Consider the following 123,710-nt stretch of genomic DNA (forward strand, 5'->3'; position numbering starts at 1 on the left):
AAAAAAAAATAATCTTCCATACAAAAAATAAATGAAACGAAAAAAGACAAGTACAATCTCCGGAACGCATCCTCAAATATCGCGAGGACCATCAAGCTTGACAGTTCATGCGTAACTTAATGCATTGGAGTAGTTTAATTTAGTCCATTCAAAAGAATTACAATTAGCAGGCAATTCACTTTGTTTGAGAAATATAGAACGTTTTGATAAGTTATAGTTAACTGAGAAAAAATATTATTGATTGAGAAATTTTTTTATTGAATGTCGTTCTCTTAATTGCGAGGACAATAAAGATCGCAAGTAACTCCGATTACTTTAATCTTATAATTTTTTTTTTGCCTTAAACTTGCAATAGATTCTCAGTAAGAAGAAGGAACTAACATTTCAACTGATTTAAACAAAAAGCATTTCTTATTTTTTTTCTTTTTAAAAGGACTTATTTCAAATATAGCTTCCGTAAAAAGTATGCTACAATAACCACTTTCTCTATTTACATTTTACATGCTTAGGAATCGTAACATTAGAACGTCTTTTACCCCTCCTGTTAATCTCAAGTCTCCTTAAATCACTATATTTCTAGAAGAATCCAACTATTAACATCGAATAAAGTCTAATCCCTTTTCTTTAAACGCAAGATTTTTTTACTTATTTTAATCTTAAATCTCCTTAGAGGCATTTGTTAAAAGTCCAAATGTATATTCACATATCTCGGGTTAGGTTCAATCAATACCTTACTATTTAAAGTAGGACAATAGCCAACACTATTTTAGTAATAAATCTCAATTATATTGACGAGTGACTTAAGAGCACTCGTTGAGGACCTAATTAGAAAATTTTATGAGTTTTAACATACCGGGTATAGTTATGTTGTGTAATCGCTGCTTTGGGATTGATCTATTCTCGATAAAGATGTCCGATAAGTGGCATGGAAGTATTGATAATGTGATATGCCAAAACAGATTTCTTTTCTTTTTCAGATGAAAAATAAAATACAGATATAACATAAACTTGCAGGTATATCCTATGGCTGAGGAGATGGACATCTCCGAGTCAATTTCTATATCTAGTGAAGAGGTGCACCAGATTGGCGATTATGTAAACAAACCAGAACACTTCTTCTTCTTCAATGCTCTCGCCAATTTCGAGCTATAACTCCTCTTCCTCCTCTTCTTCTTCTTCTTCTTCTTCTCGGTGTGAAGCGCCCAGGACGGGCTCACTCCCTCTCGACCTCCTCCGCAACGTCCTCTCTCGCCTACCCGCTAAATCCCTCCCCAAAGCTCAGATCCGTCTGCAGAGAATGGCGCGACATCATGACCATCCGCACTTCGCTGCCATGCACACTACCAGCGGCGAAAGTCCCCGGATTCTGCTGTTCTCAGAGCCAAGCCGTGGCGCGGAGCCTCTATTCGCAGCGGACGAAGAATTCCTGGAGACTTCGCTCCGCCAAATCGGCTTGGGAGCTGTGCCACTTCGGAGCCAGAGCCTCATGTCACGGGTTGCTCTGCTTTGACGACCCCCGCAGCGGCGAGACCTATCTCGTCAACCCACTGACCCTAGACAGCGTCTCGCTGTCGGGCGTCCCGTGCAAGCTGCTGCTCGGGTCCCGGGTCGCCATCGGGATGGACTGCATGACCTGCCGGGACAAGATCCTGCAAGTGAGCTATTTTCTCCGTGCAATCGGCACGATTAAGGCAGAGGTCCTCGATCAGGGCTCGCGGTCATGGAGGGACATAGTGAGCGTCCCTCCCGGTGGCATCCTCGGAGACCCCGTTTTCGCTGCCGGATGGATCCACTGGAGGGTAGACGGCGGAAACCACGTTCTCAGGATCATGTCATTCGACCTCGCAAAGGAGGAGTTCACGTTGACTCCGTGCCCGAAGATTCAACACGCCCGCGTGGTCGACCTCCAAGGAGTTCTGGGGCTCGTCGACTGCTCGTGCGAGGAGGGCGTGGACATGTGGGTGATGGAGGAGAGTGGGCAGTGGAAGGAAAGGAGTACAGTGTCCGGCAGATCCCGCCATTACACGGCTACTTTAGTGTTCTGGGCTGTGGTGGCCGGAAGATTGTGGTCAACCACTTGTAGAGCTTATGGTTCTATGATCCTGCGACTGACAAGCTGAAGCATGTGCAGAGAGCCGCCGACGCTGGAGGCAGCATCACCCTGAGTTTGCTTTTGCCGGCGAAGTTATGGAATGGTGGGGTTGCGGAAATAAGCGCCGATTAAGCTTTGGCGCATCATCGAGAAGAATAATTGCTATTTTTTTCATTAGTTGCAATATTAGATGCTCGAGGTCGATGAATTTTCTCATGATATTACATATATTACCGTTTGTTTTTGGATTTTCCCATCCTACCCCTTTTGATTCGAATTGGCTTTGCCTCCGTCGGAAAATCCCGTCACTTTTTTATCTAGGTGAAAAAGCGAACTAACTCAACAAATTCGGTATGGCTTGAGCCCAAATTTATCTAGGTGATCCAAAATGACTATTTTATCACTTGCTGAGCGTAAAATCAAACTTTGCCGTGTCAAATTCACATGTATATAATGTAATGTCGCGTTCGTGATCTTAGTATGAAACAGACCCTCCTTACCTTTTGTTGCGTGTGTAAAATCTCCACCAAATCTCGATGGTTCTTTTCAGCAAATCGACACAAAAATTTACCGTCACGACATCGAAATTAGCGATGAGTTTTCCAAGGCAACTTATAACTAATTAAAAGTATAAATATGTATCAATAGAACCAACAAATAGCTCGTAAAAATCGATTTGCACTCTCATCGGACTCCTCCCTGCATTAGGCTTCCGTGGATGCAGTCAAAAAAAAAAAAAAAATCAAAATTTCCAAGTCCCTGCCAGACGAAACATTAATGGGTGCCCATGTTTATGACAATATCTGTATAAATATAAATATATTGTCTCATAATCTTCTCTAAATACCGCATCTAAACTTGCCAATTAAACTTGTAGATTGCTAGAATGGACGCCTCCCGACTACAAGGAAAGGTTTTGATACTTTTTCCATAAATGCAATCATAACTTAGAACTTTTGCTTATCAACTACGGTGTATTTGTTTCCTGAAAAAACGAATGATACGGAAAATACTTTCATAGAAATAATCCTTTATATAATTTATAAAAATAAATGAACAAAAAATATTTTTATTATTAACAATAATATAGAATCATAATTGTTGTGGATAAATGAAAACATCTTTCAAGGAGTTATTTCAAGCGATATATGCATTACTTTTTAAGAAAATATTTTTCACATCATCTATTTTTTGCAAAAAAGAAAAAGGCGGAGTTGATAGAAAAAAAGGAATGGAGTCGGTATTTTTTGGAAAAGTTGTGCTTCACCTTACTTGCAAACCAAGGTCTCCATGTTTTTGTTTTTACACCATGCCTTTTTCATACGATTTGTGTTTCTACTCGTCCTTTCGAAGATCCAAAATTCAATCTTTTATCTACTACTTTTGTTTCAATTTGAATCTCCCTTAATGTCGCTAAGTACGTATTTCGATTACTATTATTTAAGCATTAGTGAGAAGAGTAGAATATAGCTAGCAATTTGTATCATGTCACATAGAAATAGGGTTATAACAGGATATATTTGACCTGATTACGGCACTTGATAAACATGTTGAACTGTCTCAACACAAACACGACACGCCTAATGAAGCGGGTCACACGTCACAGCACAACTAACATGATTATAAGAGGAGTTATTACCACGAAAAAACCCAAATCAATATATCTGTGATAAATTTATCATAAATTAGATTTTTGACTACTAAAAATTAATCCTAAACTAGTACATTTATAATAAATTTACACCTGTAATAATTGAACTTTACTCTATCGGACCCATTTCAATCTTACGTCTTAAATTTTAGACAACCCATAAATCACCAAGATCCATTGAATATCGGGTAAAACACGAGTCCAAGACCCATTTTGTCACCTCTAATCACAATAAGAATTTACGACAAATGCCCACCGGAACTCTTGAATTTTCCCTTCAATCATTAGTTTTCTGGGGTGCGCTAGATGAGTTTGCAATCTTTCTTGGGCCTTGCCTGTTACTTTCTCTCTTACATATATACAGTAAAAAGCCTTACTTATGGAGCATAAATCAGACCCATTTCAATCTTATATCTTAAATTTAGATAACCCATCAATCACCAAGATCCATTGAATATCGGCTGAAACACAAGTCAAAGACCCATTTTGCCATCTCTAATCACGATACGGAAATTTATGGCAAATACCCACCAGAACTCTTGAATTTTCCCTTCAATCGTTAGATTTCTGAGGTGCGCTCGATAACTTTGCGATCGTTTTTTAGGCCTTGCCGGTTACTTTTCTCTTCTATATATACACAATAAAAAACCGTACTTATGGAACATAAATGAGCTTCTATAGATTTGACTTTCGAGAGTCATCATGTAATGACATAGAACCTAGATGATATTTCATACACGGATGATAAAAAACAGACTAACCTTCTTGAAACGCATTTCATTCCCATTTATTTCTTAAATGTACGCGCAAAAATGAAAAAAAGAAAAGAAAAGGAAAGGTAAAGATAAAGTTCAAGCAAACCTTCTGCCGTTTGGACTCCTACAAAGTTCCAAAAGTAGGTTGAATCCCATGTCCACTACCTCTGATTAAATTCCCATGTTTTTATCTCTCCTTGAACTTTTCATTTTTAATCTCTAACAAATCAATCGTTCGATGTCGGATATTAAATTCTAGATGTAATTTTATTGGAAAACCATCAAAGACTTTGCGAAAGAAATTGCACCAACAACAAAAGGTAAAAGACGATTTTATTGTTAGTACACATTCACAATAATCAAGGATGTTCCAATGAAGGCAAAGCCAATTCGATTTAAAAGGGCGTAGAGCGTGAAAAGCTAAAACAAATGGAATTATCTATGAATAGTCGAAAATATCCTACTGCAATAATAAACGGAAGTTGTCTGGGGGCTTACTTATGCAACCCAAGGCAGGACTTTGTTGGCGTTCCACAGCTTCGCCGGAGAAAGCAAACTGATGGTGATGCTGCAAGCACGTCTGTCCGGTGCATCGCCTGCTCTTTGCACATACTCCAGCTCGTCCGTCGCCGGATTATAGCACAACAGGCTCTCCAAGTACTTGAACACGATCTTCCGGCCACCACAGCCCAGAACGGTGAGGAACCAGTGACCGCTAACGGGGCACGGCGAGTTCAGTCGGACGTTGTACTGCTTCACCCACCGCCCACTCTCCTTCATCGCCCACACGTCCAGCCTCTCCTGGTGCGAGCTGTCGACGAGCCCCAGAACTCCCCGGAGGTCCACCAGGTGGGCGTCTCGAAGCTCGGGGCATGGAGTCCATGCAAACTCCTCCTTCGTGATGTCGAAGGATGAGATCCTGACGAGGCCGCCTCCACCGGCAGCTTCCCAGTGGATTGATCCGGCAGCAAACACGGGGCCTCCGAGGAGGTGGCTGGGAGGGACGCTCGCTATGTCCCTCCATGAACGCGAGCCCTGATCAAGGACCTCTGCCTTAATCGGGCGGGCTGCACAGTCAATAGAGCAGCTCAGGCGGACGATCTTGTACCGGCGGGTCAAGCAGTCGACCCCAATTCCAATCCTGTGCGGACGCCACTGTACGCGCCATGGCTCGACGCTCGTCAGCGAAATAATTTCTCGGGTCAGAGGATTGAGGAGATAGGTCAGGCCTTGGCAGAGGTCGTCGAAGCATAGCAACCCGTGACAGGAAGCCCTGGCTCCGTAGAGCCACGACCTCGCAGCCGATTTGGGGAGCGAAGTCACCAGGAACTCATTGTCCACTGCAAACCAGTGCTCCGTGCTGCGGCTCGGCCCCAGGAGCAGCAGAATCCGGGGACTTTCGATCCCAGTGGTGGTGTGCATGGCGGCGAAGTGCGGATCGTCGATGACGTCGCGCCATTCTCTGCAAACGGACCTCAGCTTGAGGAGCGATATCGTGGGTAGGCGAGAGAGGATGTCGCGGAGGAGGTCGAGAGGGAGCGAGCTCGTCCTCGGTTTAGAAGAAGAAGATTGATAGCTGGACATTGACGATAGCTTTGAAGAGGATATATTCTGGCTTTGTTTACACGACATTATTGCCAATTTAGTGCACCTCTTCATATAGAAATTGACTCGGAGATGTCTATGTCCTCAGCCCTAGGTATTATCTACAATTATTTGTCAAATAGTTACAATTTCCATATGAAACAAAAAAAATATAAAAAGGGAAAGAAATCTTTTTCACAGGTCACGTAATCCATTGCTTCCAATTACATGGCACTTATCACTCATGTGAGAAGATTTACTGAAATAGTTTAAACTTTTGGGTTGATAAATTTATCATAGAAATTTTTTTATCGGTAATTCATTTATAGTATAGTCAAATCAAGTAGTCTTTTGGCGAAATAAATTAAGCTTTACTGTACATTATAAATACGAACGAGTAAACAAAATTTACTGAGAGTATTTTTAAAAAAAAAAGTCAGATTCCAAATTACATGAGTCATATTTTAAAAAGATAAAACACGTCAAACGGGGCATTATATCCTAGATTAAACGGTTTTCCTTAAACTTCTACCAACATATTTTCAAAACTGGCTGTATCATTTAAAAAAAAACATCTGAAGATATTTTTGTTTAACTACTTTTCCATGTTTGAACTTAAATATTTTGAATAGCAAAATAAAAATACAAAAGTTGGGAGAATTAACCAAAAAAATACTAAACTTATCGTACATATGCTAATTCAGTCTTAAACCTTCTAATTTAGCCTATTTAGTTGTAAATCTTGTGACAATTTTCCAATTTAGTTATTCCAATCAATATTGGCCAAAAATACATGCACGCTGGTTGTCCTATATGGCACAACCAAAGCTAGCGTGAATAATTTTTGTAAATTTTTTTTATAATTTCTTTATTTGTTTTTTGAGGCCAACAAGAGCACGAAGGCCTGGCCTAGATCTACCAGATGGCCACCTCTCCAAAAGGCCCTCCCAATGACCCTAACTAGCCAAAAAAAAAATTTTTTTTTCAAATTGCTAAAATTGTCAACGTTAGCGTTCGGTCGTGCCACGTAGGACAACCCATGTCTATGTAAGTGATTTTCAGCAAAAATTGATCGGAATAACTCAATTGACAAATTTAGTCGGTTTATGACTAAATTTGTCACATTGAAAATTATAGTATCTAAATTGACATTCGTACAATAGGTTTATAATTTTTTTTGTAATTTTCCCATGAAAATTGTATTGCAAATTCAAAATCGGCTAATAGCACGAGCAATCAGGATGTAGGTTATGGGCTTGCAAGTTAGGATCATGAATTCCATGGATGGTGGTGATGGATACAGCAGCCGGATAAACCCTTCCATTAATCTTCCAGTTCGAGAATTTTAAATTCCACTGGATTTGACTAGAGCTAAGCAATCTCTATGTGCCCAAACCTCAGCCGCAAAACTAGTTATAGCGTCTATCCATCCACGGAAGCCTAATCCAGGGAGGAGTCCGATGAAAGCGCAATTCTAATTTTTTTTTGTTTGGTCGATGCAATTCAAATTTTAAGAGCTATATTCGTTGGTTTTATTGACATATTTCTCCGGTTAATCTGTTATCAACTACGTTAGAAAACTCGTTGCTAATTTCAATGTCGGAAGGAGGGTTTGTTTTGTACTAATATCACGATCCCAGCATTACATACATGTGAATTGGACACGGAAGAGTTTGACAATACACTCAACAAGCCCTAAAATTGTCATTTTGGATTTACCCAAATAAAATCGGGGCTTATTTCCGCAACCTCACTATTCCACAACTTCGCCAGCGAAAGCAAACTCAAGGTCATGTTGCCTACTTCTCTCAACAGCCACGAGCCGCCTCTCGCCACACGCTCGAGCTTGTCAGCCGCGGGATCATAGAACCAGAACCTATCCTTGTAATTAACCGCGATCTTCCGGCCACCACGTTAAGGGAGCGGTGATTCGTCGCAAGATCATAGAGCAGAAGCTGTCCAGTAGGAGACCGTGTTCCGTCATCCACGCCCACCCCCATCACCACATTAAGGTAGCGGTGATGATTTCGACATCGCGGCAAAACTTTTTACGTTCGGGATCAGCCGGTAAATCACTGTGCTATCGTTCATCCACCGCCCACTCTCCACCATCACCCACACGTCCATCATAATCTCTTCTTCCAGTGCAGATCGACGAGCCCCGAAAGAACTCCCTCGGAGGTCCACCAGGTGGGCGTCTCGAAGCGAAGCTCCACAGAGGGCAGCACGAGCGGCTTTGGTGAGCTGGGCGTCCACTCTTCCAGTGATGTCCTTTGCGATGTCGAAGGAAACTAGATCCTGACGAGGCCGCATTCACTGTCGCAGCTTCTTTAAGGTGGTTCGGTCTGACGAGCAAACACAGAAAAAAGGCATCTTTATCGATGGAGGTGAACTGATTGGGAAATTTGGGATCGCTCTTTATGTTCCTCCATGACCACGAGGACCTCTGCCTTAATCGGGCGGGCTGCGCAGTGTTTAGAGCGGCTCAAGCAGACGATCTTGTACCAGCTAGTCAGGTGGTCGACCCTTATTTTCTAAATAAATGTCGCCTTTGCGGGTTCGCCATCTGTGAGTGAGAGACTATCGTCTTATTAAGGAAGGGCGCTTTTATTAAAGAGAACTCCTTCTCCTGGGTGTACAAGGTTTGTTGGCCTAAATTAAATCAAAAGGAGGACGCTTCCAGTGGATCGTTCAGGGAAGGGAGCCTGGGAGGCTAAAGGGGAAGGAGCGGCTCAGGCAGACGATCTTGTACTGGCTAGTTAGGTGACTAGCGATGGGTCCACGCTTGGCAGCTAGATAATTTGAGGAGATAGGTCAGGCTGTGGAAGCGGCGCAACCCATGACGGGAAGCCTCTATCTCTTTAGAGCCATGACTTGGCAGCCAATTTGGGGAGCGAAGTCACTGGGAGCTCATTGTCCACCCTGAACCGGCGTTTCGCGCTGTTGCTCGCCCTGGGAGCAGCAGAATCCGGGGACTTTCGACCCGCTTGTGGTGTGCATGGCGGCGAAGTGCGGATCGTCGATAATGTCGCGCCATTCTCGACAGACGGACCTTAGCTTGAGGAGTGATATCGTGGATAGGTGAGAAAGGACGTCATGGAGGAGGTCGAGAGCGAGGGAGCATTGATGAGAGCTTTGAAGAAATGTATTCCGATTTTATTGGCTCGCTCTTTTTCCACTCATTTATAGCTTTGACTCTCCTTTTTTGTGTGTGAGTGTGTTTTGGACCATCACATTTTTTGTGTGGTCCACCATTTTTTATACTATTTTATTTTATATTATTCCGTTTTTTTTCAACTCTTTTATTTCCTTCCCTTTTTTTTTCTTGCGGGTCACACTTTCCTCCTTTTCTTCGCCTTCTTTTTTCTTCCCACACCTCCCACTGATCTCTTGGTTCTCTCTCTTGCACGACATTCCCTCTCTATGCCTCCCACTCCTTCCAAAAACTCCGACGTTCTCTGTTTATTATTTGTGATGCCAATCTCTTCCTCCTCCGGGCTTTCACCGGTACCGGCATTGAGCTCATCGGTGACCTCCCCAATGAGCTCTTTTTTTCCTCATGTAGACTCTTCTTGCACCATGGAAGGTAATATTGAGAAGCATCGCTTCTCTCTCTTCCCCTTTTTATTTTTATGGAAGGTGAAAATAAAACGGGAATACGTGGAGTCATCGCAGCCACAAACACAAAGCACCACAAAGCACCAAAAAAGGGCAGGTTGATTCTCTAAAACTCTGTAATAGTCACTTCAAAAATGTTTCACCTTCTTCCCCTTTTTGGCTTTTTCATTCTTCAATTACAAAAGAAAAAGCTTTTGACTCCACCGCCAAGAGAACAAGGAACGAAAGTACAAGGTCGGCCCACAGTGTAAAAAGATTACGACATCTCATGACTTGAGAGCAAATTAGTCAAAGACATGTTATTGTCTGTATTTGCCCCTTCCTTTTATCCTATTTTGGGGGAACATGGTAGAGTGACGAAGCTACTCGACACCAAAAAGCTTGAGCTAGCTAGGGTTTGGAGTTACATCGTGAGTGACCCAAATTGTGCCGGAAGAGTTAGGAGCGGAGTTTGGCACAAAAAACTTCCTCAAGTGTGGGTTCTAGTTGCAAGTAATTCCTCGTATACTTAAAAAAAAGGTTATTACAACACCGTCGCGACAGCATCTTTTGGTAGTCGATTTGAAGAAGCTACTTTATCCGGCTCGCTTTGAAGGCTATTGATGTGGTTTCGAAACGTAGTCACGACTTCTTGGCAAGCTCCTCGTAAGTCGTAATACCTAGTTTTTGGTTTTAGGAAATTGTTTCCGCTTGATTTCCTCGGCCATTGACTTTTATGATGAGTCCACCTATTGTTCTCGGTCGAGAGCCAAAACCGAACGCGCAAGAAGCACATCAGCAGCATGTGTTGCCTGATTCTACTTTGTGATAGGGTTTCTAGAAGAACAAGGAGCATGAGGCATAGAGAGATAATGACCTCCTAGAGAGAAAATAGAGACAGATTCGAAAGCGTGGAGAGGAAGGAGAAGAGAAGGGAAGTGGGACCCACAAAGAAAAAAAAAAGAAAAACGAAATAAAAGACTTGACCAAAAAAAGGAATTATAAAATTATAGTAGAAGTGTTGGGCCACTCAAAGAATAAGATGGTCAAAAAAACACACAAAAATGAGTATTAAAGTCACAGAGAGTGAAAAAAGTGCGAGCCTTGTTTTTATGATATTATTGCGAATTTAGTGTACCACTTCACTCACTCGATATAAAAATTGACTAGGAGATGTGTATGTCCTCAGCCCTAGGTTAATCTACAATTATTTACCACATAGTTACAATTTTCATCGGAAATTATATAAAAGAGGTAAGAAATCTTTTTTAACGAGTCACGTAATCCATTGCTTACATAGAACTTATTAGACTTATTGAAATAATTTAAGATTTTGGGTTGATATATTTATTAAAAAATTTTTTTTACTGGTAATTCATTTATAGTGTATTGAAATCAAGTAATCTTTTTGCGTAAATTACATTATGAATACTAACAAGGAAAACGCTTAGCTCACCGTCCCACTAAGTTAGAAGGTGAGACGGTCAACTAATGACCACAAATTTGTTTGTTGAAACCGGATCACTTGCTTATACGGTTTCATTATTTTGACTCAACATTTTTTTTTACTTTTATGTATTTTTATTGTGACCTAAAATTAGAAGACAAAGTATACAAGATAATTACGTTTTTTTTTTTTGAGTTATTAAGAATTGAGAAAAGCTAAGATGACATTCCGTGAGAGTAATGGACCCACGCGCACCACATATCCGTGCGATTGGATATGTTTCATTAGAACTTTGATTGTGTGGGTTCTATTATAATTTTATCCTCTAATTTTAGCTTACAATAAAAACACATGAGAGAGAGAGAGAGAGAGAGAGAGAGAGAGAAATTTGACAGTCAAAACGGATCACTTGCTGATCCGGTTTCAACAAACGACATTTATGGTCATTAGTTGACCATCCCAACTTGGTGAGATGGTCAGCTTAACTGGTTCCTACTAACACATAAACAAAATCAACTTCACGTATTTTTAAAAGATAAAACACATCAAAGGGGGCATAATATTCTAGATTAAACGGTTTGCCTTAAACTTCCTACCAAAATATTTTCAAAATTAGCTATATCATTTAAAAAAACATATATGAAGCTATTTTTCTTTAACTACTTTTCCATGTTTGAACTTAAATATTCTGAATAGTAAATAAAAAAAAAGTTGGGAGAATTTATCAAGAAGTCCTAAACCTATCGTACGGATCCGATTTAGCCTTAAACATTTTAATTTGACCTATTTAGTCATAAACCTTATGACAATTTGGCAATTTAGTCATTCCAACCAATTTTGGCATGAAATCACTTGACATGCATGTTGGTTGTCCTACGTGGCACAACCAACGCTAGCATGGACAATTCTTATAAATTTTTTTATTTCATTCTATTTCATTGAGGCCGATAAGGGCACGAAGGCCTTGCCCATATCTAGGTGAGGGCCACCTCTTCTAGGGCAGGCCAACGACCCTCACCAGCCAAAATGGGAAAAAAAAAGGAGAATAAAGAAATACAAGAATTCAATTTTCTTTTAAAAAATGCAAAAATTGTCAACGTTAGTATCGGCCGTGCCACATAAGGCGGTTGATTTTTATGTAAGGGATTTCAGGCCAAAATTATCGTAAAGACTCAATTGAAAGATTATCGGAAGGTTTATGACTAAATTGGCCAAATCAAAAGGCATAGGACTGAATTGATATCCGCATAATAGGTTTTAAACTTTTTTGGTAACTTTCTCGCAAAAATCGTGTTACAAATTCAAGATCGGCTAATAGCACGAGCAATCAGATTGTAGGTGGGCTTGCAAGTTAGGATCATGACTTCCATGAATGGTGGGGTGTTGATGGATACAACAGTCGATAAACTCTTCCATTAATCTTTTTTCTCGAGAACTTTAAATTCCACTGGATTTGACTAGAGCTAAGCCATCTCTGTGTCCAAAATTCAGCCGCAAAACTAGTTTATAGTGTCTATCCATCCACGGAAGCCTAACGCAGGGAGGAGTCGGGTGAAAGTGCGATCGAAAGAATTACTAAAAAAGTTCTAAATCTATTAGAATTTCATCAATTCAATACTAATTTTTTTTACTAATTCAGTCATAAATCTATTGCAATTGTGTCAATTCAATCCTAAATTTTTTTTCTCCATTGAGTCCTAAACATTTTGTAATTGTGTCAATTCAATTCATCCGATCAATTTTGGCCGTCGGTATTGGTCATCTGATGACATAATATTTTTTAATTTTTTATTTTCTTATTCATTTTTTATTTTCTTTTTCTTTCCTCTTCTTTTTCTAGCCGGTTGCCATCCCCATTAGAGTCGGTTGGCCAACATTAACTTTAGCACTGAATCGACAAAAAAAAAGTTTAGTATTGAATTGGCACAATTACAATAGATTTGAGACTTTTTTGATAATTTTTTCAAGCGTAATTCGAATTTTAAGAGCTATATCGGTTGGCTTTATTGATATATTTCTCCCATTAAACTGTTATTAATTACTTAAAAAAATTAATTTAGATTGCCTAAGGAGGATTTGTTTTATGTTAAGATCACGAACGCAACATTACATACATGTGAATTGACATAGTAGAGTTTGAATTTTACTTTCAGGAAGCCATAAAATTGTCATTTTGGATTACCTAAATGATCCTAGGCTCAAGCTATACCAAATATATCGAGTTAGCACGCTTTTTCACGAAGAAAAAAAATATGGATTTTCCAATGTAAGGAAAAGCCAAAAAAAAAAAGGAATAATGATATATGAAATGACATGGAAAAAAAAACATCATCAACTTCGAGGATATGATGTTCCAACTTCCAACTCATAAAAAAATAATAATTAAAATATTCTCATACGCTTAGCACTTCCAATCCGTCAAATTTTTTTTTTTGGGTCCAATCCAATCCGTCAATCGCACAGCGCATGATGATGTCTCTTACTCTAACAAACTCTTTTCCCGATGATGCGCCAAAGTTCAATCGGGGCTTGTTTCCGCAACTCCACTATTCCACAGCTTCGCCGGTGAAAGCAAACTCACGGTGGTGCTGCCTACTTCTGTGGCCCGCCACGCGCCGCCTCTTGTGACACACTTCAGCTCGTCAGTCACAGGATCATAGAACCAGAACCTATGCTGGTAGTTGACCACGATCTTCCGGCCACCACAGCCCAGAACATTAAGGCAGCGGTGATTCCTCACTGGCAACGGCGGGATCAGCCGGACGCTGCGCTCCTTCATCCACCGTCCACTCTCCTCCATCACCCACACGTCCATACTATCCCGGGGCGTGCAGTCAACGAGCCCCAGAACTCCGTGGAGGTCCACCAGGTGGGCGTCTTGAAGCTTCGGGCACGGAGTCCACGCGAACTCCTCCTTGGCGATGACGAAGGATGAAATCCTGAAGGTGCCCCTACGCCGCTGGCTTTCCAGTGGATCATCCGGTGGCGAACACGGGTTGTCTGAGGAGTTGGTGGGAAGGGGCGCTCGCTATGTCCGTCCATGACTGCGAGCCCAGATCAAGTACCTCTGCCCTACATTGGTGGACTCGGCGGTCTGTAGAGTAGCTCACGCGCAGGATCTTGTACCGGCTGGTCAGGCGGTCCACCCCAAATCCGACACTGTGCACGCGCCACCCTTTGAGCACCGCGTCGACGCTCGGCAGCGAGAGGGTTTCTCGGGTCAGAGGGTTGAGGAGATAGGTCGCCCCACACTTTTCTTCAAAGTAGAGCAGCCCGTGATAAAAAGCTCTAGTTACGTAGGGCCAGTACCTCACGGTCGATTTGGGGAGCGAAGTCTCCAGGAACTCTTCGTCCACCACGAATCGGGGCTCCCCGCCGTGGCACGGCTCTGACAGCAGCAGAATCCGGAGACTTTCGGTGCCGCTGGTGGCCTGCATGGCAGCGAACTGCGGATCGTCGATGATGTCCCGCCATTCTCTGCAGACGGACCTGAACTTGAGGAGGGATTTAGTGGGCAGGCGAGAGAGAACGTTGCGGAGGAGGTCGAGAGGGAGTGACCTCATCCTCGGCGTTTCACACCGAGAAGAAAATGGAGAAGAAGAGTTATAGATTGACATTGGCGAGAGCATTGAAGAAGAAGAAGATGTGTTCTGGTTTGCTTACGTGAGGGAGCGGCTAGATATAGAAATTGCGAATCCAGTGCACCTCTGCACTTCGTAGATACAGAAATTAACTCGGAGATGTGTATGTTGTATAGGATTTATATACAAGTTTATGCCATATTTCTAGTTTAATTTTCATCTAAAAAGGGAAAGAAATCTTTTTGACCTACAACGTTATCAATACTTCCATGTCACTTATCAAACATCTCTATCGAGACTAGATCAAATCCCAAAGCAATGATTATACAACATGACAATACCCGATGCGTTGAAACTTATAAAATTTTCCAATTAGTTCCTGAAAAAGTGCTATTGAGGCGCTTATCAATAAACTCGAGAGATATAAATAAGATAGTGTCAACTATTGTCCTATTTTAAATATTAAGTTATTGATTGAACGAGATATGTGAATATATTTGGTTTTTTTAATATATGCTTTTAAGGAGATTTAAGTTTAAAACAAGTAAATCTAGCGTCTCAAGAATCGTGGACTCGTGCTCGGAGAAGAGATGAGACTTTATTCAATGTTAATATTCGGATTCTTCTAAAATTGTCATAATTTAAGGAGACTTATCATTAATATGAGGGGCAAAAGACGGTCCAATTTTATGTTTCCTAACCATGTAAAATTAAATAGAGAAAGTCGTTATTATAGCATACATTTCATGGAAGCTACATGTGAAATAAGTACATTTAAAAAGAGAGAAAAAAAAACGCTCTTTGTTTAAATAAGTTGAAATTTTAATTCCATTTTTTTTCCCGGGATTCTATTTCAAGTTTAAGATGAAAAATTGTAAGATTAAAGTAATCTGAGTTATTTACACTCCTTATTATCCTCGCAATTAAAAGAAAGAAATTCACTAATTTTTTTCTCAATTAACCATAACTTATCAAAATATTCCATATTTCTCAAACATAGTGAATTATTTGCCCACTGCAATTCTTTTAATGCACTAAAATAAACAAGTCGAATGAAATAAGTAATGCTTGAACTATCAAGAAGTGTCATTGCAACATTTGAGGATGCATTCCAGAGAGTGTCCTTGTCTTTGTTTATTTCCTTATTTTCTGTATGGAAGATTATTTTTTTCATTTGATCCTACTTAAGAATAGTAAAGAGGCAAAGAGAATTGTGGAATTTGTATATATTTCGATATATTAATAAATAGTACATGAGCCTACTTATAGGCTATACTTGATAACTATTTGAAGCAATAAGATAAGCATAATACCAGATATAATCAATTAAGGATATCCACTATCAAAAAAAAATATATGCATAATTATGATGATACGCAGAATGGAGTAAATATCCTAATATCGCTAACATCCCCTCTCACGTAAGGTGAGTTGCAACAAATTAACTTGAGTTTAAAAATAATTCGAACAATGCCTATTTAATCGTAGACCTTGTGACAATTTGTCAATTTAGTTATTCCAGGCAATTTTGGCCAAAAATACATGCACGCTAGTCGTCATATGTGGCACAACGGACACTAGCGTAGACAATTTTTACAATTTTTTTTATAATTTCTTTATTTTTTTTATTGAGGACGACAAGAGCACGAAGGCCTCGCCCAAATCTAACAGATGGTCGCCTCTCCCAAGGCCCCCTCCCAACAACCACAACCAGCCAAAAGAAAAAAAAATCATTTTTTTAAAATTACTAAAATTGTCATCGTTAGCGCCGGCCTTGCCATGTAGGACAATCAACATCTATGTAAGCGATTTTCAGCAAAAATTGACCGTTATCACTAAATTTGTCACATTGAAAGGTGCATGACCGAATTAGTAGCCGTATAATAGATTTATAATTTTTTTTGGTAATTTTCCCACGAAAATTATATTGGAAATTCAAAATCGGCTAATAGCACGAGCAATCAGGATGTAGATTATGGGCTTGCAAGTTAGGATCATGAGCTCCATGGATGGTGTTGATGGATATAGCAGCCGATAAACTCTTAATCTTCTAGTTCGAGAATTTTAAACTCCACTAGATTTGACTAGAGCTAAGCCATCCTCAGCGGCAAAACTAGTTGTGGTGTCCATCCATCCACGGAAGCCTATTGCAGGGAGGAGCCCCATGAAAGCGCAATTCGAATTTTTTTGGATGACCCAAATAAAATTGAGAAATGCTGTGCTGACGGTCTCGCGTTGACTGACGGTGGGACGGTCTGCACACATTCAAAAAAAGTGTTATGCACAACAAAAATAAAAATGTGGCTGAAAAAAATTTGCATCGATGACAAAAATTTGTGGCTATGTGAGCAGACAGTCCGTCAAACCGTCAGCCGCTCTCAATAAAATTTGAGTTCAAGCTATAACAACTTTATCGAGTTAATATGCTTTTTCACACTGGATTTTTCAACGTAGGAAAAGCCAATTAAAACGAATGATAATACATGCAATAACAAGGAGAAATAAATCATCAACTTCGAGGATATAATATTCCAACTCACAAAGAAAACATATCCAATACTTCAATTGCGTCGCACATGATGATGTCTCTTGCTCTCTACAAACTCTTTTCTCGATGATGCGCCAAAGTTTAATCGGGGCTTATTTCCGCAACCCCGCAATTCCACAGCTTCGCCGGCGAAAGCAAACTCGCGGTGATGCTACCTACTTCTCTGAAGTGCCACACGCGGTCTCTCGTCACACACTTGAGCTCGTCAGTCGCAAGATCATAGAAGCAGAAGCTGTCCATGTAGTAGACCGCGATCTTCCGGCCACCACAGCCCAGAACATTAAGGTAGCGTTGATGATTCGTCGCTGGCGACCGCAGGATCAGCCGGACACTGTGCTTCTTCATCCACCGCCCACTCTCCTCCATCACCCACACGTCCATGCTCTCCCTGTGCGTGCAGTCGACGAGCCCCAGAACTCCCTGGAGGTCCACCAGGTGGGCGTCTTGAAGCTCCGGGCACGGAGTCCACGAGAACTCCTCCTTCGCCATGTCGAAGGAATAGATCCTGAAGGGGGCCGCCTACGCCGCTGGCATTCCAGTGCATCGATCCGGCGGCAAACACGGGTTCTATGAGGAGATGGTGGGTAGGGGCGCTCGCTATGTCCCTCCATGACTGCGAGCCCTGATCAAGTATCTCTGTCCTAGGTGCGACGACTGTGCGGTACGTAGAGTAGCTCGCGCACAGGATCTTGTACCGGCTGGTCAGGCGGTCCACCCCGATTCCGGCACTGTGCAGGGACCAACCTTCGCGAAAACGCGTCCACGCTCGGCAGAGAGACGGTTTCTCGGGTCAGTGGGTTGAGGAGATAGGTCGCCCCACACTTTTCTTCAAAGTAGAGCAGCCCGTGATGGCAAGCTCTTGTTACGTAGGCCCAGTACCTCACGGCAAATTTCGGGAGCGAAGTCTCCAGGAACTCTTCGTCCACTGTGAATTGGGGCTCCGTGCTGCCACCGCACGGCTCTGACAGCAGCAGAATCCGGGGACTTTCGACGCCGCTGGCGGCCTGCATGGCCGCCAAGTGCGGATTGTCGATGATGTCGCGCCATTCTCTGCAGACGGACCTGAACTTGAGGAGGGATTTAGTGGGTAGGCGAGAGAGGACGTGACGCAGGAGGTCGAGAGGGAGTGACCTCGTCCTGGGCGTTTCACACCGAGAAGAAGACGAGGAGGAGGAGGAGTTAGCTCGACATTGGCGAGAGCATTGAAGAAGAAGAAGAAGAAGATGTATTCTGGGTTTGTTTAAATAATCGCGAATCTTGTGCAGCTCTTCACTTCTTAGACATAGAAATTTCTCAGCCGTACGATTTATCTACAAGCGTATGCCATATTTGTATTTTAATTCCCATTTAAAAAGGGAAAGAAATCGTTTTTAACATATCATGTTATCAATGCTTCCATGTCACTTATCAGACATATGTATCCGAGAATAGATCAATCCCAAAGCAATCATTACACAACATGACAATACCCGGTGCATTCAAACCTATAAAATTTTTCAATCAGCTCCTTCAATATTAAGGTATTGATTGAAGCTAACCCATGATATGTGAAATATATTTGGCTTTTAACAAATGCTTCTAAGGAGATTTAAGATTAAAACAAGTAAATCTTGCGTCTCAAAAACGTGGACTCCTGCTCAGAGAAGAGATGAGACTTTATTCAATGCTAATATTTGGATTCTTCTAGAAATATCGTAATTTAAGGAGACTTAACATTAATATGTGGGGCAAAAGACGTTCTAATGTTATGTTTCCTCAGCAAGCAAAATGTAAATGGAGGAAGTGGTTATTGTAGCATACATTTTGTGGAAGCTACATTTGAAATAAGTCCATTTAAGATAAAATAAAACAAGCCCATTTAAAAAGAGAATATATATAGGAAAGGGAAAAAGCCAACAAAAATCCTAAACTATGCCCTGTGACACATTTATCCCAAACTTTTCTTTGTGACATAAAAAATCCTAAACTTATACGCATGTAACACATTTACCCCAAATTTGTGATCGTGTAACATATTTACCCCAAACTTTTTGTTGTGACACCAAAAACTTCAAATTTATAGGCATGTAACACATTTGTCCCAAATTTTGAGGTAACTGTGTCACACGGATACAGGTTTAGAGTTTTTTTGATGTCACAAAAAAATATTTTGAGATAAATATATCATCACGGTATAAGTTTAGGGTTTTCGATGTTACAAGAAAAAGTTTTGTGTAATTGTGTCACATGAGTAAAAGTTTGGGGTTTTTGGTGTCAAAAAAAAAGTTTGGGATAAATGTGTCACAATTGGCATAGTTCAAGGTTTTTGGTGGTTTTTTCCTATAAGAAAATGCTCTTTGTTTAAATAATTTGACATATTAATTCCTTTTTTTTACTGAGAATCTATTGCAAGTTTAAGACGAAAAAATTGTAAGAGTAAAGTAATTGGAGTTATTTGCTCTCCTTACTATCCTCACAATTAAAAGAAAGAAAGTTACTAATTTTTTTCTCAATCAACTATAGCTTATCAAAATTTTCTATATTTCTCAAACAAAATGAATTATTTTCTCATTGTATTTCTTTTAATGCACTAAAATAAACTAGTCGGATGAAATAAGTCATGCTTGAACTATCATGCCGAGTGCGTTCAACATAGTGTACCTATCTTTGTTTGTTTCCTTATTTTGTGTAATGGAAGATTTTTTTTTTTTTTTTTTCATTTTTGTCAGCTGGATCATCCTAGTTAAGAATAATAAAGAGGAAAAGAGAATTATGAAATTTGTATGTATTTCGAGATATGCTTTGCTCGATAACTATTTAAGGCAATAAGATAAACATAATACTAGATATAATCAATCAAAGATATATATACACTATTAAAAGAAATATTTGCATAATTTTAAAAGATATGCGGAATCAAGTAAATATCCTAATATCGCCATCTCCTCAAATGCAATCTGAGTTGAAATAGATCAATTTGAGTTTGAAAAATAATTCAATCAATGCCGCAAAATCTTCGATTGTCGTGAGATAAGTGTGCTGGAAAAATAAGCTGAACAAGTCCGAGCTAAGACGGCACGTGGCGGCGCGTGTGGGGCTCCAAGCTTCCATTGATGACGAGATTTTAGTATTTTGCTTGTCTAACAATGGCGATTTTGGTGGTGGAACCTCAAATATATTTAATATATAAAATTATTCTAGAGAAATCTCTAATTCTCTAATTATCTCCAGCATCCCTTAAACTCAAGGTTACTACGTCAGCTGAGCTTGAAATCAAGCGAAACTATATCATGAAAACTTGTTTATCCAAGAAATGAAATGAGAAAGGAGTACATTGAGGAAATATCCTACATGCCTATAGAAGTATCTAAATATGACTAACATTCATTGGTGAGTTTGGAGTAAATTCGAAAAATACTTTAACAAAAACTAACGGACTTATTATAGGTGTACCCGTTTGGGATTTTTTGTGGTAAAAAAATTAGTTTGGGGACATATACTAGTTTGGAGGGAAAATTGTCAAAAAAGTCCTAAACCTATTACACTTTTGTCAATGCAGTCCTAAACTTTTTACATTTGTACCAATTCAGTTATAAACCTTTTTTTGTGCAATTTATTCTAACCTTTTTTTTGTGTCAATTCAGTCCTAAATCTTTTGCATTTGTGTCAATTCAGTCCATCGGACCAACTTTGATCGGCCGATGTTGACGTGGCCGCCGGTTGACGCCGACGGATCAAGTTTTAATCATATTTTAATATTTTTTAAAATTATTTATTTATTTTCTTTCTTTTTATTTTTACTGTTCATCTTCTTCCTCATGGCACATGTCAAGGAAAGCCGTGGATTTGATTGGGTTGTGCTGTTAAACTTTTGGCAAAACTCCTTGTGAGAGCTCACAGCTTCTTGTATTGCGATAGATGGTGCTTGTGCTAGCTTTCTTTGACTGCTTTTGAACAAAGGCCACAAACCCGTTTGTCTGAATAACAATCCTTGATTTGGGTGCCATGGCTGGGCGATGGTGAGGCCGAGCCCACCTAGCCATGGCATCGCCGGATCTAGGCGGCTCGTCCAGCGACACAACGACGGCATTGTGTCGCCATGGCCGAGGGACCTCATTCATAGATTTGGGCGGCTCGCCCGGTCATGGCGTCACCGGATCTGGGTTGCTAGCCCGGCGACACAGAGGCGGCGTCGCATCGCCATGGCCGGGTGAGTTCGCCGGATTTCCCTAGGAATCTGGTTGGTCCTCGCAAAATATTCGATCCGAGGAGTTTTCATTCCAAGGTATCCAACAAAAAGAGTAAGCGGAGCTGATATGTAGAACCAGAGCAACAGCATGATAACGAAAAGAGAAAACGGAATAGCTCCCAAAGGAGGAAGAAGATGAACAATATATATATTAAAAATTTAAAAATTTAAAAATTTAAAATATTAAATTATCATTAAAAATTGTCTCGTCATCCTCGGCCGGTGTCCATGTCGGCGCCGGTTGATCAAAGTTGGCGGATGGACTGAATTGGCTTAAATGCAAAAGGTTTAGGACTGAATTAGCATAAATGCAAAATATTTAGTACTGAATTGACAAAATTAGAAGGTTTAGGACTGAATTGGCAAAAGTGCAATACGTTTAGGACTTTTTTGATAATTTTTTGAGTTTTTCGTAGTATTAAGTTATTAACCCTTCTTATAATCATGTTAGTCGTGTCGTAATGTGTGACCTGCTTCATTAGGCGCGTCGTGCTTGTGTCGAGATAGATTGATATGTCCATCAAAAGTAGTAGATAAAAGATTGAAGTTTGGATCGTTGAAAGGACGAGTAGAAACACAAATCGTATGAGAAAGCGATGGTGTAAAAACAAAAACATGGAGACCTCGGTTTGCAGGTAAAGCGAAGCACAACTTTTCCTAAAAGTATCGACTTTTTTTGTTCTGTCAATTCCGTTTTCTTTTTTGCGAAAAATAATAATGATTTAAAAGATATTTTCTTAAAAATTAACATTTTTATAATGCTTGAAATAACTCAACGAAAGACATTGTCATTATCGTCAATCATGCAAACATGTTTTTTCATTCATTTTTGTAAACGATACAAAAAGCCGTTTTAATGAAAATACTTTTCAAATCATTCATTTTTTTCAAGAAATGAATACATCTTAATTTAAAAAAAAAAAAATCTAAGGTATGATTGCATTTATGGAAAAAATATCAAAACCTTTCCTTGTAGTCGGGAGACGTCCATTCATGCAATCTACAAGTTTAATTAGCAAGTTTGGATACGGTATTTAGAGAAGATTATGGAACAATATATTTATATTTATACAGTTATTGTCATAAACATGGCTACCCGTTAATGTTTCGTCTGGCATGGGACTTGGAAATTCTGATGTTGTTTTCTTTTTTAAATCCATCCACGGAAGCCTAATGCAGGTAGAAGTCCGATGAGAGTGCAATTCGATTTTTACAAGACATTGGTTAGTTCTATCGAGATAGATTTCTCCTTTTAATTTGTTATAAGTTACCTCAGAAAACCCATATCGTTAATTTCGATGTTGCGACTATAAACTCTTGTGTCAATTTGATGAAAAGAACCATCAAGATTTGGCAGAAATATTACATGCGCAACAGAAGGTAAGGAGGGTTTGTTTATAGCTGAGATCACGAACGCCGCGCCACATACATGGGAACTGGAAGAGTTTGATTTTACGCTCATCAAGCTATGACAATTTGGATCACCTAGATAAATTTGGGCTCGAGCCATACCGAATTTATTGAGCTAGTTCTCTTTTTCAACAAAAAAAAAAATTAATTGGGTTCGACTCAAAAAAGGGTAGAATGTGAAAAACTAAAAAGGAACGATAATATATGCAATCTCATGAAAAAATTCATCAACTTAAAGCATCTAATATTGCAACTAATGAGAAAAAAATAGTAATTATTATTCTCGATGATGCGCCAAAGCTTAATCGGCGCTTATTTCCGCAACCCCACCATTCCATAACTTCGTCGGCGAAAGCAAACTCAGGGTGATGCTGCCTCCGGCGTCGGTGGCTCTCCGCACATGCTTCACCTCGTCAGTCGCAGGATCATAGAACCAGAAGCTCCCCAAGTAGTTGACCATAATCTTCCGGCCACCACAGCCCAGAACGCTAAGGTAGCCGTGTTTATTCACCGGCAACAGCGGGATCTGCTGGACACTGTACTCCTTCTTCCACCGCCCCCTCTCCTCCATCACCCACACGTCCAGGCTCTCCTCGCGTGAGCAGTCGACGAGCCCCAGAGCTCCCCCGAGGTCCACCAGGCGGGCGTGTTGAATCTCTGGGCACGGAGTCGGCCCGAACTCCTCCTTTGCGAGGTCGAATGACGAGATGCTGAGAGCGTCGTTTCTGCTGGCGACACTCCAGTGGATCGATCCGGCGGCGAACACGGGGTCTCCGAGGATGTCGCCGGGAGGGACGCTCGCTATTTCCCTCCATGACTGCGAGCCCTGATCGAGGACCTCTGCCCTAATTGCGCCGATTGCGCGGCGAAAATAGCTCACGCGCAGGATCTTGTACCGGCTGGTCAAGCGGTCCATCCCGATGGCGATGTGGGACCCGAGCGGCCGCTCGCAAGGTGCGACGCTGGACAGGGAGAAGCCGTCTCGGGTCAGAGGGTTGAGGAGACAGGTCTCGCCCTTGCGGAGGTCGTCAAAGCAAAGCAACCCGTGACACGAAGCTCTGGCTCCGCAGTGCCACAACCCCCCGGCCAATCTGGGGAGCGAAGTCTCCAGGAATTCTTCGTCCATTACAAATCGAGGCTCTGCGCCTAGGCTTGGCTGTGAGAACAGCAGAATCCGGGGGCTTTCGACGCCACTGGCGGCATGCACGGTGGCAAAGCGCGGATCGTCGATGATGTCGCGCCACTCTTTACAGACGGACCTGAACTTGGGGAGGGATTTAGTGGGTACGCGAGAGAGGACGTTGGGGTGGAGCTCGAGAGGGAGTGAGCTCGTCCTCGGCCTTTTACACCGAGAAGAAGACGAAGAAGAAGAGTTATAGCTCGACATCGGCGAGAGCATTGAAGAAGAAGGAGTGTTCTGGTTTGTTTACATAATCACGAATCTAGCGCACCTCTTCACTTCCTAGATATAGAAATTTGCCTCGGAGATGTATATCTTCTCAGCCGTAGGATTTACCTACAAGTATATGCCATAGTTGTATTTTAATTTCCATCTAAAAGTAGAAATAAAGGGAAAGAAATCTTTTTGACAAATTCCCGTTATCAATACTTCCACGTCACTTATCAAACATCTTTATCGAAAATAGATCAATCCCAAAGCAACGATTATACAAAATGATGACACCCAACACGTTGAAATTTATAATGTTTTCTAATCGGTTCCTCAATAAGTGCTCTTAAAACGCTCGTTAATAAACTCGAGATTCATTATGACCCAAAAAAAAAAAAAACTTGAGAATCATAAATAAAATAGTGTCGACTATTACCCAACTTTAAATATTACAGTATTGATTGAACATAACCCGAGATATGTGAATATATTTGATATTTTAAGAGATGTTTCTAAGGAGATTTAAGATTAAACCAAGTAAATCTTGCTTCTCAAGAAACGTGGACCGATGCCCGAAGAAGATACGAGACTTTGTTCAATATTGATATTTGTATCTTTTTATTATTGAAAATATAAAATTGATTTTTTTTTTTAAAAAAGAGGAAGCCAAAATTCCATTTCCCTTCTACATGTGTTTGGCGGTGGATGGAGGAGTAAGGGTTTGACTTTGTCAAACTTGTAGCAAAGCGTGGATTTGCCGTGGAAAAAGAATCTCCGCACATCCCATTCACACTAAAGGCGGTTTGACGCGGTGCACGTGTGCAGTGGAAGTCAACAAGTCGATGGATTTTAGTTTAAAAAATTGCGGCAGATTTGTTATGTTTCCTAAGCAAGTAAAATGTAAATAGAGAAAGTGGTCATTGTAGCATACATTTTACGGAAGCTTTATTTGAAATAAGTCCATTTAAAAAGAAAAAAAAAAAGAAAAAAAAGAAAAGAAAAAAAGAAAATGCACTTTGTTTAAAGAACCCGAAACTTTAATTCCTTTTAAATTAAAACGCACGGTGCCTTTGAATTGCGGTACATTATTGACAAGTCGATTCAAAGATATTATGCGAAGAATGTGTCGATGACGTGGGAGCCAAAGCTCTAATGATTGACCTCCCAAGCGTGGAACGTTTTTATATGACCTTACCCGACGATAACTATCCAAAGATGACATAGAGTCTATCTTTTCTACCATCATCCCTTAAGTTGAAAGAAAATATTTTTTTTCCCTTCATCCTAGGGAATACCTCTGAATTTTACGTCCTAAAAATTTAAACGAAACAGTTTAAGGATTTTACTCAGATCCAAAAATGAAAATGAGGGGTGCATTTTTTGTAAGATTAAAGTAATCGGAGTTAATTGCAATATTTAATTTCCTCACAATTAAAAGAAAGAAATTCAATATTTTGTTATAAGCCTCTCCAGCTTTATCTATGATAATCACCGACTAATAGTCGGTAATTCGGGCAATGTTCCTTCTTCTAAGCTCGCCATGCTCGATTGAGCCACGCACGTGTCTGCACGTGTCAATGTATCTCTTCATATGCCACACGTGTGGGCGTATGGTTTCTCTAACACGACCGCCTCCCTGCCACTGCTCTGTGTCCTCGCACGTGCGCTCCCCCTATCCCTAACTCTAGCTAAAACCTGTAATAATTAATTCACAAATTTATGATCGTTGCTAATGGAGGAAAGATCTCTTTCCCTTTGTCGGAGCATTGACCAGTTTGACCCCTACTCGAAAGGGAAACGTAAGCATTTCTTCGGGATGAAAAAAGAAGAACAAAGAGCAGAAAGAGAGAGAGTCCGATTCCGACTCCGGCTCCGTTAATGGTGTCGACGGCTCACTGGCTTCGAATGGAGTCCGCTTCCTCCACCGCCTTCTCCTTCACTCTCAGGCGCTCCTTATCCACCAAGCTCGGGGAAGCCGCCGCCGCCACAGCCGCTGGCAGCGGCATCACTCGGCGGGCGAGGAGGCCGTCCGTTCGCGTCTCTGCTCTCTCGTACCGGAAGTTCATCCAATTCGCTCTTGACGAGACGGCACTCCACACTCACTTGACCCCTTCTCCTTTGCAGGTGCGGTCGTTTTCGCTTTTTGCCTTCTTCTTGCTGGTTACGATTGTTCTCGACTCGGCTTTGTGCTTAATCGGAGTTCGAATTGGTCTCGCGGCTCTGAACTGGGGGACTTGAGTTCGATCCTCCTGTCGCGCGATGGGTTTTGGACCTTCTTGTGTCGGCCCTCTAGACGTAGTCGTTGCTGCCTCTGGGTTATCGTCACTTCCACTGTTTCGTTATATATCCACTGTTTCAAGTTCCGACAACGTTGATCAATATGTGCGTGCGTGCGTGCGAGAGAGAGAGATGCGTGAATGTGAATGCTTGTTGCCGGGTTTTTGGTTTCTCTCTGGTTTTCTGCTCTATTTGCCGTCCGTTTGGATAATGATGGCTTGTCCTTCTTTGTGTCCTTAGGAAAGTTTCAGCTCCATGAAGCCATTGGATGACAAAACAGAGATCGAGTTGTTATCGTATAAAGCGCCAAAAATTAGGTTGCTTCGGAGTTTGAGCATTCAGGGGAGCAAGGGACTGCAGGTATTATTGTCTAGGATCATTGCCACTTGATATTTAGTCCCTACAAGCTTTTCCAGACGATGTAACAGCAAAAGCAAATAAATTGTAAGGAATCAGTCTACAGAATCTACCCAGACAACTTAGAATTTATGGGTTTAGGCAAACGGAGCTGGTAGCTCCAGTCTATAGCTTTAAAAAGCCCCTGTAAGTCTGACATGATGGTCCAAGGAAATTGCGTGGAGTATGAGGCTGGTTTCGCTTAATTGATACTGTGGCTTCACTTCCCTTGGTATTAAAACTTCACGTATGCCGGCGCCTTATGGATGCATGATTTTGATAGTTTCTGAAATAAGTTGAGAATTAATTGATTCTAATGATAACTTCCATGTTTCCGGAAGATAGTATTTTCTGTGTAAAGCTTTTCCTCTAATAAGATTTGCCACTGGTACTGATGGACGAATTGAATTGTTTGTTCAAGTAAGTTCATTTGAACACATTATTAGCTGTGATGTTTAGCTGCCTCATTTTGTTCTTCTGAAGAAACTCTATGCAGGTTTTGGATTTTGCTATGTTTCCAGAACCAGAATATGATCTTCCTATATTCTGTGCCAACTTTTTCACTGCTGCCGAGACAAACATAGTTGTCCTGTAAGAACAATTCTTTGTTTTTGTTTTTTTTACCTTATTCCCTGTTGTAAGAAACAACGAGAGTTGATGAAAATGACAGTAGTTGCTTGCTCTACGGTCAACTATATGTGCTGAGCAACTTTGCATGTGCTCTATGGTCAACTGTATGTCTCGAGCAAATTTGTGTGTGCATGTGCGTGATATCCATGTGTAGGAAGCCAATTAGTGGCCGTGCATGCTTTTCTGCTGAAATTACCTGCTAGCACCTTTCTGATAAGAGAAAATGTTGAACAGTTGAAATGGGCTGCGGTGTAGTTGTTCTGCTTGAGTGTCACGAGCCGACTTTTGCAGAAGCTTTTAACAGTCACGTATTTGACATCTAACTATCTAGTACCTATTGGCATGGCGGGGCATACTGGACAGTGTTTGTGCAGTATTGAACTTTTTCTTCCCACTTGAGATATGTAATATTCTGTAATGAGCAGTCAGCATCTTGTTGGAGTGTATAGTTTTGTCGTTAGGATGGGTAATAAGCGCTTCATAAATGTTAAATTTCTCAAAACTGAAGTGATCCGTTTTAATTTCTTTTATAAATAGTTGAATATAGATAAGAATAATATGTGATATCCTACTTGGTCAGTGTAGAGAATTATTGTCACAACAGGGTCCACAGGTGCTGAATGCTGCCCGTCTCCCCTTCAATCCTATATTAACTTTGTTTGCTGTACATTAGGCTCTCTGATCTGCCCCAGTATGCTGTTTGCAGGGACCTTAACCCTCTATATGACGTCATCAAGCACAAAGGATACAAAGATAAGTACTATGAAGGCCTGATGTCTTTAGGACTCAAGTATGCAGAGGTCAGCTGTTTTTTGTGTTTTACAGCAACATTTAAAGAGTTTTAAGTCTTTTCCTGCCCTTTTTGGATGCTTCAGAGTGATCACCACTTTATGCAGCTTTTACCATGGGGTGGAAAATTAACGGGCGAATCATTGAGATTCTTCTCACCGATAGTCATATGGACCAGGTTTGAGTCTAGTCAACACATGCATGACGTATTATACTCTGCATTCGTGGATTATCTCAAGGTACCTTGCTCAATAAATTGTCTCTTCAAGGGATTGCATTGCTTCTTTTAGACTAGAATATTTGTCTGTTTAATCTCCTCTCTGACCTTTCATTTTGTTCTCAGGCTTGGCTTCTTTTGATGGACCGGGGAATAAGGGAGACTGATGCATCGCACATTATAGCCAACTGTGAAGCGCAGCATCGGTATCTGACTTGGAGAGCAGAAAAGGTGAATCACCTGGCCACTCACCTCCTCCCCCATCTTCATCTTATCTTGCTTTTCTTCACCTGCAATCTACAGTCTGCTTGCTTGCACATGCAGAGACCAGTGCTACTACCATTTGTCTAAAGTATTAGGCGAAGTCTTTTTAAAATAGGAGGACATGTGAAATTCAATCAAGGCATGAGAAGAGCTTTTAAAACTTGAAATGGCCTATGTCTGGATATAGATGTTCAAGATAGAAGAATAACCTGCTCTGCCTTGAGCTTGCTGTGGTTGTATTGCTCGTTTGCATTCCAGATGACATGACTAATCAAAGAAAGAAGATGTTAGCTTCCCTGTAGAACACTAAATGAACAGAAGAAGCAAATGTGCACCGTTGGAACCCTGAAAAAGTGTTTCATTTCCATTTGAAATGCCAATTGCATTTTAATGTGCATTTAAAGGGAGTCTCGCCAAGATTTTAGCCAGGAGAAGTGTTTGACGTGCATATAACATAGCAATAGCGCTATAATGTTTCTTGGACTTTCCTCTTCGATCTACAACTCATTTGATTTTTGAGTCCAGGATCCAGGTTATCAAGTTTTGAAAAGGTTAATTGGGGAGACACATGCAAAGGTAGAAATGCTATTTACAGCTATCCCTACTTCTACATCCCCAACGCATATCAGAATTGCCGTTACTTATCTCTTGTCATGAAACATAGAATGTGGTCCGGAGCTTTCTATTCGACGGAGTAGATTCACTAGGCAGCAAGACGTTTTTGGACTACTTTCCAGAATATCGATGTGAAGAAGGAAGAGTAAATGAGAAGAGAAGCATGATTGGGAAGTCTTTCGCAACTCGCCCGTGGAACCCAAAAGGTGAATTTATTGGAAACCACAATGACTAACCCGTGCCGAACATCTATTCTGTTCATTGTGCCTCTGTTGCCACCTCGGTAGGGTCTGTTTCATTGTGCTGCTGCACTTAAACTAGTGCATAAGTGAGTTCTCTCTCTCTTTGGTTCAGCGACATCTTTTCGGGTTTGGTTGTCCATTCCTCAAATTGACAAAATTGTTATATTAGTCATTTGTAAGTTTTGCGCGTTCTTCTTGCAAAAGGGTAAGTCCTTGATCTGTAAATATGGTGCCAGAGTTTGAAGATGCAGCCACATGTATTTAAATGCGCCTTTCTTTCCTGTAAGCGACTTTCTATCGCTTGTTGATTTGCGTAGACAACCCGAGGCCTAGGTTTAATTCGGTGGTCATCGAGTATATGTAAAGTTTTTCGTATTGGCTACATGCGTAATACCGCGACATCAAGGTTTAGCCATGAACCACGACCATCAGTTTGACTTAGCCGGATCAGGCGGTATTTCTCGTACGTGAGAGTTGTCTGACGTAATTCCCAGAAGCAGACCACTCCTACCTTCTTCTTCAGTCAGAGCTAGCATTAATCTGTAGAAGCCGGCACTGTTCGTCGTACTATCCAAGATTAATGTCTCTTCTAGTGCGAGTCATAACTTCAGTTATGTAAATGAGATCTCGGGGGGAAAAATGACTGGTGAGTGGGTTGGAAACGCGAACACCGCATCATCCATGGAATGAGATCTCCAAGTGGTTCTCAGTTCTTATTTTCTTCAGTTCGCGTCACATTTGATTGGGTGATGATTCGGGTCTTCCCCGACCAGAGGAACAAATCTGAACGAAGATCATAGATATTTTAGGGGTCGCACTAAATCCACCCCTGAAATGATTGCATCCATCCATAAAAAATTTTAGAGGACGGAATTACCCCAACCATGGGTCCCACTCCCGCAACTTCTCTATCTCTCGTCAGCTCCTTGCGACTGAAGATTCTTTAATACCATTTGTGTCGTTCATGGTGGTCAAATTGGGAAAATTATCAAAAAAAAATTTTAAATCTATCGTAATTGTGTCAATTCAGTCTTAATTTTTTTTTTTATCATTTTTGTCTTAAATCTTTTGTAATTGTGCTAGTCCAATTCATCTGACAAATTTTAACCGGCCGATAGACTAATATTTTTTTATTTTTGTTGCTTCCCCTTCCCTTCCCCTTCCCCTTTCCTTCCTGACCTGCCGCCAAGGGAGTGGATTTGGTCGGAACTCGTCCATGGCAAGAAGCTGGTCTCTCCTTTCAGGCTTTCACCACTCTGCAGAAGATCCATGGATTTTTTTTTTTGGTCGAAGAAGATCCATGGATTGAAAGAGTGAAGTTTTGTTTGTCACGAACCAAAACAGAAAATGAATTATGTAGACGACGGCTCGTTCACGCACGACAAGGGAGGGGAGACGCGGAGGTTGGTGAACTTCCAGATCTGGAATCATTTCGTCCCTCATGGCCATCGGATCTAGAGTCTTGGCCCCAAGCGACGACGGGACTAAGGGGTGGACGCGAAGGTTGGTGTGATCTGGAATCATCGTCGCTCGTGGCCGTCGGATCTAGAGTCTTGGCCACGAGCAATGACGGGACATTAGCGACGACTAAGGGGCAGGCACGAATGGCGCTCGTATCTGTGGACGAGAAGCTGTCCATGGCCAACCACTAGTCTGCATCTTCAGATCTGTGACGAGCGCTGGCAGCCAAGGCTCGGTCATCAGGACGACGAAGGGGGTGGATACAGAGCTCGGTCTGGACGAGACGATCAACCATCTCTCAACAGCCAGATCTGTTCTGCCGCTCAACAGCTTTGGCGAGTTCGTCCATGGCTGCTAGCGATGAGCTCAACAGCTTTGCCGCTCACCGTGGTGGCCATGGTGGGGCGGTGGCTCAAGGATGGTCGTAGCGGCAGCTTGGGTGGAGGTAGAACAGGAGGCGGAAGGGGAAGGAAAAAAGAAGAAGAGGAAATCAAAAAAATTATTAAAATATTAGGTAACCGATCGGTCAGCGTCCACGTCAGCGCTAGCCGGTCAAAATTCGTCAAATGGATTTAATTGACACAATTACAAGAGGTTTTGAACTGAATCGCTCAAAAAAAAAATTATGACTGAATTGACACAATTATAATAAATTTTGAACTTTTTTGATAATTTTTCCATTCGAATTAATTCCCTTAAAATAAGAAGAAAACATAAGAGAAAGTTTCTTGAACGACGGAGGAGATGGGGGCTGCATGGCCTGGGAGGCGGTTGCGGAGTTGGAAGTAGTCTAGGCATTAAAGCTGGGACTTAGGCGGGGTGGGGCGGGCCGTGGCGGAGAGGCTAGCGGCAACGACGACAGGTGATGCAAGACGGCGGTGGAGTTGGAGGGTGGTCTCGGCCGTTGGCGAAATAGCAGAAGGTGGATCCGGTGCTGTGCAGCGCCTGGATGTACATGGACATGGAGTACGAGACCGAGCACGCTTGTCTCGCTTTCACGAACTGTTTCATGTGCCTCTTCCTCACTCCGCAACGAGACACTTCCTCCATCAATGAATTTTATTAAGCCACTTCTCTTTCTGCCGTGGGTTTTCTGTGAATTTTATTAAGCCACTTCCTCCATCAATGAAGAGGATTTCACCATGTTGGAGCCCGTCATTGGCAATTTCATTAAACGAAAATAACACGGACGGTCCGTTGAATTTTGATTTAATGTGTAATATGATCCCTAAATTTCTGCCTAGTATATAATATGATCCTTAAACTTTTAATTGATTCAATATGGTCCTTTAACTTTTAACTTATTAAATATAATCTTCGAATTTTTGGCACATGTTCTATTTAATTCTAGGACTATATGAGATTTTTCAATAGTCCCCAATCTTAAATTAATGGAAGGTCTGCATTAAACAATTTCATATAGTTCAAGAACTATATTAAACATGTATAAAAAATCCATAGATCACATTGAATAAACTAAATGTTCAGGGATTACATTGAACATTAAGATAAAGTTCAATGCCAACATTAAATAATTTTTTATAGTTCAAGGACCACATTGAAAATATACCACAAGTGTAGGTATCAAATTGAACAAATTAATAGTTCAAAGATCACATTAAATATTAAGTTAAAGTTCATAGATCACACAAAAAAATTAAAAGTTAATAGATCATTTTGCATATCGAGTTAAAGTTCATAAATCATCGGTGTCGTTATTACTTTCATTTTGCTGATCACACATTTTGTTTTAGTGTAGTAAGAGCAACTTTGAAATATTAAAAATAAAATAAAATGGGCCCATTGCAAGCAATTAATAGGAGAAGGAAATTTAAAAAAAAAAAATAAAATAGAGTTTAGCGGGTGAAGCACGAAGACTTGGTGGCGAAGGAGAAGGTAAGGAATGAGACTTCCAAGTTGGATAATTTCGTCTTTTCCAACCTTTAGCGGGTGGATGAAGCCATCTTCAGAGTGAATTTAGAGCGGCCCCATAGAAAAGGAAAGAAAAATCTGTTAACCTTGGCCGTGAACCCGCGACATGCGTAATAATTTCAATTAAAAAGCCATCTTCAGAGTGAATCGAGTATATCTAAAGACTTTCGTGCTGGCTACATGCGTAATCCCGCGACATCAAGGTTTAGCCATGAACCACGACCATCATCCCGACTTAGCCGGATCAAGCGGTATTTCTCGTACTTGAGAGTTGTCTTACGTAATTCCCGGAGGCGGACCACTCCTACCTTCTTCCTCAGTTAGAGCTAGCATTAATGTGTAGAAGCCGACACTGTTCATCGTACTATCCAAGATTAATGTCTCTTCTTGTGCGAGTCATAACTTCAGTTATGTAAATGATATCTCAGGGGGGAAAAATGATTGGCGAGTCATAACATCATCCACGGAATGAGATCTCCAAGTGGTTCTCGATTCTTATTTTCATCGGTTCGCGCCACATTTGATTGGGTAACGATTCGGGTCATCCCCGATCGGAGGAACAAATCTGAATGAAGATCATAGATATTTTAATGTTTGGTTAAGTTTGTACGCGAGTGATATTCATAACTTCTAATCCACGAGAGGTATATATATTGTGTGCCATGATCAAATATATTGTTACTTATTTTTTTCGTAAGCTATATTTAATCTAAACTAGTAAATCTGCAATAAATTTACCTCAAAATCAAAACTGGCATATATGTGATAAATTTACCCCAAATTATTTTTTTGACCATAAAAAACTCTAAACTTGTACACCTATGATAAATCAACCTTAAATTAATTATTTTGACCATCAAAAATCTCAAACCGGTACACATGTGACATAACTACCTTATGTTAATTTTTGTTAAATTGGATTAGTGCTACTAAAAATCCCAAATTGATATATATGTGATAAATAGAGGGGAAAAATTTCAAATATATAAATTCGGTAATTGCCACATGATATCCAACTCAGCAATTTGACAATAAGATTTAACGGAAACTAACAAAGGGTAAATTTGTCACAAGTGTATCATTTTAGGGTAAATTTATCAAAAATATACTAATTTAGAGTTTTTTGTGATCAAAAATAGTTTTGGATAAATTTATCACAAATGTATCAATTTAGATTTTTTCGTAGTATTAATCCTTAAAAATGTATGCATCTTTAGGAGGCGGCATGTCATTAGTTATTCAATATAGAATGGGTCGCGCTAAATCCACCCCTGAAATGACTGCATCCATCCATAAAAAAATTTAGAGGACGGAATTACCCCAACCATGGGTCCCACTCCCCACCTTCTCTAGCTCTCGTCAGCGCCTTGCGACTGAAGATTCTTTATACCATTTGTGTGGCTATATTGTTCATGGTGGTCGAATTAGGAAAATTACCAAAAAAAATTCTGAATTCATTATAATTGTGCTAATTCAATCTTAATTTTTTTTGTTATTTTAGTCCTAAATCTTTTACAATTATACTAATTCAGTCCATCTAGCAAATTTTGATCGACAGACGGCCTAATATTTTAATATTTTTTTTATTGTTATTTTTATTTTTTGCTTCCCTTCCCCTTTCCTTCCTGACCTACCGCCAAGGGAGTGGATTTGGTCAGAACTCGTCCATGGCAAGAAGCTGGTCTCTCCTTTCAGGCTTCCACCACTCTACAGAAGATCCGTGGATTTTTTTTTTTTTTTTTTGTCGAAGAAGATCCATGAATTGAAAGAGTGAAGTTTTGTTTGTCACGAGATGCGACCAAAATAGAAAACGAATTATGTAGACGACAGCTCGTTCACACACGACAAGGGAGGGGAGACGCGGAGGTCAGTGAACTTCCAGATCTGGAATCATCGTCCCCCATGGCCGTAGGATCTGGGGTCTTGGCCGCGAGCGACGACGGGACGAAGGGGCAGACATGAAGGTTAAACTGCCTAACTCGCCCAAGTCCCCGATAATACAAACACCGCATGCTCATTATGAAAGAACTTAAACTGCCTAAGTCGCCAGATCCGCATGGCTCCCGATAATACAGATCTGTGGCCTACCACTAGTCTACATCTCCAGATCTGTGACGAGCACTTGCAGCCAAGGCTCAGTCGTCGGGACGACGAAGAGGGTGGATACAGAGCTCAGTCTGGACGAGACGATCGACTATCTCTCAGTAGCCTGATATGTTCTGCCGCTCAACGGCTTTGGCGAGTTCGTCCATGGCTGCTAGCGATGAGCTCAACAGCTTTGCCGCTCACCATGGTGGCCATGGTGGGGCGGTGGCTCAAGGATGGTCGTAGCGGCAGCTTGGGTGGAGGTAGAACAAGAGGGGGAAGGGGAAGGAAAAAAAAAAAAAAGGAAAATAAAAAAATATTAAAATATTAGGTTGTTGGCAAGTCGGCGTTCACGTCGGTGCCGGCCGGCCAAAATTCACGAAATGAATTGAATTGGCACACACAATTGTAAAAGGTTTAGGACTAAATCGGTAAAAAAAAAAGATTGAGGACTGAATTGACACAATTATAATAGGTTTAGAATTTTTTTGGTAATTTTTCCATTTGAATTAATCCCCTTAAAATAAGAAGAAATCATAAGAGAAAGTTTCTTGAACGACGGAGGAGATGGGGGCTGCATGGCCTGGGAGGCGGTCACGGAGTTGGAAGTAGTCTAGGCATTGAAGCTGGGACGTAGAGAGGGTGGGGCGGGCCGTGGCGGAGAGGTTAGCAGCCCCGACGACAAGTTATGCAAGACTGGGGGTGGAGTTGGAGGGTGGTCTTGCCCGTTGGCGAAATAGCAGAAGGCGGATCCGGTGCTGTGCAACGCCTGGATGTACATCGACATGGAGTACGAGACCGAGCATGCTTGTCGCGCTTTCACGAACTGTTTCACGTACCTCTTCCTCACTCCGCAACGATACACCATTTCTTCTCTTTCTCCTCTCGAGCAACGAACACACAACAACCACCCCACCCACCCCCGGGGAAAAAAAAAAACACATGTTTCTTTTCCAAACTTTTCTTGTCCTCCTCTCTTTCGTGGGTTTTTAGTGAATTTTATTAAGCTACTTCCTCCATCAATGAAGAGCATTTCATAATGTTCGAGCCCGTCATTAGCAATTTCATTAAATAAAAATAATACGAATGGTCCATTAAAATTTGGCTCAATATGTAATGTGATCTCTTAACTTCGGCCCAATATGTAATGTGAACCTTAAACTTTTAATTGATTCAACGTGGTCCATAAACTTTTAACTTATTAAATGTAATTCTCGAACTTTTGGCACATGTTCTTAAATAAATAGAAGGTATGCATTGAACGATTTCATATAGTTCAAGAACTACATTAAACATGTATGAAAAATCCATAGATCACATTGAATAAACTAAATGTTCAGGGATTGCATTGAACATTACGATAAAGTTCAATGCCAACATTAAATAATTTTTTGTAGTTCAAGGACTACATTGAAAATATACCACAAGTGTAGGAATTAAATTGAACAAATTAATAGTTCAAAGATCACATTAAACATTAAGTAAAAGTTCGGAGATCACACAAAAAAATTAAAAGTTAAGAAATCATTTTACATATTGAGTTAAAGTTCATGAATCATTGATGTCGTTATTACTTTCATTTTGTTGATCACACATTTTGTTTTAGTGTAGTAAGAACAACTTTGAAATATTAAAAATAAAATAAAATGGGCCCATTGCAAGCAATTAATAGGAGAAGGAAATTTTTAAAAAAAAAAACAAAATAGAGTTTAGCGGGTGAAGCACGAAGACTTGGTGGCGAAGGAGAAGGTGAGGAATGAGACTTCCAAGTTGGATAATTTCGCCTTTTCCATCCTTTAGCGGGTGGATGAAGCCATCTTCAGAGTGAATTTAGAGCGGCCCCATAGAAAAGGTAAGAAAAATCTGTTAACCTTGGCCGTCGATTGCTTCATCGCCAAGTCCCACGCACATCTTCTCCAGCTGGGTTACATCAAAACGTCGTCGGTTTTGATCACAGAGAACGGCGCTCTGGCGTCAGATTTGAAAAACCCAAGACTAGAAAGGGAAACATCCTGGGCATTAACAACTAAACTTAGTTCCCAAGTGTCCGACTTCAGATTTTTTCGCTTGGCACTCGGATTACACAACTTACTGTATTAGTCCCGCTTTTCCCCTGTTTCTATAGAGAGCCTTTCGGAGAGCAGAGGAGCAGAGTAGTCGCCGCCGGCCAAAGTTGGTGCGGAGATGAGGATCTGTTCATCGGTTCGTGGTGCATTCTCGGTTTGATCGAAAGGAAAAAGGGAAAAAGCAAACCGTTGAAGGTAAAAATTGGCTCACGCATCGGTGGTTTCTTGTCTCTGTAAATTTTACTGTTCAGGAAGTAGTTAAGTAATCTCGTTACCGGAATTTTCCGATGTTAGGGCGAGTTAGGCAGTTTAAGTTCTTTCATAATGAGCATGCGGTGTTTGTATTATCAGGGACTTGGGTAAGTAAATTGTTGGTTCCCAGTGAATTTTAGCGACTCTCCCGGGGCGTTGCGCGACTATTATTAGCGAAGATTCATCAAAGCCTCGCGAGGTCGCTAGTGTTTCTTTTAGCCTAATCTTGCTGTGAGTTAGGATGTCACTGAGTAAGGTTTCGTTGTAACAGGAAAAATTCAGCATTCACAAGATTTAAACCATCGTCAATTCATCATCCAATGAGGAAACCTCAAAGCAGAACAAAAGAAGTTTTGGTTTAACAGCAATAGGTTCAAGTAAATTTTTTTTTTTTTTTAAAAACAAGCAGTTCTCTTGTTTTCTTGTATTGCAGGAAGATTTGCTTTGAACGAGGAAGTCGGCGACGACAGATGATGGCGGAGAATTCTGAGGGCCGCATCGATGCATCGGACTTCGTCCTTGGCATCCTTTACTTGCCCCAACCTATAATTCAGAAAATCATGTCGCATTTACCTTCAAGGGTCGCGACGCAAACCGGCATCCTGTCCAAGGACTGGAACCACGCCTTTAACACTCTCCCGGCTCTAGAATTCGACGAGGAAACCTTCGGGGGCAAGGGCGTCGGCGGGCACGATGCCGACATCGTGACCGATACTTTCCTGGAATACGTCGATGGTTACATCACGCGGCGCCGTGAGCATGACCTCAGCATAGACTCAATGAGCTTGCTGGCCTTCTCGAAGGGCGACAGGTTGAGTCCCGCGGTGCCCAAGTGGATCGACATTGCCTCGAGGCTCAATCTCCGAGACCTTACGCTCGGCCGCATCGTCGACTATCCTGACAGAAGATGCAACGATCACAAGTGCCCCGGTTTGGTCTCCGACACCGTCTCCGTCCTCCACGTGAGCCATCTCCGCATGCAGGGGGTCAAGACTAGGCTGCCTCGCTTAGAAGAACTGGTCCTACACAAAGTCGGCGAGAGCCAGGAAGTCTTGAGCGAGCTTATGATAAGTTGCCCCGCACTCCGGCGAGTTGAGCTGATTGGGTGCTCCAGCTTCACGGACCTCCTCATTTGCGGACCAAAGCTCGAGACTTTTGAGGCGTCCGGCGTGCTTCAGACCAATAGCTTCACGATTTCAGCCCCGAACCTCAAGTCCTTCAGCTTCACATCCGCATACACCATAGGCTCACCGGAGGGGGAGTTGTCGACTCTCCAAGTACACAGAGCTCAAAACCTGAGGGAGCTTACATTGGATTTGTGTATGGTCGGAATCAGGAAGGTCGGAGAAGCCGTTTCTCAGCTTCGTCGACTGGAGACTTTGAGGCCCAAGGGGAGTTGGCACGCCGAGCGCATCAGGATAACTCACAAGAATCTCAAGCACCTCGTCTTGACCAGATTCCGCTCCCTGAAAAGAGTAAAGCTCCAAACTCCTAATCTAGTTTCGTTCCAATACGATGGCCTCAACATCCCGGTCATCGGTCCACGAGATTCGACGATGTTGGCCGATGCGAGATTGGAGGTGGATTTCGAAGTCCGCACGAAGAGGAGCTATCTCAAGGCAGCCAAGTTCCTAAGTTACTTCGGCCGGTGCGACTCGCTGACACTAGTCTGTAACAAAACCGAGGTAAGTAATTCTTCCGAAAGGGTATTTTCGTATAGAGTATTTGCATGATAATGTGAACTGAGCATTGAAATCCTGCTGTTTTTTCTTTTATATAAATAAATAGGCATTGGTTCTTCCGGAGGAAATCAGAAGTGAAGTGCTTCCTCCATTGCGCAGTGTCAAGCATCTGAGGCTTCAAATCCTGTTCAACACTCCTGAAGTTGATACTGGTTCTCAGCTGAGGGAAAGCTTGAAGTGGATGTGTCCTCGTTTAGAGACGCTGGTCATAAGTTCCGGATCCCGCCAGGAGAAGACGCCGTGCCCTTTTTTTGAGACGCTGGTGACCGGTTTCGGACCCTGCAGAGACAAGTACTCACGAGCAAATAGAAAAAGGGGCGGCTCGGAATCGGCGGCAGCAACGAGAGATGCATTCTCGACCAAGAAAACTCATCTAGCTTCATCTGGCTCGGGAGTTCCTAAAGCGAAAACACCCACTCGAGAGGATCTTTGAGAAAAGAGCCCTACTGCAGAGGATGTTTGGAAAAGGACAAGTCCTCAAACTGACGAAACTGTCGTCTTGCTCATTTGTAATTTTGCTCATTCTTCTTGCAAAAGGATAAGTCCTTGACCTGCAAATATGGCGCAAGATTTTGAAAATTGCAGCTACATGTGTTGACATCAATTGGTTGTTGCTCATGAGTTACGACCATTTACATTGGACCGACGACCACAATCCCAAGGGTGCAATCTCAGTTTGAGTTTTCAGATCGACGCAGGTTGTGTTCAGAATCTACAAACCGTGCTAAGTCTTATCCGATGGCCAGCGTTCCTTTTCATTCCCACAGCAAAGAGCAGGGGACTATCTGATTTCTTGATCTAAACATGAGAGAACCGGTGCAATTAGATTGTCGAAACCAACTACTTACTGAATTAAATTGAGGAAGGCTTCAAGAATTAAAATCATGGTACATCTGTATTTTCCTGTTCAGACACGCCTATGGCGAGCGCGTGATGAGAGAGTCCCACGTCGACATAACGGCGGCGAAGAGGAGATTAAGGAAGTGAGAGAACAAGATGCATGTTGGGCAACCAGTTACGACATACTTACCTACACGGAGTCTATGGGCAATCGACAAGGCCCATGGCTTTGGTTAGAGACCTCCATCGCACCCTCGGAGGGGCACTCCCTAAGGTCAGCCCAAGTTGGTTGAGCATGCATCGTAATTTGTGACGGCGGGGGCCCGTGTTCGTATGGTTCCTACTAATTCATAGTTGAAAAAGTACCGTCATAGATATTTCAACAAAGATTATTATTAGATTCACCGAATATAAAACTACTTTTTTTTTTTACATATACGCCAATGGCATTAAACATGGTTATCTAACCTAATCCATCCATGTAAAAGTGTAAGTTATTTTTTCCATTGTCAAACCAATAATATAGATTAGTTTGAATATAACTCAACTTTTCGATTTAAAAGAAAAGCTAACGTAGATTAAAGTGGATTTAATTTTTTTTAACTCAAATTGATTTGCAATTTTCTTGTTAGTGAATTGTACTGTAATTTCAAGATAAGTTTGCAAAAGTAAAACTAAACGAGTCAAGGGATCAGTAACTTATGGTTTGAATGATGTTAAGTTTAAGTTATTCTATTGCCTAATTTTATTTAAACTCTTGAATTTTGGAGTAAGGTATTTTACTAGAAAACAAAAATCTTATGTCCCGACTTACTAATACAAATTTCGAAATATCATAAGAAATTAAATGTGGTTTTACATGTAAACATTTATATGGTGCACATAATTCATGTTTTTGCTTAACAATTATTCCATTTTTTTAATCAAACGAGGGCCACCCTCGCCGGCCTTGGGCGAGGGCAGCCCTTAGCCAGGAGGTCGATGGAGAGAAAAAGAAAAAAGAAAAAAAGTAAAGAAGGAAAACAAAAGGCACAAAAAAAAATCGAATAATCATTAAAACATTATTTAAAATTGTCCACGTCGGCGTCGGCCGTGTCACGCAGGACGGCTCGAATCCACATCGGCGATTTTCAGCTAAAATTGGCTAGGTTGACTCAATTGATAAACGTGAAAAGGTTTAGGACTCAACTGAAAAAAATTAAAAGATGTAGGACTTACTTGGCAAAAGTATAATAGGATTATAATTTTTTGCACATGAACAAATCTTAAATCATAAATATTAATGTTTAGTTAACTCTGTATGCGAGTAATATCCGTAACTTCTATTAAGGAGGAGGCATATCGTTAGTTTTTCAACTCGAGGAGAGCAAAATGTGTGCATAGTGTCAATAATTGTTTCGGTAATTTCAGGATAGAGGAGGTAAAGATCCAGTATAAATTTAACACTATCAGGAGAGAGATTTGACTTACCGATATGGGAAAGGAAAGAAAATCAAACTCCACGCTAATAACACGTCCTTCTCGAACTTGGCACCTCAAATTCGAGAAACAAAAAAACAGATCAGAAAGGGAAACATCGGGCATTAACGGAACTTAGTGTCCCACCAAAATACACTTGAGATTTCCTAATCTTCCAACGTATTTCCTAATCCTAACAGAGCTCGGATTGGTATAAGATAATTCAGGAAACTTACTGGTTTCCCTGTGTTTACAGAACGAGCCTTTTTAAAGAGCCGTGGAGCAGAGTTGTTGTCGCCCCCGCAGAACTTGGTGCAGAGACGAGGATCTGTTTGGCGGTTCGCAGCGCATTCTCAGTTTGCTCGAAGAAGAAAGGAAGAGAAACCATTTTGAAGTCGGCGACAACAGATGATGGCGGAGTATTCTGAGGGCTGCGTCGATACATCGGACTCCGTCCTTGGCATCCTTGACTTGCCTCAACCGATAATTCAGGAAATCATGTCATGTTTACCTCCAAGGGTCGCGACGCAAACCAGCATCCTCTCCAAGGACTGGAACCACGCCTTTAACACTCTTCCTGCCCTAGAATTCGACGAGGAAACCTTCAGGGGCAAAGACGTCGGCGGGCACGATGCCGACATCAAGAACGATACTTTCCTGGAATACGTCAATGGTTACATCACGCAGCGCCGTGAGCACGACCTCACCATCGACTCGATGAGCTTGCTGGCCTTCTCGAAGGGCGAAAAGTTACATCTCGTGGTGCCCAAGTGGATCAACATTGCCTCGAGGCTAAATCTTCGAGACCTTACGCTCGGCCGCATCGTCGACTATCCCGACAGAAGATACTACCTTCACAGGTGCCCCGATTTGGTCTCCGACACCGTCTCCGTTCTCAACGTGAGCCATCTCAGCATGCAAGGCGTCAAGACGAGGCTGCCTCGCTTAGAAGAACTAGTCCTACACCGAGTTGGCGAGAGCGAAGATGTCTTGAACGAGCTGATGCTAAGTTGCCCCGCACTCCGGCGCGTGGAGCTGATTGGGTGCTACAGCTTCACAGATCTCCTCATCTGCGGACCGAAGCTCGAGGCTTTTGAGGCATCGGGCGTGCTTCAGATCAATAGCTTGGCGATTTCAGCCCCGACCCTCAAGTCCTTCAGGCTCACGGCGGCATACAACATAGGCCCACCAGATGGGTGGTTGTCGACTCTCCAACTACATGGCGCTCAAAACCTGAGGGAGCTGACATTGGATTTGTGTATGGTCGGAATCAGGAAGGTCAGAGAAGCCATTTCTCGGCTTCGTCTCCTAGAGGCTTTGAGTCTCAAGGGAAGTTGGCACGCCGAGCGCATCAGGATAACTCACAAGAATCTCAACCACCTCGTCTTGACCAGATTCCGCTCCCTGAAAAGAGTAAAGATCCAAACTCCTAATCTAGTTTCATTCCAGTACGATGGCCTCAATATCCCGGTCATCGGTCCGCGAGATTCGACGATGTTGGCCGATGCGAGACTGGAGGTGGATTTCGGAGTCCGCACGAAGAGGAGCTATCTCAAGGCGGCCAAGTTCCTAAGGTACTTCGGCTGTTGCGACTCTCTAGCACTAGTCTGTCACAAAACCAAGGTAAGTAATTCTTTCAAAAGGTTAATTTCGTATCGATTATTTGCATGCTAATGTGAACTGATCCTGCTATCATTCCTTTTTTCCCTTTTTTGTATCCATAGGCATTGGTTCTTCCGGAGGAAATCAGAAGTGAAATGCTTCCTCCATTGCGCAATGTCAAGCATCTGAGACTTCAAATCCTCTTCGACACTCCTGAAGTTAGTACTACTTCTCAACTGACAGAAAGCTTGAGGTGGATGTGTCCTCGTTTAGAGACGCTGGTCATTAGTCCCGAACCCCGCCACAAGAAGACGCCATCCCGTCTTTTAGTGACGCCGGCGACCCGTTTCGGACCTCGCAGAGACAAGTACTCACGAGCGAATAGGCAATATAAGAGGAATCGGCGGCAGCAGCGAGAGATGCATTCCTCAGCAAAGAAAGCTCATCTAGCTTCATCTGTAGGCTCAGGAGTTTCTAAAATCAACCCCACTTCAGAGGATGTTTGAGAAAATAGCGCTACTACATAAGGATGTCTGGAATTTTCCGTAGGTTATATTAAAGCTTCTATCATGCTTGGATTAAATTTTATGAGTTGACGTGTAGCTTTGTTCATCAAGCGAAATTGATCTCCGGAATAAATTTTTTCGATTTCACAATTATAATATAATGAATGATGGAGAAAAAGAAAATATACATCGTATCATGTAGTTTTATTCCCGACTTTAATTATTTAAAGTTAACAGTGCCGTGGAACTATCGTGTTATATTAAAAAGGGATCTGAGAAGCTGGCGGTATAATAGTGTAACGATACAATCTCAACCGCAAGTGTTATGAATGGTAAAAAATATTTAGCAATCATGATGGGACCCACTTCTGATCTTATGCCCAACATTCCACCGTTATACTATCATGCTAGGAAGACCTTATTAAAAATTTGCTTTCTCTATGTCTATATATTCAAATTAAAACACTCAATTATCTCAATAATTACCAAAATTATCCTTGCTTTCTTCTCTCTTACCCATTATTTTGTTTTTTTTTTAAAGTCGCTTAGTCTTTTTTCCTCTCCTCGCTATTAGATTTCCTAAAATACAGTTACTTTTCTTTCATCTTAGGTCCACCCATTATAATACTTAGTCATTTTCTTTCTTTACATAATTACCTAATTTTTGGCACCCAATTATATACAAGATAAAACTTACTTTTTAGTATCAAAACCTATCCAAAATTAATTTGAAAGTCCTTTACGCATTAATACTTTCATGTTGTCACCCACGATCGCTCAAGGAAAAATTATCAAAAAAATTCTAAAATTATTGTAATTGTGTCAATATAGCCCTAAACTTTTTTTTTTATTAATTCATTCCTAAACCTTTTACAATGGCGCTGACTTGGACGCTGGCCATCAATTGACATAATAATTTAATATTTCGTCGAATTCTTTTATATTTTTTTTCCTTCCCCTTCCCTCTTCTTCCTCCATTCAATCATTGGACCGGCTGGCGAGGTCGACCTTGCCAATCTCAAGTGACGCTCACCCCTATCAGCCACTAGTGAGGCTCGACCTTGCCGTCACCCCTCAACCATCGACCGATCGTAGCTCAACTCAATCTAGATGTACATGGCACTCAAATTGAAGAGGACAATGACCTTCTCGAGGTGGATGTTTTGTTGGGAGGCCTTTTGCTTCTGCTTGAAGGCACCATGCCAGGTGAAGATGACGGCCTTGATGTAGCTCACCCCGATCCGGGTTGGCGAGGCTCGGCCTCGCGCAGCCACAGCGAGACCGAGCCTCGCTAGCCCTTGACAAGGCCTACCTCGCCCGGCCACAGCAGGGGAGAGGTTGAACTCGTTGGTCGTCGCCTCTAGCTAGTTGCCGAGGTCCGGCGACCGGTTGGAAGAAGAAGAGAAAAGAGGAAGAAAAAAAAAAGTAAAAAGTTACAAAAAAAAATGAAAATATTATGTAATCGAGCGGCATCCACGTCAACTTCGGCCGGTCAAATTTGGCTGAATGGACTGAATCGGTATAATTACAAAAGGTTTAAAATCGAATCGACAAAAGAAGGTTAAGATTGAATTGACATAATTCATGTGTAAAGTTCTTTACTGGCTTTGCCCTTCAGCATGATGATCGTGATCTGCTGGTGCTAACTTCCGGCATTGGAAAATTCAAAGTCAATTTGGTGGACAGTCTTTTCTCTTCTATACCCTGCTTTTTGACTCTATCTCAATGTCATTCCTTATAGCAAATGTTACCGGTGCTCCTTGTTTAGGGGTTAAAAGTGATTAGGCTACACGTAGCATCTTTATGCATATCAATTTCTATGCAACATTAGATTGTTGCACAGGATCTGTCCAAAGCAAAAACATTATTGCACAAAAGATGGGCATACATGGAAGAGAGAGCATGATGTAATTGCAGAGCTTGGATAATCAGTAATTGGATGATTAATGAATCGTCCATTGAAATTCGATTTAGAATTCTATCTATATGAAAATAGTAAATAATTTAGATAAATATATATTAATTATATATACTTAATAATATCAATTAGAAATACATATTCTATTTTAATTTGAATTAGTAGTTTTAAATGACTATTCTAAACTCTATAGAAGGAAAAGAATTAAACAGAGGAACTCCCGAACATTTGCTGAGTTCGAACATCAACGTTTACCCTCTCTCTCTCTCTCTCTCTCTCTCTCTCTCTATCTCTCTCTCCGATTACAGTTTGGAAATGGTTTCTTCAGCCATCTCGAGACTAACCAACCTCCACCGGCACTTACTACCCGCCGACTCTAAGCTTCTCGAGGTAACGTCAACTTCATCTTCTTCGTCCGGTCTTCGTCTGTTTCTCAGACATGTCGCACGCCCATTGCGAAGCAGCGGATGGGACTTTCCTCTTTGAGGAAATTAGGATAGCTCTCCCTATCAATGGCTTCAAAATTTGTCTTTTTCCATCCCTCCCTCTGTGATCCCAGTTCTCGCCCCTTAAATTTTCGCTGCAGATTGAATGAAGTGCATTCCCTTTTGTTGTCGATGATTTTGACTGCTTTTTTTTCGCTTGTCGCTATTCGTTTTTCGCATTTTTATCAATCTCGGTGAGGTTAAGGCATTTGCAGAGTGGTCGAGGGTATTCAAGTGTCCAGTCACAAGAACTTCCCAAATCTCGCTTTTGCGTCGTGTTTGCATTCATTTCAAACCAGTAGTCGTGTCTCCTTTGAAACCCGGGACGGTGTGGCTTTTCGAGGGGCTTGTGTGAAAAATAGATTTAGAGTCCAGAAAGTGCTGCGGAAATGGCGGCGAATTTGAGTTCTGATGGTGAAGATGTCGAGTATGAAGTAAACTTCAATAGGAATATAGGTGATTGATTTTATGTTAGTATGTCTTGTGCGAGATTACTTGGTCTCCTATTTGTAGCCAAAACTTTCATCTGTTGTGTTTTATTTTTAACTTCGGAGAGTTGGAGGGTTATGATAGTGCTCTAAGTTACTGCAAAGAGGATCGAGTGCGAGAAGGTTGCGCTTATTTCTCACGTTTCTCTCTCGTAGAGCGATGATGTCAGTGGACTGATGAAGATATCTCCGGAGGTGGCGGAGGCTTTGTCAAGTGGGCAACCGGTTGTTGCTCTGGAGTCCACCGTCATTTCTCATGGAATATGCTTTAATCCCATCTCCATGCCGCCGGCTATTTTTAACTGCTTGCCATTCTCTGCTAGTAATCATTTTCATTACCGTGTGCTCCGTTTTCTTCTATCAGGAATGCCTTATCCTCAGAATCTTGAGACTGCTAAGCAGTTGGAGGCAATTGTCAGGGTAAATGGAGCAATTCCCACAACAATAGCTATCTTAGATGGTGTACCATGCATAGGTATCCATTTAATTATTTTATCGAGTGTTGGCCAATTTTTATTGCATATCGTACATTCTATCTCTACAATACCTTTGTCGCCTTCGTTGTCCTTTTGATATGGTGTTCTGAAAGACGCACCCTTCTCGCTGCAAAAGTTTTGAAAGATTCGATAGGACCACAATCAACTATTTTAAAAGTTTAAGATGTTAGATGAAGGCGTGGTTTAATATTTAATTACTCTAACACTCCCTCTCACGATTAGTTTTGTCTTTTTGCCTAGTACTAGGCATGAAAATATTTTACTGGAGAGATAAATAGGGTCTCAAAAGATTTGAATTCGGGACCTCCTGCACTGATATCATGAAATATTTGATATGACCACGATCAACTGTTCTAAAAATTTAAGTCATCGGATGAAAACGTGTTTTAATATTTAATTATCCTAACAAGTTTCAAGTTTTTTTCTTCTCCAACTAGATTCTCCATGACTAGGAATGATAAAAGTTATATTGTAGGGTGAGACATCTAATATTAGCCAGAAAGGACTGGTACTAGATCTTTCTCGCCAGCTTTTACGACACGATATTTGATGGAATCTAGAAGGAAGGATGCCTTAAATTGTGAATGTGTATGATGCTGAATCTTTCCTTCGGTGCTCTTCTGTAAGGATGAGCTGGCCTACCTGTGAGGTAGATACTGACAACGCTGGTCCTCTTATTGAAACTTACTTGTAATTTATGCGGAGGCCTCAGCATGGAAGACCTACAAAAGCTTGCTAATCTTGGAACTAGAGCTCAAAAGACGGCTCGTAGGGATATTGCGCATGTGGTAAGTGGATCTTGTATTTTGGCCCTCGTTTGTTTCTCAGCATAGTTTTTTTTTTTTTTTTTCCTTAATTAACACTCAATTATTGCTGTACTGTTATGTTCAATCCGGTAAAGGTAACAATACCTTAATTAATTTCCTTAAACGTTGGATAAAGCTCAAAGGATTCGGGGCACGAACCACCAACTCCACTTTGGTGCTCCCCGAAAAAGACCGAGAAACCCCACGAAGACCACGTCGCAGGGGCGGCTTCAAAAAGCCAACCTTTCGTCCTCCCACTCGCGTATAAAAAGCAAAAGCACATCCAAGAACTCCGACGTGAGAACTCATCTGGTCTTCCTCTTCTCTCATCTGGTCTTCCTCTTCTCTCTGGCTCCGCCCCTTTCAAATAACCATGATGGAGATCGCAGCGTACGTGCCGGACATGTTAGCGAAGGTGGCGGCTTTCCTGGTGGTCCAGGCGCTGGTGTATCTGATCCTCTCCAACTCGTCGGAGGTGTTCTCCAAGGACAAGAAGCTCGGGTCCCTCAGCTTCAAACCCGCTCGCTCCCTCAGCATCCGCGGGATTCTGGCCGCGTTCTCCGACGTGCCGCAAGCCGCTGGCGGCGGCGAGCCATCGCCACGCTCGTCGTCCTCTATTGCCCAGAGCACGCCGGTGTTTGAGGATCTTCCCAGCGGCTGCGATTGTTCGTCCTGAAATGTTGGGGCGTGTGGAGGGATTCATAAGGCAATAGGGCGCTGTTCTGGGAGAATTCATTGATTTGTTTGTTCAGATACTTACTTTGAAAATAAAATTATGTTGGTGGATTGCTTCGTCGATGCATATAGGTCGTCAACTTTGTTGTATGTAATTGAGAGGGCCACTGACAATTAGTATACGATGATTCTGCTAAAATCCCATGATGGTCCACAACCTCCCATAGTTGTCTGGTATTCTTCCATGCTTGTTTTGAAAAACGAACAGCATCACTAGTTAAATTGCCCTCAAACGAACCAAATCTTGAAGTTTCATCGAAATGGCGACGGAACGCCGTTTAATGCACTGTCACGTCTCAGAGCCACCAACCTCATTGCAATCGAATACTATTCCAACGCCTATAGGTTTTTTTTTTTTTTGGAAAATAAACACCACCATTATCGCGACCTAAAAAATTCCACCGGAATCTCCTAGGCTAATGGACTGTTAAGCTAATTATCTAATTAACTTAGCTTGGACTCCCCCAAGTCCATACCAAATTGCAGTTCAAGAGTTTATGTCAATCGCCACTAATCGGTTTATAGTAGGTCGATTAGACATCTAAACAAAGTATCGGGAGAAATACTTTATTCCTACGAATAAGAGATTTTGAGTTCGGAGACTTGGTTATACTAGATTATTCTAATGCCCTTTCAATTCCTTTTCTTTTTATGAAAATATTTATGCATGCAACTTTAATTAATTTTAACTAAAGTCCTAATATGTGAGATGTTTATGCAGGTGCGCAAACATTAATGTAACATCCAATAATCAATGCATTAAATAAATTGCAAGGATAAGGAGAGAGTGAATGTAGTTGGACTCTGCAACCTAATCCTTAGCGCTTTGAAAAGGTTAATTGGGGAGACACATGCAAAGGTAGAAATGCTATTTACAGCTATCCCTACTTCTACATCCCCAATGCATATCAGAATTGCCGTTACTTATCTCTTGTCATGAAACATAGAATGTGGTCCGGAGCTTCCTATTCGATGGAGTAGATTCACTAGGCAGCATGACATTTTTGGACTACTTTCCAGAATATCGATGTGAAGAAGGAAGAGTAAATGAGAAGAGAAGCATGATTGGGAAGTCTTTCGCAACTCGCCCGTGGAACCCAAAAGGTGAATTTATCGGAAACCACAATGACTAACCCGTGCCGAACGTCTATTCTATTCATTGTGCCTCTGTTGCCACCTTGGGAGGGTCTGTTTCATTGTGCTGCTGCACTTAAACTAGTGCATAAGCGAGTTTTCTCTCTCTTCGGTTCAGCGACATCTTTTGGGGTTTGGTTATCCATTCCTCAAATTGACAAAATTGTTATCTTAGTCATCTGTAAGTTTTGCGCGTTCTTCTTGCAAAAGGGTAAGTCCTTGATCTGTAAATATGGTGCAAGAGTTTGAAGATGCAGCCACATGTATTTAAATGCGCCTTTCTTTCCTGTAAGCGACTTTCTATCGCTTGTTGATTTGCGTAGACAACCCGAGGCCTAGTTTAATTCTGTGGTCATCAAGTATATCTAAAGACTTTCGTGTTGGCTACATGCGTAATCCCGCGACATCAAGGTTTAACCATGAACCACGACCATCGGTCTGACTTAGCCGGATCGGGCGGTATTTCTCGTACTTGAGAGTTGTCTTACGTAATTCCCGGAGGCAGACCACTCCTACCTTCTTCCTCAGTTAGAGCTAGCATTAATCTGTAGAAGCCGACACTGTTCATCGTACTATCCAAGATTAATGTCTTTTCTAGTGCGAGTCATAACTTCAGTTATGTAAATGATATCTCGGGGGGGAAAAATGATTGGCGAGTCATAACATCATCCACGGAATGAGATCTCCAAGTGGTTCTCAGTTCTTATTTTCATCGGTTCGCGCCACGTTTGATTGGGTAACGATTCGGGTCGTCCCCGATCGGAGGAACAAATCTGAATGAAGATCATAGATATTTTAATGTTTGGTTAAGTTTGTACGCGAGTGATATTCATAACTTCTAATCCACGAGAGGTATATATATTGTGTGCCATGATCAAATATATTGTTACTTATTTTTTTCGTAAGCTATATTTAATCTAAACTGGTAAATCTGCAATAAATTTACCTCAAAATCAAAACTGGTATATATGTGATAAATTTACCCCAAATTATTTTTTTGACCATAAAAAACTCTAAACTTGTACACCTGTGATAAATCTACCTTAAATTAATTATTTTGACCATCAAAAATCTCAAACCGGTACACATGTGACATATCTACCTTATGTTAATTTTTGTTAAATTGGATTAGTGCTACTAAAAATCCCAAATTGATAAATATATGTGATAAATAGAGGGTAAAAATTTCAAATATGTAAATTCGGTAATTGCCACATGACATCCAACTCAGCAATTTGACAATAAGATTTAACGGAAACTAACAAAAGGTAAATTTGTCACAAGTGTATCATTTTAGGGTAAATTTATCAAAAATATACTAATTTAGAGTTTTTTGTGATAAAAAAATAATTTTTGATAAATTTATCACAAATGTATCAATTTAGATTTTTTCGTGGTATTAATCCTTAAAAATGTATGTATCTTTAGGAGGCGGCATATCATTAGTTATTCAATATAGAAAGGGTCGCGCTAAATCCACCCCTGAAATGACTGCATCCATCCATAAAAAAATTTAGAGGACGGAATTACCCCAACCATGGGTCCCACTCCCCACCTTCTCTAGCTCTCGTCAGCGCCTTGCGACTGAAGATTCTTTATACCATTTGTGTGGCTATATTGTTCATGGTGGTCGAATTAGGAAAATTACCAAAAAAAATTCTGAATTCATTATAATTGTGCTAATTCAATCTTAATTTTTTTTGTTATTTTAGTCCTAAATCTTTTACAATTATGCTAATTCAGTCCATCTAACAAATTTTGATCGACAGACGGCCTAATATTTTAATATTTTTTTATTGTTATTTTTATTTTTTGCTTCCCTTCCCCTTTCCTTCCTGACCTACCGCCAAGGGAGTGGATTTGGTCGGAACTCGTCCATGGCAAGAAGCTGGTCTCTCCTTTCAGGCTTCCACCACTCTGCAAAAGATCCGTGGATTTTTTTTTTTTTTTGGTCGAAGAAGATCCATGAATTGAAAGAGTGAAGTTTTGTTTGTCACGAGATGCAACCAAAACAAAAAACGAATTATGTAGACGATGGCTCGTTCACACACGACAAGGGAGGGGAGACGCGGAGGTCAGTGAACTTCCAGATCTGGAATCATCGTCCCCCATGGCCATCGGATCTGGGGTCTTGGCCGCAAGCGACGACGGGACGAAGGGGCAGACGTAAAGGTTGGTGAACTTCTAGATCTGGAATCATTGTCACTCGCGGCCGTCGGATTTAGAGTCTTGGCCGCGAGCAACGATGGGACATTTGCGACGACTAAGGGGCAGGCGTGAATGGCGCTCATATCTGTGGACGAGAAGCTGTCCGTGGCCTACCACTAGTCTGCATCTCCAGATCTGTAACGAGCGCTTGCAGCCAAGGCTCAGTCGTCGAGACGACAAAGAGGGTGGATACAGAGCTCGGTCTGGACGAGACGATCGACTATCTCTCAATAGCCCAATCTGTTCTGCTGCTCAACGGCTTTGGCGAGTTCATCCATGGCTGCTAGCAATGAGCTCAATAGCTTTGCCGCTCACCGTGGTGGCCATGGTGGGGCGGTGGCTCAAGGATGGTCGTAGCGGCAGCTTGGGTGGAGGTAGAACAAGAGGGGGAAGGGGAAAGAAAAAAAAAGGAAAATAAAAAAATTATTAAAATATTAGGTCGTCGGCAGGTCGGCGTTCACGTCAGTGTCGACCGGCCAAAATTCACAGAATGAATTGAATTGACACATATAATTGCAAAAGGTTTAGGACTAAATCGGCAAAAAAAAAAGATTGAGGACTGAATTGACACAATTATAATAGGTTTAGAATTTTTTTGGTAATTTTTCCATTTGAATTAATCCCCTTAAAATAAGAAGAAAACATAAGAGAAAGTTTCTTGAACGACGGAGGAGATGGGGGCTGCATGGCCTGGGAGGCGGTCACGGACTTGGAAGTAGTCTAGGCATTGAAGTTGGGACTTAGACGGGGTGGGGAGGGCTGTGACGGAGAGGCTAGCAGCCCTGACGACAAGTTATGCAAGACGGGGGTGGAGTTGGAGGGTGGTCTCGCCCGTTGGCGAAATAGCAGAAGGCGGATCCGGTGCTATGCAACGCCTGGATGTACATCGACATGGAGTACGAGACCGAGCATGCTTGTCACGAACTGTTTTTCATGTACCTCTTCCTCACTCCGCAACGATACACCATTTCTTCTCTTTCTCCTCTCGAGCAACGAACACACAACAACCACCCCACCCACCCCCGGGGAAAAAAAAAAACACATTTTTCTTGTCCAAACTTTTCTTGTCCTCCTCTCTTTCGTGGGTTTTCAGTGAATTTTATTAAGCTACTTCCTCCATCAATGAAGAGCATTTCAAAATGTTCGAGCCCGTCATTAGCAATTTAATTAAATAAAAATAATACGAATGGTCCGTTAAAATTTTGGCTCAATATGTAATGTGATCTCTTAACTTCGGCCCAATATATAATGTGATCCTTAAACTTTTAATTGATTCAACGTGGTTCATAAACTTTAACTTATTAAATGTAATTCTCGAACTTTTGGCACATGTTCTTAAATAAATAGAAGGTATGCATTGAACAATTTCATATAGTTCAAGAACTATATTAAACATGTATGAAAAATCCATAGATCACATTGAATAAACTAAATGTTCAGGGATTACATTGAACATTAAGATAAAGTTCAATGCCAACATTAAATAATTTTTTGTAGTTCAAGGACTACATTGAAAATATACCACAAGTGTAGGAATTAAATTGAACAAGTTCAAAGATCACATTAAATATTAAGTTAAAGTTCGGAGATCACACAAAAAAATTAAAAGTTAAGAAATCATTTTACATATTGAGTTAAAGTTCATGAATCATTGATGTCGTTATTACTTTCATTTTGCTGATCACACATTTTGTTTTAGTGTAGTCAGAACAACTTTGAAATATTAAAAATAAAATAAAATGGGCCCATTGCAAGCAATTAATAGGAGAAGGAAATTTAAAAAAAAAAAACAAAATAGAGTTTAGCGGGTGAAGCACGAAGACTTGGTGGCGAAGGAGAAGGTGAGGAATGAGACTTCCAAGTTGGATAATTTCGTCTTTTCCATCCTTTAGCGGGTGGATGAAGCCATCTTCAGAGTGAATTTAGAGCGGCCCCATAGAAAAGGTAAGAAAAATCTGTTAACCTTGGCCGTCGATTGCTTCATCGCCAAGTCCCACGCACATCTTCTCCAGCTGGGTTACATCAAAACGTCGTCGGTTTTGATCACAGAGAACGGCGCTCTGGTGTCAGATTTGAAAAACCCAAGACTAGAAAGGGAAACATCCTGGGCATTAACAACTAAACTTAGTTCCCAAGTGTCCGACTTCAGATTTTTTCGCTTGGCACTCGGATTACACAACTTACTGTATTAGTCCCGCTTTTCCCCTGTTTCTATAGAGAGCCTTTCGGAGAGCAGAGGAGCAGAGTAGTCGCCGCCGGCCAAAGTTGGTGCGGAGATGAGGATCTGTTCATCGGTTCGTGGTGCATTCTCGGTTTGATCGAAAGGAAAAAGGGAAAAAGCAAACCGTTGAAGGTAAAAATTGGCTCACGCATCGGTGGTTTCTTGTCTCTGTAAATTTACTCTTCAGGAAGTAGTTAAGTAATCTCGTTACCGGAATTTTCCGATGTTAGGGCGAGTTAGGCAGTTTAAGTTCTTTCATAATGAGCATGCGGTGTTTGTATTATCAGGGACTTGGGTAAGTAAATTGTTGGTTCCCAGTGAATTTTAGCGACTCTCCCGGGGCGTTGCGCGACTATTATTAGCGAAGATTCATCAAAGCCTCGCGAGGTCGCTAGTGTTTCTTTTAGCCTAATCTTGCTGTGAGTTAGGATGTCACTGAGTAAGGTTTCGTTGTAACAGGAAAAATTCAGCATTCACAAGACTTAAACCATCGTCAATTCATCATCCAATGAGGAAACCTCAAAGCAGAACAAAAGAAGTTTTACATTATGGTTTAACAGCAATAGGTTCAAGTAAAATTTTTTTTTTTAATTTTTAAAACAAGCAGTTCTCTTGTTTTCTTGTATTGCAGGAAGATTTGCTTTGAACGAGGAAGTCGGTGACGACAGATGATGGCGGAGAATTCTGAGGGCCGCATCGATGCATCGGACTTCGTCCTTGGCATCCTTTACTTGCCCCAACCTATAATTCAGAAAATCATGTCGCATTTACCTTCAAGGGTCGCGATGCAAACCGGCATCCTGTCCAAGGACTGGAACCACGCCTTTAACACTCTCCCGGCTCTAGAATTCGACGAGGAAACCTTCGGGGGCAAGGGCGTCGGCGGGCACGATGCCGACATCGTGACCGATACTTTCCTGGAATACGTCGATGGTTACATCACGCGGCGCCGTGAGCATGACCTCAGCATAGACTCAATGAGCTTGCTGGCCTTCTCGAAGGGCGACAGGTTGAGTCCCGCGGTGCCCAAGTGGATCGACATTGCCTCGAGGCTCAATCTCCGAGACCTTACGCTCGGCCGCATCGTCGACTATCCTGACAGAAGATGCAACGATCACAAGTGCCCCGGTTTGGTCTCCGACACCGTCTCCGTCCTCCACGTGAGCCATCTCCGCATGCAGGGGGTCAAGACTAGGCTGCCTCGCTTAGAAGAACTGGTCCTACACAAAGTCGGCGAGAGCCAGGAAGTCTTGAGCGAGCTTATGATAAGTTGCCCCGCACTCCGGCGAGTTGAGCTGATTGGGTGCTCCAGCTTCACGGACCTCCTCATTTGCGGACCAAAGCTCGAGACTTTTGAGGCGTCCGGCGTGCTTCAGACCAATAGCTTCACGATTTCAGCCCCCAACCTCAAGTCCTTCAGCTTCACATCCGCATACACCATAGGCTCACCGGAGGGGGAGTTGTCCACTCTCCAAGTACACAGAGCTCAAAACCTGAGGGAGCTTACATTGGATTTGTGTATGGTCGGAATCAGGAAGGTCGGAGAAGCCGTTTCTCAGCTTCGTCGACTGGAGACTTTGAGGCTCAAGGGGAGCTGGCACGCCGAGCGCATCAGGATAACTCACAAGAATCTCAAGCACCTCGTCTTGACCAGATTCCGCTCCCTGAAAAGAGTAAAGCTCCAAACTCCTAATCTAGTTTCGTTCCAATACGACGGCCTCAACATCCCGGTCATCGGTCCACGAGATTCGACGATGTTGGCCAATGCGAGATTGGAGGTGGATTTTGAAGTCCGCACGAAGAGGAGCTATCTCAAGGCAGCCAAGTTCCTAAGTTACTTCGGCCGGTGCGACTCGCTGACACTAGTCTGTAACAAAACCGAGGTAAGTAATTCTTCCGAAAGGGTATTTTCGTATAGAGTATTTGCATGATAATGTGAACTGAGCATTGAAATCCTGCTGTTTTTTCTTTTATATAAATAAATAGGCATTGGTTCTTCCGGAGGAAATCAGAAGTGAAATGCTTCCTCCATTGCGCAGTGTCAAGCATCTGAGGCTTCAAATCCTGTTCAACACTCCTGAAGTTGATACTGGTTCTCAGCTGAGGGAAAGCTTGAGGTGGATGTGTCCTCGTTTAGAGACGCTGGTCATAAATTCCGGATCCCGCCATGAGAAGACGCCGTGCCCTTTTTTTGAGACGCTGGTGACCGGTTTCGGACCCCGCAGAGACAAGTACTCACGAGCAAATAGAAAAAGGGGCGGCTCGAAATTAGCGGCAGCAACGAGAGATGCATTCTCGACCAAGAAAACTCATCTAGCTTCATCTGGCTCAGGAGTTCCTAAAGCGAAAACAGCCACTCGAGAGGATCTTTGAGAAAAGAGCCCTACTGCAGAGGATGTTTGGAAAAGGACAAGTCCTCAAACTGACGAAACTGTCGTCTCGCTCATTTGTAATTTTGCTCATTCTTCTTGCAAAAGGATAAGTCCTCGACCTGCAAATATGGCGCAAGAATTTGAAATTGCAGCTACATGTGTCCACATCAATTGGTTGTTGCTCATCGAGTTACGACCATTTACATTGGACCGACGACCACAATCACAAGGGTGCAATCTCAGTTTGAGTTTTCAGATCGACGCAGGTTGTGTTCAGAATCTACAAACCGTGCTAAGTCTTATCTGATGGCCAGCGTTCCTTTTCATTCCCACAGCAAAGAGCAGGGGACTATCTGATTTCTTGATCTAAACATGAGAGAACCGGTGCAATTGGATTGTCGAAACCAACTACTTACCGAATTAAATTGAGGAAGGCTTCAAGAATTAAAATCATGGTACATCTGTATTTTCCTGTTCAGACACGCCTATGGCGAGCGCATGATGAGAGAGTCCCACGTCGACATAACAGCGGCGAAGAGAGATTAAGGAAGTGAGAGAACTAGATGCATGCTGGGCAACCAATTACGACATACTTACCTAGACGGAGTCTATGGGCAATCAACAAGGCCCATGGCTTAGGTTAGAGACCTCCATTGCACCCTCGGATGGGCGCTCGCCTAAGGTCAGCCCAAGTTGGTTGAGCATGCGTCGTAATTTGTGACGGCGGGGGCCCGCGTTCGTATGGTTCCTACTAATTCATAGTTGAAAAAGTACCGTCATAGATATTTCAACAAAGATTATTATTAGATTCACCGAATATAAAACTTTTTTTTTTTTACATATACGCCAATGGCATTAAACATGGTTATCTAACCTAATCCATCCATGTAAAAGTGTAAGTTATTTTTTCCATTGTCAAACCAATAATATAGATTAGTTTGAATATAACTCAGCTTTTCGATTTAAAAGAAAAGCTAACGTAGATTAAAGTGGATTTAATTTTTTTTAACTCAAATTGATTTGCAATTTTCTTGTTAGTGAATTGTACTGTAATTTCAAGATAAGTTTGCAAAAGTAAAACTAAACGAGTCAAGGGATCAGTAACTTATGGTTTGAATGATGTTAAGTTTAAGTTATTCTATTGCCTAATTTTATTTAAACTCTTGAATTTTGGAGTAAGGTATTTTACTAGAAAACAAAAATCTTATGTCCCGACTTACTAATACAAATTTCGAAATATCATAAGAAATTAAATGTGGTTTTACATGTAAACATTTATATAGTGGGCATAATTCATGTTTTTGCTTAACAATTATTTGATTTTTTTAATCAAACGAGGGCCACCCTCGCCGGCCTCGGGCGAGGGCAGCCCTTAGCCAGGTGGTCGATGGAGAGAAAAAGAAAAAAGAAAAAAAGTAAAGAAGGAAAACAAAAGGCACAAAAAAAAATCAAATAATCATTAAAACATTATTTAAAATTGTCCACGTCAACGTCGGCCGTGTCACGTAGGACGGCCCGAATCTGGATCGGTGATTTTCAGCTAAAATTGGCCGAGTGGACTCAACCGACAATATGTGAAAAGGTTCGGGACTCAACCGATAAAAATTAAAAGGTCTAGGAGGCAAAAGTATAATAGGATTATGATTTTTTGCACATGAACAAATCTTAAATCATAAATATTAATGTTTAGTTAAGTCTGTATGCGAGTAATATCCGTAACTTCTATTAAGGAGGAGGCATATCGTTAGTTTTTCAACTCGAGGAGAGCAAAATGTGTGCATGGTGTCAACAGTTGTTTCGGTAATTTCAGGATAGAGGAGGTAAAGATCCAGCATAAATTTAACACTATCAGGAGAGAGATTTGACTTCCACGTTAATAACACGTCCTTCTCGAACTTGGCACCTCAAATTCGAAAACAAAAATTCAGATCAGAAAGGGAAACATCGGGCATTAACGGAACTTAGGGTCCCACCAAAATACACTTGAGATTTCCTAATCTTCCAACGTATTTCCTAATCCTAACAGAGCTCGGATTGGTATAAGATAATTCAGGAAACTTACTGGTTTCCCTGTGTTTACAGAACGAGCCTTTTTAAAGAGCCGAGAGGAGCAGAGTTGTTGTCGCCCCCGCAGAACTTGGTGCAGAGACGAGGATCTGTCCGTCGGTTCGCAGCACATTCTCAGTTTGCTCGAAGAAGAAAGGAAGACAAACCATTTTGAAGTCGGCGACAACAGATGATGGCGGAGTATTCCTGAGGGCTGCGTCGATACATCGGACTCCGTCCTTGGCATCCTTTACTTGCCTCAACCGATAATTCAGGAAATCATGTCATGTTTACCTCCTCAGGGTCGCGACGCAAACCAGCATCCTCTCCAAGGACTGGAACCACGCCTTTAACACTCTTCCGGCCCTAGAATTCGACGAGGAAACCTTCAGGAGCAAAGACGTCGGCGGGCACGATGCCGACATCAAGAACGATACTTTCCTGGAATACGTCAATGGTTACATCACGCGGCGCCGTGAGCACGACCTCACCATCGACTCGATGAGCTTGCTGGCCTTCTCGAAGGGCGAAAAGTTACATCTCGTGGTGCCCAAGTGGATCAACATTGCCTCGAGGCTAAATCTTCGAGACCTTACGCTCGGCCGCATCGTCGACTATCCCGACAGAAGATACTACCTTCACAGGTGCCCCGATTTGGTCTCCGACACCGTCTCCGTCCTCAACGTGAGCCATCTCAGCATGCAAGGCGTCAAGACGAGGCTGCCTCGCTTAGAAGAACTAGTCCTACACCGAGTTGGCGAGAGCGAAGATGTCTTGAACGAGCTGATGCTAAGTTGCCCCGCACTCCGGCGCGTGGAGCTGATTGGGTGCTACAGCTTCACAGATCTCCTCATCTGCGGACCGAAGCTCGAGGCTTTTGAGGCATCGGGCGTGCTTCAGATCAATAGCTTGGCGATTTCAGCCCCGAACCTCAAGTCCTTCAGGCTTACGGCGGCATACAACATAGGCCCACCAGATGGGTGGTTGTCGACTCTCCAACTACATGGCGCTCAAAACCTGAGGGAGCTGACATTGGATTTGTGTATGGTCGGAATCAGGAAGGTCAGAGAAGCCATTTCTCGGCTTCGTCTCCTAGAGGCTTTGAGTCTCAAGGGAAGTTGGCACGCCGAGCGCATCAGGATAACTCACAAGAATCTCAACCACCTCGTCTTGACCAGATTCCGCTCCCTGAAAAGAGTAAAGATCCAAACTCCTAATCTAGTTTCATTCCAGTACGACGGCCTCAATATCCCGGTCATTGGTCCGCGAGATTCGACGATGTTGGCCAATGCGAGACTGGAGGTGGATTTCGGAGTCCGCACGAAGAGGAGCTATCTCAAGGCAGCCAAGTTCCTAAGGTACTTCGGCTGTTGCGACTCTCTAGCACTAGTCTGTCACAAAACCGAGGTAAGTAATTCTTTCAAAAGGTTAATTTCGTATCGATTATTTGCATGCTAATGTGAACTGATCCTGCTATCATTCCTTTTTTCCCTTTTTTGTATCCATAGGCATTGGTTCTTCCGGAGGAAATCAGAAGTGAAATGCTTCCTCCATTGCGCAATGTCAAGCATCTGAGACTTCAAATCCTCTTCGACACTCCTGAAGTTAGTACTACTTCTCAACTGACAGAAAGCTTGAGGTGGATGTGTCCTCGTTTAGAGACGCTGGTCATTAGTCCCGAACCCCGCCACGAGAAGACGCCATCCCGTCTTTTAGTGACGCCGGCGACCCGTTTCGGACCTCGCAGAGACAAGTACTCACGAGCGAATAGGCAATATAAGAGGAATCGGCGGCAGCAGCGAGAGATGCATTCCTCAGCAAAGAAAGCTCATCTAGCTTCATCTGTAGGCTCAGGAGTTTCTAAAATCAACCCCACTTCAGTGGATGTTTGAGAAAATAGCGCTACTACATAAGGATGTCTGGAATTTTCCGTAGGTTATATTAAAGCTTCTATCATGCTTGGATTAAATTTTATGAGTTGACGTGTAGCTTTGTTCATCAAGCGAAATTGATCTCCGGAATAAATTTTTTCGATTTCACAATTATAATATAATGAATGATGGAGAAAAAGAAAATATACATCGTATCATGTAGTTTTATTCCCGACTTTAATTATTTAAAGTTAACAGTGCCGTGGAACTATCGTGTTATATTAAAAAGGGATCTCGAGAAGGCGCGGTATAATAGTGTAACGATACAATCTCAACCGCAAGTGTTATGAATGGTAAAAAATATTTAGCAATCATGACGGGACCCACTTCGATCTTATGCCCAACATTCCACCGTTATCTTGTTATGCTAGGAAGACCTTATTAAAAATTTGCTTTCTCTATGTCTATATATTCAAATTAAAACACTCAATTATCTCAATAATTACCAAAATTATCCTTGCTTTCTTCTCTCTTACCCATTATTTTTTTTTTTTTTTAAAGTCGCTTAGTCTTTTTTTCCTCTCCTCGCTATTAGATTTCCTAAAATACAGTTACTTTTCTTTCATCTTAGGTCCACCCATTATAATACTTAGTCATTTTCTTTCTTTACATAATTACCTAATTTTTGGCACCCAATTATATACAAGATAAAACTTACTTTTTAGTATCAAAACCTATCCAAAATTAATTTGAAAGTCCTTTACGCATTAATACTTTCATGTTGTCACCCCCGATCGCTCAAGGAAAAATTATCAAAAAAATTCTAAAATTATTGTAATTGTGTCAATATAGCCCTAAACTTTTTTTTTATTAATTCATTCCTAAACCTTTTATAATGGCGCCGACTTGGACGCCGGCCATCAATTGACATAATAATTTAATATTTCTTCGAATTCTTTTATATTTTTTTTCCTTCCCCTTCCCTCTTCTTCCTCCATTCAATCATTGGACCGGCTGGCGAGGTCGACCTTGCCAATCTCAAGTGAAGCTCACCCCTATCGGCCACTAGCGAGGCTCGACCTCGCCGTCACCCCTCAACCATCGACCGATCGTAGCTCAACTCAATCTAGATGTACATGGCACTCGGATTGAAGAGGACAATGACCTTCTCGAGGTGGATGTTTTGTTGGGAGGCCTTTTGCTTCTGCTTGAAGGCACCATGCCAGGTGAAGATGACGGCCTTGATGTATAGCTCACCCCGATCTGGGTTGGCGAGGCTCGGCCTCACGCAGCCCCACGCCGAGACCGAGCCTCGCTAGCCCTTGACAAGGCCTACCTCGCCCGGCCACAGCAGGGGAGAGGTTGAACTCATTGGTCGTCGCCTCTAGCTAGTTGTCGAGGTCCGGCGACCGGTTGGAAGAAGAAGAGAAAAGAGGAAGAAAAAAAAAAGTAAAAAGTTACAAAAAAAATTGAAAATATTATGTAATCGAGCGGCATCCACGTCAACTTCGGCCGGTCAAATTTGGCTGAATGGACTAAATCGGTACAATTACAAAAGGTTTAAAATCGAATCGACAAAAAAAAGGTTAAGATTGAATTGACATAATTCCTGTGTAAAGTTCTTTACTGGCTTTGCCCTTCAGCATGATGGTCGTGATCTGCTGGTGCTAACTTCCGGCATTGGAAAATTCAAAGTCAATTTGTTGGACAGTCTTTTCTCTTCCATACCCTGCTTTCTGACTCTATCTCAATGTCATTCCTTATAGCAAATGTTACCGGTGCTCCTTGTTTAGGGGTTAAACGTGATTAGGCTACACGTAGCATCTTTATGCATATCAATTTCTATGCAACATTAGATTGTTGCACAGGATCTGTCCAAAGCAAAAACATTATTGCACAGAAGATGGGCATACATGGAAGAGAGAGCATGATGTAATTGCAGAGCTTGCATAATCGGTAATTGGATGATTAATGAATCGTCCATTCAAATTGGATTTAGAATTCTATCAAATAGTAAATAATTTAGATAAATATATATTAATTATATATACTTATTAATATCAATTAGAAATACATATTCTATTTTAATTTGAATTAGTAGTTTAAAATGACTATTCTAAACTCTATAGAAGGAAAACAATTAAACAGAGGAACTCCCGAACATTTGCTGACTTCGAACATCAACGTTTACCCTCTCTCTCTCTTCTCTCTCTCTCTCTCTCTCCGATTACAGTTTGGAAATGGTTTCTTCAGCCATCTCGAGACTAACCAACCTCCACCGGCACTTGCTACCCGCCGACTCTAAGCTTCTCGAGGTAACGTCAACTTCATCTTCTTCGTCCTGTCTTCGTCTGTTTCTCAGACATGTCGCACGCCCATTGCGAAGCAGCCGATGGGACTTTCCTCTTTGAGGAAATTAGGACAGCTCTCCCTATCAATGGCTTCAAAATTTTGTCTTTTTCCATCCCTCCCTCTGTGATCCCAGTTCTCGCCCCTTAAATTTTCGCTGCAGATTGAATGAATTGCATTCCCTTTTGTTTGTCGATGATATTGACTGCTTTTTTTTCGCTTGTCGCTATTTGTTTTTCGCATTTTTATCAATCTCGGTGAGGTTAAGGCATTTACAGAGTGGTCGAGGGTATTCAAGTGTCCAGTGACAAGAACTTCCCAAATCTCGCTTTTGCGTCGTCTTTGCATTCATTTCAAACCAGTAGTCGTGTCTCCTTTGAAACCCGGGACGGTGTGGCTTTTCGAGGGGCTTGTGTGAAAAATAGATTTAGAGACCAGAAAGTGCTGCGGAAATGGCGGCGAATTTGAGTTCTGATGGTGAAGATGTCGAGTATGAAGTAAACTTCAATGGAAATATAGGTGATTCATTTTATGTTAGTATGTCTTGTGCGGGATTACTTGGTCTCCTATTTGTAGCCAAAACTTTCATCTGTTGTGTTTTTTTTTTAACTTCGGAGAGTTGGAGGGTTATGATAGTGCTCTAAGTTACTGCAAAGAGGATCGAGTGCGAGAAGGCTGCGCTTATTTCTCACGTTTCTCTCTCGTAGAGTGATGATGTCAGTGGACTGATGAAGATATCTCCGGAGGTAGCAGAGGCTTTGTCAAGTGGGCAACCGGTTGTTGCTCTGGAGTCCACCGTCATTTCTCATGGTATATGCTTTAATCCCATCTCCATGCCGCTGGCTGTTTTTAACTGCTTGCCATTCTCTGCTAGTAATCGTTTTCATTACTGTATGCTTGGTTTTCTTCTATCAGGAATGCCTTATCCTCAGAATCTTGAGACTGCTAAGCAGTTGGAGGCAATTGTCAGGGTAAATGGAGCAATTCCCGCAACAATAGCTATCTTAGATGGTGTACCATGCATAGGTATCCATTTAATTATTTTATCGAGTGTTGGCCAATTTTTATTGCATATCTTACATTCTATCTCTACAATACCTTTGTCGCCTACGTTGTGCTTTTGATATGGTGTTCTGAAAGACGCACCCTTCTAGCTGCAAAAGTTTTGAAAGATTCGATAGGACCACAGCCAGCTGTTTTGAAAGCTTAAGATGTTAGATAAAGGCGTGGTTTAATATTTAATTACTCTAACACTCCCTCTCACGCTTAGTCTGGTCTTTTTGCCTAGTACTAGGCGTGGAAATATTTTATTAGGGAGGTAAATAGGAGCCTGAAAAGATTTGAACTCGAGACCTCTTGCTCTAATATCATGAAAGATTTAATGGAACCACAATCAACTGTTCTAAAAGTTTAAGCTGTTAGATGAAGGCGTATTTTAATATTTAATTACTCTAACAAGTTTCAAGTTTTTTTCTTCTCCAACTGGATTCTCCATGAGTAGGAATGATAAAAGTTATATTGTAGGGTGAGACATCTAATATTAGCCGGAAAGGACTTCTACTAGATCTTTCTCGCCAGCTTTTACGACATGATGTTTGATAGAATCTAGAAGGAAGGATACCTTAAATTGTGAATGTGCATGATACTGAATCTTTCCTTCGGTGCTCTTCTTTAAGGATGAGCTGGCCTACCTCTGAGGTAGATAGTGACAACGCTGGTCCTCTTATTGAAACTTACTTGTAATTTATGCGCAGGCCTCAGCATGGAAGACCTCCAAAAGCTTGCTAATCTTGGAACTAGAGCTCAAAAGACGGCTCGTAGGGATATTGCGCATGTGGTAAGTGGATCTTGTATTTTGGCCCTTGTTTGTTTCTCAGCATAGTTTTTTTTTTTTTTTCCTTTTAAGTGAAGATGGAGGCATTTTTGGTTCTTGGCTTAGGATGGAATGGATCATATAATCTTCCTACTTATGTTACAAGATCTCATGTTTTCAGCTCTTAGAATGTAGACCAAGTTCCACTTGGAGTACAAAAAAGTTCGAAATATAATATTTACAAGGTTCATCCTCATTGCCAATTCCACACCTTCTCCTTTTGTGAAGGCTGCTTCGTTTTCGGCCAGTTTATTATCAGTATAAGATCAAGTTCTTTGGCATGTCATTTAGCGTGCAAATTCCTGTGTCCTCTGGCCTCACGTGACAGTGGCTTTGGATAGTGACAGCTAGCTTGCTAAGGCATGGCCTCTGCTGCCAATTATTCTAAAGGTCATACCAATGAAATGCGCCCCCATAGGCCATACATCAAGGGTAGGGGTGCGGAAAAGGCAAAGGGGATTATAAGGATCTCGAAGGGGTAGAACAGGCCCTGACCAGTTATTCGAGGATTTGCTTGAAGTGATTTGTAATATTACTGCTGTGTATAAAACAAACTTCTACTACTTGGAACAGCGTATGTTTTATAAAATGACTCTTTTTTTAATGAGAGCTGCGCTAAACCACTGAATTTTTTAACAAATGAAATATCAAAACGACTATCTACTATGTTTTCTTGATGCATAAAGTACTAAAACTGTGGAAATGGTCATCCCCTGATATTTTGACTTTATCAAGAATACTCGCAATAATTAATTTTTTTGACTACAAAATCTATCCCTAGAGAGCGAATGTGGGAAACTGAGACACAGAACAATTATGATGGATGACTTTCTTCCTTAGCATTCCCATTGTTCGATCAAGCTGATCTTAAAGATTGATTGTGGCCTTTATAGGTGTCTACTAGAGGAAATGGTGCGACAACAGTTTCCGCTACCATGTTCTTTGCATCCAAGGTCAGCGCTTCTGTTTTTCTCATCTCATTTCCTTTTCTTTCGTTTAAAACAAATGGTTGAGCAATTTTCTCAAGATGTACTCAAGTTCCTGCAGGTTGGCATTCCTATTTTTGTTACCGGAGGAATTGGAGGAGTGCATCGACATGGCGAGAACAGTAAGTTCACTTTGATTCGAGTCTGTCTACTTGATTTAGAAGTCCAAAAATTGGTGATTCTATACTGTTACTAAACATCCATGGACTCTTCACCATTAGTGCTTCAACTACTTCTCCTTCTCTTGCCACCGCTTACTCTCTTGAGAGTTATTTCATTGGCCATTGAAATATTTCGAACGTCCATTGCATTTTGGGACATTCACCGATGGTTAGTAAAATCTGGACATTGTGCCAAACACCCATTGGCAGAGCCTCCCCAAATCCTTTCTCCTTTTCCACACCACCACCCTCATCTTACTCTAGATGCTGCAGCCATAAAAATCTTTCTCCCCTATGCATGTCCGTACAGGTGAATACAAGTAATGATTGCTCTTGGAACCAATGGCCTTGGGTGAGGGTGCCATTGCCACTTGTCGATAGCTGCACAAAATTTTAAGAGACCCATAAGATGATGATAGCTTTTTATCTCCTCCGTCCTCTTTCTGCACCAAAATTCATTAGTTTTGGTGTGCTTTTTCTTATAAACTCAGGACAACTCTTGTCCTGTTCCTAGGTAGGATTCTGAGATGCACCAGACAATGTCACTATCTACTTAAAAAAAAAAAAAAGGATTCATACTATTGTTTCTGGCATTTGTGCATGCTGTACCCAATTCCATTGCCTTGAGCTTTTGTTATTGGTGCCTTTGTGAACTTAGGACTGATGTAAATTACCCTGTCTTTGTGATTCACATGTAGCACTGGACGTTTCATCTGACCTTACAGAGCTTGGAAGGACTCCAGTAGCTGTTGTCTCTGCTGGTGTAAAATCTATTCTGGACATTCCTAGGACCCTTGAATACTTGGTATGATCAGGTTTTATGTTCGGAACCTATTGATATGGAACAGAAGTTCATGTGCTAATTTTGCTTTTTATTGCAGGAAACCCAGGGAGTTTGTGTTGCTACATATGCTACTAATGACTTCCCAGCATTCTTCACAGAGAGGAGTGGTTGCCAGGTTAGGACAATAAACCCTATTTTGTGAAAAACCTGTTTAATATTTTATTTGTATCTGTCATTTGCACTGTGCTGCATGTTATCATTTACTTTGAAAGAGGGGCAGTTTGGATAGATATGTGATCTAGTTAAGATAGAAACATGTGGATCCAGATTTTAAATTAGAGGGGTTGAATGCATGGTTAATCATATGTCCAGCCCCTTACAGTAGTTGTTTTAATTTGTTAGTTTCTTAGAAAAGCCTTACATGTGATATAATGAGATTTTGATAATTTTATAATCACAATTTCAATAGCTTAGCCAGAACAAAACAGAGTGCCTCCTATTAATCCTATACTTGATCCAAACACATTTTTGCAATTTTCATGCAGCGTCTGTTTCAGCTCATAATGTCTGAGTTACAGGGGGACGTGTGCCTTGTGAATGGTAGAGAAGGGAACTGGTCTACCCAACGTACTCCAGATATAACAGAACCTGCGTTATACTGTCGTGATTTTCAATTTTCATTGAAGAAAAAGTTTTCAGCTGTTTAGACGGTTTTGACCGTAGTTTCTCAAGTTCCAACAATAAGTTTTGTGTAGAGGACAGAGTAAGCAACTTTATTAGGGATTGTGCACTGTATGTAGTTAAGCAAGCAACTTTATTAAGGATCGTGTGCTCAACATAGAGGTAGTTATGCTGGAAGTTTCAAAAACCTATGGATTCTGAATGTCTCAATAGGCTGAATTGATGGTGGATTCTATAGAAGAGAAATAATTGCCCTCATAATCCTTGGACTTTTTGCTTATAGAATAGCAACTTTTATATGACTGTACCAAGTTCTTGCACCAAGTCTGCTGAAACTGTCTCAAATAATGTCTAGGTGCCTTGTCGTGTAGATACACCCGAAGATTGTGCTCGACTTATAGGCAAGTGACTGAGGTCCTTCGTCTCTGGTTTCATCTTCTTATTATGGTTTTCTTGCATGCATCTCCTCATTGTTGTTCTTCGTGCCAGATGCTAATGTTAAGCTCCGACTAGGAACTGGAATTCTTTTTGCTGTACCCATTCCGAAAGAATACTCAGCATCTGGTAGATTAATTGAGGATGCTATACAGAGAGCCATTGGAGAAGCTAGGTGAACTTCTCCTTTTGTTTCCTTATATTGTGTCTCTAAATATTATTTTGTTTTAGTTTTTTCAGCCTGATCATCCTCTTGCATGTCTTTTGTATTTCACATATTGTCTTCTTCTTCTTTTCTTTTCTTTTCTTTTCTTTTTTGTATTTTCAGGACTAAGAATATAACAGGAAATGCAGAAACGCCTTTCCTGCTTTCAAGAGTCAATGAATTGACAGGAGGAGCCTCACTTGCATCTATTATCCTTCTTTTGACCATTTATTTGTTAAATTCTGTTTCTGCTTTTCATGCTAGTAACAAGTTCTATCAGTGCATTTTTTAGCGACCTTTTCTTTGCAATGAATTAAGTTAACAGCGTGCCAATCCATACCCCTTCGGAGACCGACTTAAGAGTGGAATGTTCCACTGCACCTTGAGCTAATATCCGGATTTAGAGGGAATATTGATTTTCTTGACATACAACAGATATTGCGTTGTTGAAGAACAATGCTCGAGTGGGGGCGAAGATTGCAGCAGCCCTCGCTCAGCTCAGAGGACATCAAAATGGTGGTGAGTAATGCGAAAGCATATCACCATTCTGGTATCCATTGCTAGCATTTGACAGAGGAAAAAAAAAGATTGAGCACGAGGACTCAGAGTCCGTCCATCTGATTGAAGATACTGAAAATCCTGCAATTAAATATTCTAAGATACTAAGAATCATGGTTCATTTTGATTCATGGTTGTTGGCAACTTGTCTATACGGTTCAGCACGGACTATGGAGGACAGAAGGTGTAAGATTAATCAGGCTACCTGAACTGATTCGGTACATATTTCTCCTCTCCACTGGATAGGCCGAAACTGATCCCTACTGCCCTCGGGTACTAGAGTTTGTACTACCTCTCTCTTATTTGAATTGTTATGTTTTATGTAAGCATTGATGATCTTTTCATTTACCTAATGCCAGATCAAAGGATTCCTTTTGCAATCTTTCTTCCAAAGGTTCTGACGACTGATCAGGTTGTTCTTCTGCTCGCTTCTTTTCGCCATTCTTTTCCCTCTCTGCTGGTTGTGGATGCAGTGTTTTCTCAACTCTTTTCCCAAATGTAGATGGCGCAAATTGCGATGCTTTAGATGAGATACGAATTGGGCGGGTCATGATGGTAACATGGATCGACGGGATCGTTTTAGCATCATCCTAGGATCGCAGCTCCATTGCTCTCGGAGGAGTTCAGTGATTTGACAATGTTCCTTGAACTCGTTAAATATCTAAATTCGATCCTATCAACGATGCAATAAAGTAATGGAAATTCGCACAACACAAGAATTTACGTGGTTGAAAGTGTTCGCCTCCTCGTCCATGGGGAGATGAGATATGTTTCACTAATAACGTAGAAAAGTGTAAACCCCTTTTCTCACACCCTCTTATATAAAAGACCCTTTTTCGCCTAAACATATATATGCGAAACCTTGGCCAAATTATAAAATTGCCACATAGCCTAAAATATTTAATTTTTCCATAGAAAACCTTCTATATCAACTAAAAGGCTCAACTTGAATGTCATAACTCTTCAATAATGTAATCAAGCTCAACCTCAATCCTCATCTTATCTTTAATAGAGTGAATATTTCTTTTCCCAACGATCATCCTCGGGAACTTATAGAAACTCCTTGACATATGCTGCTTAATTCGTACTCTTCCATTAGATTAGATGATGAGGCGACAGAATATTTTAAGACAATTTCATGAAGAAGAATACAAGAACAAGAGCCTCAAATCTGGCATGAACTGGATTTACCCAAAAGAAAGGGTCATGTCACGTTGTAAAATGGTACAACTGTTGTTCATTCGAATTAGGTTGTTCTCATAATCTTTGATTAGTCTAAGGTAAGAAATTCTTTTTAATAAATCAAGGCTAATTGCATCGCATTAAATCAAGCGCGGGAAATATGAACTGAATATCACATTACCACAATGCATGCCGGCCCGAACGACCTTGCTGCATAATTGTGCTGTGTAGACAACCTTCTCCATGCTGATCACGCTATCCACCCTCTTGGTCACCAAGTTGCATGCTGATCCGGCTCACCAGGTCTCCAACGCCATTCTCGCACTCCTACGCCACCCCGTGCCATCCGCTCGGGGGAGGACTACCATGAATAAGATATGGACCTTTACACTAGAAACAGCCATAATGCCCATTGACACAGCATTTAGCACTCCGAGATTTTAATTGGCCTTTGCATTTTCCGACTCAGTCGATTTTGACAGGGGTTTTCTTGAGTCAAAGACGTACCTGTTTCAATAGAGATCGAAAAAATATCTCACAAATCTGGTCTTAATTAGGCATCAGAAGATCTGTTGCATAATTCTTTTAATTAATTAACAGTAGATGTGCACGAAAATAAAATTTGAAAGACACAACTCTTGCCTTCGCCAGAAAGGTCGGTATATTTTGTCTAACGCTGTCACGAAGGGCCCAGACTAAACATTCAGCTCGGCCCATTTTGGAAAAAATTGTTGGGCTTATATCCCGTGGGCCCTGGCCCATCCCCACGGTTGTACTCAATCATCATCACCTGCCTCCTACTTCCTAGATCGATGATGATGTCGCTTACTCGATTGTTGGTAAAGGTTTGGCCAACTAATTTCGATGTCGTGTCGTGGTTGCCCAAGCACTTAAAGTCGTCGTCAAAGTCAACGAGATTGCGGTCCAAATACACATTCTTAGCGACTCCATCCGACACTTTTGCGTCAATTCTCCTTATTTGGATATTATTCCTTTGAATTTGCTTGGAAGACTAATCGAGGGTGATTTGTCATTTGTAATAATAACCTCTCTTTTTTATCCTTGTAGTCGCTCTCTATTTACTTTAAATAGTTGTAATCGAGACTTGTTTACCTCGAAAGGAATTTCCTCGCCGCTAACAAAAAAAAAAATTGAAATTTGAAATTGGCCATGAGTATACATGCATATTACTGTTGAAAATCAATATCATGGGCCGGTGAATATGTGGTGACGAAGCATATCTTGTATTCGATGCATGCCCGAATTTCGCGAATCGATTATCCGGCCTAAGCGTAATTGATGCAGAATTGTTTTCTCATCATCATCGGACCGAACAAGGGCCATAAATTTCGTTCTTTATTTCACCAGAACCCAACAACCATCAAAAGATACAATGGGTGAAAACCCCGTTCCATCCGTGATTTCTCTTGTACCGTTTTGATTTCTTACATGTCGCAAGTCCCGCAAGGCAAAGGGCAATGTTGTTTGCCTCGTAAGGGACTTTTCTTAAGCATCCTCGAGACACAGCTCAACTCGTCTAACTTAATCCTCGTGAGGTACACGTCATAAATCTCTCTATTCTCCTTGTAATCCAGAACACGCAGCATGCAATGCATGCTTTGAACAATAGGACAAAAACAGAGTCAACCCGAATTAAACGGATGGAATGAGGATCTGATCTTTTTTTGACCCATTTAACAAGTGACATTTTTTGCGGACCCCAGGTTGACCCGAATGCAGACCCGTTCTTAGCCAGGTTTTGCGCCAGCATTGGGAGGGGGCACGCATGCCGCAAGCATCAAATCGTTTTGTCTAATTCCCTCTATTGTTTTTTAATTAATTTATATTTCACAAAAAAATATATATATTTCGATTTTCAAGCATTAAAAAGCAACCTATTAAAAACAGCAACATTTTCTTATTTGGTTGATCAAAAAGTTGTACGAATAACGACATGAATGGTCATTGAACTTTGATTTAATGTGTAATGTAGTCGTGAACTTTTAATTTGACAATTACGATCCCCGAACTTAATTTAATCAATATAGTCCTTGAACTTTTAAAATGTGTTCAACTTAGTCCTTGAAGTTGAACTAATGGAAGGACTATATTGACATATTCCTATAGTTTATGGACTAAGTTGAACATGTTTCAAAAGTTCATAAACTGTATTGATCAAATTAAAAGTCCGGAAGCACACTGAACATTGGGTAAAAGTTTAGAGATCATATTTGTCAAATTAAAAGTTCATGGATTACATTGCATATTGAGTTAAAGTTTATGGACCATATTGCATATTAAGTGAAAGTTTAGATATCATCTTTGTCAAATTAAAAGGTCATGGATCACATTGCACGTTGGGTGAAAGTTTAGAAATTTTTTTCCTGTTGTTTTTTTGGGGGGGGGGAAGAGCAAATCAGATTTGGTTCGCTGCGTTAATGGCAAGAGTTTAACTTTCACCGTTACACGTGGCACGTGCTTTATCGTGTCCCAAGAGCAAAGAGAAATTGAGGGAAATTAGGGGAAACTCGGAGAGAGGAAACGACGTCATTTTGTGAGAGAAGTGACTTAAAATTAGAAAAAAAAAATGACGTCAAAGATAAATTGGGGAAAATTAGGGGAAAATCGGAGAGAGGAAATGACGTCATTTTGCGAAAGAATTGATTTAAAATTAGAAAAAATATATATTTTTTGTTGACTAGTTGGCAATTGAGAAATCTCTATTTGAATATGTTTAACAAGTGTCGTGTTAATGCAATGACTTTATTGCACTAATTTGATAAATTTTAAGATTTAATTGCACTTTCGTAACAATTTTTAGGACTTCCTATACACTTATTCATAAATTTAAAAAAAAATGTCCAAATGTGAAGCTCTAGAAAGCACCGACACTCTTCGGAGGCCTTCATGTCGTGTCCGACACAATCCGGACGTGGTTAGTGCTCTAGACACGCCGGCACCATGTGAGTTCAGCATGCCGACACCCCATTTCGACACCAATGGGGTCAATTTTAAGCATTTTTAATAAATTAGGATTTTTACCAAAAAAATAAATAAATTAGGGGTCAAAATATAAATTTATAATACACACACACACACACACACACAACACACACACACAAACTTAATTCATATATCTAGCTATCCCAAAATTAATATACCGAGTCAACCCAAAAATATACCTAATCGTGAATCCCTTAAAAAAAAAAAAAAAAACTCCCATATTTTTATATAATTATGTATATATAAAAATATAAATTTAATATACAACACGTCCCAACATGTCAGAATTCTCTTCTTCTTTTTTTCAGAAATGATGTGCCGATGTGTCGTGTTATGTCGTGTCGCGTGTCGGTGCTACTTAAGTGAAACTCGCTCGGATTTTCTCGGCCAATTGTCAAACTAGATCCGATATCCGAAATGTGACTTTGCCATAGAAGGAAAGACGACAACCTGCTTCACTCTATCTCCCAATCTTTATTTGGTAAACTTTTGGGGGTCACAGGCAAGATTGAGATATTGATAATTATCCAAGTTTTCAATTTTGGTAAGTGCATTCATTCCATTACCCAATAAAATGTTTCCATATTTGTGATTGCTTGTGGAAATTTTTTTTTTTCTGTTATAAGAAGATAATCTTTTAGACTGACAATAATGTGAAAGAATGCATAAATTCCGCCTGAATTTTTTTTTTTTTTTAGCAACCATCTTTTCTATTTGGTGTAATCTACTTTTTCAATCCTAGAAGTTTGATAAATTTCAATGGGGTTAATCACTAAACAAGAAAAGAAAAACAAGCATACAAATTCAAAATGTAGTTGTTCGATCGATGGTTATTCTATAATCATTCGACTACAATGAGAGTAAAACGCTAGAGTCCTACGTTTTTTTTTATTTTAATGTGAACGAGGATCGTTTCAAACTTCCGAGGTTGCAAAAGATTCAACAGTGCAAAAATTTATTTTGGTTCGAATTGATGGTATTTCTATTACGGATTTATATTTTGAGACTAGCTGCGTCCACGTTTTATTGTAAAATTAGGCATGTAATTAATAATTACCTACTCCTTCCTCGGTATTATCGATCTTTCTTCCGTATAAAAGGGCTCTCGAGCATTCCATCTCATTTGCGTCCTCCATTCTTCAATTCTAAACCCTAGGGAGGCGCCCGCTCCGACGATCACCATCGGGCTCGGACAATGAACAGAATAGGACTTCTCCGTGCCCGCTTCTCACCGGATTAGAGCATGCTTACCTTGAAGGTTAGATCTTTATCCGAGCATTTTTTTTTTCTGTACATTGGTATGTATTCAACTTCCGTCTTCCTCAGCATCTGCACATTTTTACATAAGGTGCAGATACCTTAATTTTGTAGTTTTTGTTAAATCAAAATTTCCGAATACCATTAATCTAGTCATCTACCTAGATCCACCCATAATTACATATCTAATACCGTGTTGAGTTTCCTTCCGCTCACCTCCGGTCCTTGGGCAACAATGCCGAGCTCTATCTATTCAGGGTTTCGATTCATCGAACAATTTCGTCATAAACGCAGATCGAACTGTTCTCATGCCACTTTTAACCTTTACACCCTCGTTTAGATTTCTTTATCCATCGACTCCATCGTCGACAAGGATGGTGTTCACACAACACGACCGGCGCGAGTCAGGTCCGGCTGGCTCTCCCCAAGATGGGAAGAAGCTCGGTCGTTTGAAAAAACAAAAAAAAAAAATCCAAGTGCCCTCTCTATGATCCAACCCAAGAAAATGAAAAAAAAGAGAGGGAAGAAAATTACATTAATATTTTCGAAATCAATTTTTGGCTGTCGGGAACTCCAATTCCCGCGATAATTGGACGAGAACAAAATCAAATTCCACACTCTCGAGGAGAACTCGATTAAATTCTTGTTTTTTTTGGGGGTCGCCGTCGCTAGTGGATCGAGCTCCGACTCGCCGAGGATCGACGAATGGGAGAGAAGAGAGATTAGGGAGTTAGAACCCTCTTTGACCGAAAGGAAAAATCGTCGTCGCAATTCAAATCCGCAAAAGGGAAAAAGCGAATTCGTCTTCGTTCACGCTTTCCACCTTCCTTCTCTTCTCTCTCTCCCCCGAAGGTAATACCCAATTCATGCAATAGAGATAGAGAGAGAGAGAAGAGAGAGAGAGAGAGGGTACTTTCCTAACTCGCTCTAGCGTTTCTCTCTCTAAAACCCGAGAGGGGGAGAGATTCAGAAGCCGACCCAAATTGCACTTTCCTGCGCGCAAAACCCTTGCCATTCTCTCCGTCGCTCTTGATGCTGCGCCAAGGGACGGCGGCGATGCGATGATTCCCGTCGAGTGGGTGGTCGTTGCGCCGGAGCGATCGCGGTGGCTGTGGGAGTTGGAATAGAGCGCGCGCATGGAATTCGTTGGGCGGACCGTCACGAAGGGGTTCAAGGGGTTCGGGGCTCTCACCGGGACGGTGAGATCGTACGACCCGGCGTCTGGGTTGTTTAAGATCGTGTACGACGGCGGCGATTCCGAGGAGCTGGAGTCGCGGGAGATGGCAGCGCTCTTTCAGGAGGGCTCCAGAGCCGAGGTGGCCAGTGGGGCGATGCGCCCTGGTCGGAGGTCAAAGAAGCGGCGCCATGCCGGAGTTGAAGGTGCGAGCAATGCGTGTAGTGATAAAGTAGTCGTCGTTGGTTTAGAAGCCGTTGGTAATGAGGGGTTGCGGGGTGGGGAAGGGTTTTGTGGCGATTTGCAGAGAAATGGCTGGGTGAGCGAGGATTTGAGGGGGAAAATTAATTTGAATGATCCGGTGGAAGAGAATATAGAGGACAATCTGGCAGGTGCGGAGGTGTGTAACGGCTATTCGAGTAGACATGTGGATGGGAAGGGAGGCTTTGATTTGAATTCTGGGTTCGATTTGAATGAAGGTTTGAATTTGAATGATGGGTGTGATACGAATGTTAGTTCTGAGAAGAAAGCTGTGAAGAGAAGTAGGATCGACTTAAATTTGGAGGCGACTAGTGATTTGGATGAGAATTTGGAGGAGGATTCCCTTTCTGAAAGAAAAAAGTGTCTTATTGATTTGAATTTAGGAGTTGATGCTGAAGCGAAGGATGTTGAGTGCAATGTCAATGGACAGCTATGTGAAAGCATGTCATGTCAGTTGGTCGAGGACATTAATGTTGATATCGCCAGAAATGGTGAAGAAAGATTCATAGAATCTAACATTGCCAATGGAACTAGCCAAGAAGTTCCTGTAGAGATTGACGCTCGTTCTGGAGTGAGACCTATGAGTGGCTCTACGGATGCTGCTTGTGAAGAAGAAAGGTCTGGTCTCATTGATGTTTCAGTTTCACATGTATTTGGCAATGAGTCTTTTGGAGATATAGCTTGCGATAGCTTGGAAGATTCTAAAGTATCTTTGCCTCAAAGAGATGGCGCCTTCAAGACTTGCGATGCCATGCATACTGGGAATCAAGGCAATTTCGCAAGCCCACATGAACATGGAAGTAGGCGGGGAAGGAAAAGGAAGTACTTGAATAATTTGAACTCTGCTGGGACAGTGTTGAGAAGAAGCGCACGGAGAGGATCTACTAAAAGTTGTGATGCTGGCGTGGCCCCGTTGGATGCTGTCAATGATCTGACATCATCTCCTGCTGTTAGTGCAATAACGGAAGACAAACCGGAAGACGGCATTCCTTCTCCGAAGTTGCAACTGCCCCCTTCTTCCCAAGATGTAAAGTTAGATGGAACCTTGGTCCTGGACGGCTTTTGCGTATATGCATTTTTGAGATCATTCGGTAGTTTGCTATTTTTGAGTCCTTTTGAGTTGGAAGATTTTGTTGTGGCGCTAAAATCAGATTCTGCTAATTTGTTAGTTGACTCCATTCATGTTTCCCTTCTCATAACTTTGAGGAAGCATTTGGAGCACCTCTCCTGTGAAGGTTCTATGTCTGCATTGAATTGCTTGAGGTATCGTGGTTCGTTTCATTGTATTGTTTATCCACATGGTAATATGGAAAGCCTTCTCTTTTTTTCCTCTTATTTTTTTCCTAAAATTGTTTTTGCATTCTGAAATGCAGGAGCCTTAATTGGGACCTGCTGGACTTAGTAACATGGCCCATATTCTTGGTTGAATACCTGTTGCTGCATGGATCTAAACTCCAGGGCGGTCTCGAGCTTTGTCACATAAACCTTTTAAAGGATGATTACTACAAACAACCTATGCCTGTAAAAGTTGAGGTACTTCGGTGCCTGTGTGATGAGGTGATGGAGGTGGAAGTTATAAGGTCAGAACTTAGTCGGAGATCTTCGGTGACTGATCCTGATGTTGATATTGATCGGAGCATGAAAAGGACAGGTGCAATGGATGCTTCAGGTAGAGCTCATGTGACTGAGGGGACTACTGATGATACTGACTGGAATAGTGACGAGTGCTGCCTTTGTAAGATGGATGGAAATTTAATATGCTGCGATGGTTGCCCTGCTGCATATCATTCAAGGTGTGTCGGAGTTGTGAACGATCTTTTGCCGGAAGGGGACTGGTATTGCCCTGAGTGCACTCTAGAGAGAAACAAGTCAGGGATAAGATCACGCAGATCTTTTCGTGGGGCAGAGCGGTTGGGAATTGATCCTCATGGTCGACTTTATTACAGCTGCTATGACTATCTATTGGTGTAAGTTTATTATTTTTGGCATGTTAAAGGGAACATATTTTATGAATAAACCAAAATACTATGATATTAAACTGCTAGAAACCTGGCCACTCTTCTAAAGTCATTTGCTTTGCGGCTCTTCCTTACTGTTTGTATTCTCATTGATTTGTAGGGTCTACATTAATGGACTTTGCACTTTACCTTGCTCGGCCTGGTGGTTGGCATAATAATAATAACATTAGTTGATATGCCACGGCCTAGTTGTTTAATGAAGTCCTGAAGTCGCACTTGCGATAACAATTACTTAGTGTCAAGATGTCGACTTTTTTCTGTAACTGGTAGAAGGATTGAATGTTTTCATTGCGTTTTGTCAGCATGATGTCTCCATGTTTGTGAACTTGTGTTCATACTAAGTGGCGAAAATCACTTTTCAGTTTCTTTAGCAGTCTTTGTCTCTGCTATTAGTTTTTCTTCATTCCACTTTGTTATGAGTCTTTATGGCATGAAATGTCTTTTTTTATATTTTAAAAAATGCTTAACTTTACCTACTCGATCACATAGTACTCATGGCTCGTGCGATTTTATTGCAAATTGCAGGTTGGATTCATCTGAAACTGAAGTCTCTTTCTATTATTACCACAAAGATGATCTGCATCTCGTTACTGAAGTACTTCAGTGTTCAGCAAAATCTAACTCTGGCATATTGAAGGCAATCAACAGACAATGGGGCATTCATTTCAGCTCAAGAAAAACGAAGGCTATTCTTGGTTCCTCAAATTCTGTTGCCCCTTTGGAGTTGCCTGTTAAGGGACAATTTGTTGCTGCTTCTATGACAGTGGCATCCCTGCCTCCCTGCGCAGCTTATGAAGGTACTGGTAAAGCTGATGATGACAAGCACTTGGAAGAGGAATCTCTCTTACAAGCCTCCGACTTAACTGGATTTGAAACTTCAAAATCTGGAAAAGAAGTGCCTACTGTGGTAGAAACTCCACACGTGAGTTCAGAAGGCTCAACTAGTTCAGATCCAGCCAAACAATGGCAAAGCTGTTCTAATGGATATGTGCAGTTGCTAGAAAAGTTTGAGATTCCTGGGAGGTTCCCTAATCAGGGAGATTTTTGTATGACATCTGCCATCTCAGATTGCAAAGCAGATAAAGCAGAATCTGCAGCTACAACTGTCGCTTCCTTGACATTTATCTCTGCAAAAAATGATGCACCAGTGGAACAAGGTCGAACCACTTACGTGAATCTTTACAGGTTTGGGCAAATAGCGGCTTCTGTTGCAGAAGAATTAGCAGAAAAATCATCAGACAAAGTTAAGGAAGACCATGTAAGATCGGATGAGGAAACAATTCTAATTCAGCTGAAGGCCATCTCAAAAAGAATTGCTAAGTTTAGTTGGCCAGATGAGATAAGTGTCGCAGCACAAAAAGAAAAGTGTGGATGGTGCTTCTTATGCAGATTTCCGAGCGATGAGTTTGATTGTCTATTTAAACTGTATGCGCAGCCTGCTCAGGAAGGTTTTGGGAGTGAGATGGATATTCTACAATCACTGCCGAGCAAGAAAGGCCACCTTATAGAAGTCATTGGTCAAATCATCTCGATGGAATGCCGTTTACGTGGGCTTCTATTGGGTCCATGGCTGAGTCCTCATTATACTAAAATATGGCATAGAAGTGTCACCAAGGCATTGGATTTGTCTTCTCTGAAGTCTTTGTTGCTTAAAGTAAGTTCCTCCACTTTACATTTTAAATCTCTCGATGTCTAAATTGAAGGACTCTCTGAGGTCTTTTATTGGAACTTCCAAGATAAAATTCTTTTCTTTATGCACAGTTAGAGTCAAATTTGCGGCATCTTGCAATTTCCGAAGAGTGGTTCAAATATGAGGACTCTTCTGTGATGCTTGGTTCAGCCTCTCATGTCGTGACAAGTGCTTCATGCGAATCTTCAAAGCCTAGTAGTAGCAGAAAAAGGGGCAGGCGCTCAGATCTTGAGTCGAGCAAGCCTTCACATAATTCTTCAAGTGCACCCAGTACGTTTTGGTGGAGGGGTGGTAGACTCTCTCGTCGGGTGTTCAATTGGAAGGTTCTGCCTCGTTCGCTAATTCATAAAGCTGCTAGACAAGGTGCGCCCGTACCAGTTCTTTGATGCTTTTCCTGGGGGATGATACGTGTATATAAAATCTGTTTGGATTTTGAATTTCTGCAGCTGGGTGCATGAAGATTCCGGGAATCTTATACCCTGAAAGTTCAGATTTCGCAAGGAGGAGTAAACATGTCGCCTGGCGGGCAGCTGTCGAATCATCAATAAGTACTGAGCAGCTCGCTCTTCAGGTCCTACTTCAATGCCCTTTGTTCTTTGCTCAGAAATTTCAATCTTAAGCTCCAATAGGTTGCTCACATGCATTTTCAGTGGAAAAGAGATGGTCGTGTATTTCTCATATTTATTGGTTCACAGTCTCTCAAATTTTTGTGCCTAATCTGGTTTATTCTTGGATGCCACAGTCAGCTCCTTCTTCAATAGTGGATCATTTATGATCTGCCACGCATGCTTATATTAGACGTGAATTACTCCTAAAATATTGTATTGTTTGCTAAACTTTTGTGTTTGTATTCTGTATTTTCTTTTCCTGTGACTAAACAATGCTCATGAGGCATCTGCATTATGCATTCAGTAACATTACATTAAGTGGGCCTTATTCAATGGTTCATTAGTTATTGTCCCGTTGGTAGAATGAGAAGTACACTCTAATTATACTTGGTATATATAGTAGCAAGTATTGTCTACAAACAGTGGTTGTCCTCTGGCCTGCCAATCTGTGGAGATGTTGTATTGTGGTAACATATGCGATTATGCATGCATTGTTATTACTACACAAAAGTTGTTCACCTGAGCTCTCTTTAGCCATTTTCTTTATTTTATTCAAAGTGACCCGGCTTGAAATTAGGCTTCTCTAGTACTGAAGTATGCTGTTAGCTAATGTTTTCGATAATCGTGAGCCATGTTATCAACATTTTACTGAAATATGTCCATTCTCAATCATGTCGATTTAATGAGTATTTAAGTGAGTAAGGGCGCTCCAGCAATTCTGATAATACACGAAGAATGGTCGGTGAAATAGTAAGTGTCAAAACTTTGTTAGTGGAATCTACTAAAGTCCGACAAAAAAAAAAAAAAAGAAATCTACTAAAGAATCAGTATAGAAAAATATCTACTCTTCAATTGAATTTGTCAAACTAGTATACTTGAATCGTCTCAGTTAATTCATAATTAGTTATGTTTTGGGTGTCTAATAATAATAGAACAGTCCCACTTGTGAATGATTCTGCACAGTATATACCTCCTCGTGACATCATTAATGAGTTCTTTTCTCATTCAAAGAGAGTTTATCTATGCTGTTGATGGAGATGCTGCATCAATAGTTTTTCGTGCTGGTCATTCCTCAGACGGAACTGTTCATAGTGCATGCTGCCAACTTTTTTATATGGATCTGGTTTTATTATATTGCAAATGGCCCAAGATTTCATGGGTTCAGAAGCAAGTGATCCTTGTTTGATTTCTTTTTCAACCTAAAGGCTTGCACACGTCTTTCTGCCTTGTCGCAGTGTCCTGTCACTGCATTCTGGTTGATGTTGCATTTTACCTAGCAGCTATGGTTTCACTTATTTTGTTACTCAAACAGTGAGCCGATTAAAATGTTTTCTTACTTTGAATCATAGTCATTTATCTTGGCGTATAATTTTTATGGAGTGCAATGGCTGATTTAATGAATCCAGGTTAGAGAACTTCATTCAAACATCCGGTGGGAAGATATTGAAAACACAAATCCTCTCAGCAAGTTTGATAAAGAACTCAAAAAGTCAGCGAGGGCATTTAAGAAAGTTATTATTCGCAGAAAAGCTTTAGAAGGAGATGCAGCGAAATATCTTCTTGATTTTGGAAAGAGAAGAGTCATCCCTGACGTTGTTATGAGACATGGATCGATTGTTCAGGAAGGCTCCAGCGAAAGGAAGAAATATTGGCTGAATGAATGTTTTGTCCCCTTGCATCTCTTAAAAAGCTTTGAAGAGAAGAGAATAGCCCGAAACTCTAATAAGATGAGTACTTCAGGGGACTCTGATTCTCATAGTGTGAAGAAGTTTTCTGATAAAATGGGTTCTGCAAGACTTTGTAAGGGTGATATGACATTGAAGAAGCAACTCTGCAAGGCAAAAGGCTTGTCGTATCTCTTCTCAAGAGCGGAAAGAGCTGAATTTTCTTGCTGTGGGCACTGTAAGAGAGATGTTCCAATCAGGTACGACCTGTTGTTGCAGCTATTTCTTGTAGTCTTAAGATCTTAGCCTGGAATTGTGCAAGTGATTATATCTGTGACAGGCAAAGAAATATTTCTAGTCTGATTGAACACCTCCCTTTAACCCACAAAGAAAAAGTTAACCAATATCTTCATGCTCTGTCATGTTCATTCCTGTGGGTGGTTAGTGTTATTTTTTAATGCTAGATAAAAGTAGTTTGTATTCTTAGTAGCTTCTTTTGTTTCAGTGAGTTTCCTTTGTGCAATTGATTAATTTTGTTGCAGTCAGCTTCTGAACCCAATGTCTCTTTCTTTGAATTATAATAACCTAGTTGACTTTAGGTTTTCTTGGTATAAAATTAGAGGACGTGGTCTATCTCTAGAGGTTTAAGGGGTTTTCTTGAGAATGTGTTATGAGTTGGAATATTCAGGTTAAATCTCGGCCTCTGTGATTATAGCAGTCACCGATCTTATGGCTCTAAAGGCTTTTATCAGCTGGCGTAATACAAGGAAGGAGAATCATTTCATATTCTAGAGTTCAAGGTTCTCCTGAACAATATATTTGGAATTCGATGCTTAGGGTTAGAATCCTCTATTATCAGTTGATTGTTATATCTTTTTTTCTCTTTCAGTCTTTTTTCATGATTCTCATTCTAGGATTTCTTCCTTCTGAATCTTATCTTTTTTCTTTGGATTGCAGGGAAGCTGTAAGCTGTCAGTACTGCAAAGGTATGTGATTGTGATTGCATCAAGTTTAATGTGATCTTCATTATTTTAACTACCTGCACTCTATCACTATGACATGAATTTGATCCATAATAGCTTAGACTCATTGTTTAAGAGGGAATGATGGCTATCAGGGGAATTTCCTTTCATGTGATTATGTAGGTTGCCGCTCTTTGGACATTGCTGATTGCTGAATGAATCCTCAAAGATTAGGCATGATTTTGCTTAATAAAAAACACTGCCTAAAGTTTGGTATCCTTAGCGCAAAAAGAATATTAAATTAGGTATCCTTGCCATTGCAGAAAGCGTCGTCATCTGTATAGTTTAAAATGATGGGAAATTAGCTTGACTGAGAAGAAAGGCAGATGTCACAATCATATAGAACTAAAATGTGATGATATGTTACAAATAGTGTTTACTGTTTTCACAACGAATTGTAACAGATTAGATATGGATAATAGAGAGACTTCTCGCTTTTCTGCCCTTATGCAGTATGGGAATGAGTTAATCTCTCTGTGCTTATCAAGGAAGCCTAGTTGGTTTGCTATTTCTATTTCCAGTTTCCACATGTTTTTGGTTATGGCTACAATGTAGGAGAGTTATTAGCTCTGTTGTATTCTTTTTCTTATTCAAACCCTTTCCACTAAACTAGGACACGTTTGATTTAGATTAGAAGTAGTAAAAAGTACTTTTTCTTCTCTCCCATCAAAATCTTAAATATTTTTCAAGTATGAAAAAGTTATGAGTAAGTTATGTGCGGATTTTTGTGTCAACATTTGTATGGTTGGAAAGTTTCAGGTGTTTTGGGTCAAGAAGCAATAAGTGAAAGTCAATTCATACATGCCATTACCTATATAACTTGCTATGGAGCAATGATCTGTTTCTTCGGTAGAGAAGAATCTTGTAGCTGTGGGCATGTCTGCTGTTTGAGTTTAATCTCACACTCTTGGTTGATAAGATTAACTGCTTTTGTGGTTTTCAATGTCTTTAAAACCGTAAATCACTAATATGTTTGCCCATTGGATAAAAAGGGCCACATGTCTGATGGTTGAGCATGGGTACTAGTCCAATTGGGCAAGTTTGATTGCTTACGGGGCCATGGAAGTAAATTACTTTCTAAAGGTCAAGATCTGGTTCAAACTGACTGGTTCTTGACTGGTTTTGACATCCAACAGTTTTAAGTGTTGTGAACTGGTCCGCCTGTCTGGTCTGCTTTTAAATATACTGGTTGTCGTATTGTAAGTTCTTGCTCGTACTAGGTGCCAGACTCGACTCTTCTGGTCCTTCTGGATTTAGTCACTGCCTAAATAACTAATGCTGTTTTGTGTGTCAACTCTCTTGCAAACTTCAGGTATTTTCCACAAGCGGCATGTCCGGAAGTCTGCTGGAGCCATTGCTGATGAGTGCACTTATACATGTCATCAATGCCAAACAGGTAAACCTCAGAAGGTGATGGAGAGGGTAGGGAAAACTGAGAAACCTAGAGGTAATATGAAGTCGAGAACGGGGAAAGGTAAAATAATCGGGAAGTCAGCGAAAAGTCTGTCAAAGAAAAGTAAAAAGGCTCTTGCGAAGCGCAGGCTTGTAAAGCTTCGTGGTGTTAAGAGAGCAGCAACTGGTGAGCAATCAGTTCAATCATTAACTTGTCGAAGAGTACCTCTTCGTCGTTCTGCTAGACAAGCTATAAAGAGCATCGCATTGCAAAATAAGAGCCGTGGAATCAAAAAGGGGAAACGAATGAAGTACAAAAGGCGAATGCCCAAGAAACCGGAGAAGGATACTTCATGGAAGAAGAAGAGAACAGAGGTCTGTTACAGCCGCTGGGTAAATGGTCTCCTGTTATCTACAAGGGCATCTGAAGAACAGGTGGTGAATTTTGGAAAAATGAGACTCATTCATCCCAATGGAAATGTAAAAGTGGAGCGCACTGAGGTGAAGTGTCATCTTTGCGGGGAAGTGGCTCATGATTCTTTGTCAAATTATATTGCCTGTGAAAGTTGTGAAGGTAACGTGCATTGAGTCTAAATGTTGTTTGAATGTCATAAATAACTGTGGTTTGTCTATTTCACAATGTGACTTCTTTATCACTCCTCTGATGCAGAGTGGTACCATGGAGATGCTTTCGGACTTGACGATGAGAAGATGCATCAACTTACGGGATTTAGGTGTCATGAGTGCCGTAAACGGGCTCCTCCCATCTGCCCCTATGGGCCGACTACAAAGAGGTCCAAATCTGCTGAGGTGCAGAATGATGCTGCATTCGAGTGTTCGGAGGATGTGTTAAATGTTAGTCCGCCCTCCAATGAAGTGAACTTTAGAGATGATTCTAATGGGAAAGAAAATTCAGCAGCTTCAGTTCCAGTGGACGAGGCACTATAGATCACTTAACAATTGGCGAGCTCTTTGCAATGTCAGAAGCTGAGTTGGCAGCAGAAGACCACATTACCTTCAAACGAGATATTGAAAGCGTGTGCAATCTTGTAGTCGAACAGAGATGTGAAGCCTGTTTGTGATAGCCGTACTGCATTCATTTTCAAAGAGACTTTGAGTACAGAACAGAAGGATGTGTTAGATTAAACTCACCTGCTGGAGTTTCCATCTGATAATGTTTATGTCAGGAAGAGCCAGCATATCCAGTTGCTAACGAGGAACCAAAGTGAACATAATGGTTGTTTTTGGGTCGCCGATTGGGAAGAGCTGTTGCTAACATCAGATCAAGGCCTCACATTACTGGCATCAAGCTAATTGTCAGAAGAGTATTGAGAAGTGTATAGATTGAAATAGTGACCCATTTAACGTAGCAAAGCTGCCACCTCCATCAGGTTAGGATGTTTGTAAATTCTCTGATTTAGGTTATATTCGTGGCAGAATTTAGGAGAATGTGCTAGAGTGATTCATTTTACATCGGTGAATAATATTCCTTTATCGGGCTTATGTGGAGGGGTGAGCAGAGACCTGTTAACAGCTTGAACAAAGCCAGTTAAATGGATCACAGCATTTCTGCAGGAGTTGCAAGCTTCTCTGTTTATGTTTGTTCTTTCCATAAAGGGCTCTGAATCTCCTGGCTGGTTATTTTTCGCCGTTGTTGCTTCGGCATTTTGTTCATCGGATTGTGTTGCTAAGTTAGAGGCAAACAGGTAGGTTTCGCAAACTGGGTTCGTGTTTTGCACTGAAAGAGAGGGGAAAAGGAGAGAAAAAATTGCTTGGGTTTCAACAAGTTCTGAACTTGAAGTCGGTAGAGTCACGGCAAGAGCTTGAGTTTTCCTTTTATTTCCCCCCTCAAATGTGGTACCATCGGCAACAGATTTTGCAGTACATGGCTAAGATATGTGACCCGAGTCTTCTTTCTTTTGTTCTTTTTTTGACTTATTCATGGAAGAGCACCTCGCAATTGGTGCTCGGTTGGATTTGTATCGCCGGTCATCTTTGAATATTCAAGATTTGCTGACCTGCAGGCATGCACGAACGGACCCTGTCAACCAAAATTCAGGTCAGACTTACAAAGTGCATGAATAGAACCATTTCAGATACTTGAAATTCTCGATTACCCAAATCCGACCGCCCGATCTAAAGAAACGATCCGTGGACTACGAGCATCCCGGATGAGCCAGATTTTACATCTGCATCAAAATCTTGTTTCGCGGAGTCTTGCAAAGTCGTTTTGTAGGATTTACACGACGCCCTTTGCTTAGAAATATCAAATGATCAAGAAAGATGGCATCGTTGGCATGCGAGGATGGAGTAACAGTAGGCGTTGGTCCTACAAAGCCCGCAGATCTGGAGCTGCAGCCACCACCACCACAAGACTTCATGTGCCCATCTCTCTCTCTCTCTCTCTCTCTCTCTCTCTCTGGGGTCAGGATCAGGAACGCGAATGTTAAAGTATTATGCAGATTTGGATGAAAGCAAAGGCTGTTGTTTTGGGACTACTTTTTTGCCCCCCTGAAGGAATTTGTTCTTTAAAAAACATTACATGGTCGAAATTCGATTTGAGTGAAGGGAAACTTTCAAGAAAGAAGAAGGGTGCGTTTTGTTGGGTTTTTGGAAAAAGTCTTTGAGAAATGCAAAGGACTTTAATCTGAAGAGCTTTTATGAAAAGCAAAGACCATTTGCTAAACAGTAATTGAAAAGCATCTTGAAAAGCAACTTTAAGAAAAAGACCGTTTGATAGAAATATTTTTGAAAAGCCTTTTGAGGTGACCGATTTAAGTTTTTTAATTATTAATTTGTTTATAATTGAAAAAAAAACAATGACAACAACCTCTATATTTTCATGTTGAGTAGCATTAACAAATTTATAAATAGAAAATCACATTTCCTTTTTGGCTAAAAATATTACATTAAAATGGATATTTCTTAATAAAAAAAAGTATAATAAACTTGGTCACCGCGCCAAATCATATTTGACAATTTTCTTGTAAAGAGGAGAATTGCTTTTTGTGGCAAAGCAACGTGAAATCATTTTCATTGGGCAAAATGACGAAAACAATTATTGAAATTTGATCCAATGTGGAATGAGTTCTTTGAACTTCTCATTTGTTCATTATGATCTCCAAGCTATTAGTATGTGTTCGGTCTAGTCCTCGTATGAAAGTGTTTTTACTATCGCTCATTAACTCAAGTTAAGAGAATCTGCCGACATGGCTTTCAAGTCGTTATGTTTGAACGGTAGCCAACGAAAAAGAGTTATACGTGGATTATTCGAATACAATAGTCATATCAAATCAAAATATAATAGTATGCATCATCAAAACGATAATAAAACTGTTAACATTTGACACCCCATTCTTTCTCTCTTTTGAAGTAGATGAATAAAAAGTTGGACACGCTAACTCGTCAGTGTTACAAATTCACATCACGATATAATAATCAATGTCATCAAATAATGGCTAATTTGTCGTTTGAGCAAGCGAAAGGACTATATTGAACGTTTATTAATAGTTTAGGGATCATATTAAATAAATTAAAATCTAGAGACGACATTGCATGTTGAGCCAAAGTTCGTGGACCATTTATGTCATTTTCTGTTTTCACTATAAAAAAAATATATTTTTCTTTCATTATTTTTAGTTAAATTAAATAAATTATATGTGAGTGTTATTGCTTCCAATTTGATTTGATTTTATTTCGTACCATGTTCGAGCGACGAGGAAATGCAAGATAAAAGCAGCAGAGCAGATAAGGAAGCAATCTCTCTCTCTCTCTCTCTCTCTCTCTCTCTCTGTTTCTGGAATTCATGGCGTTTTCACCGACTGTTCATGCTCATCCATGTACTTCCTTCTCTCGCCTCCATTCCTCTCCAATACCTTCTTTCAACCTTCGCATGCTTCCACTCGCTCCTTCGCATAAGCTGAACCGCTTTCGTGGTCGCGCTCCCCTCGTTCACGCCTCTTCGGGAACCGCGACTCTCGACTCCGGCAACGGAGCGGTCCTCTCCGCCGAAGACGGACCGGAGGCCACTTCGTCTTCGTACGGAAGGCGGTACTTCCCTCTGGCCGCTGTTGTTGGTCAAGTAACGGCCTCTTCTCTGTGTCTCGGAGTCGTCGTTTCGGTGTTTTCTTGTCGTGCTTGAATTTGAAGTGAAAATTGGCTGGATTAAGTTCGTTATTATTCTTTGGCATTGTCGTTTCACGTGGTAATGTGATTGTATGGCTGGCATTGGAGAAATGGAATTCGAAGTCTGTCTTTGTTGCGGCATTGGAAGCTTTTCCGACTGAGGTCTCCCGTGACTGTAAAACGCTGGATTTTGTGGAGGATTCAGCGCGAGAAAAACACGCAGCTTGTCGTATCATTGCTATTTTAGGTTGCTACAGAGAAAGAGAAAGAACGCGGTGGTATGGATTAGAAATTTAGAAATGAGAATATTCAGTCAGAGAATAGTTCTTTTTTTTTTTTTTTTCCAGATTAGAGGGTAGGATGCAACTAGGCCTGAATTCTAATTGGTGCACTGAAATTGTCTAGTTTGCAACTAGTTATGATTGCTGGATTTGATGGATGGTATCTATGGTTTTTGGTGATTCCCTGATGAATTGGAAAGTGTAACTATAGAGAGAAATTTAGCAACTTTGTCATGAAAGATATTAGGCGGGGTGAAAATGCTTTAGTTGAATGACGCGCACTGGAAAGCATATGATCAGCAATCTGAGTAATTATGTTTTTAAGCACTTGTCTCAGTTGGGCTTTGGCTTTGGAAATGCGGACTACTATATTCTTTTATCTCGACAAACAAAGGTACTTGATGATGGAATTTCACCTCCATTATTTTAGGACCGCTAGCTTTGTCATGCTCATTGATAGATACTGACTATCACATCATTTTCTAGTTTTGTGCTAGCACTTTCTTGTGGTTGTAGCATTGTAGCATTGTAATCCTCATCTTTCTGGCTTGGATGCTTATTTATGTCTTTGATTTTTTTTTCTGAGATTAAATGGAAATATATAAATCATCTGGTAGTTATGTCAAGTAATTCCTTGCAGCACGTTAGTAAGGAGCGGTTTATATATTTCTATTGTTTTCAGGATGCGATTAAAACTGCTCTGTTGCTTGGTGCAATTGACCGGGACATTGGAGGGATTGCAATCGCTGGCAAACGAGGAACAGCCAAGACAATAATGGCCCGTGGATTGCATGCAATTTTACCACCCATTGAAGTAGTTGTTGGTTCAATAGCAAATGCTGATCCATCCTGCCTAGAAGAGTAAGTCGATGTATTAGAAATTATTTTCTTCTCACGGTCTGGCCTTTCTCCAAAAACATGTTAGATATAAATCTATACTGTTACATCATGGAAGGGAGAAAGACCGTGAATGGTTTTAGATTGTACTTTTGGGAATAGCTATCAGTAAAGATGCTTGTAGTTTGTGTTACCGACAAGGTTACAAGAAAAAATATGTTACCAACAAGGAAGTGGTGATTAACTGTTAGAAGGCTTGAGTTGTTGATGTTGCTAGACATGTTTATGTGTTGTTGGCATTTTTTACAATTTCACAAAGTTATTTCAATGGTTGCTCTAATAGTAGCACACATCTTCTTAAGATTATGAATGTTTTGCTTAAGTTCTGTAGGTGGGAAGATGGACTTTCTGAAAGAGTAGAGTATGATTCTGCTAGTAATACGAGGACCAAGATTATAAAATCTCCTTTTGTTCAGGTAATTTTTGCAAAAGAGCCATGTGAAAATAGACAATTTTATCTGTTGCCTAATTTTTTTCACTCTTGCAGATTCCACTTGGGGTCACGGAGGATAGACTCCTCGGTTCTGTTGATGTTGAGGAATCTGTCAAAACGGGGACAACTGTTTTCCAGCCTGGCCTCCTCGCTGAGGCCCACAGAGGGGTTCTGTATGTCGATGAGATCAATCTTTTGGATGAGGGTATTAGTAATTTGCTTCTTAATGTTTTGACTGAAGGAGTTAATACAGTGGAAAGAGAGGGAATAAGCTTTAAACATCCATGCAAACCACTTCTAATTGCTACTTATAACCCGGAGGAGGGTGCTGTAAGAGAACACCTTCTAGATCGCATCGCAATAAATTTGAGGTAAACCCTCTGCTTTAGTTATCTAACTTATCCTCCTTTCTCCACTAATAACACACTTCTGCTGCAGCGCAGATCTTCCTTTGAGCTTTGAAGATCGTGTTGCTGCAGTTGATATTGCAACTAAGTTCCAGGAGCGTACTAATGAGGTTTTCAAGATGGTGGAGGAGGAAACAGACTATGCAAAGACTCAGGTAAATATCCAATAAACTAGCATCACATGCAGTTCTGCCAAGTCGATAAAAATAATTATTTATCTCTTTACCCCCTTCTGCACTTATATCTAAAGTTGGGTATATTTCATTTTATAATTTTGAATGTGAGATATTAATCAGTTTAACAAGTCATGCATCCACTCTTTCGACATTGCTTAAGGATAGAAGATGCTAAGACCTATGGATAGTTGACCTTGTAATTGGTGGCAAAGTTCAGAAGTTACGTTTGCATCTCATATTTTGAGATGTAACTCTAGAAATGAAAATTTTCTTCTCATGGACATCAACTAAAGATTGCTTGATAGTCTGTCTTTTGCTTTGTGTATTGATCTTGAAAACACTTTTGATGTGGTTTGATTTATTGAATCTGCAGTGCTTATTTGACTCAATTGAGAAGCTATATTCGTCATATTACTCTTTAGTACTTATATTTATGTTCATTTGAGTAGTGATGTTTTGAGATGAGATGCTTATTAACTAACTACTGGTATTCGGATCAAATTTAGATTATTTTGGCTAGAGAGTATCTGAAAGATGTCACAATCAGCAGAGAGCAGTTGAAGTACTTAGTGATGGAAGCCGTTCGAGGTGCTTGTCAGGTTCTTACATCTGGACTCTTTGTTAGCTTATTAGATATCTGTGTTGTTGGATTCTAAGTCTAAAGAATTTGTGTAAACAAAGGGTGAAAAGGTCCATAGAGTATGCTTCCAGCTCCTCCTCCTCATCCTTCACCTTTTATGACACTAATTCTGTTAGATACGGTTTTTCTTAAACTAGTAGAATCATTAATATCATTAGGCTACAAGCGCATGGCCTGATTCTTCCATGCTTGTAGTTCCTCAAATTGGCAATGCAGCTTCTCAACTGTTAAACTTGGCTAAGGCTTCTAATGCCTTCTCATTTTTCTGATCTCCAAGAAATCATTTCCTCCTCGTACTAGAAGCCTCAGAACAGTACATTTTTCTTGTTTAGATGTTGGCTTTGTGTGCTTGAAGCTACTGATGATTTTTTTGTGTTGTATAATAGCTTGACAAGTTTGCTTGCATGTGTAATGCCTCTCAGAAAACCTTTGGTCTTGAGTTTTCTGCATTATTAATTTGCCATTTCTTGTGCTTAGGATGCAGATGGCATTAAATGGTCAATCCAGATAACTAATAAGGACCAAAGCTGTAGAACTTATGCAGGAAACTTGTAGTTATAGGTGGAGGTTGCTGGATGATGTCATAGAAACTCCATTTCCCTGGAGAGACAAAATAAGGACCTAAATCATGTGGCTTTTATAGCACAAACGGCAGCAAGAAATTAGTGAGTGAGCACTATTAGCCTCTTCGTATCAACAGATATGCGAGTTTCTTTTCCCTAGAAAGTCAAATAAGATATGAACTCAGGTGTTCTGACGAAAAGAGTTATTTAGTTAGCTATCTGTTGAGTTTGTCTTGCTCAGTGGCTATACTGCATACCTACTGAAATATCTGTTAATCTTTGCAGGGACATAGAGCTGAGCTATATGCTGCCCGAGTTGCAAAGTGCTTAGCTGCTTTAGAAGGGCGTGAAAAAGTTAACGTGGATGACCTTAAAAAAGCTGTTGAGTATCCATCTGAAACACGTTATTTTCCTGGTTTCTCCACGATCCATTATTTTGGAATACTTTGTTCATTTGTGATTCTTGGAACCTATTAAGCATCATATCAGACAGACCATGGGTTCTTTCATAAGCAGATCAGATTGCCTTAACAAGTTCAAGAAATTCTTCTTGTCATTTCAACTGTTAATTTTGCCTCACTGGCATCATTTTTTGGCCCCTTCCATCAGTTAATTTTGGTTTTTTTTCTGATGCATGTAGTGGAGGTTTACAAGACTCGCTGTTTCATATGGATAAGTGTGTCATAGCTTATTTAGCTCAAGATCATGAGGATGTTCTCCCACAGAATAACATTTAGCTCATGAGCATTAACACCTTATTATCAGAGTTAGTATTTATAAGATCTTAAATATGTTGCCATCTGCAAATGCATTTGCAGTTCATTGAATGAGTCATCCCTTGTAATTAGCACGGCAATTTCATTATGCACCTGGGTGTATATCTCTTCTATAATATGCTGTGGAATACAGGTGGAGCTTGTGATCATTCCTCGTTCAATTGTCAGTGAGAACCCACCAGAACAAAAGGACCAACAGCCTCCTCCTCCACCACCTCCTCCGCAAAATCAGGATTCTGGGGAGGAGCAAAATGAAGAGGAAGATCAAGAGGTCTGTTTTTCTGTCTATATTATTGCATAATTGTGACAAAACTGTTGTATAGGTTTACCTAGAGATGCATCTCCTCATGACCAGGATGAGAATGATGAAGAGAACGAACAGCAGCAAGAACAGATACCTGAGGAGTTCATCTTTGATGCCGAAGGTGGTTTGATCGATGAGAAGCTCCTTTTCTTTGCTCAGCAAGCGCAGAGACGTCGAGGCAAGGCTGGTCGAGCAAAGAATATTATATTTTCTGAGGATAGAGGCCGGTATATTAAGCCCATGCTTCCAAAGGTTACTAGCACACCTCTTTAATATCCTTAAGAAAATCTTTCTCTTTGCTAAGTTTGTATGCAGGGTGCAGAAGCTTGCTTCGAGTTTGTTTTCTTCAATGTACTCCTTAGTGGCTTAGTCAAAGTGGTCATCCACTGTCATTTACCCCGTAAAATTTTTGGAAGTTGGGGATGATTGAGCATCTCTTTGCTAAAAGCATAGGGATGGATTCATTTCCAGTAGTATAATGGAAGGTCGTTTCTATCCTTTAATTCTAAATGAAGTCCATTTACAGGGTCCGGTGAAGAGATTAGCTGTTGATGCTACCCTAAGAGCTGCTGCGCCATATCAGAAGCTGCGCAGGGAGAAGGATGTCCAAAGGAGTAGGAAAGTGTATGTGGAGAAAGCTGATATGAGGGCAAAAAGAATGGCTCGGAAAGCTGGAGCGTTGGTATTGAACCTTTACACTTGCAACGGGGCTGCAGTAATTCTAGGATAAATATTGGTTGTTCTCTTTGTTATCTAATCTTTTTTCGGATCCTTGACTGCTGTCATGCAAGTAATTTGTTGGAGTCTCTGTTGTCCATCCTCAGTTTTGGCAAATTCAATAATGGTGGAATTTGCCACATGCCATGATGATCCTACTATTTGCTGAATGGAACTTTGTTAAACATTGTGCAGGTAATATTTGTGGTTGATGCAAGTGGAAGTATGGCTCTGAACAGAATGCAAAATGCTAAAGGTGCAGCCCTTAAGTTGCTGGCAGAGAGCTATACAAGCAGGGATCAGGTACTTAATGTGGATTTGGACCCGATGTCCTACTTTTTGTGCATAGCTAGTTGTTGACAGCACTTAAACTTGTCCATTGCACCTGAGGTCCTTCTTGGGGGAAAAATGAGAAAAATTCGGCCAGCAATCTTTTTTCATCTTAACTGCCAGCATGCTTCATTACAAGAAAGCTTCCTTATATCTTGGACTTCACTGAGAAATAAGGAGATTTTATTGAAGAGGAAGATAGCACTACAAAAATTTCGATCTACTTTGGAGAGTTGAAGAAAGATTGGAAATGGCGTATCATAATGCACTCTGTAAATCCTGCTATCACAGTCCGACTTATCCAAGTTGTTGTGCTTCACCTTGATAACATTAATGCAAGCCTTGTAAGTTTACACTTTGCTTGCTTTTAAAGGTGACTGTTTGTTTGGTATCTCGGATAATTAATTAGTATTTATTCAACAAGAACCCCGCATCTATGTTGCCTGCATGGAAGGAAATTTTTCAAAAGAATAAATAACAAAAGATACATGCATTGTAGTGATTGGGAAGAAAGGAAGATTTAGTGATTGAAGGTTAAATGAAAGGGTCCTTGCCTTTGAGGATGGGGGTTTATGGCAATTTGTGAAGCACTTGAAATATGTGGAAAGTTTTGTCTTTCTTTTTAAGTATGTCAAAGACAAACCATGTAATGTGACAGCCAAAATGATGGCTTTGTTGGTAAAGTTGTTGTGGGCATACAAAAAACCAGGAGGATTCTCTTCCAACCTCATATCAATATCTGTCTTCTCCTGTGTTACTCTGTATGGGAAAAATACAGATATTGGTAGCATATCACAGACAGCGAAAGACCTATTTCTTTGTAAATGCTCAGAGAACTTGTGAATTAGTTTTGAGTCTCTCTCTGAACATCTATGACATTTAGGGAACTGCTGAAGGTTGACCTTGTTATAAGTTTCTTAATGAATAGTGTTTTTCTAATGATCCTTTTTGAATTGTTTTACTGGTAATGTTTTGTATAGGTCTCCATTATTCCTTTCCGTGGAGATGCTGCAGAAGTTCTCCTGCCTCCTTCCAGGTCAATTGCTATGGCAAGAAAGCGTCTCGAGAGACTTCCATGTGGTGGAGGTTCTCCCCTGGCTCATGGTCTTACCACGGTATGTGGAGTCATCTGGTTCCTCTGGTCTTCTGTTTTGATCGAGTGTTCCTCTGATCATTTGCAAGGGAAGATCTTTATTTTTGTACAAATGAGAAAGGTCTTTATGGAATGGCAGCCAGGCACCACCTTTTCTAGATGTCCTGGTAAATTGAGAAGATGGATAGCTAAATCTAATGCTCTTCCAATGTCATCCAATTATTTGTTTGGTTTTCCCCATGCAGCGGTTTGTGAAAGTATTAGTGATACTTTTTAAATTTGTGTAACTACAGTTCCTATTGCTTGTTGAATAATCATCTCTTGCTCTAATTGAACTTACGAAGCTCATTTTGTATCTAAAAAAGACTCTTGATCTGCTTAGGCTGTGAGGGTTGGGTTGAATGCAGAGAAGAGTGGTGATGTTGGGCGTGTGATGATTGTTGCCATAACCGATGGTAGAGCAAATATATCTTTGAAAAGATCCACTGACCCTGAAGCTACTGCTACTAATGATGCTCCAAGGCCTTCATCACAAGAGTTAAAGGTGAAGTGCCGGCTCTATTTGTGAACATGACACATGATGCCCATGGCATTATTTTTTGGAAGTTGCAGTTCCCCACGGCAAATTCTTAGATTCCTGATATATTTGGCCATTATTGATGAGGCGCTGCACTACATTTCCTTTGCCTTCATACTTGGCTTAAGGAAGGTCATGTGCTTTGCTATGGAGTGATGGCGAGAAAGTTATTTTCTTGTCTTATTTTGGCTTCTCAGGATGAAATACTTGAAGTGGCTGGAAAGATATACAAATCGGGGATGTCGCTCCTCATAATTGACACAGAAAACAAGTTTGTTTCCACTGGTTTTGCTAAGGAGATAGCCAGAGTCGCTCAAGGTTTTCCCGTGTTAAAAGTATTATGAGCTGTTCTGGCAAGTTAACTGAAGCGATCTCACCGAAGTTTTCTGTTTGATTTGCAGGTAAATATTATTACTTGCCCAATGCTTCAGATGCTGTCATCTCAGCCGCCACAAAGGAGGCTTTATCAACCTTGAAGAACTCTTAATGCTGAGGAAGCTCTCTTCCGTTCTTTTTCCGGGGTACCTAGCAGATCAAGACAGAGCCGCCATTTCCCCTTGTCGCTAAGCCCGAGTGGTAGCGAGCAGTAAACCGAGTTTCATGAGCTAAGAGCAAACTTAATATTAGGAATTTGAGGTCAGGAAGGAGAAACGGACGATTCACATCATGAGGCGGAAATTACGAAGAGTTTATAACTTATCTAGATTGCCATAGTTCCTCGATCGAGGCAAACTGACTTCGCATGTTCTCTTCGGCTTACTTAGCAGTCAGCACTCCAAGAATGAAATATGAATGCGAATGCTCTCTTTATTTAACAAATGTGGAGCAAATGTCCAATTGCGTCCGCCAGGTTGTGTGTGATGCTGACTGCTGAAAGAGATGAAACCGCATCAAAGCTATACATTTCATGAAGTCAAACGTTGGATCTCCACTACGTTTTCTCAAGAAAGGTAAAATACAAGTGAGATGATAACTAGTGTACTATCGTTCGATTACCGAATAGTAGACCCGATCATCATTCCGAGCTCGGATTTTGCATGCGTAAGCATGAATTTGTCCGCGGCTCATGAAAAGTCACAAACTTTTTTTTTATTAGTTTTACAGGTATAAAAGGTGAGGAGGCAGTAGGCACTGGCGAGTAGGAGGGATGATCGGGGAAATTATCAAAAAAAAAAATTAACTTTTTGTAAGTGTGTCAATTCAATTTTAAATTTTTTTTTTTTACGATTGAGTCTTAAACGTTTTGTAATTATATCAATTCAGTTCATTTGATCGGATGGCATTGATGTGGTAATTTTTTAATAATATTTTAATAATATTTGCTTTTTTTTAATTGTTTTCTTTTTTAATAACCTTTTTGTCTTTTTTTTTTTACTTTTCCTTTTCTTTTTTTGGTTTTGGGCCTGCCCGGCCACCGGTTGCTGGGCGAGGTCTCTTGACCCTCACTCGTGGTTGGGCGAGGGCTCGCAGACCACCCAAATACTAAAAAAAAGAAAAGTAAAAAAAATGATAAAAAAATCGAAATTATTAAAAATATTATTAAAAATTACCACGTCAATGTCGGCAATGCTATGTTAGCACATGGTCTGAATTGGCATTATTACAAGAGATTTAGGACTCAATCGACAAAAAAAAAAGTTTAGGGCTGAATTGGCACAATTATAATAGGTTTAGAACTTTTTTAGTAATTTCCATCTCTCTAGATATTACAACAAGTGCTTCACATAGCTGACAGAATGTGCGAAGGTCTGAGATTGGCAAACTCCTGTAATTCAGCCAAGATGCCAGCGATCAAGTGGTTTTTTCAATAAGGCAAGTAACGTATGATAAGCCGTTTTAAGTTCGATCTTAGCTCGTTTGTTTTGAGAAAAATAAATAATATGAAAAATAATTTTCTTAAAAATGATAATTTATATTGAAAATAATTTTTTTATTATATTTTAATTATAAATAATTAAAAAAATTTATTGACTAATTATTTCAAACACGATTATTTTTTAAAAAATATTCTTAAAATCGGAGTCTTTGACGAGCCATATCAGCATTAAAACACGAGAAAATAGGGTCGAGCTTACGGTTTCATGTTCTATTTCACTCCTCGATTGGGGTTCTTTTCACCCTTCCCTCACGGTACTACTTCGCTATGGGTCACCCATGAGTATTTAGCCTTGCAAGGTGATCCTTGCTGATTCACACGGGATTCCACGTGCCCCATGCTACTCGAGTCAGAGTGTAAGCTAGTGATGTTTTCGACCACTGGACTATTACCATCTAGGGTGCAACATTTCATCGCTTCGCCTAGCAGCACGACGCTTGTATTGCTCTCCCACAACCCCATTTTCACGGTTTAGGTTGCTCTCATTTCGCTCGCCGCTACTACGGGAATCACTTCTTTTTGGGTGTAAAGTAATGTCAAACCACAATACCCAACAAGCATTAGCTCTCCCTAAAAAGGAGGTGATCCAGCTGCACCTTCCAAAACGGCTATCTTGTTACGACTTCACTCCAGTCACTAGTCCCGCCTTCGGCATCCCCCTCCTTGCGTTTAAGGTAACGACTTCGGGCATGGCCAGCTCCCATAGTGTGACGGGCGGTGTGTACAAGGCCCGGGAACGAATTCACCGCCGTATGGCTGACCGGCAATTTCATGCGGGTGAGTTGCGGCTTGCAATTCGAACTAAGGACGGGTTTTGGAGTTAGCTCACCCTCACGGGATTGCGGCCCTTTGTCCCGACCATTGTAGTACGTGTGTCGCTTAGAGCATAAGGGCTATGATGATTTGACGTCATCCTCACCTTCCTCCGGCTTATCATCGGCAGTATGTTCGGGGTTCCAAACTCAACGGTGGCAACTAAACACAAGGGTTGCGCTCGTTGCGGGACTTAACCCAACACCTTACGGCACGAGCCGACGACAGTTATGCACCACCCGTGTCCGCATTCCCGAAGGCACACCTCTCTTTTAAGAGGATTCACGGCATGTCAAACCCTGGTAAGGTTCTTCGCTTTGCATCGAATTAAACCACATGCTCCACCACTTGTGCGGGCCTCGCCAATTCTTTTGAGTTTCATTCTTACGAATGTACTCCCCGGGCGGGATACTTAACGCGTTAGCTACAGCATTGCACGGGTCGATACGCACAGCGCCTAGTATTTATCGTTTACGGCTAGGACTACTGGGGTATCTAATCCCATTCGCTCCCCCGGCTTTCGCCTCTCGGTGTCGGTGTCGGCCCAAGAGAGTGCTTTCGTCGTTGGTGTTCTTTCCGATCTCTACGCATTTCACCGCTCCATCGGAAATTCCCTCTTCCCCTACCGTCTGTCCGGGGTTGAGCCCTGGGATTTGACGGCGGACTTAAAAAGCCACCTATAGACGCTTTACGTCCAATCATTCCAGATAACGCTTGCATCCTCTGTATTACCGCGGTTGCTGGCACGTAGTTAACCGATGCTTATTCCCCGGATACCGTTATTGCTTCTTCTCCGGGAAAAAAAGTTCACGACCGGTGGGCCTTCTACCTCCACGCGGCATTGCTCCGTCAAGCTTTCACCTATTGTGGAAAATTCCCCACTGCTACCTCCCATAGGAGTCCGGGCCGTATCTCGGTCCCAGTGTGGCCGATTATCCTCTCGGACCAACTACTGATCATCGCCTTGGTAAGCTATTGCCTCACCAACTAGCTAATCGGACGCAAGCCCCTCCTCGGGCGGATTCCTCCCTTTGCTCCTCGGCCTACGGGGTATTAGCATTTGTTTCCAACCGTTGTTCCCCTCCCAAGGGCGGGTTCTTACGCATTACTCACCTGTCCACCACTGGAAACACCACTTCTCGTCCGACTTGCATGTGTTAAGCATGCCGTCGGCATTCATCCCGAGCCGGAATCGAACTCTCTATAAGATTCATAGTTGCATTACTTATAGCTTCCTTGTTCGTAGACAAAGTGGATTCGGAATTGTCTTTCATTCCAAGGCATAACCTGTATCCATGCGCTTCATATTCACCGGGAGTTCGCTCCCGTAAATATAGCCATCCCTATCCCCTCACGTCAATCCCACGAGCCTCTTATCCATTCTCATTCGATCACGGCGGGGGAGTAAGTCAAAATAGAAAAACTCGCATTGGTTTTAGGGATAATCGGGCTCGAACCGATGACTTCCACAACGTCAAGGTGACACTCTATTGCTAAGTTATATCCCTTCTCTGCTCCCATCAAGAAATAGAACCGACTAATCCTACGACATACGGTCAAGAAACTCAACGCCACTATTCCACTATTCTTGACCTGTACCTGAAACCGACACAGGTGGGTAGGTAGAGAATACCTAGAGGCGCGAGACAACTCTCTCTAAGGAATTCGGCAAAATAGCCCCGTAACTTCAGGAGAAGCTACTGGTGCCATCGCTAGCCTCCTTCGCAACGATAAGGGCCAATGCATTGATGGCTTTGCGCAATCTGTCAACGATGCTGACCCTGAACAAGTTGAAGCCTTAACATGTCAACAAGCTATTAAATTTGTTGTCGATCGCATGGCCCAGGATGGTGCTGACCTCAGTACGTCAACAATGGTTGCCATTGAATCTGACTGCAAGAATGTAATTGAAGATCTTACCCGCCTGCAACGATGGTCTGCGTCAAGCCCCTCGACTCAACCGTGTGCGACTCTGCTCCAATCGTCCTCGTGGAGTTCTTCTCCCATTCTGTTGGAGTGCTGCCGGTTAATGGGTCCAAACGCGCCACTTTTTTCATTTAGTTTCTGTTTTAGGGAAGCAAACAATCCTGCCCACTGGCAGTGCCAAGCCGATCGGAGGAAGGCCCTCCCTTCGGACTGGTCCACTTCCCCACCAACTGTTCTATGGGCTCTCCTCTGTTCTGAAGCCCACTCCACTTGTACCTCTGCAACTAACTTACTTTAACACATGCATCTTCACGACCAAAAAAAAAAACACATTGGCTCCTCCCGAAATTTGAACTTGGCTGCTCCCAGACGAGAGATCATCATCACGCCCTTCTTCTTCGCCCTTCGTCGTCCTGTAGACGCCACACACCTTCACTGCATTTGAATTCCCCTCGCGGCTGCACAGCTCCTTCGTCTTCTTCCTTTCGAATCGGAATTCAGAATTTAGGGTTTCGCTTCTCTCCCCTCGCGTCGCGAAGATGGAGCCTCTGTACGCTAAGCTGTACGATAAGTACACTAATCTCAAGGTACCGGTGCCCCTTTTTCCTTTTGCGTTGCGTTTCCGCGGATTGTAGGTGACGTCGTGTCTGCATTTCTCTCATTTTTTTTGTTCCTGTTTTCTTGCCGGTTTGGATTTTCCGGTCGCTAGGCAAAGAAATTCAGTGCTTTGGAGGAAGTTAACAAGGAGCAAGAACTGAAGTTTATGAATTACATGACTGGTTGAGCTCTCTCTCTCTCTCTCTCTCTCTCTCTCTCTCTCTCTCCCCTCCCCTCCCACCGAATAGTGTGCCACTTTTTCCCGGATAATTTTGTGAAATGTCCGTTTTTTTCTTAAGGAAGGAAATATCATTCCGATCTGTATTCTCCGTGATGCAGCTGCAGAGGAGTTGATACAGCACTTGAGAGATGAGAATGAAAAGTTGCATGCAAAAATCGATGAATTGGCAGCTGCTGCAGGGTATTCTAAATACTCTTCTCTTTAGATTTCTGGGCATGTCGAATTTACAGTTTATGATGGAGTCAAGAATAACATAAAATCAGCGTATCTTGACACCTGACAGATCGAATGTGGACGAGTCCAGTTTGGAAAACCAAAAGCTTTTGATTGAAGAAATCCAGAAGAGTAAGCAATTGCGATTTCTTACACGAGGCAATCTGTTGAATGTAGGCTGGTTTTGTTGTTCTTCACTGTAGGAAATCCCTTGCCTGGTGTCCAGGGTAGATTGAAAGATGGCATTTTTAAGCATTTACTGAAGTATTCTAGCTCGGTTTGAATTTCCCACTTTGCACTGGGTCTTACATGTTTGCCCTTCTGCCGTGTCCTACAATGCTTGTCCCCCCATTGACTGCTGCTTCAGTGTTGTGTGTTACGACCATTTCATATTAGGCATAGCATTGAATTATGAGGTTGCAAAACGTTTCGTTTATGTTATAACTCTCATTTCTTTTGATGCTTCATAGGGGCGCCTTAGTTTAATTTGCAGGGTTCTACTTCATTACCTTTGTCGATTCATCCACTTTGCAAGTCCGAGTATCTTTTTCTTATTTAGATTTTGAGTCATTAAAAATGCTTTACGTATGGAGACTGACGAAGCTCCATTTTAGTCTTGTTGCTGCCCATTTAAATGTGGATAACTCTTATATCCTATTTCATTTAATGCATTTTCTCCGTCCATTTCATCTGCTCTGGACCAGATATGCTAGATTCCAAGAATATTTAGCCGGATCTCACTGTAGTTGTTGGTTCTATTTTGTGGCAGACAAAGAACTTTCTGAAGAAGTTGCCAGACTCCGTAAGCTGCTAGACAGGGGACCCACCTTCATCCAAGATCAGGGGGGAAATAATGATAAACAGATGCATACGCCTGAAGGTGCACAGCCAAAATCAGACATGCCTCATGATTCTTATCAATCATCAAGAAGAAAGCGTAGGAGGCCTTCTGAGACTGATAGAGATACGAGTAATGCAGCTAGGCCTCATACTAATGCTCAAGAGAATTCTCAGCTTCTAGGTTTAGAGAAAGAGTTTCATGGGGATATTGTGTCCTGTGGAGCCGGTCAGGATGCTCATCAGGTATCTGATAACCTTACGTCCTTTTTAGATATCGGTTTCTTTAGCTTTTCTGACGTGTTTGGGGTAACTATACAGCCAGGGTGCTGCATTAGAACAGATGAAAAATCAGGTGAGTTTTTGTTTCAGTGCCTTCTCTATTCTTGTCGGAATCTGTATTCTCATTCCTTATGTTTTTGTAGGTGGTGGGGTGAGTGACAGCTCGACATTTGAGTGCATGTTTCAAGCTCTTATTCAGTACATACTTGGTATGAAATTTTCAATTGGCGATCAAACTGGAAAATTTTGCCTTGTAGCACTCCATGAATCAAGTGGTAAATTCTTATGCTATGAAGACATATGTTTCCATTTGAATTATACTAGGCAATACTACATGTTTCTTCAGGTTTTTACTATTTTTTAGAGTATTTTGCTGAATCCACGGAAGCATCTGCTTATTCATGCCATGCAAATTTGCTTTTCGTTGTCATGGATGTCTTATGAACTCGACTAGTGCATGCATATCAGAGGTGGTTTCTTTTATTAGAGATATTAGGGAAGGAAGGACTGCATATGTGGGATTAGATCAGATTCCTTAGGTAGCATAATCCCTCCTGCTGAGGGCTTTGAAATAGCTAGTTAAATAGTGTAAAGGGAGTGAGTTATCTCAGGTAGATGTGATGCCGTAGATAAACTCAAGCCTCATTAATGGATATGGTTATTGCCCACTATATCCTTGTTCATTCTTGTTTTCCTGCAGGCTATTCATTCAGTCTCACTTGGGCCAACGGAGCGTCCGGAGGGGATGTCGAGCTGATGTATAGCGTGCTATCACTGGGAACCTATGAGAGAGTGGCTCCTGAATGGATGAGGGAGGTCATCAAATTTAGCATAGGCATGTGCCCCGTTTTCTTCCAACGAATTTCGCGAGTGATTAGATGAATCAATGAAGCATACCTGTAAATTGAAGGCGTAGGAACAATGTTCAAGCATCTGTTTGAGTTTAAATTTAGTGGAAAGTATTGGGGCAATGAAGGCCTTTAATGAGTTCTGTACGATTTGATCATCCTTAATTTAACTGTAGGCTTATCCTAGAGGTACAGATTGCACCAGTAATTGAAAACGTGCATGAATGTAAAAGTCAAAATCGAAAAGAATGAAAACACTTCATATCTAAAAAATGTGTTTTTATCTGTTTTATATCTTCGGTTCGTTGTTACGATGCCAACCTGCCTAGCACGTCGTTCTACCGGTGAAGTTGTTGTCCGGTCATGTTAGTTGTGGGTTTGATTCTTGCGGGAATTCACTTAGCCTCAAATAAGGAATAAGGCCTAGAGATCTTTTTTTTTTTTTTTTAAATCGAAAGTGATCTCAAGGTTTACTCAACTGGGATTGGATTGGTCCAAAGAGGTTCCCCATTGGACAAAGGTCTCATGAATAATTGTGGAGAGATGCGTATAGAATTCTTTGCCATAAGGAAAATGCGTGTAAGTGCACTTGCTCTTTCTGGCCATCATTGGTAAAATCGAAACTCTCTTTCACCTCCATCACTATAGCCCTAATGCCATATGGTCGGAAAATGAGTGCAAAGAGGGGGAATTCAAAAGTTCCTGATGGAAAATGGAATCAAAAGGTTCAAATGTTTGTGCCCATTTTTGTTAGTTTTCGGCCGTCAATACACGTGAAAGAATGTACGCGCATACGTATTAACAATTATTTTCTCTCGATAACATTAAAAAACAATCATTTTAAAAGTCGAGACAACCAAGATAAGGATTTTAACATCCGAGAAAACTAATAAAAAAGAATAAACCGGAATTAGGTTAATAAGTCAAACGCAAAAGCGCAAACTTAAAGCCCCAAAACAAGTATTTGGAAATTGGAACGGCAAAAACTAGCCGTTTGGAAAGGAAGTGGGAAACTGAGGAAAACCTACTTCGCCTTGCGCGGCCGCTCTGCAATGCAACGGTCATATTTTTTTCAAAAAGAGGGCAAATAGAACAAATCGCCCCACCCTCACGAATCATTTTTAAGACTCGCAGAGCTCCATTTTCGTTTCTATTCGCTTCTCTCGCCTTCGATCTCTCTCGCTCCCCTCGCTGATTTCTCCGAGCAAGAAGAAGAGAGAGAGAGAGAGAGAGAAGGAAAACCCCCTCAAAAGAGAAACCCTAACTCTCCTCTTCTTCTTCTTGTTCTTCTTCGTCTTCTTCCTCTCGATTTTCGTTTTCAGAGCCGAGTTTGCTTCCGCGCTTGCCTTCTGATCCGCGAGCACGTCTTTCAGCACTCGTCGCGATCGCAATCTGAAAAAAACGAACGAGCAGACAGAGAGAGCGAGAGGGGAAGAAGCCATGGCCGCCGTCAACAACTACGCCGAGAATCCGCAAGAGAGGTACCAAGGCAATACTCTGGCAGCCGCGCCGCCTTCCAAGCAGCCTCTACCCGCGGCGAAGAGCGTCGACACCCAGTCCGTGCTCAAAAGGTCCCCCCCATCTCCAATCCCCAGTTTTTTCTTTTATAAATTCTGTAGTTCTGATTTTCCGTTGCGGTCTGCCATTTTTTTTTGGCCCGAAATGTGTTTTAATCGCTTTTTTGCTTTGTTTCTTGGCTGGATCAAACAGGTTGCAATCTGAATTGATGGCTTTAATGGTAAGAAACCGCCCGTCTCCTTTTCTATGACCGTACATCTTTGTAATTCTTGCGCTCTGAGAAACATGTATGGAAGGAAGAGATTTCACTGGTTAATGGGGTCTTTTAGTGGCTGTCGAAGCTACTGACATCTCAATCAGCCTTTTGTTCTTTATTAGGGATCAAACATATCTCACAGCACGAGAAAGATCTAGGGTTCAATAATTCAAACATGTCGTTGCTCGTTATCATTAATTTTTTCCCCTTCTTTGAGGGGCAAAACTGCCTCTCTTAGTCAGGATCATCTCCAGTTCATTACAAATTTCACCCTCCTGTGGTTTTTGAAATTTGGGTTTTTTGTTGACTGGGATTGGCGTGTGAATGCGCCAGATGAGTGGTGATCCTGGGATATCTGCATTCCCAGAGGAAGATAACATATTCTGCTGGAAAGGGACAATCATCGGAAGCAAAGGCACGGTGTTTGAAGGGACGGAGTACAAGCTCTCTCTTTCCTTCCCAAATGACTACCCTTTCAAGCCCCCAAAAGTCAAGTTTGAGACTGCTTGCTTTCACCCCAATGTTGATGTCTATGGCAACATTTGCTTGGACATTTTGCAGGTGAGTTCGGAGATTCCTCCATATGATTTAGTGTGCGTCCTACGAGATGAATCCGTTGCTAAAATGCTAGTGATGGCTGCTTTTGGTAGGACAAGTGGTCATCTGCTTATGATGTCAGAACCATATTGCTCTCTATCCAGAGTCTTCTTGGAGGTAATGAATGCCACAGTAAACCACTTGAGCCTTGGTATAATCTTTTTCACTAGTTTGTTGCATCTCAATTGTCTGACCGGATACTATACTTTTCGTTGAATTGGGATGATCTACAGAACCGAACACAAGCTCGCCTTTGAACACCCAAGCAGCACAGCTATGGAGCAATCAGGAAGGTCAGCGTCTTTCACTGTCTGTTGTGTCTACCTTGTGAACTGTGAATGGACGCAATCCAGTCCTGAGATGGGCTTTTTTCTTTGATTGAATCTGTTTCTTTCTGGTGCAGAGTATAGGAAGATGGTGGAGAAGCTGTACAAACCTCCAAGTGCTTAGAGTTGGAGCGGGAGAATGGTTCCTGGAATGTGTGGGGAAAATATGTTTTCAGACTTTTCTATTCGTTGCAAAAGAGGTGGCGGATTCTTTTGTTCGTTTCAGTGTGTTTTTACTTTCTTTGGGCAGATTTGCCCCGGAAATGTCTCTCTTGTATTCGATGGATGACCAATATAAAGTTAGCTGCTTGAGACAGAGTATTTGGAATGGACCTAGTCAACGACAATGCATTCTATAAAAAATAAAAAAAAAAGGACGTACACAAGGCCCAAATTGTCTTACTTGGCTAAACATAAATGTTAAAGAGTAAGACGAACTGATCGAATCGAAAATCGTTTTAATTAATATATTAAACTGGAAGTCTTTGTTGCTCCTTTATGATAAACAAAATGATCCTTTCGTCAATCATCTGGGTCGAAAAGTCACTTTCAGTGGTGACCCTAGCTACTTTTGCTAACATGAGAAACAAGAGAAAAATTAAAAATCGCTCAAACGCTAGGATGGATCAAAGTGGATTTCATGTGAGTCTCCTGTAGATATGCATTGGCTCACCCGCCTGGCGTGGCACAATGAACAATTTGGCTTACTTGGTTTCTTATTTTTCATGATTAATTTTTTATAGAAAATATTTCTTTCTTTCTTTTTTTCTCTCTTTTAAACCAACTTGATCATGCCCATCAATAAACAAAAAGCAAAAAAAAAAAAAAATTCAAGGACCTACAATGTCTTTTCATCAGAACTAGCAAACAAAACTCTCTACATATCGCAATTCGCAACTTGCAAGGACAGCCAATAATGCAGCAACTTGGTGGTGGTGCTCTCTCTTCTTTAACCTGTAAATTTGCAAGTGGCATCATATTTACTCTTTGCCTCTTCTGGTGAAATACACAGGATGAGAAAATTGGAAGAACCCTTCATTAAATTTTGCTTCGTCAAATGTACAATAAAGATATAAATCCAATGGCATACTATGAACAAAGCCTTACCTCTTTTCATTTTTTCATAAAGAAGATATGGACATGCCAGAATTAAAAAAACAAATGCTACATTTACAGGGGCTATTCGTATAAAATATCAAACAATATTATATACTTATAGCATCTGTGCAGCATCCGGGCCGTGGGATGCGTGTGAAGCGGCGAGGAGGGAAGCACCAATTCCCGACCCATCTTCCATCACCTCGAGAATCACCTGTTCCGCAGCATCTTCTCCTAATATCTCGACCATGGCTTCGTTCAGATACTCTCTGAACATCGCGTAGTTGGTGTATAAACCGCCTTCGATGGCTACAGCGGTTCTCTTTATTCTAACATCACTTCTGCTCCTCCCACTCGTGATTCCACCACTACCGTCCCTACCAATCTTCTTTAGAATTCCCACGATACCTGCAGCTGCCAGTCGAGCAGCTCTCCGAGTAACCACGTCACACACGTTTACGACCAATTTACGTACTTTCAAGGGGACATCTGGGATCTAGAGGAAGAACCGAAAACACGGGGCAACCAAATGAGAGAATTAGAAAGTGCAGACTAACTAGTGTTACTTATGTAAACCTAGCCCACAGGGAAAAGAGGAGAGAATATCAAATACGCATGCTTACCTCAAGAGTGTCTCCCAAGATTTTTGCAACTTTTGCCAAATCTGGGGAGTCATCCTCATGCATGCTTGCTACCAAAGGTGTCCTGAGATGAAAGATACGCGTGTATACTTGAATGTCTGCATAACACTTAATGTTTCCGTTCCAGAAATAAGTTGGAAAAACAGCTGATATCACGTTTGTGAAGCAGTCATTTAACTGATGTTCAGACCCACACAATGCTAGATTTAATTTCCTGCATTCTGTATCCAACAGCACTCACTAGTATTTACAAAGAACTAATACATATACTTAACTCTCTCCATCAAAGCACAGTCACAATCATATATATATATATATATATATATATAGAGAGAGAGAGAGAGAGAGAGAGAGAGAGAGAGAGAGAGAGAGAGCATACAAAGTTTTACCTCAATATGAAGGGTGTCAACAACTTGGGAGAAACAGGCCCCAAAATATCGGATTCTTGGGACATCCTGAGTAGTACTCTCCTGACAATATCGCCCAGGTACATTCCTGATATCATTTTCTCAAAACCCTACAGCAAAAGCTCCACCTCGTAATGTCAATTCAAACGTATTGATGCCAAAACAAAAGAAATAGAAAGAGAGCACAAAATGACACCTGCTCATTTGGGTTGGGGCTATTGGCATCTAAATCAATATCATATGAAGTTCTCGGCAAATGAGATGACCAGAAATTTCCCCACTCCATGTTTACAACCTAAAAAGAAATAAGCACCTGAAATCTAAGTCATACAAGTTCATTTCAGTAAGAGATACAAGAAAAGATACCATGCCTCCAGAGGAAGTAAGAATTCCTTGGCATTTGATTATTGCATCCATTCTCTCCACATAGCAAGCATTTGTACCAGTTCCAATTATCACTGCAGCAACAGTGTCTGCATCATGATAATGTCCCAGAGCTAAAGTTCCCACCGTGTCATTTACCTACTCATCACCAATGAAAATCTCATCAAATCTGCCAAAATTTTAAGTCATAAAAAGCATAATAGCCGAACATCCCATAATTTATCACACAACAATGCATCAATGCATGCCATGTGTGAGTGTACATGTCAAGCGAAGGTGATAATCTTTCATAAGCAGGAGTTTGCTAAGACAAGCCGAACTCGATGTAACTCGATCATCTTAAAACTTGCCTTTGGAATTAGCCAACTCAGCCAAGGATCCATGCACAGGAGTCATTCCTTAACAATTTCATTTTCAATGGGGAAACCCCATCTAGATTTTCCTTGTACATGAATTATAACCTTAATACAAGATCATCTGACCTAACCCAGATGAAAAAACTCCATCTCAACAACAATTATTCATTTAACAGTCAGAGAAAAGTGCATCTGTCAAGAAGAATCAAGAAAAGAAAAGAAGGGGGGAAAACCATGTTAAATTTCAGCAAATTACAGAAATCCTAATTTATTATATTGCATTGCTGATAGGTTTAAATGCAAGTATGCACTCTTATATCTAAGTATTACATCTAACACAGTGATACACTTTCACTATGCCCTAAAACCCTGAGCATGGTCAACGAAAATAAACACACGATACTAAAGATGGAAAGTCTACCAGGGCAGAAACGCGCATAGACAGGCCTTTTCTTGTCAATGCTTGTTGTAAACAATCAACCACATCTTTGCCAACCTGACAACCAATCATATTATCCAACTTAAGCGGTTCAGTTGTCACCCTTTGCACTGATAACCATGAACAAATAATAGCTGAACTCTTATCTTCGTAGGAAAATATATATCAACGTTACAGACAAATCTCATGAAGAGAAAAGTCTCATCTAAGTTCAGACAACTGTCCGAGAGAACAAAATAAACAATCTGAAACAGGAGTAAAGAAAAGAACTACTACTTCCTTAAAAGAGAACCAGTCACTTGGACCCAAAAATTCAGAAGGATACTACCATTACCTTCATTAGAACTATTGTCACGAGCTTAGATGGAAATAAAGTTTTTATGTTGGAAAATTACTAATGATCTAACGAGAAAGGAAAGCCGGAAGAAACCAACCATGTCCTCGATAGCAAATCCTTTCGTCCATTTGATCAGAATGCCAGATGAAACAGACGTTTGCTTAACAGGATATGAGAATGTGAAACCAAGTTCTCTTCTTCTGTCTAATGGAAATGCAGAACCATTTTCTTCTCTTTCGACGAATTCCTTCAATGATGAAGCAATAAAATCAAAAAGATCCTGCAAGGAGTAGCCCGTGTTAGGATAAGCACACCGTAAAAAATATAGGGCTCAGGATTACAAGAAATGATACATAAATTTCCCAAAATGCCTTAATCAGCCCACCTCAGTTGTACTGGTCATCAGATGTTGAGGAATGAGTTGTCGTTCCACATCACGTGCAAGGGCCAAGGACCTTTGTCCTTCTGGCTTTACCCTCAACATCCGAAAATATGTACCCCCGAGATGCAGCGCATAATATGTCCCTTTCTCGCTCCTAAATAGCAACAAAATAGAAACACATAATTACAAGAGAGAATAGAGTACCAAATTGCTGGCATTCCCTTTTGAATGATCAGCATTGCTACTTGCACAAGTCAATTTAGCTAAGGTGACACGAGGCAATAAAATCTCAGGCGTAAAAGTAGCACAGAACTAGACCGAGAACGAGATTCACAATGCCAAGGAAACATCATCCTGAAGAAATGAAATAACCAATTAGCTATATCGTGGGACATCCGCTAAAGCTAGACATTTCCTATTCCCCAAAAAGACTGCTCTAAGCATCAATGAGCAAGAGTCTCTAGTGGTTGAATAAGAACATCAAGAGACATTAGAGTGTGAAAATAAACTGTTCGGGGACGAATAAACAAGAAGCTCAGTAATGACCCGCAAATCGGCATCATCCCATCTCCTCAACGTAAGAACAGTCCACTAGTCAAAGCAAAGCAAGAAAATCCCCAACTCAATCGCAAGAAGACACGGGCAAAATCAAAAGGGGACAACAATTACCTCATCAACAACGACAAACATTACAAGCCCACGGAGCGAAAAATCAAGAATCAAATGACGCCAACTTAAAAAGAGAAAAGAATTTACCCAGAAGGGAGATTATCGACGAAAGTGAGCAACATTCTGAGCTTGGAGCCACCCTCAGACGCCAACCCCGCGTGCATCTCAACCGCCATAGCGTCCACCACCTGCTTCAGCCTCCCGACGCTCGTCTCGCACCCTTCTTCGACCTCCCTCAACACCCCCAAAACCTTTCCCCACTTCCTCCTCCTCCTCACCCTCCGCCCCACCACCACCGCCGCCGCCACGCACGCCGCCGCCGCCCCGGCAGCCGCCACCGCCACCCCCACCTTCCCCATCACCCCCCTCCTCCAGCTCCTCCGTACTCACTCTCCCCCCAAAACGACGCCGTCTTAGCAAAGTTCAGGGGAGAAAAGACGGAAGAACGAATTGAGCGCAAGCGATGGTGGAAAAAGCGTGCCCTTTTCAGCTCTTAACCATAGAAATACGCCATTTTGATGTACCTCCGATCGTTTACCGGAACAAGATAGCGCCTTCGGACCATGCAGGGCTCTGTCTATCGTCGTCACTCCCGCTGAATCTGATGCCTCCGAAGCAATATCAGAACGTGCCGGCGAGCGAGAAAGGGCGCGCTTCACATGTTCCTGGAGGGACCGCTGGTAATCGGCGAGTCGCCGGAGGTCCTACGGAACAGTTTTCCGGTGAGACGACGACGGCGATGGTCACGGTAGTTCTCTGTGAGGGAAGAGAGGAGGGCCAGGCCAAGGGCGAAGGGGCGGTGTGGGGGGAGTGAGAGTGGTCTTTTATTTTATTTTATTTTATTTTATTTCTCTTCTTGCACTAAGCGATGTGTGGGAAAGCGAAATAGGTGATATTTATAGCTGTCTCGAAAAGACCGTTTTACCCTTGCGTTGTCTTTTGTATGTCGGATTCGCTGTGAAATTGTAGAAATTTATGCAAAGTGATTTCTACATTTTAGAGAGTTCTAGCTGTTGTCCATGTAAATCAAATAATATGTGAAAAAAACCGTATCGATGTGAAAAAAAAATACAAATGTATAAATTTTATTTGATAAAACGCATAAAGAAAATTTCTTATTTTTGTACACCGTACCCCGTTTATTCAATGTGATTGGATTTACTCTTTTAATCGTTCATAAACTAAATGTGTCCTTTAAAACACCAGTACACCGCTTAAGAGGAAAAAATCAATAAAGAGGGACTTCAAAAACAAATTACAATAGACAATTACGATAATATGCATTCTTTCAATTAATATTTATTGCATCACATGAGGGTATATTACGTGAAGTTTCATTTTCTCGATAATAAACTCTTGATCCCTTTATCGAGTTAAATAGAAAAGTTAAATTTTAGGACACATTATGTTTGTGAGAGAACAATCAACTATCAAACAAGATAGTCTTTCTTGTTCCGACGGCCTAAAAATATCATCTATATATATATATATATATATTTATTTATTTTTTTTTTTTTTTTTTTGGACATTTTAATAGTACGTTATTAGATGGTCTTATTTAGGGACAAGCATGGCTTCGGAGTAGAATCGGGAACCAAAGAAATGGATAGATGTAAATAGGGTAAGTTTCGGGTTCCATGGCGCACGGGGTGAATTCCAAGTTAAAAAAATCGAGGAATCGGTTCTGACATGTTGGTTCGAAGTTGTAAAAGATGGAGCCCGAAATAACTCTTTGTGTTTTTCTTGTTCCACGTCTTCATGCGATCTTGTAATATTCAATGGCATTCGATGATGAGTATGTGATCTACAATCACTAGTTTAGGATTTCATTTTCGACGATATCCATGATCGATACTCTTACTTTGTTAATATTTCATATTATTCGCGTGTTTAAACACGAGTTATAGTCGATGAATTGTAGAAACAAATGGTGATCGTTAAAGATAATAGTTCACTGCAATCGTTCAATTAAAAATATCGGTGCAACCTGAGTAAGCCTTGAAAGTGTGGCCGAGTAGGTTTCGGATTACGGGTTATGCATGGTAAATTTCGGGTATTAAAAAACAAGAAATCGGTTCGGAGATGTAAGTTCTAGATTTTAAATTATAGGTGGAACTTGAAAAGTAAAAAAGAAATCTGAAACCGCTCACTCTTAGCCGTATCGTATGATGAATTCACAAAAAAACGTATGTTCGCCCTCAATTTTAGCCATAAAAGCAAGCTAAATACCCTGATAAAGCAGCAATTGATTCTTCTAATGAATTAACCCATAAAGATTGGCAAGGTGTGGACGAAAAAAAATGAATTAACCCCATTTTCCCATTGGAAAGTCAATCATCCAAATTTCGAATTTCACGATGTTTTCCAAAACGGGAAATTCCATGACAAGACCGTTTTCCCCTCGCACGGTTTCCGCCATTGACTGAATATAGAAACGAAAAGTGAAGTCCTCCACTTCCTCCTCCCTCTGCTGGTGTGGAATGACGAAAGTGCCCCTCCCCAATGCGCTATATCACGGTAAAGGGGGGTCGGCGCTCATTGGGCAAGCAAGGTGGTGTTGATTGTGCGTTGACTAGAAATCGATGGGGACAGTTGGAGGCTCTTAATCCCAGCGTGATTAAGGCGCGGGTGAGGTAAACGGGATGAATCTCGAATGATAATGCACATTTTCCATATGCTTGATTAAAAAAATTAAGTAAAAAAAAAAGGGCAAGGAATTAGATACTTCGCGTTCTCAAGGACTGAGGGTGAGGACGCGCGAGTCAGAAAGTAGGGTTTCGCAACTTGCACGTAATATACAGCATGATTTGTAAAATAGAATAGGATATGATAGAACCAAATAAAAAAGAAAAAATTAAAAAAAAAAAATCAAATTGATGGGCTCTTTGGTCTTGCCACGCGACAAGGTCAATTTGGTAAAAGCGTAGGACCCGCGTTCGCCACAGCCCCCCAACAAGATCGGACACGATTCATGGCTAAAGCTTTCACAAAATCCCGGGAAAGAGAGGAGAGGCCACGTCAGCGAAGGCCCTACTCGGAAAGAGACCCGCAAGGGCATAACGGTCAATTCCGGCGAGCTTCCTAGGCTCTGGACCTGTGGTTCCTTGGCGCGTGTCCCCCCGGCCCTTGGCGAGGCAAAAACAGGACGCGGTTTTTACTACATTCTCCCTCCCAAAATATTTGGGGAAAAAAAAAGTTTACATTTTTTCTCGAAGAATGCCTCTGTCATGATTATCAACTTGTAATATTCCTTCAGACCAAAAAAAAAAAAAAAATTTGCAATACTTCCGTCCAAAAATATTTCTCGAAACTTTTTTAATGAACACAAAGACTCGCTAATTACTCGATGAGTGCTAAACGACGCGGCTGGAGATGAGATTCTCGAGAAGAATTAATCGAATTCTGGAATGTCCAAGGACAAGACAGTATGCCGATAAGATCTCATTACAATGATTACATAATTCGACTAACGATTTTTAAGGTAATCGTGAACGAAAATGCTTAATGTGTGTAGGAAAGGAGGGGAAAGAATCTGGTGGGGGAAGAGGAAAGGATCGCCGACGGGAGCTGCGGAACAGGGGGAGTCCAGTACAGTGCCAGTTGGAATCCGCTAATTCCAGCTGTGCTCATACCAATTCGAACGAGAGAGAGATTGTACCTTCTCTGTTCTCACCATTCCCCACCATTCATCTTCTTCCCCCCAATTATGCTTCTCTCTCTTCTTCTTCTTCTTCTTCTTCTTCTTCCCTTTTTTTAACTATCTTTATCACTTTCTAGGGTTTTGTAAAGAAAAAATTCTCATTTTCATCCGATAATTAATTGCGTTGCGAATGCATTATTTATATCTTTTGTGCTATGTAAAAACAATATGTTGAGATTTTTTTTTTCCCATAAGGGTTTAGAGTTAAATGGATGCGCCGGAGACGCCACCGTGTCGTTTTATGAAGTTCTTGTCTTTTCCTTTTCTTTCGCGGTATTTTGCTCGTCCCTTTCCGTTTCCTTCGCCAGTCTTTCCCCCACATATCTTCGCTCGTAGAGCGCGAAATCTCTTCCTGGTTTGTCTGATTACTAACCGTCGGTAAGCAATGAAGATTGGACGCAAACGTGCTCGGTGCTGATGCGCAAGAAGAATGATGGTATGGCAAGATGGACAGGAAGCGTTTTGAGGGAAATTACCAAACAAGTCCTAAACGTACTGTAATTATGCCAATTCAGTCCCGAACATTTTGTATTTGTATCAATCCAGCCCTGAATTAATCACATGAACGTATTGCCTTCCAAAATCGAACGTAAATCTCTTCTATTATGCAATCTTTTGAACTCTCCTTTCCTTTTTTTGGAACTGGTTTTCGAAACCAATCATCATTCCCCGCCGACGCGCTTGTATAAAAACCGCTTTCCACGTGCGTGCAGATTTGCTCCTTTAGACTAAGAATTCAAACATCTACTCTCACCAACTAGCAACAATGTCTAATTCTCCAATGAATGGAGATGGACGAAGGAGAAGCACACATATCTCGTTTTCCGGAAAAGGTATAAAAAGAAAATCACAAAATTATTATATTCGTATTAATTCAGTTCTAAATCCTTTTCATTTATGCCAATTCAATTCATCTACCTAATTCTGATTGGAAATCGCTAACATGGACGGCGATCGTCATACGCATGTAATCGACTTTGACATGAACAAATTTTACAATTATTATATTTTTCGAATTGCTATGATTTTTTGTTAGTTTTTCTTTTATTTTTTATACATTGGGTCACCCGCCACAAAGAACAAAATAATAAAAACATCGGAAAAAAATTTAAAAATGATCAAATTTGTCCACGTTAGTGTCGGTCGTGCCATATGTGACGACCGGCATTTATGTTAGCAATTTTTAGTCAAAATTGACCGAATGAACCGAATTGACATAAATACAAAAGGTTTATGGCTAAATTGATCAAATTGAAAGGTCTAGAACCGAATTGGTACAATGCAATAGGTTTACCATCTTTGATACTTTTTCTCTAAATCTCGTGTGGTCTTTGCGTGCCATTCGAAGTTGAAAGAACTAGGATCCGGATCGCCTAATATTGGGATTTCCGTAACATGCGTGACATTACTCAAATTAGACTGTTCAAATGAAAATGGATTGCCCGATTTGAGTCACGTTTGGGATTCAAAAATTTTCAAACCCCAAAAAAATTTCCGCTCAAATTTTTTCCCTCTCTTTCAACACATGATGTGACCCAAATTAGACCGTCCATTTTCATTTGCAAGGCCTGATTTGAATAATGTCACGCATGTCACGGAAATCTTAGTATTAGACTATCCAAATCCAAATAACCATGTTTGGTTTGGCTTTAAGGTAACCAAAGTTCTTTCCTTGAAAATCTCGAGTCAAAGGCCAAGAGGACAAAAAAAAAAAAAAAAAACAAGAACATCACCAACCCCACCTTTGGCAATGACACCAGAATGCTTTTTCCCTCGGGGAACGCCGGGCTTCCCAAAATGAGTCCAGCGAAGCGTAAGATCAACAAATGTTCCCTTTTATCCAATTTAGTAACCTCCAATTTATTTTTATTTTTTAAAAATTTTTAACCTGTAGGGATTAATTACGTTAAAACCAGCAACGAGGTTCAAACGAAAGATGGCAATTCTAAAGTTTGTATTTTTATTTTTCTTTTTCTTTTTCTTTTGATTTTTACGCCGTAGAAATAAGGTAAAATAATTGGAGTTACCGGTGCCGGTAGCATGGAGAGCTAGAAAAAGGCCCAGCCGCTTAAGAAGACCAAAAGGGCGCCGAAAATGGGAGAAGCACTTTCTCCGGTCAAACGTTTTTATAAATTGAATGGCTGATAGCGACCTCGCCTTCTCCTCAGCTGCGGAGCACCGTCCGATCCGCTGTCTCGTCCAGCATGTCAGTTCTTCTTTACAAACGCCGCTCCCCTAATTAACCCCCCCGTGGTGGGCCCGAAGATTCCTGTCCACAAAACCAAACCCACAACAGAGAAAAAGCGGGAAAAAAGAAAAATTAAAACAACACGTGCTTATTACTGATTGCTGGGGCCCACCGGCTTACAAAACCGTGGAGTTTTGCAGTTCGATTTGCACCCGATTCGATTGTCGCCTTGCTTTGCTTCGATTTAAGCCTCTACGAAAGGCGATAGGCATGCCCGCCCTATTGATAAAATAATTGAGGGTGGCCACGCTAACATCACAAATATAAAATTTGACTTCCACACTTTGCAATGAAATTAGAGCTAGAAATAGACGGATTAAAAAAAAAAAATCTCTAGTGAAGGTTCTAGGGCAGTTTAGGTTTGTACCTACCTCATATTAAAAATATATATATATTCAGCTCAATATCTATTTGAGCACCACCAACTACGGAAAAATCTGATTTTTGCAATGTCGAGCCGATTTTTCACCATCATTTTGCTCTTTGTACCACCCAATTCAATTTGAAAATACATGTAGAGGTAGAAGTTGTAGCGGAAGCAATTATTACCGGACATGCCATATCTCTCTTTAATTTACCTTTCCTCCTCGTTCTCGGGGTTCGACATCCGAGACCCTTGGCCTATGCTCCGACTTCGTGCCTCTTGACTGCAATGCGAGTGACAAACTTGGAACCTTGTATATCCCTTTTAAAGAGAAGGGGTAAATGATAGCATGTGCGTTTGTTATGTATGGAATTGCCATCCAAAGAACAATAAAAAAAAAAAACACAGGAAGTCACTCAAATAGAATTAAACATCGGTAGGTCTATACATCATGCAGATCAAAGTCTATCTCTACTGTCGATCACACGAGCATTGTGGTGGTCTCCACATAATTAACGGTCGATATGATGTGCGCATGCGCAATCTTTAGACAATACAAAGGCTTCTCCAAAATTAGTTTATTTAGAGTGATTTTTCTATTGAATTTTGACCTTTCTTCAAATCTCTCCCTATGTGCATTTTCACTTCTTTAAAGTCAATTTTTTTTTTTATATTGGTATGTAGATTACCCTATTGATTATTTAAAATCTGAAGAATGTTCCAAATTTTGGCTTAAATATACTCATGTCACCTTTTTAGAAAAAAAAAATAGAAACAGAAAGGGGAAGAATCACGAGAGGAAAGCGAGGATATTCTCCGTCTTTGTATCCAAATTTCAACACCCAATGAGACACGTGGAATGTTATCTCTCCGATGTTTTTTTGTTTTGGTCGAATCTCTCCGATGATATTTTTTTTGTCAGAATCTCCTATGATTTTTTTTTTTGGTCGAACAGAATCTCCTATGATTCGGTGGCCACATTTTTGTCATCGTCTGTCCTTGCCCACGTGGCAGCATACCGCTTTCCGCAAATTCAATTTTTGAATCACACCACTATATCCAACTACAACTATATATTTCGACCAAAAGAAAAAAACTTCCTATTGCGATAGAAGGAAAACATAATTTCCAATATGTATATGTATACGATATATAGCATTAGTTATCTTGCCGTTATGGTAAATATTGCATGTACGTCGATCTTTCATAAAAGTACGAGCATCTTACCAATAAAAGCATCATGCTAATTTGGATTTGTCGTAGAGATAAATGTGTGATTTTATAGAAATTACACAAGATCATTTATATTTATAAACGGAACCGATGATCATGACTACAAAAAAAATTTCGTCAACACCCTTAATTGTCAAATCATCTAAAACCATGGTGTTTTCAGCCACTCAATAGTGGTTGGTCGGCCACCGTCCCTGCGATTTTGATGGCTCTCTGCGTTGCCAATGCTAGTGTCGCCCTCCTGATTGGAGAGAGAGATTCGTCAATGGTGTAGTGCAGAAAAATATAGAAAGAGAAAATGGAAATGGGAGGAGAGAGTAAATTTTTACGTGCGAGATCGGAGATAGATGCACTTTGAAAAAATGTAACGACAATTTCTTTAGTAGATTTACGATGGCAATCGACATAGAGCATGATTCCAATGACAAGCATAAGTTGATTGATTTTTTTCAAAATACATTACCCCATTTTGACATAAAGTAAAAGTGAGTGGTTCAAGGACTAGTCTAGGCCCTTCGGAATTGATTTATAATTTTTTGAAACCCCATTCCTACATTGCCTATCTTGGAATCTAGAGGTTCCGGAATCTACCCAAATTCCATATGTATTCTTAATTGAACAATTGCAATCAATTATCACATTTAATAATTAAAATTTGTTGTTATAATTCACTAGCCGCGGCTCATATTTAAAAATGTGAATATTATAAAATATTAACAAAGTATAAGTATCGGTCATGAGTATCATCGAAAATGAAAACTCAAATTAATGATTCCAGAGTACGGACTCATCATTGTGCGTCACCGAACATCGCAAGATCATACGAATACATAGAATAAAATAAACACAAAGACTTATTCATGTATCTAAAACTTGAAACCTATTAGTTAGAATATGTCCTTCAATTTTTAAGCGCTTCCCATCAATCCGATTTTTCGATCTTCGAGTTTACCCCGAAAATCATTCTGGCATTTAACCGAAGCACGACCAAAGACGGAAGACTCTCCCACCAAGCATCATCTGCCCTATTCGGTGCGACGCCGGATTGGACGGCACCGTTAGTGGACGAGTCACGATCCAACGGCGAGGGAGGCCTTAATCACAAGTCAATTTTGAAAACGCGACAACGGAGGCCACGCTACAAAAGAAAAACCGGGCCACGACATGCCGTTTTCGCGTATATTCCGGGGAGACATCGTGAAGATTGCGGCATCTCTCTGACTTGTCCACCCGACCAATCAACGGGCGACACGTCTCCATGCCGAATGGTGCTCCTCGTGTTGTCCGAGACGAAACGGCAATGCGGGGAGGTGATGACGATTGCGAGGTGACGCATAAAACGCAGGAGGGGGGGGTGGGGTCTACGGGCATTTTTGTCAAATCCAATCTATCGCGCACCCCCACCGCAGGATGAAGGCTTGGAACCGATAAAACTAAGCTTTGTAAATATCTGAACAACTATATAATACGAGAAAAAAAAAGAGTACCGCCTGCAATTTCTTGGCTTCGTCGAAACTAAATTGCTATATGATTGTTTGAGGGTATAGAATAACTTGAAATTCATAATTTTTCCTTTACTCTATTTATTTTTTATACCAAATCTCATGGCTCGAGTTAGCAAACTTGGACTAGCTGAATATATATCAGCACAGTGAATCCACAAGTCCGAATCAGTAACGATATGGTTCGACAAGGGCAGGAAGTGGCCACCGATGTGAGATGATCCGAACAAGGACGATTGTTGGCCGAGCTGAAGAATTGCGAAGGGAGCATGGACGAATCGAGTTGCGCATGAACACGGAGGTGGAGTTTATGAATTACATGCACAAAACTGAAATGAACGTAATGAAAGTGTTTGCACGTGCTCATTAAAGAGCGAAATCACAAGTCCGAACCTATAAATATGTCGGCAGCATCAAAAGAACGAATCTAGCGGATAACATAAAATCGAAGCTATATATGTCAATAGAATTCCAAATATATCGAAATCGTGACAAAAAAAAAAAAAAGAACCTTGAAATTGAGGTGTATATTCAAGCCGCACGATTTGCCGAGCATAACACGAGTACTGGTCGATTAGTAATCACCTACATAATTAATGGGGACCACTTTCCGAATCACTTATCCTCAAAATCCATGAATCTCTGTACAATATTTCTTTAGAAAAAATTTAAATCACATAATTTCAGTGTCTTGCTATGATTTCCGTTCAATGCACATCGGGTCAGGCGATCGGATCGGGTCGGAGGCAGCACGCGCGGAAAACGACTAGAGAGCCGAAACGTTTTTATGTGTTCACACCTCTTTTTTCGGAACTGGGAAGCGAGTCCCACCCAACCCGCATATCCACGTCAGAGATATCTTCCAATTGGCCCCATTTGGATCCTCAATCATTTCGTTCGGGTCGCTCTCAACTGCAACCGGGGCTCGCTCTTTCGCCCTACCAATTCTCTCTTCTTCTTTTTTTTCCTCCATTCCTCTTAGGTAATTTTAATCATTTACGAACAATATTTTTTAAATTATTTAGTTTTCACAAAATAAATAGAATTGAAATTTATTCTCCTCCCACCATCAAGTTGTGCACCATTTATTTCTAGTTTCAAGTGGTCCATGTAAGCGAATCCGGGACAACGACTCCTTTCCCCGTCATGTCACATCAACCATGAAATTTGTCGACGAACACCCCAAAAATTCTTCGAATTATTCGATTATTCGTGTCACGCGTTTCTAAGCGCTACTCAAGGCTGCATACAGTCGATCAAAAAATCGTATCCTTTTTAAGTTAAGCATGCTTCAATAAGTATTTTACGACACTAGATAACATAATCAGTTACGATGCGATGATCATTTTTTTGCATGATTTGCCAAGCTTATTTGGTTAATCGAAAAAATATCGATGGATTGATTGAATTTTATCCTAAATCGGGAGTTTCCCTCGTCGTCCTCCGTGCAATCACCTGTTTTTTTTTTTTTTAAATCGTGATTATTAAATACATCCATCACTCCACTTTGAAAACGGGATGCCCCATCTCGAGGGCATCTTTGTAATTTTCCTTTCTTCTTGAGTTATTTTTCAGCGAGAAAGAAATAGTATTTCACGAACAGAGGCTGCCACGTAGACCTGGAATACACTCGAGATGAAATTATCTCCGAAAAAAGCAGGAGAAAAAGAAAGAAGAAGAAGAAGAAGAAGAAGAGATTCTAAAATTTACTCGAGGAAGAAAAAAAGAAAAGAAAAAGCACCGACAGTTTAACAGCGTGTCCATTTGATCTCGTGTTTGACCAAGAGACAAAGGAAGATTCGATCTCGTGTCGGTCGGAGGAGTCCAGCTGGGACGCGGGAAAGTCACTGCTTGCATATACGACACGTGTGCAGATAGCGGCTCGACAGCTCACGATCTCTCGTGCAAGGGACCACTCGCCAGGGCATACGTATCGTACCTCGTCAGTTTTGACCGAGTGTGAGCATGGCCTCCGTGGGCGATTCACACCGCAAATTCGAGAATCGTCCGCGGAGCCTGAGGATCAATTTCAAAAAATAAAAATCGGAAATTGGGAGTTGATTTCGGACCACTGATCCAGTTCGATTCCTGAGCGAGTCCATAGAACCGTTTTCCATGCCGACAAAATTGCATTTGTTAATTAATATAACCATGAACCTAATTTTAATGTGGATATTTCTTTACAAGGAAAAAGGTAAAAATAATAAAGAAATATGTATGAGGGGACCTGCCTTATCAAACATGAAATGATACTATGATTTTAGAATGAATGTTCCCATTTGGACATTTAGTTCCGGCTCTTACTTATCATTTTCACGCATGAATGTCGATGGGGACATCCACAAGGGGGCCGAGAAATACTATAGTGTAAAAAACAACATCTTCATGTGTGTTTTATTTTAAGGACCACGAACCACAAAATGTGAGTAGGACTATATGGTAAATAACAAAAAGCGTGCAAGAAAGACTCATTTTCACTAAAAGTAAGCTAGCATTTCTTATATATTTATATTTAAAAGTTCGGTCCGAGTGGGTGAGTCCACGCCCGAAACCGAGAACCGCACCAATACTCACCGAATCCAGTAAGTTAGATCCGAGAACCATCAATTTTGGGCCAGTCTTATCCGGTTCTTCATCGTTTCATTTGCACGCCCCCAGTTTGGACTGAGAAAGTTCATCGGTAGAAGTGCGAAAAAATTTGAGAGTTTTCGAAAATTGAAATTGAAAGTTGGTTGAATTAGATTATTGCAAGAGTCGTGTGATAAATCTCTATTAAGAGATATTCTCGGATAAGTTGTTAAACATATCTAATGAAAGAAATTACACGATAAAAAAAATACATATCCGTTATACTAATAGTACGACGTAATGTGCTATTAATATTGTTTGCGTAATGTATATGCCAATTGATTTTGATTTTCAAATTTCTTTCCTCTTCTTATTTCCTCGTCCATCAGTCATGGTCCCATGGCCACACTTCCGTTGCATAGAGTATTTTTATTTTATTTTATTTTGGTCAATGACAGAGTTGAATCCTTCCTTTTTTTTTTTTTTGGGTCAGACTTTTATTCACCTCTAAATATACGAAATTTTGCCCTTTCTCCGTTGAAATACATAATTCGAATTTCGGAGGAGCATTAAAAAGGTTGTGGATAATTTATAAAATCATAAATCTTTTTTTCAATATCAGCAAGATGTTCAAGACTTTTTGCACACCCGACTAATTTTCATCAACCGAGGACGTTATTCATGAATTTATTGAGCATATGGAATAACTAGTGAATTAACAATTATGTTGCGATATGCAAAGCCAAGCGGTTCCACCTTCTCGATCCAAGAAGTGCATCATTGGAACTGGATTGGAAGGTCGAGCGGTCTTAAATTCAAGGGTTACCGCTACAACTGAAGTACAAGATATAAATTTATTCTCCACATTGGAATCTTTAAGAGATATCGGGAATTAGAATAATAGAAAATTTTAGATTAAACAGAAAAGCGAAAAAGCAAATCTAAACACGAGAGTTATTAATATGAAAAATGCAGAATTAGCTGAGCATTAACGGATTCCGTTTCCTTAGCCAATCCAAAACACCAATTTTTCTGAGCCCCCATCTCTCCGACTGTCGCTGTCCTCGGAAGTGGGACCTCCTCGGCCGCTGTGAATGTCAAGCTCGTTTCTCCGCGTGCCGCGCTGGTCACGAGGCGAGCACACGTCATCCGTCGCGTCACGCTTTGGTGGGCATCCCCTCACGTAACGTCGGACGCTGCGTGTCGCGTTGCTAGGAGATTTGCGTATTTGGCTTAGTAGCAGCAGCCACAAAAAAAAAAAAAAAAAGGGAGGAAATTAAAAGGATATTTTCTTTTAATTTTTTGCTAGAGAGGAGTTTGTGAAGCCGGGGGGAAGGGAATTTTGGGATATGCCCTTTTTTGATTCGAAAAACTAACAACTTCATTTAGTGATGGCCCGCCTAAATAATATCAACCGAATAAGGCCACTCGTTCGGTTTCTACACGGTCGATTACGATAACATGCACGTGCTTTCGGATGAGCTCGAGAGAATATACTGGCGGGAGTGAGAGAGATTCCGATCGGAGTTTCGAATGGGTAGGTGAACATGTCATCTGAACGTAAACACAACGATGCTTTGATTCCTTTTTTTTTTTTTTTTGGAATTGCTGAATTTTTAGAGTAGATGATGGCGACGTGATAAACTAGCTTGTGTTTGCATTCTCCATGGGTGCATAGCCTCACAAAAAAAAAAAAGGGAGAAAAGAGGGGGCATGCTCTTAGAATGTCCCAACTGCTGTCCAAAGGCATTAGGAAAAAAGAAAGGTCCTTTATGATAAGCATGTAAGGATTCAAGAGCAATTTCAAAAGGGTAAACTTCCACTTATCGAATGGAAAAACCCTTTAGTGCGCATTTGATAAGGCCCTATCCGGAGTTTGACGTCAGATTTTAGATCGGATAACTCTAGACAAAAAATTCGACAACTTTTTCGGGCACTAGAGACGGATAAACTCGTTCGAAGAGACAATTGCATCCATGGTGATTGTTGTCG

At 41.0% G+C, this 123,710-nt stretch overlaps 12 protein-coding genes and 2 non-coding genes across 17 annotated transcripts; 10 read left to right on the forward strand and 4 right to left on the reverse strand.

Moving 5' to 3' along the window:
• Positions 1–2,882: 2,882 nt before the first annotated feature.
• LOC115735485 (putative F-box protein At1g32420) lies at positions 2,883–6,150 on the reverse strand. The gene is made up of 3 exons (XM_030666741.2): positions 4,997–6,150; positions 4,362–4,365; positions 2,883–2,895 (listed from the first exon to the last, which is right to left on the reverse strand). Exon 1 carries the CDS (start codon positions 6,128–6,130, stop codon positions 4,997–4,999), a length of 1,134 nt encoding a protein of 377 aa, XP_030522601.2. The 5' UTR covers positions 6,131–6,150; the 3' UTR covers positions 2,883–2,895; positions 4,362–4,365.
• Positions 6,151–13,644: 7,494 nt separating this feature from the next.
• LOC115730115 (F-box/LRR-repeat protein At2g43260-like) lies at positions 13,645–14,689 on the reverse strand. Its single transcript, XM_048284352.1, has 2 exons — positions 14,237–14,689; positions 13,645–14,154 (listed from the first exon to the last, which is right to left on the reverse strand). Exons 1-2 carry the CDS (start codon positions 14,687–14,689, stop codon positions 13,645–13,647), a joined length of 963 nt encoding a protein of 320 aa, XP_048140309.1.
• Positions 14,690–23,194: 8,505 nt separating this feature from the next.
• LOC115730114 (F-box/kelch-repeat protein At3g23880-like) lies at positions 23,195–24,280 on the reverse strand. Its single transcript, XM_030660711.2, has one exon. It carries the CDS (start codon positions 24,278–24,280, stop codon positions 23,195–23,197), a length of 1,086 nt encoding a protein of 361 aa, XP_030516571.2.
• Positions 24,281–26,044: 1,764 nt separating this feature from the next.
• On the forward strand, positions 26,045–50,045 carry LOC115730113 (phytochromobilin:ferredoxin oxidoreductase, chloroplastic). 2 transcript variants are annotated; one of them, XM_048283790.1, is made up of 8 exons: positions 26,045–26,407; positions 26,801–26,920; positions 27,453–27,547; positions 28,293–28,386; positions 28,483–28,614; positions 28,719–28,823; positions 29,382–29,432; positions 49,534–50,045. In XM_048283790.1, the coding sequence occupies exons 1-8, from the start codon at positions 26,162–26,164 to the stop codon at positions 49,717–49,719; spliced, it is 1,029 nt and encodes a 342-aa protein (XP_048139747.1). In that variant the 5' UTR covers positions 26,045–26,161; the 3' UTR covers positions 49,720–50,045. The 2 variants fall into 2 exon arrangements, with proteins under 2 accessions (XP_048139747.1, XP_048139746.1); XM_048283789.1 differs by lacking the exon at positions 49,534–50,045 and adding an exon at positions 29,521–30,126 and having other exon boundaries at positions 26,050–26,407.
• Positions 40,274–40,435, forward strand: LOC115733205. The gene has a single exon (XR_004014473.2). It is a non-coding gene; the product is annotated as a U1 spliceosomal RNA (small nuclear RNA).
• On the forward strand, positions 48,166–48,725 carry LOC115732857. Its single transcript, XM_030663542.2, has one exon. The coding sequence runs from the start codon at positions 48,225–48,227 to the stop codon at positions 48,525–48,527; it is 303 nt and encodes a 100-aa protein (XP_030519402.1). The 5' UTR covers positions 48,166–48,224; the 3' UTR covers positions 48,528–48,725.
• A 4,889-nt stretch (positions 50,046–54,934) lies between the features above and the next one.
• On the forward strand, positions 54,935–60,459 carry LOC115733206 (F-box/LRR-repeat protein At3g58900-like). The gene is made up of 2 exons (XM_048284353.1): positions 54,935–56,032; positions 60,076–60,459. The coding sequence occupies exons 1-2, from the start codon at positions 54,935–54,937 to the stop codon at positions 60,457–60,459; spliced, it is 1,482 nt and encodes a 493-aa protein (XP_048140310.1).
• LOC115733207 lies at positions 57,111–57,273 on the forward strand. Its single transcript, XR_004014474.2, has one exon. It is a non-coding gene; the product is annotated as a U1 spliceosomal RNA (small nuclear RNA).
• A 2,158-nt stretch (positions 60,460–62,617) lies between the features above and the next one.
• LOC115735356 (pseudouridine-5'-phosphate glycosidase) lies at positions 62,618–69,000 on the forward strand. Its single transcript, XM_048283788.1, has 15 exons — positions 62,618–62,753; positions 63,495–63,597; positions 63,703–63,813; positions 64,542–64,624; positions 65,554–65,613; positions 65,708–65,768; positions 66,506–66,612; positions 66,689–66,766; positions 67,274–67,354; positions 67,628–67,673; positions 67,762–67,882; positions 68,036–68,121; positions 68,348–68,431; positions 68,628–68,743; positions 68,830–69,000. The coding sequence occupies exons 1-14, from the start codon at positions 62,679–62,681 to the stop codon at positions 68,714–68,716; spliced, it is 1,185 nt and encodes a 394-aa protein (XP_048139745.1). The 5' UTR covers positions 62,618–62,678; the 3' UTR covers positions 68,717–68,743; positions 68,830–69,000.
• Positions 69,001–74,645: 5,645 nt separating this feature from the next.
• On the forward strand, positions 74,646–85,318 carry LOC115735353 (DDT domain-containing protein PTM). Of its 2 annotated transcripts, XR_004014765.2 has the most exons (10): positions 74,646–76,610; positions 76,721–77,314; positions 77,891–79,019; positions 79,127–79,418; positions 79,502–79,626; positions 81,070–81,587; positions 82,285–82,313; positions 83,662–84,315; positions 84,412–85,253; positions 85,291–85,318. XR_004014765.2 is itself a non-coding variant. In XM_030666565.2 (9 exons), exons 1-9 carry the CDS (start codon positions 75,049–75,051, stop codon positions 84,687–84,689), a joined length of 5,181 nt encoding a protein of 1,726 aa, XP_030522425.2. In that variant the 5' UTR covers positions 74,646–75,048; the 3' UTR covers positions 84,690–85,318. The 2 variants fall into 2 exon arrangements, 1 of the variants encoding a protein (XP_030522425.2); XM_030666565.2 differs by having other exon boundaries at positions 84,412–85,318.
• Positions 85,319–87,472: 2,154 nt separating this feature from the next.
• LOC115735354 (magnesium-chelatase subunit ChlD, chloroplastic) lies at positions 87,473–95,875 on the forward strand. Its single transcript, XM_030666567.2, has 15 exons — positions 87,473–87,822; positions 88,830–89,008; positions 89,376–89,460; positions 89,532–89,848; positions 89,916–90,039; positions 90,567–90,659; positions 91,549–91,644; positions 92,173–92,310; positions 92,395–92,595; positions 92,870–93,025; positions 93,256–93,363; positions 94,371–94,505; positions 94,866–95,027; positions 95,258–95,378; positions 95,462–95,875. Exons 1-15 carry the CDS (start codon positions 87,547–87,549, stop codon positions 95,545–95,547), a joined length of 2,277 nt encoding a protein of 758 aa, XP_030522427.2. The 5' UTR covers positions 87,473–87,546; the 3' UTR covers positions 95,548–95,875.
• Positions 95,876–100,002: 4,127 nt separating this feature from the next.
• LOC115735355 lies at positions 100,003–102,840 on the forward strand. Its single transcript, XM_030666569.2, has 8 exons — positions 100,003–100,262; positions 100,385–100,454; positions 100,612–100,693; positions 100,797–100,858; positions 101,496–101,809; positions 101,885–101,918; positions 101,989–102,120; positions 102,546–102,840. Exons 1-8 carry the CDS (start codon positions 100,215–100,217, stop codon positions 102,725–102,727), a joined length of 924 nt encoding a protein of 307 aa, XP_030522429.1. The 5' UTR covers positions 100,003–100,214; the 3' UTR covers positions 102,728–102,840.
• Positions 102,841–103,794: 954 nt separating this feature from the next.
• Positions 103,795–105,722, forward strand: LOC115735357 (ubiquitin-conjugating enzyme E2 20). Its single transcript, XM_030666573.2, has 7 exons — positions 103,795–104,264; positions 104,404–104,431; positions 104,801–105,028; positions 105,118–105,181; positions 105,298–105,357; positions 105,468–105,546; positions 105,579–105,722. The coding sequence occupies exons 1-6, from the start codon at positions 104,134–104,136 to the stop codon at positions 105,512–105,514; spliced, it is 558 nt and encodes a 185-aa protein (XP_030522433.1). The 5' UTR covers positions 103,795–104,133; the 3' UTR covers positions 105,515–105,546; positions 105,579–105,722.
• A 682-nt stretch (positions 105,723–106,404) lies between these two features.
• Positions 106,405–110,952, reverse strand: LOC115735377 (hexokinase-3). Of its 2 annotated transcripts, none has more exons than XM_030666602.2 (9): positions 110,191–110,952; positions 109,438–109,588; positions 109,150–109,332; positions 108,698–108,772; positions 107,903–108,058; positions 107,733–107,831; positions 107,519–107,646; positions 107,112–107,193; positions 106,405–106,984 (listed from the first exon to the last, which is right to left on the reverse strand). In XM_030666602.2, exons 1-9 carry the CDS (start codon positions 110,460–110,462, stop codon positions 106,604–106,606), a joined length of 1,527 nt encoding a protein of 508 aa, XP_030522462.2. In that variant the 5' UTR covers positions 110,463–110,952; the 3' UTR covers positions 106,405–106,603. The 2 variants fall into 2 exon arrangements, with proteins under 2 accessions (XP_030522462.2, XP_048140426.1); XM_048284469.1 differs by having other exon boundaries at positions 108,680–108,772.
• Between the last annotated feature and the right edge of the window lie 12,758 nt (positions 110,953–123,710).

Source organism: Rhodamnia argentea, chromosome 8 (genome assembly GCF_020921035.1).
Source record: "Rhodamnia argentea isolate NSW1041297 chromosome 8, ASM2092103v1, whole genome shotgun sequence".
In the NCBI taxonomy this organism is placed as follows: Eukaryota; Viridiplantae; Streptophyta; class Magnoliopsida; order Myrtales; family Myrtaceae; genus Rhodamnia; species Rhodamnia argentea.

Bases quoted from the DNA above. Each gene is read 5' to 3' on its own strand.
- LOC115730114 (XM_030660711.2), bottom strand. From the start codon at position 24,280: ATGTCGAGCTATAACTCTTCTTCTTCGTCTTCTTCTCGGTGTAAAAGG.
- LOC115735353 (XM_030666565.2), top strand. From the start codon at position 75,049: ATGGAATTCGTTGGGCGGACCGTCACGAAGGGGTTCAAGGGGTTCGGG. The intron at 79,020-79,126 runs GTAAGTTCCTCC...CTTTATGCACAG, and splicing joins TGAAGTCTTTGTTGCTTAAA to TTAGAGTCAAATTTGCGGCA. The intron at 79,627-81,069 runs GTCCTACTTCAA...TAATGAATCCAG, and splicing joins CTGAGCAGCTCGCTCTTCAG to GTTAGAGAACTTCATTCAAA.
- LOC115730113 (XM_048283790.1), top strand. From the start codon at position 26,162: ATGGTGTCGACGGCTCACTGGCTTCGAATGGAGTCCGCTTCCTCCACC. The intron at 27,548-28,292 runs GTAAGAACAATT...TGCTGTTTGCAG, and splicing joins GAGACAAACATAGTTGTCCT to GGACCTTAACCCTCTATATG. The intron at 28,387-28,482 runs GTCAGCTGTTTT...CACTTTATGCAG, and splicing joins TAGGACTCAAGTATGCAGAG to CTTTTACCATGGGGTGGAAA.
- LOC115735354 (XM_030666567.2), top strand. From the start codon at position 87,547: ATGGCGTTTTCACCGACTGTTCATGCTCATCCATGTACTTCCTTCTCT. The intron at 92,596-92,869 runs GTTACTAGCACA...GTCCATTTACAG, and splicing joins TTAAGCCCATGCTTCCAAAG to GGTCCGGTGAAGAGATTAGC. The intron at 95,028-95,257 runs GTGAAGTGCCGG...TTGGCTTCTCAG, and splicing joins CTTCATCACAAGAGTTAAAG to GATGAAATACTTGAAGTGGC.
- LOC115730115 (XM_048284352.1), bottom strand. From the start codon at position 14,689: ATGAGGTCACTCCCTCTCGACCTCCTCCGCAACGTTCTCTCTCGCCTG. The intron at 14,155-14,236 runs GTGAGCTACTCT...GGACGGACATAG, and splicing joins GCCGGTACAAGATCCTGCGC to CGAGCGCCCCTTCCCACCAA.
- LOC115733206 (XM_048284353.1), top strand. From the start codon at position 54,935: ATGCAAACCGGCATCCTGTCCAAGGACTGGAACCACGCCTTTAACACT. The intron at 56,033-60,075 runs GTAAGTAATTCT...TTGTATCCATAG, and splicing joins TAGTCTGTAACAAAACCGAG to GCATTGGTTCTTCCGGAGGA.
- LOC115732857 (XM_030663542.2), top strand. From the start codon at position 48,225: ATGATGGAGATCGCAGCGTACGTGCCGGACATGTTAGCGAAGGTGGCG.
- LOC115735485 (XM_030666741.2), bottom strand. From the start codon at position 6,130: ATGTCGTGTAAACAAAGCCAGAATATATCCTCTTCAAAGCTATCGTCA.
- LOC115735377 (XM_048284469.1), bottom strand. From the start codon at position 110,462: ATGGGGAAGGTGGGGGTGGCGGTGGCGGCTGCCGGGGCGGCGGCGGCG. The intron at 109,333-109,437 runs GTGGGCTGATTA...TACTCCTTGCAG, and splicing joins TGATGACCAGTACAACTGAG to GATCTTTTTGATTTTATTGC. The intron at 107,194-107,518 runs GTAAAACTTTGT...CTTTCATCTCAG, and splicing joins TTGACACCCTTCATATTGAG to GACACCTTTGGTAGCAAGCA.
- LOC115735355 (XM_030666569.2), top strand. From the start codon at position 100,215: ATGGAGCCTCTGTACGCTAAGCTGTACGATAAGTACACTAATCTCAAG. The intron at 101,919-101,988 runs GTGAGTTTTTGT...ATGTTTTTGTAG, and splicing joins TAGAACAGATGAAAAATCAG to GTGGTGGGGTGAGTGACAGC. The intron at 102,121-102,545 runs GTAAATTCTTAT...GTTTTCCTGCAG, and splicing joins AGCACTCCATGAATCAAGTG to GCTATTCATTCAGTCTCACT.
- LOC115735356 (XM_048283788.1), top strand. From the start codon at position 62,679: ATGGTTTCTTCAGCCATCTCGAGACTAACCAACCTCCACCGGCACTTG. The intron at 67,355-67,627 runs GTAAGCAACTTT...AATAATGTCTAG, and splicing joins AGTTTTGTGTAGAGGACAGA to GTGCCTTGTCGTGTAGATAC. The intron at 67,674-67,761 runs GCAAGTGACTGA...TCTTCGTGCCAG, and splicing joins AGATTGTGCTCGACTTATAG to ATGCTAATGTTAAGCTCCGA.
- LOC115735357 (XM_030666573.2), top strand. From the start codon at position 104,134: ATGGCCGCCGTCAACAACTACGCCGAGAATCCGCAAGAGAGGTACCAA. The intron at 104,265-104,403 runs GTCCCCCCCATC...TGGATCAAACAG, and splicing joins ACCCAGTCCGTGCTCAAAAG to GTTGCAATCTGAATTGATGG. The intron at 105,029-105,117 runs GTGAGTTCGGAG...TGCTTTTGGTAG, and splicing joins TTTGCTTGGACATTTTGCAG to GACAAGTGGTCATCTGCTTA.